General features: G+C 42.7%; 4 protein-coding genes and 1 long non-coding RNA gene across 5 annotated transcripts; 1 reads left to right on the top strand and 4 right to left on the bottom strand.

The window, feature by feature from the left end:
- Positions 1–5,975: 5,975 nt before the first annotated feature.
- On the bottom strand, positions 5,976–41,426 carry LOC120434734. The gene is made up of 7 exons (XM_039603048.1): positions 41,225–41,426; positions 32,367–32,711; positions 32,073–32,171; positions 28,432–28,667; positions 8,766–8,949; positions 6,110–6,171; positions 5,976–6,002 (listed from the first exon to the last, which is right to left on the bottom strand). Exons 1-7 carry the CDS (start codon positions 41,259–41,261, stop codon positions 5,976–5,978), a joined length of 990 nt encoding a protein of 329 aa, XP_039458982.1. The 5' UTR covers positions 41,262–41,426.
- A 2,510-nt stretch (positions 41,427–43,936) lies between these two features.
- On the bottom strand, positions 43,937–44,773 carry LOC120434736. The gene is made up of 2 exons (XM_039603058.1): positions 44,502–44,773; positions 43,937–44,292 (listed from the first exon to the last, which is right to left on the bottom strand). The coding sequence occupies exons 1-2, from the start codon at positions 44,770–44,772 to the stop codon at positions 43,937–43,939; spliced, it is 627 nt and encodes a 208-aa protein (XP_039458992.1). The 5' UTR covers position 44,773.
- A 12,215-nt stretch (positions 44,774–56,988) lies between these two features.
- Positions 56,989–63,368, bottom strand: LOC120434740. Its single transcript, XM_039603066.1, has 9 exons — positions 62,840–63,368; positions 62,176–62,523; positions 61,056–61,388; positions 60,871–60,978; positions 60,074–60,205; positions 59,885–59,965; positions 58,414–58,584; positions 57,796–57,905; positions 56,989–57,012 (listed from the first exon to the last, which is right to left on the bottom strand). Exons 1-9 carry the CDS (start codon positions 62,874–62,876, stop codon positions 56,989–56,991), a joined length of 1,344 nt encoding a protein of 447 aa, XP_039459000.1. The 5' UTR covers positions 62,877–63,368.
- Positions 63,369–79,020: 15,652 nt separating this feature from the next.
- LOC120438511 lies at positions 79,021–80,424 on the top strand. Its single transcript, XR_005611963.1, has 3 exons — positions 79,021–79,139; positions 79,229–79,293; positions 80,007–80,424. It is a non-coding gene; the product is annotated as an uncharacterized LOC120438511 (long non-coding RNA).
- A 39,096-nt stretch (positions 80,425–119,520) lies between these two features.
- Positions 119,521–129,783, bottom strand: LOC120434742 (butyrophilin-like protein 2). The gene is made up of 9 exons (XM_039603072.1): positions 129,766–129,783; positions 129,020–129,130; positions 128,034–128,354; positions 126,912–127,232; positions 125,534–125,860; positions 124,722–125,042; positions 121,951–122,277; positions 120,455–120,502; positions 119,521–119,570 (listed from the first exon to the last, which is right to left on the bottom strand). The coding sequence occupies exons 2-9, from the start codon at positions 129,024–129,026 to the stop codon at positions 119,521–119,523; spliced, it is 1,722 nt and encodes a 573-aa protein (XP_039459006.1). The 5' UTR covers positions 129,027–129,130; positions 129,766–129,783.
- Between the last annotated feature and the right edge of the window lie 14,396 nt (positions 129,784–144,179).

Consider the following 144,179-nt stretch of genomic DNA (forward strand, 5'->3'; position numbering starts at 1 on the left):
CTGTGATACTGCGTGATGCTAACAGACTGTAACGTCAGTGAGTCTGTGAGTATCTCTGTCACCTACAGCTTCCCTGTGGAGCTCATTTCAAATGCTCAGGTTTACACTCAGGAACAGGAAATGCTGCGTCTGCAGTTTGTCTCCTTCAAACTAAAGTGTCTCAGACACGTGCAGCACGTGAGCACAAAGATGTTTTTGGTCACGTGGTGGGCACGAGGAGCTCTCAGTGAGTTTGGAGCTGAAACATCTTTGACTCCCAGAGTTCAACTGTGAAAGTGAAACAAGCAAACATGGATATTTAGGAGCCTCAGACGGTGTGATGATGATCATGAACCCAGGAAAGAAACAAAGAGAGAAAAGAACAGATTGGAGATCAGAGCTGAACACACACTTTTTTAAAAGCATGCAGGAGCCGTGAGGACGAGCACGGATTCATTCATTCATATCTGCACTGTAATCTGAACTCTCTCTGTGAACGACACCACTCTGTTTTTGAAAAATGAAGATTTAATCAACAGTTTCTCCAAAGCCTCCGGACTTTAGCTGAATATTAATAAATGTGAACTCTGAACTCAAAGATCCAAATGTGACTGTTGTAATATCTCGATAACAAAAGAGGTTCCATATTTAGTTATGAATCACTCACGATCAAAAAAAGAATGACTCTAAATTTGATCCCTATTTTAGAGAGAATTACAAACAAATTCAACCAGTGGCTGTTAAGACATCTTTCATTGAGAGGAAAAGTTTTGATGACTAAAGCAGAAGGAATTTCTCGTCATGCTGACACAACATTGGCTCTACGCCTGATAATAAACTCTTAAAGACATTGACAGATTGCTCTTCAACTTCATTGGAGAAACAGTTCTTATGAATCCGTCTAAAAATGATGGGCTTAATGTTTTAGATTTCTACACTTTAAACAGCACGTTTAAGACAAAGTGGCTAAAACAGCTGACCAGAAACTCTACCTCCATTTGGACTCTATACCTGTTCATATTCTATCTAAGTTGTTTTGATTGTTTGTTATTTTGATAAAATCCCCATTAAAATGTCTTCATTTCACCAACAGGCTTTCTCATCATGAACTCTCATCTACGAACACAATTTTGTCCTCATAAGTTATTTAATGATTTATTTTATTAGTTATTTATTTTACCCGGCAACTCCCTAATATGTATCTCGTATGCAGTGTTGGGTAAGTTACTTTAAATTAGTAACTTAGTTACATTACTAGTTACTTCTCTAAAAAAGTAACTCAGTTACTTCAAGTTACTCATTACTTTCAAAGTAACTAGTTACTAGGGAAAGTAACTTTGGTTTTACTCGGAATTCTCTTGTTAATGTGTTGCTTCTGTAACTGGATACCCAGCCACACTGCCAGTCTTCTAGCTTGCTTACTTGCCACAAGTGCACTGTGCCACCTACCAACAGAAAGGAAAAAATAATGTGCATATTTCCACGAGAGAAATCCCACACCTGGACCGTCGTTGACCGCCGCCATGATTCTAGCCTGCTTTTTACATCCAACACAAAAACTGCAGTCGTGGTGCTTTTGATTGTACTCAGAACTTGGAAATTCTGCCTTCTGAATAGGAAGATGTAGGTAACACCAGACTGCAGATGAGCTGCATACAGAGCTGGACTGGGACAAAAAAAAATCGTCCGGGCATTTTGACTAGAGACCGCCCACCATTATAGGAAAAATCATAAAGCCTTTGAATGAAAACAAACACTGTTGTGACAGTGATGTACACTGTTCTGATGGTACATATGTATCAATCTATCAATTGTTTGTTGTAAGACTCAGATAATTATTTCTTTAAAAGCTAGATATTTTAAATGAGAATAATAAAGAAAAGTATTTCCTTGTGCCCCCCTTTCCTGTTAATGCCCTACCTGGCCCCTGGCAACACTTTGCTAGATCCGCCCCTGCACAGTTACCAGCTGTCAGCTACGTAGAAAAGGATCCTGGTGTTATTTGTCTCTCAGAAACAGTTCATAACTTCCTTCAACTCATTCATGTCACCTAAAAGGTAAACCTGTTTCTCCATCACCTGTTCAGCTCTGATGATTCAGTAAGGACATCTCCTGGTTTCATCTTCATGTTTCCCTCTCACCAGATAACCAAACCGATATCATGACCAGCAGCTTTACAGCTGTGGCTCCAGCAAACATCAGCTGATACTAGAAATTAATATTAAATAAATTCTAACAACAGCTGATCAAGCTTAAACGTGCTGCTGTTGTTTAACGCGACATCCGCTGGTTTCCTCTTTCTGGCGCAAAGTGAGCGATAAATAAACAAGAGAGAAAAGCCGATCAGCTGATCATTGATCAGTTTCATGATTGAAGTAGAAACAGGAGAGGAGAGAATGAGAGAAGAAGAGGCAGCTGTGCAGCTTCAGCTTTGTCTTTTTCATTGTAGCTGAAGTCCGGGACAAACTGTTCCTTTTCACCTCAGTACGAAACGCGTAATATTTTCTCTGAAAACGAGACGATTCTGTTTTTTAGGGGACGGTTGGCAACTCTAATAATTAACCTAAGAACAAAATAAAGTTCAACATCAGTAACATAGCACCCACCCAGCTGTATAGAAACTCCGTCATGCTAGCTAGCACGCAGTACGAAAATGTCAGCATACCGAAAATAAACTCCACCTAAACTTGGTTTATATCTGACCCAGATAGACTGCAGGTCATAACTTCTTACCTGAAGTTCAGTTCACCTGACACGCGGACCGGCGGCCGCTTCGGGTCTCTCCTCTTGCCTCCCTTTTCCTTCATCCACCTGCTGGCTTCCACCACTTGCTAATGTTATTGAATCTGTGGAAGCTCCGCGATATCCACCACACGAAGTAACGAGTAACGAGCCTATCTAAATCCCAGTAACGAGTAACGCGTTCCTGGTTTTGGCATAATAACTAGTTACCGTGCTCGTTACCACAATAATAACGTAGTTACTGTAACGCGTTACTTAATAACGCGTTAGTCCCAACACTGCTCGTATGTAATTATGAACAAAGTTGAAGAAATTTCTCTCAAACTCAGAATTTAAGACACTTGCAGCTTTACTGCCACCAGTGGACACAGCAAGAAACTGCAGCAGCTCAGACAGTAATTCAAGTGTTTATTCAGAGCTGCTGTGGCTCATTAAAAACTCTGAAGATCTTCAAACGTCTCATTTTAACCCAAAAATCATTAAACGGAAGTTTTTTCAGACTGGAAGGGAAAATTAAGCAAAGAAGATTTTTTTCAATCAGCTTTAAAGTTTCACTCGCTCCTCTTATCACCGCTGATCAAACACATTTATTTATTTGAAGATGCAGTTAGCGGCTGACACGCTGATGATGCTCAGTAGATCTGATCTTTGTATCTGGATTTATTTGACAGGGACAGTGTTCATGTTCATGGACATCAGGATAAAAACAGAAGATGGAAACCTGCCAGATTTGAGTCAAAGGAGCTTGCAAAGAAAAGCGTCTGGACTTCTTTAAGTTGCTTGAAGACGTTTCACCTCTCATCCGAGAAGCTTCTTCAGTTCTAAGGGTCAAATGGCCGAGAGTCCCAGATTTAAACCCAGTGGGAGTTTCCCCCCCAAAGAGGGACAAAAGGACCCCCTGGTGATCCTCTAATCACATGAGCCAAGGTGTGAAAGTGGGTGTGGGTCACAATCAGCCAGGGTTTCAGGTGAGCTCATTGTGAAACCTGGCCCCACCCTATCATGCGAATTCCTGAGGTCAGATGGCCCAGGATGTGAGTGGGCGTTAAGGCGTCTGGGAAGGATCTCAAAACTGGATTATAGATGGCAGACAGTTGGTGTCGTAAACCACCGCCTCTGTTCAAAGATGGTCGCTCACAGTGGACATAAATGGCTTCTTTCACTCCTCTTTCAAACCATCTGTCCTCTCTGTCCAAAATGTGAACATTGGCATCCTCGAAAGAGTGACCTTTGACCTTTAGATGCAGATGGACCGCCGAGTCTTGTCCCGTGGAGTTGGCTTTTCTATGTTGTGCCATGCGTTTGTGAAGTGGCTGTTTGGTCTCTCCAATGTAGAGGTCTGGGCATTCCTCGCTGCACTGTACAGCATACACCACATTGTTAAGTTTGTGTTTAGGAGTTTTGTCTTTCGGGTGAACCAGTTTTTGTCTGAGTGTGTTGCTGGGTCTGAAGTACACTGGGATGTCGTGCTTGGAGAAGACTCTCCTGAGTTTTTCTGTTTAAATCTGGGACTCTCCACCATTTGACCTTAGAACTGAAGAAGCTTCTCGGATGAGAGGTGAAATGTCTTCAAGCAACTTAAAGAAGTCCAGACGCCCCTCTGGTCATGTGATCATGTGGTTTGTAGGAACGCTCCTCTTCCTCAGAGGATCCACCTGTGCTTCCTCTCCTCTCTCCTCCACCTGTTACAGTGAGGGAACGTCCTCCATGATGGAGGAGCTGCTGGAAAGTGCTGAGAGTTTCCTCCAGAGTGAGACCTCTGTCACAGTTCAGAGGATCTACGGCAGCAGAGACCTTCATGGACACTAAAAGTCTCAAACACACAACAACAACATCACACTGACTCCACTCTGACATCACTGATCAATAATCAAAGAACACACAGATCAAACTGATTGATCAGCCATCAGAGGAGTCGGATCAATGGAGCTGCTTCTGTTCCTGATGTCCCCTGTTTGATCCTGGACCTGAACTCTCCCTGCAGAGGAGACACAAGACAGTCAGACACACACACACACACACACACACACACACACCTACACACACACACAAAAGCACAAACCTTTAACTTTGAACTGCACTGTTTTGAATCTTATCCAGATGTTCTTGCTCTGAACTCCACAAATGTATTTCCCACTGTCTCTCTCTGTGGGGTGTTTCAGGGTCAGACTGAGGTCTCCAGATTTCAGCGGGTCTTCATTCATCTTCGTTCGGTCTTTGTAAACCTGGTGCTGTTCTTCAGGGTGGTCAGAGCCATTCTTATACACATGGACATCTATCACTGGTTCAGGGTCATAGCGTACCCACTCTACTGCAGCATCTTCAGGCAGGTTTTGTGTGGTTCTGAAGGGCAGCTGGACAGACTCCGCCCCCTCCTCCACCTCCACCTGACAGACTGAGAGGACAACAAACACAACATGAGCTGTACAAAGTGTGATTGGTGTTGACAGAGCAGCATCATGTGACTCTTGTTCTGCACTAAATGAAGCGATGGAGTGGCGCCTCCTTCAGGCAGAGAAACAGCTCATGGAGAGAAATAATTATTAGAGCAAAAACAAGAGTGGAGCTGCAAATAGTGCTGGTCAGATTTTGTGAACATCCCATAGCTGTGAGTTGTGATATTAAGGGGATGTTTCATCAAATGGTAAATGGCCTGTATTTGTATAGCGCTTTACTAGTCCCTAAGGACCCCAAAGCGCTTTACACATCCAGTCATCCACACATTCACACACTGGTGATGGGAAGCTACACTGTAGCCACAGCTGCCCTGGTGCGCACTGACAGAGGCAAGGCTGCCGGACACTGGCGCCACCGGGCCCTCTGACCACCATCAGTAGGCAACGGGTAAAGTGTCTTGCCCAAGGACACAATGACCGAGACTGTCCAAGCCGGGGCTCAAACCGGCAACCTTCTGATTACAAGGCAAACTCCCCTTCAAGTACTTCTTAACCCCTGAAGACCGGCTATAAATGGATCACTGCGAAGATGCAGAGTTCCTATTGGATACTGTGTAGAAGAGTGGCAATTCGCAAGCACCAGCGAACCTGTCCTGAGCGCCAGGGTTTCAGGGCTCAACCCTCAATTCCCAAGATGTTTGACCTTCCTGCTGTTAGGCTTCGGCTATATAAGCCAGCCTTACTCAACTGGTATTGACTGTTTTGGGGACATATTTGGGAAGACAGGAAGACAGCACGAGAAATGCTGGGGATCATTTTCAAGTGTTTGACAATGTACACCTAGAAATCCTAAGTAGCCTAGATGTAGATGTGTTCGCTATGGTCCTGAGGTTAGGGTTAGGGGTCAGGGAGTACTTCTTACAGTTCTGGTGGAGGTGGACTCAACACTTAACTCAGACCTCTACATTTCAACTGATGTAGCTGATGTGTACCCTGTGACTCCTAATATTGTCCTTTGGGGAGGCCCAATGGATCACCAACCCAGGTGGTCTACCTAGAGATAGAGATACAGTCGAAAATGTTGGAGACACTAACAGAGTGTTGCTGATCTGTTGCTGCTGTTCTGGGACAGATTCATCAGATAATACCTTCCTGGATTAAGGGCATGGCAGAAATGTCACTCAATTCCTAAACGTCCAGGAAAGGGCTGTTATCATTGCAGATCCACAGCTGCCCCAAGCCTTATAGCCGATAGGTCATGTGATCAAGATTGATTGTAGTGATGACGGATTGGTCAGATCTGCTGATGTAAATGTTACTGGCCATGTTTACACCAGACCAGTTGCTTCAGTTGGTGGTTTTACCAGCCGTGCATTCTGAAGAAGAGCATACAGAGAAGAACTGCAGGTCGACCCCTGAAGCTGATTAGGAAACGTTGTCTGTGGAGCAAATGTGACATCATATTTGTTTAAAAAGCTCTGAAATCATCAGTTTTCCTGTAATGTTGTTTTAATTGAGATTATGGGAAATAACACAGATATAAATTTGATGTGTTACGCTGTTTCGGAAAGTACATCCGATACAGTTTGTTATCACCTTGACATGTAAGCTATGTTCTAGTTTGCAATCCTTAATGGTGATGCTCCGAGTATTTGAGTTAATGACTGACAATAAGTTACAGTGTTCGGTGCTCAGTTTATTTATTATCGTTAGGTCTTGTATGTGTAAAATCTAATAAGAGTTAAACATTCAACGTTTATATGGTTTTGTCAGCTCATTTGTGATCTGGATTTTTGCTGCCTCTTTAATTACTTTTCGTTGTATTGGCACATTTTGTGATAAAAGGAAAGTGCCACCGCCCCCTCCCATAGTGTAGTAATTTCATTTGGCCACACGATGGTGACAAAGTCCTTTTAATGACAGTTTGAGCCAGAAAAATGTCTCTTATAATATGACACTAACAGTGTCTTTCATTTGAGTTCTCTCTGTGTTAGAACCAAGTAATGTTATATTTACATAATTTGAGTTATTGTACATTATGTTGTGGATATGTTTAAATCTACCTTATAAGACATCTTTGAGTTTATGTTAGCTTAACCACTGTTGCTGTAATATATATTTGCCCTAATGGCAGCTTATTTGTTATATCAGACTGCAGGCAAAACTGAGCATTAAGGTGACAATGAACCAGCTGACTTCAACAGTTAAGCAAAGCGGAACCCTCTTGTCCTCCTTCCTGTATTCTGACCAATACACCATCTTGTTGGCTGCTAAAAGAACTAGTCATAACACTACTATTCCAGAACACATGCACTCTTTCTTTGCCTATACTCTGCAACATTTTAGAAAAGTTTCTTGGCAGAATACGATCCTGTACAGAGGCCGACACCATCCTTATCCACATGGTCACAAACCATATTCCAAAAAGTCTAAGGAACTTGGAAAGAAAAGCTTCTAGAGTTCTTTAAGTTTCTTGAAGACATTTCACTTCTCATCTGAGAAGCTTCTACAGTTCTAAGAGCAAATGGTGGACAGTCCCAGACTTGCTGTGAGCATTCGTGCTAACAGCCAGAAATGTTCAGATTCATTTTGCTCCAAAGCTTTCCTTTCTTCTCATTGACGTGTTATGAACCAATCACAGCCCTTTCCTTTACAGCGCTCTGCTTTCACCCCTCCCTAAAGGCCCAAATTCACTCTCAGTGTAGTTCAGCTGGAGCCAAGATGACACAGAGAGCCTTTGGTCCATGAGATCTATCTAGGAGACATCAGTAACATCAGGTTTGTGTAAGCCGTCCTGTAGAACGCTTACATACAGCTGCTTCTGTCTCTGATCTCTGAGTATCTCTCAGCTTCAGCTGGGACTCCACCCAGGTGTTGGTTGGTTGTTGGCACAGGTGTAGAGCTGCTGCAGTGACTCACAGCTGCTTTCATCCAATTTAAATAAACACATGAAAATCCACTGTGAGATTATTCTGTTATCATATGTTACCTTATATCTGTAATCAAAGTAGTTGAATTATGATACTGCTGTAGGTCATATTATACCCCTTAATATAGAGTGTGTGATCAGTATGTAGTTTTAGTTTGCATTATACTTCTGACTTAAAAGAGTGTGAAAATCATTAGATCTATTGGATTGACCTGTATTACTCGACACTGTTGAATGTGTTACATGGTTTCTTGACATTTCATACTGCTGAATCATGAAGAGAATGTTGGGTGCAGAGGGCCTTGTACTGATAATGGGAGAAACAGACTACATTCCATACCCCCACCTTTACAGAGAGCAGAAAAACAGGGAGCCGAGGTCATAACTTAGGCGCCGTAAGAGAGAAAGAATGTGAATGTTTAGGCTTTTACGACTAGGTGGGGGCTACTAGAGGCTATAAGAAGCTGAGTAACCCGTCACCATTTTGAGACTTGCGGTGACCCTCTGCAGGCAGGTCTCCCCATCATGATGGTTCTTATGCTCTTAAGTGTTGAATTATATGGAAATAAATAATTGTTGATTGAGCATTTATACACCGAGTATTGTCCTTCCTTCAGCCCAAAGATTAAAAGAACTGGGAGTTTTTAACACCACCAAATATCAAAATAGATGCAGAAAAAACCTCAATCCACATTTTGACCTGTATCTACAGCACTGACCTCGGACTTTCAGCTCCACCTTTCTCTTCAGCGGGATAGTTCCCTCTCTGTTGTAGACGGTGCAGGTGTAGGTCCTGTTGTCATAGTCTGAGGGGTATTTCAGCCTCAGACTGAGGTCTCCAGTTTTCAGCAGGTTTTCATTCATCTTCGTTTTGTCTCTATAAAACTCGCTCTGTTCTTCAGGCTGGTCAGAGCCGTTCTCATACACATAGACCTTATTATCATTGTTGTCCTTCCACTCAACTTTAGCATCTTCAGCCAGGTGAAGTGTGGTTTTGAAGGGCAGCTGGACAGACTCCACCCCTGAATCTACCTCCACCTGGGGGACTGAGAGGACAACAAAGTAAGAAACACAGTCTGAGTGTTTCTGTCACACTCACTTCATCACACAGCTCAGTTTGACAACATTTGGAAGAATTTGATAGAAGCCTTCCTTTAGTAAATCACCAATAAAACACCATGAAAACACCTCACTACACACAAAACTGCAGTACTGGCAAATTGGACATAAAGTCTGAAAAGTCAAAGTACTTATTGTGCAGAAAAATGTTCCCATCAGTGTCTATGGATCAATATTACTGCTGCACATGTTTAAGGCTGAGCTCATTTCAAATCCTTTCTATTGTGTTGAATCTGCAGTAATGCATCATATTCTATAAAATCATATGTTTGTAGTGGCTGTCCTGTGAGGACCACGTATCTCTAAATAAACAGCTGTTAATGAGCTCACAAACACAGGCCTACAGCTGGATTTGAAAAAGTCCATTCAATAGAAAATCAACAATCATAGCTTGAACCAATACCTCATTCATACAAGACTGCTCAAAGAAGTCCTGACATTAATTAATGCTTCAGTCTTAAATATGATCAACTTATCTCTAATAATTTGCTATGTATCACAGGCCTTCAAGCTGACAGTAGGTAAAGCGTTACTTAAAAAGCCATCTCTAGACCCAGCGGTCTTAGCTAATTATAGGCCAATCTTCAACCTTCCATTCATATCAAAATATCCTATTAGAGCGATTAGGTACAGGTACTACACTGCAGTGGTTTGTATCATATCTATCTAATAGACTCCAAATTGTTCATGTAAATAGAGAGTCTTCACAAACTGAGGTTAATTATGGAGTTCCACAGGGCTCAGTGCTAGGACCAATTCTGTTTACATTATACATGCTTCCCTTAGGGAGTATCATCAGAAGGCATAGCATACATTTTCACTGTTATGCAGATGACACCCAACCCTATTGTCGCTAAACTCTGTATCCACCTCACTAACAGACATTATTCTCTGCTAACATTATCCACGTTTACAGCTCGTGGCTAAATGCTACAAGGTCAACTCCACTTCACTCCCCCACAGTCTCCTGATTGGTCTGAATGCTCTTGATTGGCTCACTAACGGCCAATAAAATCTCATGTACAGACTTACAGTATTAGTTAGGAAACTGTACAAGCTGCCAACAAAGATTTGTGTATCAGCTGCTGTTTGCTGCTATAGATATAATCCAGCTGATGTGGGAGAACTACATGTGACACTTTGATGCAGCCATGAATCTGACTGATTTCTTTCCATTTTCAAAGGTTGATGCATCAGTTAAAGTCCTTAAAAAGCTCAGAAATAAAGAGAAAGGTTGGTTAAAGCAAAGAGAGGCACTGGCAGCATTTAAGACACTAAACAAGAGAAACAGATCAGAGAACATCAGACTGAATAAGTGGAATAAAGTGAAACAGAGAACTAACGCTCCCTAAGAATGGAGCTGTCAGAGGAAGAGAGCAGCAAACTGAAAGTCTCTGTTAGCTGCAGAGCTCTGAAACTTCACACAGCTTTGGATGATAACATGGAGAAAGGATGTGGAGATTTTCACAGTTCTGCTAGAAATCATCTTCTAGTTATTGTGACTCAGATATGACTGATTATAGATGAGGACCAAAGAAGGTTTTTACTGAGATTTGAACTGACTTAGCTTAGCCTGTGTTTTAGCCACATGCTAAACAAACACATGTTCAGAAACTAGAAGATGTTACCTTTCAGATGAAGTCTCACACATGAACTTTGCTCCTACAGTTCATCTGCTGAAGCTTTTACATTTGGGTGGAAATCAAATAAAAACCAAAAAAGCCACAAACATCAGACATGCTAACACTGTAACATTATTGGATGGAGCCCACTGAGACTGAACCACCATCATGAGTCTGACCTCTGACCTTTGACCTGTATCTACAGCACTGACCTCTGACTTTCAGCTCCACATGCTTTGTCATCAGGGTGTTTCCCTCCCTGCTGTAGACGGTGCAGGTGTAGGTGGAGTTGTCTCCATCTGTGGGGTATTTCAGGGTCAGACTGAGGTCTCCAGGTTCCAGTAAGTTTCTCTTCATCTTTGTTCGGTTCTTGTATTTATCGTCCTGTTCTTCAGGCTGGTCAGAGCTGTTCTCATACACGTGGACCTTCCTGTTGTTTGCATCCTTCCACTCCACTTTAGCATCTTTAGGCAGACAAACTGTGGCTTTGCAGATCAGCTGGACAGACTCCACCCCTGAATCCACCCCCACCCAGGGGACTGAGAGGACAACAAAGCACAACATGAGCTGTAGTGAAGGTTACTAATGTTCTCCTTATGACCTGTTACAGTGGACTTATTCCTGTGCTTGTCCTGTTAGACCTCAGTGTAGACCACAACATTTACTACAAACACTAGAACACACCAGAGTTATTAAAGGGAATTCACTGCAGTGGTTTGAATCATATCTGATAGATTCCAGTTTGTTCATGTAAATGAGGAGTTTTCTTCACACACACTTACTGCTTCTAAATTCATCACATTGACCCTGAACCGGTATATAACTATAACCAACACACGCATATTAGTGTTTTTACAGATGATGTCAGTGACCACTGTATGATCAGACAGCATCCTCAGTATCCTCAAACAAAATGATTCTCAGACCAAAGAAACTAAATCATTCAACCACTGTAATTAAAAAATGGTCAAATTAAGTTCTGCAATTGAAAACTTACTAATAATCCTAAAAAAAATCTGGTACATAATAAATATTAATGACAGTATAATAATGACCCTTTTTTTTTTTTTTACCTTTATTTGATTACAGTGATCTGGTGTATTGTATTGTAAAGTTATTACATATTATTCATATGTCTGTGTTCTCGAGTATTAGTTGGGGGGTTTTTTTGTAACCTCCCCTAATTCATGACCAATTGCAGTATAACTTTTACCTGGTTAAATTGTAGATATTGAAAGAAAGGCTTGTCCACATGCAGCCTCTGTGTCAGATCAGTGCAGTGAAGCACACACACTGTTTAGTAAAGTTTGAAGGATTTGGGCTAGAGAAAGATGATGAGCGTGAGCTCCAAGAGCTGGTTCTGACCCAAACTTCCCTCGTTAGCGAGTAAAAAGCCGGTTGAAGATGTTCTGTCTTATTTTCCCTTCTTCGTGAGGAATAAGTCTCTAAACTAGCGGGGCATGTGGAAACACAGACCCAACAGGTAGTGTAGTAGGAGACACTCACCTGACATGAAATAGTGACGGAAATAAAATAAAAGACCTCCAGAAACCACAAGAAGAACCAGGAGAACCAGGAGAGCTGTGGCCCAGGATGGAAACCGTTCTGTGGAGAAACACAAAGAACAGCATGACCGTCGACCTCTGACTGACCTAATAGCCCTACATTTCAATTAAAGAGCCAACATGGTTGCTCTGATAAGTTTTATCTGAGTGATGTCAGATGTATCTACAGCAGGTGTTTGTTGCTGACCTTTGACCTGTAGCTGTACATCACTCTGTCTCAGTTCACGTCCAAAGTCTCTGATGGAGCAGGTGTAGGTGGCGCTGTCAGACAGTTGGAGGTCAGTCAGGTTCAGGCTGAGGTCTCCAGTTTCCAGAGCGTCAGTCTTCATGGATGTTCGGCCGCTGTAACGCTGGTTTTGATCTTTCAGTTCGTCTCCTTGACGCTGACGCTGGTGGACGGTTGGAGGACTGAGGTCGGAGCGACTCCACACCACTGAGGCATTTCTTAGGTTGAAAGTGTCAAACCCACAGGGCAGCAGGACAAATGATGCCCCCTCATGTGATTCCACAGCTGAGGCATGCTGGGAAACTGAGGACACACAGACAGAGACTCCATGAGTCACTTTGAGGTAAAGATCAAGTTTAGACACATTTACAGAAACAAGGAGACAGAACGACAGAAACATTCAACATTTTAACAACTCACAGATAAAAAAGGAAGAGGCAGGTAAGAAGCAGGTGCTTCTTACCTGCCTCTTCCTTTTTTATCTGTGAGTTGTTAAAATGCTGAATGTTTCTGTCGTTCTGTCTCCTGGTTTCTAGGAACGAGCAGACGTGAGGCTTTAAAAGTTAGTTCTGTATCTAACAGGCGGCTGGTGCCGTTCAATTTGCATGAGAATGATAAGGATTGCTGTCTTTCAGCTTGTAAAAAAATCTGTAAGCTGAGTTGTGGATGAGCTGAAGTGGGAACATGTTTGGCTGATTGCCGAGTAGAGATAACAGACCAAACATGATGAGGGGATTGAGATTTTCTTCAAGTCTGTGTCAGATGAGAATGCGTGACTGTACGATGTTTGTGATCTGTGTGTCCCAAAAAAAAAAAAGTTAGGGTCAAACATCACAAATAGACTGTGAGTGGAAGTCCTGATGTTTGAGGACAGATTTTCAAGTCTTTTTACAAATCAAAGGTTTGGGAGTGAGTAAGAGGAGCCCAGATCTGAAATCACTAATCTGATGGAAGCGTTTTACATCAGAGCGACAGAGCAACAGATTCAGAATACATTTGTGTCGCTGCAATTAGTGCAACATACAACTGTATATCATCCACGCAACAGTGGAAATAACACAGTATTTTCAGATTATCCCAAAAAGTTGTTTCTGTTCATCTGGACGTAGCGTTTCGTGGGAGAAACGTTTCGTCACTCATCCAAGTGACTCAGCTGAATATGACACAGACTTGACTGCAGGTTTCCCCAACATCATAACCAGTAGTTGCACAATGACTGAAACCAGCCCACTGAAGGAACAATGGGCTGGCAGGTCGGTTCCTTAATCATTAGTATGCAAATTTTCATGACCATTGATCAACCATTGCAGCCATTCCCCAACTCTCTATGAATGGTACTCATGGCCATTAGTGGTCTTTGATCAGTGGTTGTTGTTCAATTGTTATGAGAATTTGCATATTAATGATGAAGGAACTGACCTCACAGCCTATTGTTCCTTCAGTGAGCTGGTTTCAGTCATTGTGCAAATGTACTGCACAGACATGCTGGGGGAGCATGTCTGTGCAGGTTTCAGACAGACAGGCTGGGATACACGGAATAAAACATAAGGAGGGGAAACAAGGCACCAGAACTAATACACAGAGCGAGACACTGGGGGTAAAGACACGAGGGGAAATTCAATAAACTAAACTGAACAACTTAGGACCCATAGAATAACTCCTAGAACAACAAATGAACTCAACATCATATAGAAACAGAAGAAAACAGAGAACGCTGGGTCAAAATGACCCAGGACCATGACAGTAAGTACTTAAGTACAGTTTTAAGGTATCTGTACTTAAGTATGTAACTGATCTGAAAGCCACCAAGAAGAATCCAGTGATTTGAAAGTTGCTGCTTTGGATTGTTAGTTTGATCTGAATCAGAATCCAGTGTTTGATGGAAATCTCCTCCTGCTGCACTTCAACACATTAAAGAGAGAGAGATGATGATGAGAGCAGAGAGAGGAAGGTGTACTTACCGTGCAGGAGGATCACAAACACCACAAACATCTTCATGTTCCTGTCAAACTCAGAGACTCTTTAAAAGCCCTTCAGGACATCAGCTCACAGCAGCTCTCACTTTCCTCTGCTGATCATCTACTGACACTCTCACACTGCTCACACTGTCACAGCTCAGAGTTCAGCTTCACACTTTGTTAATTTGTGGAATGAAGTCCGGCTGGCCACAGATCACTTCTGAGCAAAGAGGAGGACGTTGGCTTTCCTCCTAGTTTCACGCCCGAGCGCTCCGGTTGGAGGCGGCTGCTGCGGCCTCACCCTGACACGCATAAAGCTCCACCTTCAGTCCTGACACTGAAACTTCCCTTCCGGTGTCGCTACAATGATGTGAATAGTTCAGTACAGGTTATTAATGAGACCGGGTTCTCTGATCACAGCGATCCTCTGTTTCTAAAGTCCCACATGATCACATTTATGATGTGGTTTCTTTTCATATCATGCAAATAATAAAAATGGGACTTTTGGTTGTCAGTGATATTTGTGAGGGTCACATGTGTGAATGTTGTTGTTGTTTGGAGGCTCGGGCAGCTTTAATGAGAAGAATGGAGGCCAGGCATATATCAGCACTGCTGCTGCCTGAGCCTGTTCACTCCCTGCTTGGTGTCCACACTGTGGGCTTTATATGTGCTGTTTATACTGTGTGTGTCAGAGCTGATGGCTCAATACACACAAATATGCCACATAATGTGAGCGTACACTCTGTGTGTTGCACATTCCAACAGTGCTGTTTGTGTGTCTGTGGAACAGAACAAAGGTTCAGTTTAAAAATAATGACTACACCCTGAGGGTTCCACATGTGGCTCAGCAGGTAGAGCAAGTCATCTCCTGACTCTTCGCACCAGCATGTCAAAGTGCTCCTGTACAAATAAAACTGAGGTTATTGTACTCCTCCCTAAAAATCATAGAAATATGGTATCTAACCACATTCTTTCTCTGAATGGCATTACCTTGGCCTCCAGTAAATTGTGAGGAACCTTGGAGTCATTTTTGACCAATTCAATTAAATTTTTATTTAAATCACAACAACAGTCGCCTCAAGGCGCTTTATATTGTACAGTAGATCGTACAATTATAGATACAGAGAAAAACCCAACAATCATATGACCCCCTATGAGCAAGCACTTTGGCAACAGTGGGAAGGAAAACCTCCCTTTTAACAGGAAGAAACCTCCGGCAGAACCAGGCTCAGGGAGGGGCGGGGCCATCTGCTGCGACCGGTTAGGGTGGAAGAGAGACAGAGATTAATAACAGATATGATTCAGTGCAGAGAGGTCTATCAACACATAGTGAGTAAGGAAGGTGACTGGAAAGGAAAAACTCAATGCATCATGGGAATCCCCCAGCAGCCTCCAGCTATTGCAGCATAACTAAGGGAGGATTCAGGGTCACCTGGTCCAGTCTGATTCTGACTGATGTAAGCTGACATAGCAACAAGCTGCTGCCACACTGAGTCTCTATTTCAGCCCATATTGAAAGCTCGGACTTTAAAGTTTTTAAATCTTAATTACCGGCCAGTAAATCCAGAGTTTTGATAATATATATAAGCCACGCTTATATCGTTCGTGAGAGAGAGAGAGTTTTTAAATGTGGGAGATTTGTGACGTTTGGTGTGGTGTATAGTTAGTGTGTTGTGTTGTCTTGTGTAGTTGTTCTGTTGTGTAGTCGTTTTGTATTGTGTGTCAGTGAGGGCACTAATGAATGTCACAAAGGCACATTTGCAGTGTAAACACTGTCACTAAGGAGAAAACCAGCGGAGTGATACACCTCCTGTTGTCAGGCCTGCAGGTTTATCCCTGTGCTGTTCTCCTCTGTCTTTTGGTGAACCAACATTGTTTTTTACTGGCACACATCATTTGTGGGTTTTTATACTTATTGGGCTACATATGTATTTATTTATTATACAGGCTATACAGTACATAAAATCAAAACTCATATGTTTCATGTAACTAAAGTGTTACATTATGTGGGCTACAGACAATAATTAAATTGTAGACTATATTTACATGAAAAACGTGTATACTTACTGCATTTGAATCATTTTAACCATATGTAACTGTAACAAACGGGGACAATAAAGCAGTCATGCCAGAATGTCGTGCTAAAAAGAAAGATTCTTTAAAACACAAGGGGGAGCAAGTGAGTCAGATACCACGGGCACAGAGATGAAGCAGGTCTGATCAGAAACAGTTTATTACTAGGCCAGGGAGCACAAATAAAAACACTCTTAAAAACATACAGAGGAAAAAATGTTACTGACTGCTAAAACTAGTAAAAATACAATTTTCTACATTTACTAAAATTCCCTGAGGTCATGTCCCACAACCATGGATGCACTATGGGCCCACCAGCGGGCCAGAAATTCCTTTGCATGAGTTTGGTCCATGCCAGCCCTGTCTTAGACCGATGAGGAGGAGCCTCCCATCCCCCTCTTGTCCTCTCACTGGGCCGCCCACATCCCAGCCCGGCTTCCATTTCTCACCGGAATCCTCCACGCAATGACACCATGGATCCCCTCGCTTCAGCATCCTGCAAATACACAAATAGGGGCCAGAAAACATGTCCCGGAAGAGACCCTGGCTCATAGCCATGGGAGCCCTTTCCCAGCTCAGCTGCACCCAGCATACGACAGTGGGGAAAGCGTTACTCACATATGCCGGCAGAGGTACACCTCTGCCCGGCGGTCGATAACAGGCAGCGTCTCCCACTGTCGCCCTTCACACTGTCCAACTGGGCCGCCATGTCACACTGGCCATCTAGCATTCCTCTTCCAGTCTGCAAGAGTCTCTTCCAGGCCTCTCAGCTAGCCTGCTTTTGAAAGGACTTTACACAGCTGATAGGCCACCTCTGGACACACCCATGCCTCAGCAGGTGGTCCCTATCAGCTAATTTGTCCCATGTGTAGCCAGTCCACAGTAGATTAAAAACTATGTCACATAAAACACTAAAAAACCATGCAATAGAAACAGAATAAAACCATGCAAATAAAACGACACTCATAAATAAACACTAACAATCAGGATAAAACCAATATAAGATAAATACAAATTTCCACTGTGTGACATAACCACCTGCATATGTGTTTGCAAAAAAGGTTAACTGTAAAGTGGGGTGACAATGTTGTTGCGTCTGTCTTGCGTTCCTTCTTTTTCCCTTCCAAAAACATACATGTAAAGGAAGCTTGAGTGCTTCCTTTATGTGGAAACATGTGGTTATCCTAATTCGGCGTTTATAAAGTCAGCAAAGAGGCACAGAAAAGAAGATGAGACACCAGCGAGGGAGGATAAGAAAGACAGACGCAATAACATTGTCATCCCCTATGTAGCCGGTGTATCAGAGAAACTCACGAGAGTTTTCTCCAAGCACGACATCCCAGTGTACTTCAGACCCAGCAACACACTCAGACACAAACTGGTTCACCCGAAGGAAAAAACTCCAAAACACAAACTTAACAACGTGGTGTATGCTGTACAGTGTAGTGAGGAATGCCCAGACCTCTACATTGGAGAGACCAAACAGCCACTTCATAAACAAATGGCACAACATTTAAGAGCCACCTCCAAGACTCAGCTGTCCATCTGCATCTAAAGGATAAAGGTCACTCTTTCAAGGACGCCAATGTTCACATTTTGGACAGAGAGGACAGATGGTTTGAAAGAGGAGTGAAAGAAGCCATCTATGTCCACTGTGAGCGACCATCTTTGAACACCAACTGTCTGCAATCTATAATCCAGTTTTGAGATCCCTTCCCAGACGTCTTAATGTCCACTCACATCCTGGGCCATCTAACCTCAGGAAATCACATGATAGGGTGGGGCCAGGTTTCAAAATGAACTCACCCGAAACCCTGGCTGATTGTGACCCACACCCGTTTTGACAGTTGTGGGGATTAATCCAGCTCCAACAAGTCTCAGGAGTATCTTATCGGCAGCAGTCAAAGAGTAAAGCCCCTGAAGATCCAGTTCCCCGTTAAGCCGACGAAGCAGCACAAAAAAGCCCGCTCTCTTCCCCCACTTCCTCCGATGAGGCCCTGGAAGCAAAAAAGAGCTGACTTGCAAGAATGGAGGTAAACCGGGTGCTGCGCCGTGCTCAAGCGGCGGTGGGAAAACACCCTTGTTTTGTTGACTCTGAAAATTATCCATAACAGATTTGATCGCCAATAACGCATGGCGATCATAAATGGGAGATGATGCCGGACAAAAGTGTATTAAAGACACTGGCACAACATGAATGGTAAACAAACAGATGGACAGAGGAAGCGGCACAGCCAAACACAGGCCCCATCTTGCATCTGTGAACCAGTGCACCTTACATTCCGGTGCACCTTATATATGAATTCTGGTCATGTTTACTGACCTCAAACCGATTTTACGTGGTACATGGTGCTCAAAAATCTGTCAAAAATGTTTTAGTACGACTATCGTAAGCTATGAAGCTGCACTGCTTGATGGATTGTTGGAGTATTATGGCCACCGTAGCCAGGAGCCTCATGGACTCATAGTATTCTGGGTCCAAAACTATGTCCGCTTCAGGTCCCAAAGTGAAACAAACTGCAGCACACTGAGAGATAAAAACTGTCTGAATTCATTCATCTTTAATAAAATCATCAGCGTTGCTGCTTTACCAGGTGTAACAGTTAAGTTTAATATCCAGGCATCCATGAAAACAGATGCAAAGTGACATAGCAAAAATTTGAAAAATACCGGAACAACATGGGAACAGAGCTGCTGCGAGAGAATTCAACCAATGTCACAGAAGTGGAGGAAGCAAGAGGAATGAGTTGAGTAAAGTTTGACTCATCCGACTGTTTTCTTTCATTTAAAGCTCCTCATAAAAACCTGGTGCACCTTATGTAGGAAAGCAGACCCGTTCATCGACAGTGCACGTCATAGTCCGGTGCGCCTTATGGTCCGAAAAATACAGCAATATTCTAGAAACACGCTTTGCCTGTCCGATCAGTTGTTCGTAACACTTCCTACGTTGGAATCGCCATCAGCATGAACTATCGTCCACCATTACCTGCCCAAGTATGGAAGTGACGTCATTTTCACGGAGAATGTAGTTTGGGGGGGGGAGGGTAACCATCAGGGCCTGAAAGTCATGTTTGACTTTACGGTTTCCTGTATATGCTCAGAACTCATATTTCACTGCTTGTAATAGTTTATTTTGATGCATATGCTGTTTTTTTTTTTTTTGCAAATTTGCATTATAGTATTTATTTTAATTTTTCCTGCAGTATAAAACTTGCTGTATCTCAAAAATAAAACTATGAAGACCCTCAAAATATCAAAACGTCCTGTGGTTGGAAACTATTTTGTGTAACTTTTTTTTATTTGCAGTTTTGAGGAATAAACCTCTTGAAATTCTCTAACTAGAAATGTATGTTAAAAAAAAAAACTAAAACGATTTTCAATTTTTTTGTAGTTCATTATGTTTTTTTGCAATTTATGTAATTAAAATACAGTACAATACAATTTTATTTATATAGTGCGTTTAAAACCAGCTGTTGTTTACGCACGTGGAGAAGTGGATGCAAACTTCATTACAAATTCCTTTCAAGTGAGATTTGCTTTGTGTCGGACATTTTTGCAAGCTTGATTAGCTAGCTGCATGATGCCTCGTTAAATGATTTCTCAGATTTTAGGTATTTCCACATTGTTTTACATCCACTTTGTACATCTTACATGTGGCTTTGCTTTTGTCCAGCTCTTTGATGTCTTCAAAGTTCTTGAATCCAAAGTGCTACCGGGCATCCTTCAGGAGAGTAGCCATGATGGTTACCTCCTGTTAACTGCTTTGAAGTTTCAAACGCGGCAAAATTTACTTGTGTGTGTGTGCAGCGATTTCCAGATTTAATGAATTGATATAGGTTTATTCCAGTTAAAATCAATTTAAATTGAAAAATCGATTATTGAAACCCACCCCTACTGTGTGTGTGTCTGTGTGTGTGTGTATGTGAGGAGAGCACAGTGGAGCAGGGAAGTACGTTAACTCCTTTATTTCACACAGACAGCTTCAGCATTTGTTCTGCTTTCTCTGCTTTTATTTGAGTGTAACAGAAAAACACAACTAGAATTTACACAAACGTGTTTACAGGCTGACTTTAATGTGTTTCTACACATGCTTGTCCTCTGGTCATGTGATCATGTGGTTTGTAGGAACGCTCCTCTTCCTCAGAGGATCCACCTGTGCTTCCTCTCCTCTCTCCTCCACCTGTTACAGTGAGGGAACGTCCTCCATGATGGAGGAGCTGCTGGAAAGTGCTGAGAGTTTCCTCCAGAGTGAGACCTCTGTCACAGTTCAGAGGATCTACGGCAGCAGAGACCTTCATGGACACTAAAAGTCTCAAACACACAACAACAACATCACACTGACTCCACTCTGACATCACTGATCAATAATCAAAGAACACACAGATCAAACTGATTGATCAGCCATCAGAGGAGTCGGATCAATGGAGCTGCTTCTGTTCCTGATGTCCCCTGTTTGATCCTGGACCTGAACTCTCCCTGCAGAGGAGACACAAGACAGTCAGACAGACACACACACACACACACACGCACACACAGAGAGAAACAAACCTTTGACCTTGAGCAGCACTGTTTTGAATCTGGAGATCCTCTCACTGTAGACTCTACATCTGTATCTCCCACTGTCTCTCTCTGTGGGGTGTTTCAGGGTCAGACTGAGGTCTCCAGTTTTCAGCAGGTCTTCATTCATCTTTGTTCGGTCTCTGTAAACCTGGTGCTGTTCTTCAGGCTGGTCAGAGCTGTTCTTATACACATGAATGATTTTGCTAAAGACTTCACCAGCCTCATAGTATTTCCACTCCACTTTAACATCTTCAGGCAGGTTTTGTGTGGTTTTGAAGGGCAGCTGGACAGACTCCGCCCCCTCCTCCACCTCCACCTGACAGACTGAGAGGACAACAAACACAACATGAGCTGTACAAAGTGTGATTGGTGTTGACAGAGCAGCATCATGTGACTCTTGTTCTGCACTAAATGAAGCGATGGAGTGGCGCCTCCTTCAGGCAGAGAAACAGCTCATGGAGAGAAATAATTATTAGAGCAAAAACAAGAGTGGAGCTGCAAATAAGGCCGAGAGGAACGCTGCAGAAAACTGTTCATGTGTGAATTCATCACTTCATAGATTTATTTGAGCACTAAAATCAGAGCTGCTTCTATTTCTAATATGACAGCTGTACATTAGAGCTGGAACACTTTAAATGTGAGCCAAGCCTGTTTGGCGCCCTAGGCGAACACTCCCTCTGGCGCCATAAAACTGTTGTCGGAACCATACTGAATTTCACCAGAGAAACACACACAGATATGAAGAGAGAGAGAGAGAGTATGCATAGTATTCAAACAGCTGTCAAACAGCTATCATAATTCGTCATACAATGAGAACAGGACAAATCCACAATTGACAATGACTAATTAATATTAAAATCTGTAACATAATGTATTGTTTGGAGTTTAGTCTGTTACTGTTACTATTTTTACCATTTCTTCTTGGAGCAACTGTAACCCACACAATTTCCTTAGGGATTAATAAACTATTCTGATTCTGATTGTTTCAGGATGACCTGCTATTATCCAATGACACATCTGCTTACCTGTATCTTTCGCTCGTTTCTCCTCCTCACCTGATGGCTTTGAACTTTTCTTGTCCATCTTGGTTTTAATTTTGCACTCCAGTGTGAACACAATCCCCCAACCCGAGGATCACCACAACATAACCTAACCAAGGTTATTATCGTTAACTAAAACTAATGAAATAACGAAAACTAGAAGTGAAAAAACATTTTCGTTAACGGAAATAAAAATAAAAGCGAAAAAAGGAAAACTAACTAAAACTGTAATGAGTGTTCACAAAACTAACTACAATTAACTGAATTTATAGCAAAAATGTGTTTAGTTTTCGTTGATGTGTGCGTGTCATACAATAGTCAACGGTAAAAAAGAAGTTTAGTTTCCAGGTTTTTTCTTGCTGTGTCTCATTATGCCAGCAGGTGGCAGTACGTTAGTCGAGTCGTCTGTGTCGCTGCTCCCTCCACGCGCAGAATCGTGTCAGGAAAAGTCTGGAGAAAGCGCCAGAGTCCAATTTGGGATTACTTTGAATATGACTGTGTTTTGGATAAAGCAAGTGTCTTGTAGTGGAACGAGACAAATTATGAGGACATTTCTAAAGGGAAAAAATCCCACAAACCTTAAAGTGCACTTGAAAAGCTCACACAAGAAGGCTAACCTAGCTTACCTGGAGAAGGTAAGGGAGCACGCCCAACCCTCATCCCCAGAAACAGAAGCTAACCCCAGGCAAGGCAGCGTGATGCATCCCGAGACAACAGGACTGGGATATCTACATAACTGTGTGAGTCAATTGCCTTCAAAAAGTTTATCAATTCACTTGAACCAAAATTACGAACACCCGGTGCTGCAAGAGTTAATAGTCTCATTGCGGCCAAGATATACATTTTATAGTTGCCTGGTATCAATGGTTGTTCATCTGCCCTAATTTATTTATTTAAAGAACCCATAGGTGGGAATGTGAGTTGTCTGTCTCTGCGTGTTAGCCCTGCGACAGACAGGCGACCTGTGCAGGGTGCAGGGTATGGTAGCTGGAATAGCAACATACCCAAGGATAAGCAGAAGAGAATGACTGATATGATGAAACTGGGATTTTGTTACACTTAATTATTGCAAACACAACTAAAACTATAACTGAAACTAATCAAAACTAAACTGAAACTATTTTTTATTTTTTTTGTGTCAATGCTACAACGCTACTCCAACAGAGGTTGATTATCTTGTTAATAATTTTACCTTCTCACTACGTACGACTCTGGATACTGTAGCTCCTGTGAAAACTAAGGCCTCAAATCCAAAGTCCCTGACTCCGTGGTATAATTCTCAAACACGTAGCCTAAAGCAGATAACTCGTAAGCTGGAGAGGAAATGGCGTGTCACAAATTTAGAGGATCATCATTTAGCCTGGAGAAATAGTTTGCTGCTTTATAAGAAAGCCCTCCGCAAAGCCAGAACATCTTACTATTCGTCACTGATTGAAGAAAATAAGAACAACCCCAGGTTTCTCTTCAGCACTGTAGCCAGGCTGACAAAAAGTCAGAGCTCTACTGAGCCAACAATCCCTTTAACGTTAACTAGTAATGACTTCATGAACTTCTTCACAAATAAAATTTTTATCATTAGAGAAAAAATTACCAATAATCATCCCACAGATGTAATATTATCTACAGCTACTTTTAGTACCATTGATGTTAAGTTAGACTCTTTTCTCCAATTGATCTTTCTGAGTTAACTTCAATAATTAATTCCTCCAAACCATCAACGTGTCTGTTAGACCCCATTCCTACTAAACTGCTCAAAGAAGTCCTGCCATTAATTAATGCTTCAATCTTAAATATGATCAACCTATCTCTAATAATCGGCTATGTACCACAGGCCTTCAAGGTGGCTGTAGTTAAACCTTTACTTAAAAAGCCATCTCTAGACCCAGCTGTCTTAGCTAATTATAGGCCAATCTCCAACCTTCCTTTCATATCAAAGATCCTTGAAAGAGTAGTTGTCAAACAGCTAACTGATCATCTGCAGAGGAATGGCTTATTTGAAGCGTTTCAGTCAGGTTTCAGAGCTCATCACAGCACAGAAACAGCTTTAGTGAAGGTTACAAATGATCTTCTTATGGCCTCTGACAGTGGACTCATCTCTGTGCTTGTCCTGCTAGACCTCAGTGCTGCGTTTGATACTGTTGATCATAATATCCTATTAGAGCGATTAGAACATGCTGTAGGTATTACAGGTACTGTACTGCAGTGGTTTGTATCATATCTATCTAATAGACTCCAATTTGTACATGTAAATGGAGAGTCCTCTTCAGACACTAAGGTCAATTATGGTGTTCCACAGGGTTCAGTGCTAGGACCAATTCTATTTACATTATACATGCTTCCCTTAGGCAGCATCATTAGAAGACATAGCATAAATTTTCACTGCTATGCAGATGACACCCAGCTCTATCTATCCATGAAGCCAGGTATCACAGACCAATTAGTTAAACTGCAGGAATGTCTTAAAGACATAAAGACCTGGATGGCCGCTAACTTTCTGCTTCTTAATTCAGATAAAACTGAGGTTATTGTACTCGGCCCTGAAAATCTTAGAAATATGGTATCTAAGCAGATTCTTACTCTGGATGGCATTACCTTGGCCTCCAGTAACACTGTGAGAAACCTTGAGTCATTTTTGACCAGGACATGTCCTTCAACGAACATATTAAACAAATATGTAAGACTGCTTTCTTCCATTTGCGCAACATCTCTAAAATTAGAAATATCCTGTCTCAGAGTGATGCTGAAAAACTAGTTCATGCATTTATTACTTCCAGGCTGGACTACTGTAATTCTTTATTATCAGGATGTCCTAAAACTCGCTGAAAAGCCTTCAGCTAATCCAAAATGCTGCAGCAAGAGTACTGACAGGGACTAGAAAGAGAGAGCATATTTCTCCTGTTTTGGCTTCCTTCATTGGCTTCCTGTTAAATCCAGAATTGAATTCAAAATCCTGCTCCTCACATACAAGGTCTTAAATAATCAGGCCCCATCTTATCTTAATGACCTTGTAGTACCATATCACCCTATTAGAGCACTTCGCTCTTGCACTGCAGGCCTACTTGTTGTTCCTAGAGTATTTAAAAGTAGAATGGGAGGCAGAGCCTTCAGTTTTCAGGCCCCTCTTCTGTGGAACCAACTTCCAGTTTGGATTCGGGAGACAGACACTATCTCTACTTTCAAGATTAGGCTTAAAACTTTCCTTTTGCTAAAGCATATAGTTAGGGCTGGACCAGGTGACCCTGAGTCCTCCCTTAGTTATGCTGCAATAGACGTAGGGCTGCCGGGATTCCCATGATGCATTGAGTTTTTCCCTTCCAGTCACCTTTCTCACTCACTATGTGCTAATAGACCTCTCTGCATCGAATCATATCTGTTATTAATCTGTCTCTCTTCCACAGCATGTCTTTCATCCCGTTTTCCTTCTTTCACCCCAACCGGTCGCAGCAGATGGCCGCCCCTCCCTGAGCCTGGTTCTGCCGGAGGTTTCTTCCTGTTAAAGGGAGTTTTTCCTTCCCACTGTCGCCAAAGTGCTTGCTCATAGGGGTCATATGATTGTTGGGTTTTCTCTGTATTTATTATTGTGCTATCTACTGTACAATATAAAGCGCCTTGAGGCGACTTTTGTTGTGATTTGGCGCTATATAAATAAAATTGAATTGAATTGAATTGAATGCCCGTGATGCCGCCCCCCACCACGATGCCGCCCCGGGCAACCGCCCGTTTCGCCCGTATCAAAAACCGCTACTGAATGTGAGCCATAAAAACATGATACTCTACAAGTGCATTCAGCTCTGACACTGTCACATCAGGACCTTGAAATGTTATTCTTTCTGTGACAACACAGAGCTTGTGACCAAAGGTGAGGGTAGGTATGTAGAGTGACCTGTAAATCAACAGCTTCGCTTTCATACTCAGCTTCATCATGATGGACTGGTAGAGCAACTGCATCCCCTAATCTATGCAGGGTGTGCAGATTTTTTTAATAATCACTTTTTTATTGAGTTTTAGACCTTAAAACAAAAATAAGACAATGCACATACACCCCTGACACAAACACAGAAAAAAAAAAAAACAGTCTGAGCAAGCAAAATGTCACATATTCAAACCCTCATATAACACCTATACCAGGGGTAGGCAACCTTTCTGATGGCGAGTGCCATTTAAAATTTCCTCAGAAGTCAGTGTGCCATATGATTGCATTAGCAATAAATTTAATAACGCTCTATATTAACAGTTACACACTATATAGAACCACTTTATAGAATTATATTTGTTTGCAGATGTTGGCAGCTATCAGCAAATAGTTATCAGCTATTTTGAAACAAACAAAAAAAAGACACTTTTTATCCATAACAAGAACTCCATAACAGCAAATACAGAAAATACAAATGCTATTTATGGTCTCCTCACAACAATGATAAGAAAAATAAACTGGGCCAATATGGCATGTTTGTTAATACAGAGACACACATGTTAATGTGATCTCTGGTCTCACACTCAGAGACACAGGTCTCCGAGTGTCCAGCATTCAGACGGCTACCTGAGGACACTCATGTGATAGAAAATCTGCTCACACAGATATGTAGAGCCAAATACTGTCAATAAGGCCTCTGCAATGTTCTGAAGACAGTCAAACTTGTCAGGTAGTGATGTGCAGCAGGTGAAAATGCAAACTCCATGAACACGCACAGCTGTAGATTCCAGCTATTTCGATGTTATATGTATGATTTCTATACATTTTATGTCAGATAAAAACTTTGGTTGTAAGCTTCAGATAATTATTTAATAACACCCAGACATTTTAAACGAGAATAAGAAAATATTTCTTTGTGCCCCCCTTTCCCTGTTAATGCCCTACCTGCCCCCCTGGCAACACTTTGCTAGACCCGCCCCTGCACAGTTACCAGCTGTCAGCTACTTAGAAAAGGATCCTGGTGTTATTTGTCTCTCAGAAACAGTTCATAACTTCCCTTCAACTCATTAATGTCACGTAAAAGGTAAACCTGTTTCTCCATCACCTGTTCAGCTCTGATGATTCAGTAAGGACATCTCCTGGTTTCATCTGCATGTTTCCCTCTCACCAGATATACAAACCATCATGACCAGCAGCTTTTACAGCTGTGGCTCCGGCAAACATCAGCTGATACTAGAAAGAAATATTAAATAAATTCTAACAACAGCTGATCAAGCTTAAACATGCTGCTGTTGTTTAGCGCAACATCCGCTGGTTTCCTCTTTCTGGCGCAAAGTGGGCGATAAACAAACAAGAGAGAAAAGCCGATCAGCTGATCATTGATCGTTTCATGATTGAGCAGAGGGAGGGGGAGAATGAGAGAAGAAGAAACAGCTGACAGCGTAACCACAGAATAACTCCAGCTTTGTGTCTTTTTTTCATTCTAGCTGAAGTCCGGGACAAACTGTGTTCCTTTTCACCTCAATACGAAACGCGTAATATTTTCTCTGAATACGAGACGATTCCGTCTTTTTACAGGCAACTCTACTAACTAACCTTATGAATAAAATAAAGTTCACTATGGTATCACTAACATCAAAGCACCCACCCAGCTGTATAGAAGCTCCGTCATGCTAGCTAGCACGCAGTACCAGTTATTGTAACTGACTGTAAAAAGTCAGCACAACGAAAATAAACTCCACCTAAACTTGGTTTATATCTGACCCAGATAGACTGCAGGTCATAACTTCTTACCTGAAGTTCAGTTCACCTGAGACTCGGACCGGCGGCTGCCTCGGGTCGTTCCTCCTACTGCCTCCCCTTTCTCTCATCCACCTGCTGGCCTCCACCACTTGCTAATTTTACTGAATCTGAGGAAGCTTCGCCATAGCCACCACCAAACAACTGAGTTATTTGTACACACCGGCCAGCATCTGGCCAATCCACCACCTTTCATTGTTTATACGGTTACAAAGGAAAAAAAGTCACCCGGCCACCAAGCAAAAGCCCGATGGCCAGTCCAGCATTGGTCGTGCCATCAGTTAACCCTTCGCGTGCCAACTGTGGCACGCGTGCCTAGGGTTGCCGACCCCTGACCTATACACATAGGTATGCTATTGCATTGAACCTTTTCTCTGAGGATACTCTCTCTCAGATCGCAGGGCTGACCTGTATCTACAGCACTGACCTCTGACACTGAGCAGCACTTCTTTCTTCAGCAGGATGTTTCCCTCCCGGCTGTAGACGGTGCAGGTGTAGGTGTTTGTGACTGTAGGGTATTTCAGGGTCAGACTGAGGTCTCCAATTTTCAGCAAGTTTCTCTTCATTCTGATTAGGTCTCTGTAAAATGGATGCTGTTCTTCAGGCTGGTCAGAATCATTCTCATACACGTGGACTTTCCTGTAACCATCAGTCCACTCCACTTTAGCGTCTTTGGGCAGGCAAACTGTGGTCTTGCAGGGCAGCTGGACAGACTCCACCCCTGAATCCACCTCCACATTGTAAACTGAAAGGACAACAAAGCACAACATGAAAAAAACAGCAGTAGCTGTGATGGTCACATGACCTCATCTTCCTTGTCTCAAGCTTCCCTTCCCTTTCTGGCTTGACTTGCTTTTGTGTCTTTCTCTCTGTCTCCCATTCCCACTTTCCTGCTCTGTGTGTGTGTTTCAGTTCTGCTTCATCTTTCAGAGGTGAACAAGCTCACATTTAAATGATAAACAAGCTCTTCTAACTTTTTTTTAGCACTTTTCATTAATGCATCCACTCCTTTACCCCCTTACATCTCTGTTCAGAGTGCCCTAAACCGCATTGTGGATAAGCAGATATTGGACCAGCTCAGGAGAATATTTCAAGGCAGAAAAGAACAATGCAGCAATGAATGCAGCAGGCATGGATGGCTCTCTCCAGCCACGGAGTGCCACAAAACACACAGCCAGGAATGAGGGAGAACGCAATGCCAGACAGAGGGAGATGCAGACTCTAAATATATGAGAAGGATTAAGGGCAGGGGAAGACGGCTGAACACAATCAACTGACAAGACAGGGGAAGCACAGCTAAACATAGTACACAAAGAACAAGTGCCTCTAAAAGTAAAACAGGTTTGCAAAACACACAGAGACACAGGCCGACTATATACAGGCAAAGGCAGGAGCGACAGAGACAATACTGGGGAACAAGGGAAGAGAAGGCAAGGGAGCAACACAGAGACGTGACAAGGGGAAGGGGCAGAAACAAAGACAAGACGGACCTAACAGGGCAGGACACACAGATGCAGGACCAAGACAAACAGAGACGGGACCAGGCATGAACAGGACCAAACACCAAAAGGCCTAAACTAGAAATACAGATAACTACATAGGAACAAGTCATACAGAGAAAACAAAAATAAATAAACAAGACTCAAAATATTATAAAAACAAAACATTGACTGAATGACTCAGGCATCTTAACACACTCAGTGCCATCTAGTGCTTACTCATTAATCCTAAATTATTTTTCCTTGTGAACCTGATCAGCGGAAGGGCGCTCAAGTGGCCAAGGAGATGTTGGCTGGCAACATGAATATAACTTTTCTGGATTTTCTGGAAAAATTAAATCAGGTTTTTGATAAATTCTCTAGCACTGACTTGCTCACAAAACTGCTGACACTCTGACAGAGGAGTAGTAGTGTGGCTGATTTCGCTGTTGAGTTTGTGGATTCTGGCAGAGGAGCCTCGCTGGAATAAAAGGGCCCTTTGCGGGACCTATTTTGCATTATTTGAGTGAATACATTCAAGATAAACTTGCAACGAAGGAATTCCTTGCTTAACTTAATGCACCAGCTTACTTATCTATTAAAGGTGGATGACCACATTCAGCCATTTTGTCCCCAAAGGAACTGTAACTACTGGCAGGTAACTTCTGGTTACAAGGGAGTTTTTCCATCAAACTTATGCCAAAGTAACTATTCATAGGGGTTGTTTGATTGTTGGGGTTTCTCTGCATCACTGTAGGGTCTTTGCCTTACAATATAAAGCACTTTGAGGTTACCGTTGTTGTAGTTTGGTGCCATCCATCGTTCCATCCATCCATCCATCCATTTTCGTCCACTTACTCAGGGCCAGGTTGCAGTGGCAGCAGGCTAAGCAGAGAAGCCCAGGCCTCCCTCTCCTCAGTGTAATAATAACAAATGTGTGGTGTCTCTTTAAGACAGCCTAAGTTAATGTTTAGTGATGTCATTAAATATTACTGCCCAGCCAAAAGATATAATTTCTCCGGCATGCCATGAGTCTCCCCCAGGAACTCAACTGGCTCCTTTCAATGTGGAGTAGTAGTGCCTCTACTCCTCACCCTCTCTCTAAGGTAGAGACCAGCCACTATTCAGAGAAAGCTAATTTCTCCACCTTCTCTGAATAGTGGCGTGGGCACTCCACCCTTTTCCAGCTGAGGACCATTGTTGGACTAATGGACGGATTCTCCTTTTCTCCTTCCCCTGGCATAGACTTGCCGGGGAAGGCTGAAGAGTGTGACCACACCCTCTAGTTTTTTTCCATGGCCTCTCCGAACTCTAACCAAACCCAAGTTTTTGCTTCAGTCCCTGCAAGCAGCACTGTTCTGCTTGGCCTGTCCATAGTATTGGCTGATCCTAGTCCAACAGCCTGACCAAGCCTGATAGCACTCCTTCAGCCTGATGGTTCCCTTCACCTCTGGTGTCCACCATCTGGTTTTGGGGTTGCCACCATGATAGGCACCAGCAACCTTGTGGCTGCAGGTCAGTGCAACAGCTTCAGCAATGGAGGTGCTGAAAATCCAGTCCATTTGGACTTAACGTCCCCAGTCTCGCTTGGAGTGCTCTTGAAGCTCTGCCGGAGGTGAGAGTTGAAGATCTTGTTGACTGCGGCCTCTGCCAGGCATTCCCTGTGCACACTCACTATATGTTTAGGTGAACCAGGTCTGACTCAGGTAATACATGAAACCATGGTTCTTCGTTTACAGACGGATCTATTCTTCCGTCACACTTCTCTGTCAATTCACTATAAAATCCACCATCAAACTGTCATTACATAAATGCGCAGAATGATCAAACATAAATATAACAAACAAACATTTAAAATAAAGTTAACAAATGTGCAATAAACAGAACACAGTTAAATGTACCACGCTGGCTGCACGTAACTGTGAGGGAAGGAGTCCGCTTTAGAAACAAAAACTTAAAGAAAAACAATTCCCAACTTCTTTATCTTCTTTACAGCTCCCTTTCACTATGAAACAACTTATTTAATCTTCCTTATGACCTATTTATCTTACGGCTTCTCTTAGCTTCTTTGCATGTTTTCTTAACCTCCTTTTTCATCACTTAAAGGCACCTGTGCGCAACACAGAATGTAACATAGTTCCTACCCCAAAAGAAAACAATGTTCATAAAAAATGAAAGAAAGAAATAACATACATAATACGATAAATTAACAAATTGACATAATTTACATTAATGGCAGTTAAAGATTCTAAGAAGGCCGGGTACTCTGATCTGTCGTTTGGCACATAAGTGCAGACGACAGTCAGGTCCCAATCCCTGACCCAAAGGCACAGAGAAAAAAAACCTCTCTCATCCACTGGGAAAAACAACATACAGGCAGGAGGCTGAGGGAATGCTGTTACCCACCTCAGCCTGCCCCCTCTTACTAAGGGCACCTCCAGACTGAGACAAAGTTTAGCCCCTCTCCAGGAGGCCTGTTCTAGAGCTCAAGCATTGCATTGACTATTGCATAAAACAACATCTAACACTTTGATGCGACCATTGTTTTTCAGTTAAGCCTTGGACTCATTGCACTTCTAGGACCATAAGTGTGTGGTGATCACAGCCTCCGATCACTCACTCTTTTGGCTTGGCCAAAAGGGTTATGGGTAGGTGTTGTAGGAAAGACTCACCAGACTTAAAATGGTGCCGAAAATGAAATAAAAGACCTCCAGAAACCACAAGAAGAACCAGGAGAACCAGGAGAGCTTTGGCCCAGGATGGAAACCGTTCTGTGTAGAAACATAAAGACAACTATGACTTTTGACCTTTGACAGAATGTAATTAGTGAATTTACTGAATAGGCCTATACTTGTGTCAAAGAGCCTAGGGTAACATGGTTATTTCTTATTAAAGTAAAGTTTTAAAGTAATAAAGTTTTATCTGAGTGATGTCAGATTTATGTACAGCATGTGTTTGTTGTTGACCTTTGACCTGCAACTGCACATCTCCTAGTCTCTCATAGCCAAATATAGGGTCTCTGACGGAGCAGGTGTAGGTGGCGCTGTCAGACAGTTGGAGGTCAGTCAGGGTCAGGCTGAGGTCTCCAGTTTCCAGAGCGTCAGTCTTCATGGATGTTCGGCCGCTGTAACGCTGGTTTTGATCTTTCAGTTCATCTCCAAGAAGCTGACGCTGGTGGACGGTTGGAGGACTGAGGTCGGAGCGACTCCACACCACTGTGGGGTCACTCATATCGAAAGTGTCAAATTCACAGGGCAGGTGGAACGAGTCCCCCTCATAGATCTCCAAAGCAGCTGAGTCATGCTGGGAAACTGAGGACAGACAGAGTTTCCATGTGTGACTTTGAGGTAAAGATCAAGTTTAGACATCAAAAGTTGATTCTGTCCATCTGGACGTAGTGTTTTCAGTGAGAGAAACGTTTCGTCACTCATCCAAGTGACTTCTTCAGTCTCAGCTGACTGCAGGTTTCCCCAAACCTTATAAACAGTACATTTGCATTATGCCGGCTTGTACACATACACGAGAGACACGAGAGTTCTTCTTTACTGATGTTTACTGTGCTTCTCTTAACCTACACAGGTACACTGTAGAACTGGTGAATACAAATGTACAAGGAAATTGTATTTCAGCATTAAAACATATTGCAAAATTCACAAAATATAAACAAACATACCACTTTGGCCTGAAAGTGGACAAACCGCTCTATTTGGAACTTAGGACTTGTTTTTTCTTCTTTGACATTCACACGGCTAGACCGTCACCATGAGCAGCTTCTCTGGCCTTTTTTCTAAAAACAGGAAGTGACCTCTGCCCTTACCTTAAACTTAAAAAATTAACCAATTATTTTCCATGTATCAAATTAACAGTACACCAGTCCGGTATGCAATAGGAAAATGTTAACATGCTCAACATAAAAATAAAACATACAAAATAAAATGCGTTAATTACATTATCATTACAAGAGCTCTGCCTAGTGGTCAAATACTAACATTTCAACAGCTGTTATACTCCCACCATCACACTATCGCAACAGCATGTGTGATCCTAAAGGAATTTAACCCAACAATGAACTTTATAAAGGTTAACCAAGAAACATTATGTTTAGTCTTTACTCTGCTTCAAGTAAAAGTATAGTCTTATGTATGGGTCTCTCTAAAATCGTCTTAGTTGTGTGCTTCCCCTTATTGTCTCTAGTAGAGTTAGCAATGAGTAGCTTAACTTTTCTGACTCTGTCGTCAGCTCCTGGAGTGACTTCCACGACTTTGGCGAGTTTCCATTGGTTTCTTGGAAGACAGTCTTCTTGTAATAACACAATGTCATTTACTTTTGCATTTCCTCTGGTTTTATTCCATTTGCTTCTCTGTTGCGGGTTTAACAGATATTCCTTTCTCCACCTAGTCCAAAATACATTTGGCAAATACTGTACTGGTTTCCATCTTTTCTGAAGGTAGAGATCTTCTTTAGCAAATTCTCCAGGTAGTGATGAGAGCACTGCTGATTTCATCGTCAAAATATAATTGGGTGTCAACGGCTCCCGTCCTACAGGGTCGTTGATAGACTCTACAGTTAGTGGTTGACTATTCACTATTGCCATGGCTTCATACATGAACGTTCTCAATGATGAAGTGTCTAATCTTGAAGCTGACTGGTCAAGAATGGATTTTAGAATATTTCTTATTGTCCGAATCTGCCTCTCCCAGACTCCTCCCATGTTGCTAGAAGGAGGTGGGTTGAAAACGAAAGTTATTCCCAGCTCTTTGACCTTCTCTTGAGTCGCTTACGTTAGTTGCTTACGTTAGAAGCTTTCGTTTCTTGCACCGATAAAATTGGTGCCTTGATCACAATGCAGCTGACCTACGTTGCCACGTACTGCTATGAAACAACGGAGTGCACTGAGAAAACAGTCTGTACTGAGATCATCTAGGACTTCTATGTGTATAGCTCTCGAGCACATACATGTAAACAAGAGTCCATATCTCTTTAAGTCTTTCCTCCCTTCTTTTACACAGAATGGTCTGAAGCAGTCCATACCGCTGTATGTAAAAAGGTAGCTTCGAGTCTTTCTGGTGGCAGGTCGCTCATCCTTTGTTCTTGATTGCCTTTCCTGTACTTTCTACATTTGACACATTTGTATATAAATGACGATACTTCAGTACTGCAGCCAATTACCCATATGCCATTGGACCTTATCTCATTTACTGTCATCCCTCGGCCTTGATGATGCATCTTCTCGTGAAAATGTTTAATGAGTAGGTGTGATGTTTCTTTGGCAGAATGGCTGGATGTTTGATGTTGGGATGGAGTGACGCTTTTGTAAGTCTTCCTCCCACCCCTTCTTTCCTTTCTTCCAACACAGTACTTTCATTGGACATTTATTTTGGGTTCTTTACATACTTTACATGACGTCTTATTCTTGCTATTGCTTTCACAACTCTCATCCAATCTGAGAATTTTTCCAGCCGTTCCAAAATGGATTTCTTTGGAGGGGTTTCTTACCAACTAAAATGAATGGAGCGATGAATCCAAGTGGGTCGAATATTGAGGCTACTGTCGAGAGCACTCCTCTTCTAGTGAAGGGGTTATTCTTTACAACCACTCTGAATTAAAGGGTGTCTGAGCTTACACACCATTGGACCCCTAAGGCCCTTTCTATCTTTGGCTCTCCTAGTGCCAGATCCAGGTCTGTTGCTCCTGCTACACATTCTTCCTTTGGGACAGTAGCAATCACTTCCTTGCTGTTGCTAATGAACTTGTGCAGGTGTAGCTTACCCGTGGCACACAGTTCTCTAGCTTCCTTTACAAGTTGAATAGCGTCTTGCACTGAATCCACGCTCGCCAAACCATCGTCCACGTAGAAGTTGCGTTGCATGAACTTCACCATGGCTTCACTGAAGTTATTCTCACCTTGAGCAGCAACATGCTTGAATCCAAAGTTTGCGCATCCCAGTCAACATGCTGCATGAAACAAGTGGACTCTCATGCGGAACACTGATGTGGACTTTTCCATGTTACCATCCTCCCACCATAGAAATCGGAGGTAATCTTGATCTTGTGAGGCAACATGAAACTGGTGGAACATGCGCTCCACATCGCACATGACAGCTACATGTCCTTTCCTGAAGAAACACAGAACTCCAACAAGAGTATTTGTGAGGTCAGGTCCTGACAGGAGATGCTTGGTGAGCGATGTATTCTGGTACTTCTGAGGATGGTAGACGCCATGGTGAAGAATGTACCACGCTGGTTGATTATTTAGCTGAGCCTCTAGCACTTTCTCTGCATCACCTCTCTTTATGATGTCTTGCATGAAAGCCACGTAATCCTTGTAGTAGCGATCGTCTCTTCTCAAGCACCTTTCTAGACACTTCAGTCTGTGTTCTGCACAAAGTTTGTTGTTTGTTAAGTCAGGTCTTTCTTGTCTGAAGGATAGTGGCATTTTAAAGTGGCCATCTTGCTTTTCTCTTATGCCTTCCTTTACTTTGGCTAGAAACAATAGAAACTTCTTGTGACATTGACTCTTCTTCAACACTTTTTTCAACAAAGTCCATCTCTAGCACATTAAGTATCTCGGCTGGAGTAAGTATTTCTTTAACTTTGTTTCTGCTTACAAAGTGAACTTCGGTTTTGAGCTTGTGAGTGGGTGCTACAGCTGGCAAGACTTGTTTAACAATAGCATGATGGCTTACTCCTATTTCATCTTCACAATCACCTTCAGAGTCGCAGCAGACAATGATGCTCCCGCCAAGCAGAGATTTCTGTGCAAATGGCTGGTCTCTATCACCACTGACCACCGCTAGAGGGAGCAAAGCTTGAGGACAGTTATATCCGATCAATAATCCAACTTCACAATCAAGCTTGGGAGCCATCTCTTTTGATAAATGTTTCAAATGTGACCAGTTCTCTGCTGTTTTGTTTGTGGGAATATGTGATCTGTTAGCAGGAATGTAGTCTCTGGTATAGCTTGTTGGTAGTTTGATTCTTGTTTCAGAGTAAATGCCTCTTACTTGTAAGTCCTTTAACTTGCTGCGTAAAACAATTTTTGTTTTGGATGTTATAGTGGAAATCTTGAGTTTAACTGGCTCTGACACGGCGTTGAGTGACTGAGCTGTGTCTTTCAAGATGAAAGTGGTGTCACTTTGATTATCAAGCAAAGCATACACCAACTTTTCATTCTCTGGTTCATCCACAGTTGATACATAAACTGGGATAACTGAGGAAGTACAACCTTTTGACTTTTGTTGCACTTGCTATTGTACTTCAGAAACATCTGTTTCCTGATTAGTCTTTGTTTGTTGTTGGCTATTTTTTCTTTGTTCCTTGTCTCTTTTCTCTCTGTCTTGATGTTGACACGTTGGGTGAGGCTTTTGGCATTTGTCACACACACTTCTGGAAGTACAGTTCTTAGAGTTATGACCAGTCTTGAGGCAACTAAAGCACAGTTTTTTAGACTGCACAAACTTTACTCTCTCTTCAACTGACTTGTCCATTATCTTGCGACATTTCTGAAGCGTGTGACCAGGTTTCTTACAAAAGAGAGGCATGTGACATTTGTCCTTTTACTAGAGCTTGTACTAAGTGCTTTAGCGTTCAGCATTTAGTTTCTTTTGGGCTTGTCTTTGAATGCATGCTTGTCTTGTTCAGTTGGCTTTATTGCAAGCAGAAAAGTGATAGGAATACATGCAATTCTTGCTTCTTTATTCAGTAATTTGACACAATGACTAAAATCTGGGAACATTTTGTGTTCTCTTTGAAACTCACCATTCTGTTCCATCGTGCACTTAGCCAATCAGGCAGCTTTGCAGCTATCCTCTGATTTTCCACGCAATCATGCAAAACTGGAACATAAGGTATGGCTGACTCAACACTGTTTAGAAAATCTAAAGAAAGCTGTTCATTTTTGGCCATGACTGAATCTTGTCACGATATGATTTGCCTATTACAAAGGGATCTCCAAACCTGTTGTTGAGTATCTCCCAGGCAGCATAATAAGCGGTGTCTGTTCCAACCAGAAAATGTCCTTCAATAACCTTCTTAGCTGGACCTCCAACATACTTTCTCAGGAAGAAGTGCTTTTCTTGAATTGGCAGATTCTTGAGGTCAACTAATGTTTGAAAAGACAACTTCGAGTCATTATACTGCAGCGGATCACCTGTGAAGAATGCAGGCTCTGGGATTAGGATTCTGTTTGCAGTGACAACCTCAGCGAGCATCCTCACTAGGTCAGTGGAGGGCGTTTCATTTGCACTAGGAATTGCTGTTTGAGGAACAGAGGCTTGGAGAGGTGCAGTTTGTTGCAGAGCTCTAACTTGAGAGGGGATGAATGGTTTCAAGTTCACATTTGGAAAGCTTGGTTGCAGGAAGGAACTACCTTGCCTTATTTGGGAATGAACTGAAGATTTTTCTTCATTCTCACTTTTCACATTTTCAGCATGCACCTTCAATCTTGCTTGTGCTGCATTATGCGTTTGCAATTCTTTCAATAGTTCCACTTATTTTCTCTTTTCTTCTAACCTTGTCTTCATTGAGGTGCTCTCCATTAGAAATTGAGCTTTTTTCCTTGCATCTTCAACTTCAAGTTCTCTGATTTCTTCCTCACACTGATGCTGTTTTCATTATCTTAATGACTTCTTCTGTAGCTGCTACTTCAGCTGCAGCTTCTTGTCTTTGTTGTAATGTGACCAGAGATGATTACTTTGACATCCCAAAGATAGACCTTGACTTATATGTGATCCTTGAAGAAACGCTGGATGAACTGCTGTCAAACACGGACTCTCAATCAGGCCAGGGTATACTATTTGGATCACCATCTTCTTCTAAAAAGCACCCAGCCATTGCTCTGGCAGTTTCACTGATAGCCATACACACATCACATCTTCTGCACATTTCAATATCAGGACTTTGTATTTTTCTGATCTCATCATGAATGTTACAGATGTCAGTCATACTAGCATCTATAACTATGAGGTGCCGTAAGGGACATTATTACTGAAACGCTTTCACACACACTACTGAAATTTTACCTCTCACACACACTAGTGAAACGCTCTCACACACACTACTGAAACGCTCTCACACACACTACTGAAACGCTCTCACACACACTACTGAAACGCTCTCACACACACTACTGAAATTTTAGCTCTCACTCACGCACTCCACTGAAACCAGAGGCATTTCCGCTGAACTGGAAGTTGTTTCCTGACAAGGAAACTGATGGAAAAAGTGTTATATTGCAAAACACTACAAGGATGTCTACTCAACAACCTGGCCGACAATAATTTCACGGACCGGCCTTTAAGTTGTGATAAATACAATAAAATAAAACCAGTACCGCTTCCAAAAAAAGAAGATTTATTCATAACACACGGGAAAAGACCCAAGGAAACCGAGTTAACAATATAAACGATATAAAAATAAAAAAAAACGACAAATACCCCGAAAACAATAAATTTCAAACTCAAGCCTCAACTCTTGCGACCCGGTACCAAACGAATCACAGACCGGTACTGGTCCAGGACCTGGGGGTTGGGGACGGCTGTGTTTATAGCCTAAGTGAAGCAGCCGCATTACTTAACAATATTTTAGCTTCCTTGAATCAAGGAATGGATTCAAGGTGCAACAGGGAATTCGGCAAGTATGTCCTGTTTCCCCTAAGCTTTTTATTTTGGCAACTCAGTTGTTAACACTATTAATCAAAAATTCTAACGACATACAAGGAATACCAATTTTTAATAAAGACTTCAAAATAAGTCAATTCGCAGATGATACATCTATTTTTTTTTTAAAGAGAAATACGTGGTAGAGAAAACTAAATTTTCTCTAAAGCTTCTCGTTTATCTCTCAGTATCAAAAAATGTGAACTACTCCCGATTCATACAAGCTCTGACTCCTCAATAACTTTGGTTAGAGTTGAACCTAAAGTTAAATATATAGGGCTGAAAATATCTAAAAAACCCAATTAGCAGAGAAGACACTGATATTTCTAACCGTATCATGGAGATGAAGAAATCACTTAGCCACTGGTTAACCAGAGACCTCGCTATTTTTGGCAGAAACATCCTATCTAAAGCTGAAGGCATCTCCAAATTGATTTATCCTTGTCATTCTCTATATATCTCCTCTAAAAATATTAATAAGGCTAACACAGTTATTTTCGAATTTTTGTGGAGGAATAAAACCCATTACATTGAAACATCTCAGCTTGTGAAGGAATACAATAAAGGTGGTATCAAAACTCCAGAATTAGAATTTATGGTTGGCACCCTTAGAATTAAATGGTTAAAATCTGAGATAATGAGATTAACCCACAACTTCTCCCCATAATTAAACCTTATGGAATCATAGGGTAATAACACTTAATCAAAAATCAATTTTCAAGAGCGACTGGTTTAAACAAAAAGATTATATTCGTAACAGATTTGTTGGATGATAACGGTGATTTTCAGAAAAATATTGTCTAAACTGTTCTCAAAGAGAATATAAGAAATTTTGTGAACTGGTCCCACTGCATCTGCTTCATTTGATTAAAAATTTTATGATATACAAGAATTTCTCATCAGTGCTCCCAAATTTATTGCTAGGGCAAAGTCAGCTGTTTGATAAAAATGCAATAATAGATTTATTAGTAGTTTCTTCAAAGACAAAATATTTCATAGTTACAACAGAATGGTTACATTACATGGTTCTAATTTAGTTATTTCATATACTGGATAAAGCATACTAAAAATTTATGAAATAGCCTATTCTACCTAAAGTTGAAGAAACACACTTAAAGTAATAAACAAAATTAATCCTGTGGCAGAATTACTAAAAAAGAGATTTGGTTTTGAGGTGGATCAGTGTTCTTTTTTGTACTGATGAAAATGAAACCCTAGAACATCTTTTTTTCTATGCCCTATCACACAATGCATTTGGTGCAACTTAAAAATTGGATTTCCCTAAATATTAATGATGTGCCACTATTTGAATTACATCATAAATTTTTTTATATGGATCATCTAGCATTGGGTGTCATCATCATACTTTTGAGTAAATGTCATATCCATTGTGCTAAATGGAGGAACGCTAAGCCTTCTCTCCCTGGTTTTTTAAAAAAAAAATGAATTTAAGATATTTTCTTCTTTGCTAAAAAAGACAAAAAGCACATATGCCAGACAAATTAACCAGGATAATGCCCGTCTGCTATTCTAAATTTTGACTTGTGCTGAGGCTTATATATTGTTAAGTAATGCAGCTGCTTCACTTAGGCTACTAGCAGGTTGCTGAGTAGACATCTGTGTAGTGGTTTGTTTGAAATCTACCACTTTTTCCTTCAGTTTCCTTGTCAAGAAAAAACTTCCTGTTCAACTGAAATGCCTTGTTTTTTCAGTAGTTTCAGTAGTGTGTGTGAGAGCTAAAATTTCAGTAGTGTGTGTGAGAGCTAAAATTTCAGTAGTGTGTGTGAGAGCTAAAATTTCAGTAGTGTGTGTGAGAGCGTTTCAGTAATAATGTCCCTTACGGCACCTCATATATAACACTCACAGCTTCAGGTATTAACTCATTGTCTTTACTTAACACCATTCTTTTAAATAAGTTTATGTGGTATTTCCACTTCTTGTAAACTTGACATTTGCTGGAGCAACAACACACACACAGCAGCTGATTGTAACATGAGCTCATCTGAAAGCCACCAAGAAGAATCCAGTGATTTGAAAGTTGCTGCTTTGGATTGTTAGTTTGATCTGAATCAGAATCCAGTGTTTGATGGAAATCTCCTCCTGCTGCACTTCAACACATTAAAGAGAGAGAGATGATGATGAGAGCAGAGAGAGGAAGGTGTACTTACTGTGCAGGAGGATCACAAACACCACAAACATCTTCATGTTCCTGTCAAACTCAGAGACTCTTTAAAAGCCCTTCAGGACATCAGCTCACAGCAGCTCTCACTTTCCTCTGCTGATCATCTACTGACACTCTCACACTGTCACAGCTCAGAGTTCAGCTTCACACTTTGTTAAAGCACATCTGTGGAATGAAGTCCGGCCGGCCACAGATCACTTCTGAAGAAAGAGGAGGATGTTCAGTCTCCTTGTAGTGTAACTGCTCCAGGTTCACAGCAACACACAGAAAGCTCAAAGTCCTGTCACATGACCGTCATTTACAACCAGTCGAGAGCAACTTTATTAATCAAACACAATAAAACGGAAACACAAAGCTTTGGTACTTCACTGAGTTTATGTTAGCATGGATGCTACACACTGCACACACACACCAACATGAAGCTTGTAGTGGTAATGTGTTAATTTCAGCCTGAGCCAGAACCTTTTTATGACACGTCACAGACTCCTGTGATTTCAGACTCTTTGTGGAGACACTAAACACACCTTTGACCTCCACCAACACAAACAGTAGCACTAAAAAGCAAACAGCGCCTGATATATATGAATGTGATTAATCTGAGAGACCATTTCTGTTTCTGTTTCAAAGACCAACAAAACTCACTGAAACTGTGTGTTTGCACAAAGGCTGAAATGTACATGTGTGTTATTATTTCAGATTCATGCACTGAGCTCTAATTCTGTCATTAAATTGTTCACATGTAAACCAGGCTGTTTCTATCACTGCACACTTTACTCAGAAACACATGCAGACACGTTCTTCTACAAATGAAAAAGGGAAACATAAGTGGTGCTTTATGTTGATCTCAGCTCTACAATCAGGAACAACAGAGCAATAAAGGACCAGCAGGAAGAAGAATTGATTAACTACACATGAAATCAAACACTGTGAACTCTGAACTCTGGACTTCAGATCAGAAATAGATGAATGTTTTATGACAGTCAGAGAAATCAAACAGAAAAGTAAAACAGAAAACAAATAGCACCATACGACTTTACGGTCCATGTTCACTGAGTATTAGTGATATCTAGTGGACATTTGAAGACACTACAAACTGATCTCAGACTATTTTGAAATAAATCAAGTATATTTAAATACAGCACAATCACAGAAACTGTGTAAGTGGAGAGTAATAACAAAATTATTGTAAAAATAAGCAAAATTTAAAGGAAAACATAAAAGTGGAAGTGACACAACTGTGAAGTTATAGCATCTTAAATACCCAATAAACACATCAGAAATGACAGATTTGGAGAGAGTTTGGCACATGCTGCTTACTTACATCTAACCAGGACAGAGGAGAGAGCAGAGGAGATGAAGAGTGCAGCAGATCGGTGAGACACCAAAAGAGCAGAAAGATGAAGAAGAGTTCCTGTGACTTCAACCTCTCAGCAGCATCGTTTGACTTGGGGAGTCACATGATTTTCGGGGTTTTCCCTGTATTATTGTAGGTAGGGTCTTTAACTTACATTAAATGAGGGAACTGTTTTTTGTGATTTGGCACTATATAAATAGAACTGATTCTCATCAGCATGGTGAGCTGCTCTGCTGTAAAATGACAGAAAACGTCCCTGAATGGAAGCATTTTGCTGGTGATGGCTTTGGTAGCAGCTGGAGGGAAAGCAACATTAGAAAATGTGATGGTGTGGTCTCTGCATACCAGTAAGTAATAATTCCAGCATATGTAACTGTTGTAGTTCCACGTTGTAGGGCTGTTGGTACCTTACACAGATTACATATCGCAGACATCTCTGCTGTAATTACATGGCAGCACAGCTGGAATCAAAGACGAGCTTTATACTTGTGTTTCCAAAAAAAAAGAAAAGATTTCAGGGTGTGATGTCATCACACCTCAGGCACAGCTCACTGTTACACATCTGTTACATGGTTACCCTTTACAGGTGTGAATGCAGCGCTGTGAGATGTAAAAATATAAACTAAATAAAAAGACCAAATTTACAGTTAAGTGTTGAATGAAATAAGCTCTATACAAAGAATCTTTGAATGGCAGAGATGTGTGCATGTACCACAGAGCCATGGCTCCGAGTCTGACAGTGTCTGAATGTAAGCACTGCCCTACAAACATGCTTTGAGTAAATGGTAACCCTAACCCTAAGTCCTGAAAATAAAGTGGCCATTCGTTGGACTGACAGGGATCAGCCTCTGCTGTTACCGTTCTTTTCTTCTAATAATGTCATGGAGGTTGAAAGTTAGGACCCAAGATGCCAGAGGTGGAAAGAGTACTCAAAATTTGTACTCAAGCACAAGTACTGTTACACTGGTTAAATTGTACTCAATTACAAGTAAAAGTACTGGTGTTAAAAAAATACTTGAGTAAAAGTACAAAGTACTCTTCTCAAAAACTACTCAGAGTATTAATTACTTGTTAACAGACTGATGTTTTATTCTGTCGTCAATAGCAGGCATTCAACTCGATTCACCAGTATAAATATTTATGTTCACAGCACATTTCTCAGATGAACAACATATAGAAAGGTAACTTGTTTTGTAAATAAATGTAGATATAAAAGAAGGAATTTTGTTTGTTAAAACAATGACAAAAATGTTTCTGAACATGCGTAGAACCGTTTAAACTTTTCCCCATACACTGAACAACAGGCAGGTAAGTGTCTTAAACTCTTATCATTTCTGTCACACTTTACTTTCTGAACCTTTTGTTCAGTTTCAGCAAGAGCTGGTTTTCTAAATTAACAGATGCTATTCGACTTCGTTTGGCTTTGAAGAGTAAACCAGCACAGCTAAAAAGTCGTTCACACGCAGCAGAAGCAGGCAGAGCTGTGTTCAGTTTAAGAGAGAGGTTTTTGATGGCTGAGAAGGAGTGCAGCAGCTCCATGGTGTCTGTGGCACAAGCAAGATAACCATCAAGCTCAGCTGCACTTTGCAGCCTTCTGGAGATTGGTCTGGAGAAGAATTCATCTTCATCAGATGACTCTCTTTGCTGATCCTCACTCTCATGCTCTGTCATTTCAAGATGTTGTTTGATGTATGTCAAGGCTGTAATTGCAAGTAGATAACACAATTTTGTTATTTAAATTTCAGTGATTATTCCTGAACACAAATTTAAAATCGACAAATTCTCAAAAAGGATTGTTTAGTATTCAGGACAGACCATCAATAACTTACAACGTATTAGGTGAAATACTCACTTAAGCATGTGTTCAAATGTAAACAAAAAATAAAAATGGGATCACGTGAATCCTTACCAGCCCCTATTACATCTGCTCCGTCAGTCCAGGAAGTCTTGAACTTGGGTAAGAGGACTGCAGCTGCATCCAACTCTGGATCCTCCATCATCGGTCTAAAATGCTTTTGAAGGCCATTTTGCAATGCTCTGATGAGTGGCACGCATGTCTTGCTTGATGTCTCCAGCCTGCTAAGTTTGGAAAGTAGTTGTTGGATTACTGGCAGGAGCCATCCCATAAAGGAAGTGGACTCAGACTGAAGGATGTTTGAAGCTTTCACCAGTGGCTTCATGGTGGTACAGTACTCCCTAAGGAATGCAACTTCTGCAGGACTCAACCTGTAAGACACAACAATAAAACCCACCATGACTATAATAGGGATCTTCTGATTTAATATTAAGAGTCTGCTCACATTTTTAACCATCCATTAAGGAAAATTCACAAAATTTGCAACCATATTGGTAGGTGTCCAATTTTACTCACATTTTCACCTTGAACTCCTCACAAATGCTCCTGATGGCATCTTCCCCCTTCTCATCAATGATGCGTATTATCCTTTCAATGGCAAGGTAGGTTGAATTCCACCGTGTTGCATTGGGACGAATGATCTGTAGCTCACACTTGTCCTCTACCACTTCATTAGCCAAATGAGACCGGCCAGTTTTGTTCCAAATGGCCTGGCATTTTGCAAAGGTTGCACGGGAGAGCCTCTTGTAGGTGTCATTCATGCTCTCTGCTAGAGCAGCATCAGTTGTTGCCACAAGGTTTAGCAGGTGACATGCACATCGCTGATGAGGCGGGAGTTGATACTCCAAACCAGAGTCTTCATCAAGAATTGCACTTGCCTCATGGTAGTCAATATGGTCAGTCAGGTCAAGAGTTTCTGGGTCTACTTCATCTTCAGCTTCAGCTTCATCTGCATCATTTTGTGCCCCAAACATGTGGAAGGCCTTGACAAAGTTGGATCCACTATCAGTTGTGGTTCTTACAACTTTGCCTCTAATCTTGTATTGGCAATGGATATCATCAAGCGCACCAGCAAGCACGTCAAATGTGTGAGACCCTCTCAATCTTTTGCACGCTAGTGCTGCAGATCTTCTTTCCAGGGACTCTTCCTCTATCCAATGGCATGTGACTCCAAGGTAACTTTTCTGATGAGCTGACCAACAATCAGTAGCGGTAGCAACAAATTTGAAAGATGCAGTGCAAACAAAGTTTGGGTCAGATGCAGTCTCCTTTTCTCCCTCTGTACATGAAAAATTCCCCCAGGTACGGCCACGGGCACGCATCCTCCGTCTTTTCTACGTCGTTTTCACGGTTGACAGTGTTGTCCTCTGTCTCCATTTTGGCTTCTTTGTCTCCAAATCTTCCGTCTATAAAGTAGTTTATACTCCACCATGTAGCACCTCTCGGTGCCTGCTGCTGCAGTGGAGTTTATTCTTTGCTTACGTCTTAAATTGGCGCGGTCGCGATTGCACGGCCTTATTGGCTGCAAAAATGCAGACGAAAGGTTTGAATATTAATTAAAATTGTGGGCGTACTCAGTAGCGACTTTTGATTTTATAAGTAGCGAAGTAGATTACATGGTGTAAGTTGTACTCAAGTATGAGTAAAATTACACACTTGAAAAATTACTCATAAAAGTACAAGTACCCAAAAAAATCTACTTAATTACAGTAACGTGAGTATTTGTAATTCGTTACTTCCACCCCTGCAAGATGCAGGCACGGCTGAGATACAAGTGAGTTTTATTCAAAAGGTGGTGACAGACGAACCAGCAACAAGCACGAGATGACACAGGCTGTATCCCAATTCAGGGTCTGCAGCCTTAAAGGCCGCATTTTAAGGCCGATTACGTCACAGCGACGCGACAAAGGCTGTCCCAATTCAAAGGCTGCTCGAAATGCGGCCCTCAAATACGTCCTTCATTTCCCTGAATTTTAAGGATGTGGCGGTGTAGAATTCGTGGCCCAACATATCCCAGATTGCATAGCGCGGCAGTCGGTGTGGATAAATTTGCGAAAAAGAACAGCAGAAGAGTAAACTTTTTAAATTAAGTACTTAATATTATGTAACTTATTTATGTGGAAATGTTTAATAACAAAGAACATTAAAACATTACTGTTGGCCACATGTCGGCAAAGTTATGTGACATTAGTGATGTTTGGACTAACTTGGTTTTAAAGCCTTTACTTTAAAATAGTTCAATAGTTGACCTTAATTTTACAGAGAATGTGATGATTTTATGGATAATTAAAGTAAGCACTGAGAGAAATTTAGTAATGCCAACATATTGAAAGAACAATATTTGTCTCTTATATATAATACATTTATATATACAGTGTCAAAGAAACCTGTCTTTGAGTGAAGATTTAAGGTGACGGGAAATTTGAATAAATGCAGCTTGAATCTTTACTGAAGCTCAGTATTAGAAACAGAGTTCATTCACTGCTGTAATAACTAATAATGATTGAAATAATCACTATAATATTGGCCATATTATATTTACATTACCACAGTGAGATGACTCATGAACAACATTAGCTAATTGTTATTTATTAGCTAATCTTAAAATGACTGTTCAGTACAGAAATGAAGCCCAACAATCATGTTTTACAGTCTTGTGGTCTCAGCCTCAGATACCTATTAAATCAAAGCTCATGTAGAAACAAACAAACAGATGAACAAAGTATGTTCTCCTTCATTTCTGTCAAACAATGCTGTATGAAACGTATCCAGCTGTTAGTATCATGGTTGCTAGGCAACCTGGGCAGCACGACGGAGGCTAGACCGTCCCATTTCACAAGCCTCGCACTTCTGGCCTTAGCGGTCTTTGAGTACGTGGCCCTTGTGGACCGTTAAGGCTGCATACTTTAGGGCTGCAGACCCTGAATTGGGATACAGCCACATACTATAAATACACAGACAGGGACATGAGGAAACGTGCAACAGGTGGCATCACAGCTGGAACTGATTGGGCACGATGAGACAAGGAAGCAAAGTAGAATACACTAAGGTAAGACACAGACCTTCAAAGTAAAACAGGAAATACACAGAGATGCAGACTGGAGGGGGAGAGAGAACACTGAGGAGCAAGAGGGAGAGCACAGACATGACGGGCTGGGGAAAGATGGAATAAAACACAAGGAGGGTAAACAAGGCACCAGAACTCTAATACACAGAAGCAGACACAGGGGGTAAAGACACGAGGGGAAATCCAATAAACTAAACTGAACAACTTATGAACCATAGAATAACTCCTAGAATAACAAATGAACTCAACACGATACAGAAACACAAGAAAACAGAGAACGCTGGGTCTAAATGACCCAGGACCATGACAAATAATTCTCCTTTGCCTTGTTGTTTCATATCATCCTGTTGATCTTCTCATGGCTAGTTTTGAACTGCTCCGTAACTGAAATGGAAAAAGCACCTATAAACATGCAGTTGGAGCTGATAGGAGTCCAGTCTAATGGCACACTAAAGGTAAAGTACCACTCTGTGGGGCCTACACAGTTCCCCCACTTCATCCTGTCAAAGGAGGAAAACCCAGACTGTTGCTGTTTTACCTTAGAGCAATTAAGTAACGTACTGCGTTACTTTCAAGAAAAGTCGTCTGTGTATTATGTGTAATAATGTTTTTAATTTACTTCTTTTGAGTAAACACTCATCACGACAAAGATGGGAAACACCTCCAACATGCACAAACATTTGACCCACAGCATGTATTTAATATGCATGAATGTAATGTCTTTGATAAGCTGCTTTGAGATGGTGGTGAGTCTCAAAGTGGAGCCAATGAGAATCGATAAGGAATTTGAATCACGAAATTCTCATCAGTTCCCATCCTTACAAACGATCCACCAATCATCATACTGAGTTAAAGTGATCACAGGTCTGCTTTGTTGGAGATGAGCCTTCAAAGTGGAACATGTGGACTGTTCCTTTATTACTACCACTGAAGGCCACGCCCCTCTGGTCATGTGATCATGTGGTTTGTAGGAACGCTCCTCTTCCTCAGAGGATCCACCTGTGCTTCCTCTCCTCTCTCCTCCACCTGTTACAGTGAGGGAACGTCCTCCATGATGGAGGAGCTGCTGGAAAGTGCTGAGAGTTTCCTCCAGAGTGAGACCTCTGTCACAGTTCAGAGGATCTACGGCAGCAGAGACCTTCATGGACACTAAAAGTCCCAAACACACAACAACAACATCACACTGACTCCACTCTGACATCACTGATCAATAATCAAAGAACACACAGATCAAACTGATTGATCAGCCATCAGAGGAGTCGGATCAATGGAGCTGCTTCTGTTCCTGATGTCCCCTGTTTGATCCTGGACCTGAACTCTGCCTGCAGAGGAGACACAAGACAGTCAGACACACAATACTCGCTTCCTTTCTCAGACATAATGAGTGAAAACTGGTCCAGTGAGGTCCTGCAGGGAGTTTTCAATAACACAGGAGATTTGCTAACTCCAGAGTTCGGGGAAGCCCAGATGACAGTGAGCTGGGTTGAGTCACAGACTGAGGAGCAAAGCACAGAAGCACTATTGACCATCATCCTGCTGGTCTCTCTTCTATATTTGCAGGTTCAGCCGTACTTTACTGAAACCACTGAGCGAAGCACAAACTGTGCATCGCCTTGTCACAACAACGTGTTTATTAATTTAAGGTTTTTAAAACCGTACACAGGTTTTTAATTTTTTTTAGCTGTTGCTAAATCTCCATTACACTGATGGAACTGGATGCTGGATGCTGACCTTGCTTTGTAGTACAGGGCCCAGGAGGATATGATATCAGCAAAGTTCATCACAGTCAGGATTTATTTACCTTAGTGAAACGTAAAATCCCAGCTGGAAATACTGAGTATGTTTACTGTGGTTATCTGTGGTTTAACTCTCTCTGTTGGGCTTCTGCCTAAACTCAAGACATTTAAACTCTAAAGTTTAAATGCCCCTCCCTCACTACTCAAATACTCACTCACCCATAGCCTAAAAAACAAGCAGCACCAGCTGAGGCTTGTCAGCTCAGTTGAGAGGATTACAAAACCACCCCAATCTACAGGAGATCTACACCAAATGGTGGTGAACGAGAGTCATGAGCCCTCATAGGAAGCCCAGTCACACCAACAACAGACTTCATGCTCATGGGCAAGACAGAAAACGAGCCGGCGCTTCTAACCTCATATCATCATACTGAAAAATACCAGCACTAAAGCCCCTCCCTCACTACTCAAATACTCACTCATGAACATCTGTCGTTATTGCTCTGTTAGTGCCAATTTGTCTATGGTTGCATTTCTTTCTTTAATTATTATGCAGCTGAACAGGTAATAACCATTTCACGGTGCATTAACTTACATATCAGTGCAAAGACACAAACAAACCTGTGACTGTGAGCAGCACTGTTTTCTTCCTCCAGATGTCCCCACTGATGACCACACAGCTGTATTCTCCACTGTCTCTCTCTGTCGGCTGTTTCAGGGTAAGACTGAGGTCTCCAGTTCTCAGCAGGTCTTCATTCACTCTTGTTCGGTGTCTGTAAACCTGGTGCTGTTTGTCAGGCTGGTCAGATCCACTCTGATACATATGAACCATCATGTATTCTGGTTTATATCGTTCCCACTTCACTGTGCCCTTTTCAGGAAGCTCAGCTGTGGTTTGGAAAGGCAGCTTTGCAAACTCCATCCCCTCCTCTATGATCATCTGACAGTCTGAGAGGACAACAAACACAACATGAGCTCTACACAGAGCAACAGATGGCTTTCACAGTTGTAGAGAAATCTGAAGCACTTTTTAGGGAGTTTAGGAAAAAAATTGAAAGCTCAAAATTGATCTATGATCATTCTATCTCAGCTACACCTCTCGATCAAACAAACACAATTTTTTTATCTGAACATCAGAGGGAAAAAAATCCACAGGAAAGAAACACTGCCAATAGAAATTATAGTGATGTGAAAAACTGTTTGACCCCTACTGATGTCCCACTGTCACCCTGTGTTCACACTTAAAGGTTTAACTTCATCAAACAAATTTTAATATATTTGATATACTTAATACCACTTTTAAATCACATCTTGAAACTCATCTATTCAAAATTGCATACCCCTCATTATGATTCCATATTAGTCTATTTTTCCTTTGTTTAGCTTTTATACTTTCGTACTTTTCATATACTTTGTTTTTATTTTCTTGTACTAATGTAAGGTGACCTCGAGGGTCTTAAATAAAATAAAATGTATTATTATATTATGTGATAGTCAAGGCCGAGATATCCAAACTTACCTTAACATGAAAATAAACATAATCAATTAAGTGTTTTTGATAACTTTTGATGAGTCATTAAAGCACTGCGGAGGAATTTTGCTTCACTCTACTTGCAGAATTACTGTACGCGTACTGTAATTGGATTACAGTAACACGCTACTCTCTATCTGAGACTGTAGTCAGCTAGGGCACTCCAATACCTCCATTTTGGTCTTTCTGAGTTGTTCAGAGGTGGACTTCCTGGTGTGTTTTGGGTCAATGTCCTGTTGTATAACTGAACCACTCTTGAGCTTCAGAGTAGAAACTGATGATCGGATATTCTCCTTCTGATTTTCTGGTAAAGACCAGAGTTCATTATTCCAGTGAGTCACCTTTAAGCAGAAGAGCAGCCCAGACCATCACACCATCATGTCTGACTGCTGCTGAGTTCTCTTAATTAAATGTTGTAACCTTACAAAAAGTTCCGCTTTTGTCTCATCAGCGTATTCCTCTACCGCAGGGGTGTCGAACTCCAGGCCTCGAGGGCCGGTGTCCTGCAGGTTTTAGATCTCACCCTGAGTCATCACACCTGAATCAAATGGTTAGTTTATTAGCAGGCTTCTGGAGAACTCAAGACATGTTGAGGAGGTCATTTAGCCATTTGAATCAGCTGTGTTGGCTCAAGGACACATCTAAAACCTGCAGGACACCGGCCCTCGAGGCCTGGAGTTCGACGCCTGTGCTCTACCGAGTATGATGTTTCATAGAAAATGTGAGGCAAACAGTTTTCTTTTTGCTCAGCAGTGGTTTTCATCTTGAAATGCTGCCATGCAGTATTTCTGCTCAATCTCTTTCTTATAGTGGAGTCATGAACTCTGACCTCACCTTTGGGAATTGAGGCCTGCAGTTCTTTGGAGTTTGGGGGTCTTTTGTGACCTCTTGAATGAGCTGTTGAGCTTTTGGGGTCACTTTGGCCGGCTCATAGGAAGGTTCACCAATATTCCACAGTTTCTCCTTTTGTGGATAATATCTGTGGTTTGTGGTAAATAGTGACATGTCTTGCTTTTGAGGTCTGTTACCCTACTTCACTTTTTCAGATGATTTCTATTTAGGTGATTTCTTGATTCTGGCAATAATCTGGCCAGACCTGAGTGTGGATAGTGAAAGTGAACTCAGCTTTCCAAAAAGGTGTTTTCACACAGGGCCAGTTAGGTTTGGACAATCTTTTGCCCAAAATAAATGAAATCATCATTTAAAAACTGTTTTGTATTTAGTCAACTTATCCTTATCTAATAAAACTGATTATCTGAAATAAGTAAGTGGGGCGAACATCCAATATGGAAAAATAATCAAGAAGAGGAACAAGTTTTTTCACTGCACAGTAACCAAACTTTAAGGTCTCTGCTTTCATGAGTTTGTCTCAAGAAAAAAGTGTTAAAGATTTTTTGTAAGTTATTTTTCTAGCATAACTTTTTGAGGTAGCATTTTAAAATGGTACTATCAGTCAGCTCCCTTTGGCCCCAAACTCAATTAGAGACATTTCAGTGGGAAACCGTTTTTACCCTCAGTTAGCTTTAAATGAATATAGTAGTAATAATTTAATAGCAGGGCAATTAGCACTGTTGCCTCACAGTAAGAAGGTCCTGAGTTTGATTTGACTCCCATGTTTGCGTGGGTTCTCTCCGGGTTCCTCCATGCAGTTAGTGCAGTTAGATCATTTGGTAATTCTAAATTGCCCAAAGGTTTGAGTGTGAGTGCGAATGAACGTCTGTCGGTCTGTATGTGTTAGGTGACCTGTCCACTCTCCCTATGGTAGCTGGTATAGTCTCCAACCCCCCCGTAACCCTGACAAGGATAAGAGAATGGATGGATGGTACTACAAAATACACTACTGACTGGAAACAGAAAATTAGATGATGCAAACCTCTGACCTGTATCTACAGCACTGACCTCGGACTTTCAGCTGCACTTCCTTCTTCATCAGGATGTTTCCCTCCCTGCCGTAGACGGTGCAGGTGTAGACTTGTGTGTCTCCATCTGTGGGGTATTTCAGGGTCAGACTGAGGTCTCCAGTTTTCAGCAGGTCTTCATTCATCTCTGTTCGGCCTCTGTAATCCTGTTCCTGCTCTTCAGGCTGGTCAGAGCCGTTCACATACATGTGGACCTTTCCGTATTTACCCTTCCACTCCACTTTAGCATCTTCAGGCAGGTTTCCTGTGGTTTTAAAAGGCAGCTGGACAGACTCCACCCCTGAATCGACCTCCAGTTTTTGGACTGAGAAGACAGAAAAGCACAAACTTATAACTTAGACATGACAACAGTTTAAGCTGTTTTGAAGAGGTTTCATGTTTGGAAAATGCTATTGTCTGCTGGCGGGAAAGACAGAGACAACGAGTGGAGCCACCAACCTCAGACCATCATACTCAGAATCAGAATCAACTTTATCTGGGTATTTCTTTGATCTCAGTGTACAAAACAAAGCAGACAACGGGCAATACTGACAGCATGATACAAGACCTGCACTTAAGCCCCTCCCCCAGTACCCAGATACTCACTCCTGGACTTACCTTTGATTGCACTATTAGTTATGTTAAATTATTGTTTCTGTGGTTGTGTTTCTTTCTTTAATTATTCTGCAGATGAACAGCTAACAAACATTTAATGGTGCATTAACTTACATATCAGAGTAACAACACAAACAAACCTGTGACTGTGAGCAGCACTGTTTTCTTCCTCCAGATGTCCCCACTGATGACCACACAGCTGTATTCTCCACTGTCTCTCTCTGTGGGCTGTTTCAGGGTCAGACTGAGGTCTCCAGTTTTCAGCAGGTCTTCATTCATCTTCGTTCGGTCTCTGTAATCCTTGTGCTGTTTGTCAGGCTGGTCAGATCCACTCTGACACATATGAACCATCATGTATTCTGGTTTATATCGTTCCCACTTCACTGTGGCCTTTTCAGGAAGCTCAGCTGTGGTTTGGAAAGGCAGCTTTGCAAACTTCTCCCCCTCCTCCACGTCTACCTGACAGTCTGAGAGGATGACATATATACAACATGACCCTTTGTGACCTTGAGCTACTTAGTTTTGACAGTTTAACAGATGCAGAGAAAGCTGAAGAACAATGTTACAGTCCTAGCACGAGCTCCTATAAAACTGACCTCATGTGGCTCCTGCCTTTGATGCCCCCTTTTTTGTTCAGCTGACTTTAATCAGCAATTAGAGGTACTTAAGGCAAAAGAAAGGTGAGCTCTAGTGCCAGGCATTCTTGTTGGTTTTGTAGCTGGTGTGCATGTGCAGTGGCACTTTTAGGAAAACATAACAAGTGTGGCCTAGTCTGTGATCTCAGAAAACGGAAGCTTTGAATTGGCAATATTTCATTTTTTAATATTTCACTTGTAGGTGTCTAGAATAGTGTTACCTAGGAAAATACAACTTCCCAATTAAGATAGGTGAGTATCTATCTGAGATTAAGTTCTTACTTAGGGCACTATTTGCATAGATAAGATAACATAAACCTTTATCAGTCCCACACTTTGGAAATTTGTTTGGTCACGGCACAAAAAGTGAAGAGCAGCAAAAATTAAGAAAAACAGTAGAATAGAATAAAATAAATAAATAAAATGCTATATAAAAGAGAATAAAATTGTTTAGCCTTATTTTCAGAGTAATCCGGGGAGGGGATGAGTTCCCTGTTGGGGACAGGAAATTGAGGGCTCTAGTCACTGAAGTTTTTGAACCCAGCATGCTCCAGAAGATACGGAGGTGAAGTTCATTGCGGTTATGAACTGGGTAAGTTTGTATTTATCATTTACAGTGTTGGGTAAGTTACTTTAAATTAGTAACTTAGTTACATTACTAGTTACTTCTATCAAAAGTAACTCAGTTACTTCAAGTTACTCGTTACTTTCAGAGTAACTAGTTACTAGTTTTTTGACTTAAGTGATCAAATACTTATTTAACACAGTAATTCACAAAAACTTTTTTCAAAAATCATTGTTGGGTCTAAAGTCAGACCCCGCTGACCCCAGGACTTATTCCCGTGAAAGAAAAACAAGGCAACAGTGATCGATCCATTTACTTGCAAGGGAGGCCTCGTCGGTATCTCAGAAACGCACTTCGAATCTCATTACGAACAGTGTTGGAAAAGTTACTTTAAATTAGAAACTTAGTTACATTACTAGTTAATTCTATCAAAAGTAACTCAGTTACTTCAAGTTACTCGTTACTTTCAGAGTAACTAGTTACTAGGGAAAGTAACTTTGGTTTTACTCAGAATTCTCTTGTTAATGTGTTGCTTCCGTAACTGGATACCCAGCAAGATTGCCAGTCTTCTATCTTGCTTACTTGCCACAAGTGCACTGTGCCACCTACCAACAGAAAGGAAAAAATAATGTGCACATTTCCACGAGAGAAATCCCACGCCTGGACCGTCGTTGACCGCTGCCATGATTCTAGCCTACGTCACAGCGTCATGTGCGCTTTTTACATCCAACACAAAAACTGCAGTCGTGGTGCTTTCGATTGTACTCAGAACTTGGAAATTCTGCCTTCTGAATAGGAAGATGTAGGTAACACCAGACTGCAGATGAGCTGCATACAGGGCTGGACTGGGACAAACAATCGTCCCGGGCATTTTGACTAGAGACCGGCCCACCATTATAGGAAAAATCATAAAGCCTTTGAATGAAAACAAACACTGTTGTGACAGTGATGTACACTGTTCTGATGGTATATATGTATCAATCTATCAATCGTTTGTTGTAAGACTCAGATAATTATTTTTTCAAAGCGAGACATTTTAAATGAGAATAAGAAAGAAAGTATTTCTTTGTGCCCCCCTTTCCCTGTTAATGCCCTACCTGGCCCCCTGGCAAAACTTTGCTAGACCCGCCCCTGCACAGTTACCAGCTGTCAGCTGCACAGAAAAGGATCCTGGTGTTATTTGTCTCTCAGAAACAGTTCATAACTTCCCTTCAACTCATTCATGTCACCTAAAAGGTAAACCTGTTTCTCCATCAGCTGTTCAGCTCTGATGATTCAGTAAGGACATCTCCTGGTTTCATCTGCATGTTTCCCTCTCACCAGATAACCAAACCGATATCATGACCAGCAGCTTTACAGCTGTGGCTCCAGCAAACATCAGCTGATACTAGAAATTAATATTAAATAAATTCTAACAACAGCTGATCAAGCTTAAACGTGCTGCTGTTGTTTAACGCGACATCCACTGGTTTCCGCTTTCTGGCACGAAGTGGGAGATAAACAAACAAGAGAGAAAAGCTGATCAGCTGATCACTGATCAGTTTCATTATTGAAGTAGCAACAGGAGAGGGAGGGGCTGAGAATGAGAGAAGAAGAGGCAGCTGCAGCGTAAACACAGAATAACTCCAGCTTTGTGTCTTTTTTTATTGTAGCTGAATTACGGGACAAACTGCGTCTCTTCTCAGCTCAATACGAAACGCGTAATATTTTCTCTGAATACGAGACGATTCTGTTTTTTACTGGACAGTTGGCAACTCTAATAATTAACCGTATGAACAAAATAAAGTTCAACATCAGTAACATAGCACCCACCCAGCTGTATAGAAACTCCGTCATGCTAGCTAGCACGCAGTACGAAAAAGTCAGCATACCGAAAATAAACTCCACCTAAACTTGGTTTATATCTGACTCAGATAGACTGCAGGTCATAACTTCTTACCTGAAGTTCAGTTCACCTGACACGCGGACCGGCGGCCGCTTCGGGTCTCTCTTCCTTCTGCGTCCCCTTTCTCTCATCCACCTGCTGGCTTCCACCACTTACTAATGTTACTGAATCTGTGGAAGCTCCGCGATAGCCACCAGAAGAAGTAACAGTAACGACTCTATCTAAATCCCAGTAACGCGTTCCTGATTTTGGCATAATAACTAGTTAGGAGCTGCCTTGAAACACCTAATTAAGGCACCAGCACACCCGTCTGCCAACTCAGCCACAGGCTTGCCAACTTGATTGTTGTAATGCTAAATTGAACACAACTTACTTTCGTTGACCAACTTACCTGTTGTGGCATAAACATTAAATGATCAGTGTTGGGACTAACTCGTTATTAAGTAACGCGTTACAGTGACTACGTTATTATTGTGGTAACGAGCACGCAAAATGCTGGCACTACTCAAGTTTGTGTATTTTCTGATTGATATCAGCAGTTCAATTCAGTTTTATTTACAAATATATAGCACCAATTCACAACAGCAGTTGCTTTAAAGGTACTTCATGCTACAAGGCAGGAAGGCTAAGGTCCTGGGAACAACAGGAAGTATTAATTTTATTTTAAAGGAAAAAGACGACCAAACGAATCAGGCCATAGGAGCAGCCTCTGTCACAACAATGTAAGGGTTTAAGGTTGAAACAGAATAATGTAATTTTCTCTGAATTTGGAAAACAGGTAATTAAAGTTTACCCAGGCCTCACCGTGCTTTATACATGCCTGCAATGACTCTCGCTTCTAAAAGTCTTAGTTAAATCTTCTGGGGATCCAACTGGCATTCATGTGTGTAGAAGATTGCTTATACACATACACAAATTAGAGTCTGTTAAAAATGGCACAGTGCATTTCCTTTGTTGCCAACGGTGAAGGTAGGCAGGCAACTGTGAATGGGGCTCAAGTCACTTTGCACTTCTATAAATAATCATTTATTTTCCACCCACACAGCATATTAATTTAGGGCTACTTTAAAATTCCATAATCAGTCAGTTCACTTTGGCTCCTTCACTGGGAACCAGTTTTGCCTTCAGTTAGCTTTTTATTTCTACTGATCACAACTACTTAGAAGGCAAAATTCAAACCTCAGACCTGTAACTACACCACTGACCTTTGACTTTCAGCTCCACTTCTTTCTTCATCAGGATTTTTCCCTCCATGTAGACGGTGCAGGTGTAGGTGTTTGTGTCTCTCTCTGTGGGGTATTTCAGGGTCAGACTGAGGTCTCCAGTTTTCAGCAGGTCTTTATTCATCTTCGTTCGGTCTCTGTAATCCTGTTCCTGCTCTTCAGGCTGGTCAGAGCCGTTCTTATACACGTGGACCTTTCCATATTTGTCCTTCCACTCCACGTTAATGTCTTTAGACAGTTGAACTGAGGTTTTGCAGGGAAGCTGGACAGACTCCATGCCTGAACCCACCTCCACCTTGTGAACTGAGAAAAGCAAAGCAAAGGACAACATGATGACATGAGCAGCAGCATTGAGAATGTTTTATTTGACTGGATAACTTAAAATATTTCCAGTAAAATCCTTTCTGACTGGACAAGACACATTTGATGATGATGAGCAGATGCAAGCAGGAAGACAGAGAGAAGAAAACACTCTTATTTTTATTTGTGGGTAATTGACACCTGATGGGATGGGACTACACTGTTCAAGCTAATAATATAAAAATGACAACAGTCACCTGTTTAAACTGGTTAGATCTGTTAGATTCTTTGACTTTTAACTGCTCAGATCATTTTAAATAAACGCTGACCTTTGACGTGTAGCTACAGAACTGACCTCTGACAATGAGCAGCACTTCCTTCTTCATCAGGATGTTTCCCTGCTGATTGTAGAGGGTACAAGTGTAGGTGTTTGTGTCTCTCTCTGTGGGGTGCTTCAGGGTCAGACTGAGGTCTCCAGTTTTCAGCAGGTCCTTTTTCATGTTCGTTCGGCCTCTGTAATCCTGGTTCTGTTTTTTGGGCTGGTCAGAGCTGTTCTGATACACATGGACCTTCCTTTTGTTCATGTCCTTCCACTCCACTTTAGCATCTTTAGGCAGGAAAACTGTGGTTTTGCAGGGCAGCTGGACAGACTCCATCCCTGAATCCACCTCCACCTTATCACCTGAGATGACAACAAAGTATCTTTTACTAAAGCAATGTTATTCTCCCAGTGAAATGGAACATGCCTTTATTATGTATTCTGTATTCCTTTCCTTTGTACAGTTGTACAGAAAGAGAGAGAGAATTTATTTTCATCATTGAATCACAACAAGCAGCCTGTTTCTTTGAGGATAAGGTGCTGGGAATAATAGCTAAAATTATGTTGTCTCCAAACAAACTTTAGTGAGGACAGCAGAAGCACTAAAATGATTTTTGATGACTGGATGAGTTAAAATATTTCCAGTAAAATCCTTTCTGACTGGTTCCAGTCTCAGACATGTCGCCTGAACAGAGACACTGACTTTGATCCAATCAGTACGAGAGCAGACTGTGTGTTAAAGAACTCAGTGTTAATGTCACACATCCACAGTCACATCTTTACTTATGATTGATGCTTCTCCAGCATGTTTAGCACAGTCACTCTCTCCCTGTTACTCCTACAGAATTCAATTCAATTTTCAATTCAGTTTTATTTACATAGCGCCAAACCACAACAACCCTCGCCAGGGTGCTTTATATTGTACAGTAGGTTGTACAATAATAAACAGGGAAAAACCCAACAATCATTTGACCCCCTATGGGCAAGCACTTTGGCGACAGTGGGACCAGGCTCAGGGAGGGGCGGGGCCATCTGCCGCGACCAGTTGGGGTAAACCGGTAGATCATCCCATGCTGGTGAATGAGATTCTGACACATTTGATGATGAGCAGATGCAGGCAGGAAGACAGAGAGAAGAAAACACTCTTATTTTTTGTTGGCATTTGATGCATTGCCTGAACCTCATTTCGTGATGATACTCTTCAATGAGAGAAACAGCTCATGGAAGTTGGGACTACACTGTACTATGTTAAAGCAAATAATGACTCTGTTGGTGTGCTGTCTAATAAATGGAAGTGCTCCAGCCATGTTCTGTTTGGTTTCCAGCCCTGCCTAGTATGCAGGCACTCTCATTATAAAGGCCAGTTTGTTTATTGTGTGCATCGTTTTTTTAATGATGGAATAATGAACAGTGCTTTTAATCCTGAAAGTGCTTTGGTCCAACTTTTCAGTGTAAAAAGTCAATGACAGAGAGTCAGGAACACCACAAATCTAATAATGTGGAACAAAGTTCTAAAATATGTTTCAGTTACTGGGACTCACATATGACCGACTATACATGGAAAAAGTCTGTGTATTGAAGGAACGGAGGAGCTTTGAGCCAGCTGATACTTGGCACACTATTACAATGAATCTGACCTTTGACCTGTATCTACAGAACTGACCTCTAACAGTGAGCAGCACATCCTTCTTCATCAGAATCTTTTGCTGCAGGCTGTAGACGGTGCAGGTGTAGGTGTCACTGTCTTTGGGATGTTTCAGGGTCAGACTGAAGTCTCCAGTTTTCAGCCATTTTCTCTTCATCTCCGTTCGGTCTCTGTAAACCAGGTCCTGTTCTCCAGGCTGGTCAGAGCCGTCCACATACACGTGGACCTTCCTGTCTTTCATGTCCTTCCACTCCACTTTAGCATCTTTAGGCAGGCAAACTGTGGTTTTGCAGGGCAGCTGGACAGACTCCACCTCTGAATCCACCTCCACCTTGTAACCTTAGAGGACAACAAAGCACAACATGATGACATCAGCAGCAGCTGTGATGGTCACATGACCTCCCTGTCCCCTCCTTGTCTTCTAGTCTCAGTCAGATTGTGTCTCAGTTTGTTCCTGATGTGTTCCTGACTCGTTCTTTGGTAACTAGTCTGCAGCGTCCTGTAAAGTGCTGCAGACATGTTGGATGAAGAGCAGAAGAACAGACAGACTGAGCCTCCACAGTCGGCCATGTCTCACACACATCAGCACAGAAAGCATGAAGATCTCATGTGTCTGCTCTGAACATCTGAAGCTCTCCACCACATGACTGAGCACAACTCAAGGAGGAACATTTACTGAAGCTGCTGCAACATTTACTGTCAGCACATGTTTCCATGTCAGTCTGCTGTTTACCACCACAGAAGAAGAACAGCTTGTACACATGCAGCCTGTTTAGTAAAGTCATGTTGTGGAGCTGTTTCACTGATCAATGACTGAGTCTGAAGGAGGTTTTCTGACTTCTGGAACAAACCTGGAAGTTTCTCTTCAGCTCTCTGTATCAGCTGTTTGTAACTCTCAACTCTTTCAGCTTCTGGAACAAGTTTGTGTGAGCCACAGTCAAGGAGCCACCAGAGGACACCTGCTAACCATCGGCATTATGGGTAGTGTAGTAGGAGACACTCACCTGACATGAAATAGTGCCGGAAATGAAATAAAAGACCTCCAGAAACCACAAGAAGAACCAGGAGAACCAGGAGCACAAGAACAGCTTTCGCCCAGGACGGAAATTGTTCTGTACAGAAACATAAAAATATGACCTCTGACCTGTATCTACATCTCTGACCTTTGACCTGTTGCATCATCACTGACCTTTGACCTGCAGCACTACTTTCTGTCTCAGGATATCTTCGTCCCTGTAGATGGTGCAGATGTATCCTCCACTGTCTCTCTCTGTGGGGTATTTCAGGGTCAGACTGAGGTCTCCAGTTCTCAGCAGGTCTTTGTTCATCTTTGTGCGACCACAGTAAAGGTCATCCTGGTTCTTAAGATGGTCACTTCTGTTTGGATACACATGGATCATCATGAGTTCTCGGTCAGAGCGAGTCCACTCCACTGTGGTGTCCTCAGGCAGGTCAGGTGTTGTTTTGCAGGGCAGGATGATGGACTCTGATCCTTCCTCCACTTTAACCACCACTTGCTGGTCTGAGAGGACAATAAACCACAACATCAGCTGTAGAAGCAGACAATGGGAGTCATAGCACTGATCTAATCTGGGTATGTTTTGACAATCATGATTATATACAAGAACCATACTTTTCAACAATAGAAGTTAAATAATAACTGCTTCCTGTTTCAAAGCTACATTTACTTTATTGCTCTTTTTCAGTGCAGTGAACATAAAGATTTGAAGTATTGATGTCAAAGAGCCTGAAATTACAACAACCTTGACCTCAGGTCACTCTACAATAATGCGATCTATCTTGGTGACAGTGAGAAGGAAACATTCATTTTAACAGAAAAAAACCCATAAATATTTATATTTTATGTGACCACCCATAAAACTTAAATTCTGTTTCTTTGCTTTACTTTTTCCTACTGAAAACATCATCAGTGCAGGCTCTGCACATGAACAAACAAATACAAATCATGTTTTTATTAGCATTTGAATCAAATATTCCTGAGATTTTCCTTCTCTTTTTGGTGAACAAAGCCTCAAATAAAAACCACATTTTCTGAACTCAATTCAAAATGGACCAATCTTTAGAACTAACGTTTGTCCAGGAAAAGATAAAAAATTAAAATTCACAACAGTAAAGAGATGTCATTAATGTGTCAAGCCCCAGCATGTTACAGTGCTTTAACTCGACATGACTGTGTCTGTTAGACTGTGGTTTGTACGACATTCATCAGGACACTGTGGATGAACATTGATTTGTTTGGTTTCTGCTGTTTCAGCTTCTTACAGGCAGAGTTACACTGTACTGCTGACCTTTGACCTGCAGCTGTACATCTCCCACTCTAACTTTATTTATTTCATTGCTGAGTGTGCAGGTGTATTTTCCGCTGTCAATCAGCTGCAGGTTTCTCAGAGTGAGGCTGAAGTCTCCAGAGTCCAGAGCATCAGGTCTCATTGATGTGCGTCCGCTGTAATGCTGGTTTTGTCCTCTGAGATCGTCTGTTTCTTCTTGTCTCACATGGACAGAATTGGGATTGAGATCATTGCGAGTCCATGTTACTGTGGGGTCCACAGGTGGTAAACCTGAGTACTGACAGGGCAGCAGGACAGATCTTTCCCCCTCATTCACCTCCACCACCACAGCCAGAGCATGCTGGGAAACTGAGGACACACAAACAGAAACACAAATGATCTGTGAGCTGTGTGGATCACAGCCCAACATCTGCAGGTAAGCAGAAAGAAATCACAGCTTCATCTGAACATGTTTAATATAGATGTATTCTGCTGTTAGTGTAGTTACACTTGCTCATAGTTATAATGGAAATGTTAATGAATGTTGTGATCCATTCATGGGAAATTGTCTGCTCAGCTTAAAGAGGACGGGAAGCACAAACCTGTACGATCTCCTCCTGCTGCACTTCAACACATTAAAGAGAGAGAGATGATGATGAGAGCAGAGAGAGGAAGGTGTACTTACCGTGCAGGAGGATCACAAACACCACAAACATCTTCATGTTCCTGTCAAACTCAGAGACTCTTTAAAAGCCCTTCAGGACATCAGCTCACAGCAGCTCTCACTTTCCTCTGCTGATCATCTACTGACACTCTCACACTGCTCACACTGTCACAGCTCAGAGTTCAGCTTCACACTTTGTTAAAGCACATCTGTGGAATGAAGTCCGGCCGGCCACAGATCACTTCTGAGGAAAGAGGAGGACGTCGGCTTTCCTCCTAGTTTCACGCCCGAGCGCTCCGGTTGGAGGCGGCTGCTGCGGCCTCACCCTGACACGCACAAAGCTCCACCTTCAGTCCTGACACTGAAACATCCACTGTAGCTACAATGATGCAGATGTGACCCTCAGCAGCTGGATTTGCTCTCCATAGATGTGTTTCCATGCAGATCATGGACATAAAGCAGCTCCAGGATGAAGAGTGTGAAAGAACTTCTTCCACTACAGTATTCATTACAGCACTGTGGCACTCCACAAACCCTCACACTGTCTCAATCCCTGTTTCCAGTTTGACTGAGAGAAGGCCTGAAGCTCAGCCAATCACAGGACAGCAAGTGATCAGCTGACACAGTGATTTGAAGCTGTCAGGGTGAGGCTGCTTCATGCAGGTGTGAAACTATGAGGAAGCTGAACGCCTCCTCTTTCCTCAGAAGTGATCTGTGGCAGTCTGCCATCATGTTTGGCTGCACACACTAAATCTGAGCTCACTGTTGGGGTGTAGCTCAGGTGGTGGAGCAGGTCTTCTGCTATTTGGAAGGTTGGTGATTCACTCCCTGCAGTCTGCATGCCAAATATCCTTGGATATTAACTCAATGCTCTGTGATGCATCAGAGTGTGAATGTTAGAGGGTGTAGGAGAAAGTGCTTGGGTTAATGAGTGAAGTTGTTTAAAGTGCTCTGAGTATAGAAAAGCCTTATATAAGAAACAGGTCATTTATGAAAACTGACTGAGAGAAAAACAGGGAGAACTCTCATTTAAAGAGACTCAAGAAAAAAAACTTGTGTGACAGAAAAAAATAGTCCAAGATGTTTTTCTCTATTCTAATTTTGCATTCAAAGAATTTCTTTCTATGATTAAGAATTATTATATTATATAATATATTATAAATGTTATAAAATATTTTCATTTTAATAAAATATTTTTTAAGTTTGCAGAAGAATCACTTCATTTCAAAGCTTCACGTATAAATAATAAAACATGTAAAACTTCATAAAATAATTTTGTTTTATTAAAAACAGAAACTTTTTTTACTGCTGCCACAAAGAGCTGAGCACTGAAATATTCTGCTTTCTTCTTGTACATTATTAAAATCATCTACAGACTGATTCAGAGTGTTAGGGTCCCTGGGTCGTCGACCCAGTGTTTTGTGTTTTTGGTTCTTTGATTTTGTTATTTCATTATATTCTAGCTTTGCTTTATGGGTTTTAGGATTATTCTTAGTTTAGGTTCTCTGGTTGGGGTTTTGTTAGAGTTTTAGTGTTCTTTTCTTCTGTCTATGATCCATAGTTGCTGTCTCCCCTGTCTGCTGTATCCCCACGTCCAGTCTGTGTCTGTGTCTGCCCTGGTCCCACGTCTCTGTTCCCTCTGGTGTAGTGCCTGCATGTGAGTCTGTCTTTTGTTCAGTCTGTGTTATGTGTTTCCTGTTTTACTTTGAAGGTCTCTGTCTTATCTCAGTGTGTTCAGTTTACGCTTCCTTGTCTCGTCAGTTCTGATTTCCCCCAGCTGTGCTCTCCTTCTGTGTCTCATTCCCGTTGTTACTTCCCGGTGTATTTAAACCCTGTGTTTCTGTGAGTCAGTGTCGCGTCATCCCTCAAGCTGTGTGTTTCCTCGTGTGCCTCTCTGCAGACTGTAAGTTTAGATTTTCCCAGTTTAGTTTTGTATGCTTTCCCCCTGTAAATAAAGCTGAGTTTTTTGAGTTCATCCTTTGAGTCTGAGTGCCTGCATCTTGGGTCCAACTCCTGCCTGCCACACAGCGTTTCATAACAGAACGACGCGACCAGAACATGGACCCAGCAGCACTCGCCCCGTCTGAAGAGCTTAGGGAGGATATAATTTATTCAGTGGATATATTATGTGACCTGTGGCTGAATCATCCAGGGGAGGAATTTCAGCGTGCTGTAGCGAACCGGCTACAGTGACTGGTTTCTGGTCTCCCCTGGCTTTTGGACTCACTTCACCCACTCATACAGGAGTTTTTCCTTAATGAGCTTCATCTGCATGCTCCTGTTGCTACCGCTCACCTACCCAACTCGGAGAAAGATGTGCTGCCCAGCCCGCCGGACTTGGAGTTGCCTGGCCCATTGGAGCCATCACTGAGGAGGAAGCGGCGGCCGCGCTACCGGCGTGTCACCCCACAGCCGGACCCCGGGATGTCAAAACAGCCGGCTGTGGTGAGTGAAAAGGACACTTTTTCTGTTTCTTCGGGCCATGGGACTATTTATTCTGGGGCTATATTATTATTATTATTATTATTATTATTATTATTATTATTATTATTATTATATATTTTTTTTTTTTTTTTTTTTTTTGCTTCGTCTGCCTCGCCTGGAGGGTCCGAGGGGCCCGTCCAGCCACCCTCGCCTGGTCCAGCCTCCGAGTCTTCACCCTCGTTTATGCTGTGTGTTCCGTCTGCCTGCTCATGTAAGTTTATTTGGATTTTTGTTTGTTACGTTTTGCCATCCAGCAATAAAAGCTGAGTTTTGAAATACACTTTTGCCTCCGAGCGTCTGCACTTTGGGTCCTCCTTACCACCACTCCTGCCTGCACACAGCCCTAACCTGACACAGATCTTCAGAGATATAAAAATGTTTGAGAGAGCCATTAAATCAAACTTCACTGTGAGACGTTTTCTTTACTGCGCAGCTCTGAGTGTGAAGCTGAAGTGTTTTGTGTTTTTGTTCCCCCCCCCCCAAATTCTGCTGCTCTGGTTTTTGACTCCACTGAACTTCTCTCAAAGTACTGATGATGATGTGCTGCCACCTACTGGCAGGAAATGTCCTCCCAGGTAATCATTCCAAAGCCAGAGAAAGATGAATGTAAATCCAATCATGTAACCAGTTTATATGAACTGAATTAAACCATTCATTCATAAAACAAATAAAAGCCTGCGTGATTTTAAACACTGATTAGGCAGAAATATCTCTGTGAACACAAACACAGAGCTGCAGAGAGACAGGAAGAGGTGAAAGCTCTGACCCTGGTGTGGTCAGGGGGGTCACGGGTGTTTAAATGTCATCTAAGGAAAGATTTAATATTTCAATATAAATTACACAAGTTTGCAAAATACACACAGACAAAAGAGATGGTTTCAATAATATAAATACTTTATCTAAAAGATATGCAGTGCAATTAAAAACAAATACAGACTGCAGCAACATGTTGGCCTCAAATCAGCATTAAATCACAGAAAGTAAAGAGGCTGGATAGAGCAGTAACTGGGCCCAACGAAGCTGAATGAAAGAAACACAAAACACTTCAGCTTCACACTCGGAGCTGCACAGTAAAGGAAACATTTCAGAGGCTGCGTTCACACCGAACGCGATAGAGGCGAGCGAAAACGCCCCTAATTTGACGCGTGCACATTCGCACCTCAACGCGTGTCCAAGGAAAAACCCATCGCGCCTCAAAATTGCATCTTTCCACGCGCGTGGACCGGAAATGTGGGAGGAAGTTGTGCCAGCTGTGTTGTGCTGCAGATGTCCTCTGAATAAACACATTATCTTGTTAGCGGAAAGGTATTTGTACATCAGTGGGAAAATAGCGGGACAGTAGGCGGGCTTGCTAGCTTTTGCGCGGCTTTATCGGATCAGTCTGAAAATTAAAAAGGAGAATGAATGAACTTACCAGGTTGCCCGATCTCCTCACTTCTGTGCCTCCAAGTTCGGTCCTTTTTATTCCTGTCTCGGTAGAAGTAGCAGCTGGCATCATACAGCTCTGGGTGATTAGCCACGGCATTGATGAGTTTTTCCTGAATGAAGAATGAAGGGCTTTGGTTTGATCTGCCCCTGTGACCTGGTTACAGCCACGTCACCGGCCTCCTGATTGGTTGTCGGGGCGCGATTTGACGCCGGAGTTCATATTTTCCAACTCCAGCGGTTGGCGCGGTACGGGCGTGTGCACAAAATGCAACACACAATCTGACACGCGTGGTTTTCTTCGCGAGTCAAACGCGCCCCACGCGGTAGACTGACGCGCGTTTCACGGGTTTTGGCGTTTTCGCGACGCAAATCTGCTTCCGCATGTTCGCCGGATGCGCAATCGCGTGTCATCGCGCTCTTTCCATTGACTTTACATGTACACCTGACGCTCTGGCCGCCTCTATCGCGTTTGGTGTGTGCGCACCGTAAAGGAAACACTAAACACAGTGTTAAACAGTCACAGTGATGCTGCCACCTGAGCTGTACAGTGTTAGTTTCACCTCTGGCACAACAATCACTCATTAACTGCAGATATAAAAAAAACTTCCAGAAATCCAGTTAGAAACCAGAGAAGAGGAACGTTAATAATTTTTAATGGGACAGGTAACAAAAATTAAACTCTAAACTGTGAGTGTGACCATGTTTCAGTCTAATGTGCAGCTCAGAGATAACCAGCATCACTGAGCTCAACGTTAAAGTCATGAACTTATTTATGGCTCTGTGATTCTGAATCACCAGGTTAAACATTATTATTAAACATTTGCAGCATTCATCTCACTCCTCTTTATATCAGTGTTTTATTTTGATTATTTTATCATCTGATAACATCTCTGACTGCAGTATGTGGATTTCACAAAGAGAGAGAGCTGAAAAAAGTAAGAAGACGTGACGTTTAACAGAGACTGTTTCCTCCAGATGGGTTTTCAGGTTTTCTCGAGCCAGCAGAGACAAAGACTGTCTGTCCTGATATGTTCATGTTCTGCAAACACAACATGACTCAAATGTCTTCAGCTGCACCACAGATGAGTCTGTGGCCTGTATCTAACAAATGTGTTTGCAGGCTGACTTTAATGTGTTTCTACACATGCTTGTCCTCTGGTCATGTGATCATGTGGTTTGTAGGAACGCTCCTCTTCCTCAGAGGATCCACCTGTGCTTCCTCTCCTCTCTCCTCCACCTGTTACAGTGAGGGAACGTCCTCCATGATGGAGGAGCTGCTGGAAAGTGCTGAGAGTTTCCTCCAGAGTGAGACCTCTGTCACAGTTCAGAGGATCTACGGCAGCAGAGACCTTCATGGACACTAAAAGTCTCAAACACACAACAACAACATCACACTGACTCCACTCTGACATCACTGATCAATAATCAAAGAACACACAGATCAAACTGATTGATCAGCCATCAGAGGAGTCGGATCAATGGAGCTGCTTCTGTTCCTGATGTCCCCTGTTTGATCCTGGACCTGAACTGTCCCTGCAGAGGAGACACAAGACAGTCAGACCCACACACACACACACACACACACACACACACACACACACACACACACACACACACACACACAGAGAGAGAGAAATGCACAAACCTTTGACTTTGAGCAGCACGGTTTTGTATCTGTAGATTTTTTTGCTCCAGACTTCACAGCTGTATCCTCCACTGTCTCTCTCTGTGGGGTGTTTCAGGGTCAGACTGAGGTCTCCAGTTTTCAGCAGGTCTTCATTCATCTTCGTTCGGTCTCGGTAAACCTGGCTCTGCTCTTCAGGCTGATAAGAACCATTCTCATACACATAGATCTTCCTGTTGCTTCGGTCCTTCCAGTCCACTTTAGCATCTTCAGGCAGGTTTTGTGTGGTTTTGAAGGGAAGCTGGACAGACTCCGCCCCCTCCTCCACCTCCACCTGACAGACTGAGAAGACACAAACACAACATGAGCTGTACCGACAGCAGCAGGTTTCAGAGTTGTACAGAAAGCTGAGGGACAAAAGCAGATCAGAGCATAAGACTATTTATTATTCTTATTGTATTTTTCATATTTCTGTTGTGGTGGTCCCCCCCTATAACACGGTTCACCTTTCACGGCCTCACTGTAAAAAAATAAAAATAAAAAAAAAAAAAAAATAAATATACATATACATATATATATATATATATATATATATATATATATATATATGTGTATATATATATATATATATATATATATATATATATATATATATATATATATATATATATATATATATATATATATATATATATATATATATATATATATGTGTATATATATATATATATATATATATATATATATACATATATATATATATGTATATATATGTGTATATATATGTGTATATATATATATATATATATATATATATATATATATATATATATATATATATATATATATATATATGTGTGTATATACATATATGTATATATATATATATATATATATATATATATATATATATATATATATATATATATATATATATATAGAACACCCAGCACGCCCCTGCGGCGGTTTATCCTTCAAGCTCGGGTCCTCTACCAGAGGCCTGGGAGCTTGAGGGTCCCATGCAGTATCTTAGCTGTTCCCAGGACTGCGCTCTTCTGGACAGAGATCTCCGATGTTGTTCCGGGATCTGCTGGAGCCACTCGCCTAGCTTGGGAGTCACCGCACCTAGTGCTCCGATTACCACGGGGACCACAGTTACCTTCACCCTCCACATCCTCTCGAGCTCTTCTCTGAGCCCTTGGTATTTCTCCAGCTTCTCGTGTTCCTTCTTCCTGATATTGCTGTCATTCGAACCGCTACATCGATCACTACAGCCGTCTTCTTCTGTTTGTCTACCACCACTATGTCCGGTTGGTTAGCCACCACCATTTTGTCCGTCTGCATCTGGAAGTCCCACAGGATCTTAGCTCGGTCATTCTCCATCACCCTTGGGGCATCTCCCATTTTGACCTTGGGACTTCCAGGTTATACTCGGCACAGATGTTCCTGTACACTATGCCGCCACTTGGTTATGGCGTTCCATGTATGCCTTGCCTGCTAGCATCTTGCACCCTGCTGTTATGTGCTGGATTGTCTCTGGGGCATCTTTACACAGCCTGCACCTGGGGTCTTGCCTGGTGTGATAGACCCCAGCCTCTATGGATCTTGTACTCAGAGCTTGTTCTTGTGCTGCCATGATTAGTGCCTCTGTGCTGTCTTTCAGTCCAGCTTTGTCCAGCCACTGGTAGGATTTCTGGATATCAGCCACCTCCTCTATCTGCCGGTGGTACATACCGTGCAGGGGCCTGTCCTTCCATGATGGTTCCTCGCCTTCCTCCTCTTTCTTGGGTTTCTGCTGCCTGAGGTATTCACTGAGCACACTGTCAGTTGGGGCCATCTTCGTGATGTATTCGTGGATGTTTCTTGTCTCATCCTGGACTGTGGTGCTGACACTCACCAGTCCTCGGCCCCTTCCTTCCGCTTAGCGTACAACCTCAGGGTGCTAGACTTGGGGTGAAACCCTCCATGCATGGTAAGGAGCTTTCTTGTCTTGATGTCAGTGGCTTCTATCTCCTCCTTTGGCCAGCCTATTACCCCAGCAGGGTACCTGATCACGGGCAGGGCGAGGTGTTGATGGCCCGGATCTTGTTCTTACCATTCAGCTGACTCCTCAGGACTTGCCTGACCCTCTGCAGGTACTTGGTGGTTGCAGCTTTCCTAGCGGCCTCTTCATGGTTCCCATTCGCCTGTGGGATCCCCAGGTACTTGTAACTGTCCTCTATGTCTGCAATGTTGCCTTCTGGTAGTTCAATCCCTTCAGTTCTGACTACCTTCCCTCTCTTTGTTACCATCCGACTACACTTCTCCAGCCCGAATGACATTCCAATGTCATTGCTGTATAGCCTGGTAGTGTGTATCAGTGAATCGATGTCTCGCTCACTCTTGGCATACAGCTTGATGTCATCCATGTACAGGAGGTGGCTGACAACCGCTCCGTTCCGTAGTCGGTATCCATAGCCAGTCTTGTTAATGATCTCACTGAGGGGTTCAGGCCTATGCAGAACAGCAGTGGGGACAGAGCATCTCCTTGGTAGATCCCGCACTTGATGGTGACTTGTGCTATGGGCTTGGAGTTGGCCTCTAGTGTTGTGTGCCACATCCCCATTGAGTTCCTGATGAAGGCTCTTAGGGTCCTGTTGATCTTGTACAATTCTAGGCATTCCAGTATCCAGCTGTGGGGCATTGAGTCATAGGCCTTCTTGTAATCAATCCAGGCTGTGCACAGGTTGGTCAGTCTGGTCTTGCAGTCTCGGCTGACTGTTCTGTCTACCAGTAGCTGGTGTTTTGCGCCTCTGGTATTCTTGCCAATCCCTTTCTGTGCCCCGCTCATGTATTGACCCATGTGCCTGTTCATCTTAGCCGATATGATGCCTGACAGGAGCTTCCATGTAGTACTGAGGCAGGTTATTGGTCGGTAGTTGGATGGGACCGGTCCCTTCTTGGGGTCCTTGGGGATCAGGACTGCCCGACCTTGGTTAGCCATTCCGGTGTCTCTCGTTAACTAGCAGCTGGTTCATTTGTGCTGCCAGACGCCGTGGAGTGCAGTCAGCTTCTTCAGCCAGTAGGCGTGAACCATGTCGGGCCCTGGTGCTGTCCAACTCTTCATACTGGAGACCCTTTCTTGGATGTCTGCCACTGTGATGGTTACTGGACCCTGTTCAGGAGGTCGCTATGGTCTGCCCTCAGATCCACTAGCCACTGAGCATTGCCGTTATGGGTTGCGCCCTTCTCCCATATGCTCTTCCAGTATTGCTCCGTCTCCAGCCTTGGTGGTGCTGTTCTGTTATTGTTCCTTGCCACTGAGAGTACACCTTTGCTGGTTCTGTGGAGAACAGCTGGTTTATTCTCCTGCCTTCTATCTCTCTGGTGTACCTCCTCAAGCGGCTGGCCAAGGCTGTGAGTCGTTGCTTGGCAGTTTCCAAGGCCTCAGGTATGGACAGCTTGCTGTATTTCTTATGCACCTTCTTTGTCCCGCCTTTCTGCAACTCCGTTAGTTGGCTAACCTCCCTCCGTGCTACTTTGATCTTGCCCTCTAGCCTCCTTCTCCATGGAGGGTACTGCCCTTGTGGCTGTTCAACTTGTAGCCAAGCATCTCACTGATCACTGCTGCCGTAGTGTAGATCAGCTTGTTAGTGTCGGTAATCGTGGTTGTAGGTATCGTCCGTAGCGCTGCATTAACATCATCTAGCAGACCTTCTGAGGGTACTTCACGTAATCTTGGTAACCGGCCAGGGGGGTCCAGGTTTCAAGCTTGGCCATGATCCTATCCTTCAGGTCAGTTCCTCTCGCACTCAACGATCCTTCTCCTATCGCACTTGGGGCTATGTACCCAATCTCGGGTGGGGTGATGATATCTCCCCTGACCTGGCGCCCTGACTCCTCCTTGCCGTAGCATTTATGTTGTACCTCGTCAATCTCTAGCTGTGAGAGCAGTCCCTTCTTTCGAATGTTGGAACACTGAGCTACTAGTTGTTTCGCCGTCATTGTGGATGTTGGGTATCAAGAATCCATAGGTCCCTCATCCTATTCATGTAACCCCTTCCGCCAGGGTTACTTGCGTAGTAGCATTCCAACAACGCCCTGTTTTCGCCTCTTGCCCACCGATGCCTTCTTGTTCCAGTAGCCCACTTGTCGTCAGGGTGCCCTGGTTCCTCAACACCTGACGCGGACCTTGTTGATCCGGGCGACGTCCGAGCCGGCATGCCTTCATATTTATCTGTCTCGCTCATGTCTGCGGTAGGCTCACTTTAGCATAGGGGGTCTAGCCTTAGGACCCTTACTGGATACAGACGCCCCAGGCAGGAATCGAACTTGCGATCTTCTGCTCCAAAGGCGTGTAGTCTAAGCACTACGCTATATATGTATATATACACATATATATATATATATGTGTATGTATGTATATATACACATATATATATATATATATATATATGTGTATGTATGTGTGTGTGTATCAAAAAAGAAATTCCCCGCTCGCCCCTACGGGCGGTTTATCCTTCAAGCTCGGGTCCTCTACCAGAGGCCTGGGAGCTTGAGGGTCCTGCGCAGTATCTTAGCTGTTCCCAGGACTGCGCTCTTCTGGACAGAGATCTCCGATGTTGTTCCCGGGATCTGCTGGAGCCACTTGCCTAGCTTGGGTGTCACTGAACCTAGTGCTCCGATTACCACTGGGACCACCGTTACCTTCACCCTCCACATCTTCTCGAGCTCTTCTCTGAGCCCTTGGTATTTCTCCAGCTTCTCGTGTTCCTTCTTCCTGATGTTGCTGTCATTCGGAACCGCTACATCGATCACTACGGCCGTCTTCTTCTTAAGCGATTAAGCGCTCACTAATACCTTCTTAATACTAAATAGTGTGACATCTAAGGAGAAAGGCGTTTCTTGAAGATGTTTTATTTGAGAAGTTGCTTCAGTTCTAAGTCTATATGGCGTAGAGCCCAAAATGTCTACAGTGGCATCCTCGAAACACTGACCTTTGACCTTAAGAAGCAGACCTACAGCTGAGTCTTGTCCTGTCAACTTGGCTCTTCTATGTTTTGCGATGGAATGGCTTTTTCTGACTGAACAAGTAACAAGTCACTTGGATGAGTGACGAAATGTTTCCAACTGAAAACGCTACATCCAGATGAACAAAATCAATGTTTTGGGAAGTGGCTGTCTGTTTTGAGCACTCCTTGCTGGACTGCACAGGATATACTATGCCGTTTAGTTTTTGTTTGGGAGTTTTTTCCTTGGCATGAACCAATTTCCATCAGATTGTGTGGCTGGGTCTGTACACTGGGATGTTGTTCTTGGGGTTTTTCTAATACCTGCTACAATAATGGATGACAATGTTCAACTGTGAACCATGACAAAGGGCAAACAGACGACCCGACAATGAACAGGGGGAGACAAATGACTTAAATACACAGAAAGGTAATGAGGTAAATAGAAACACCTGGGGAAACACAGCTGACACAAATGAACATGATGCCACAGTGGAACCAAAAGTGAACAGACTCAACCTTTAAAATAAAACAGGATACATGGAGAGATGTAACACGGGACATGCAAGCTTGACATGAGAGACAGAGGGAAACTGAACCACGGGGAACATGAGAAAGAGGGAAAGAGACATGATGGGCAGAGGAAACATACATGGATATATGCAGACATGAAATGCATGACAGACTGGGCTTACACGGAACACAAGGAGAGACAGATGGGAACAGGTAAGAGAGATGAGGTCACGAGCAAAGTAAAGTAACTAAAAGTAAAAGGAGGCATGGATAGCTCAGTATGTAGAGTGGTGGCCCCATGATCAGGGGGTCGGGGGTTCGAATCCACTGAATGGCCACCCTGAGGTGCCCCTGAGCAACATACCGTCCCTACACACTGCTCCCCCGGCATTCACAGAGTGAATGCAGTGGGCAGAGATATAAATGCAGAGAGGAATTTTCCCACAGGGATCAATAAAGTATACATTAAAACACAGAGGACAACGACTCATAAATAAAGAGACATTTATTTAAAATAACACAAGAACTTAACATTATGCCAATATATCATAAGAAATCAAAAATACTAAATACACTCAAAATTCTGGGTCACAAACCCAGCCACCTGACAATGACCCATTACCACATGTTGGCTCATGTGGTGAGGCAGATGCTCAATACTGGTTCAACAGCCCTCTTAAGTTACAATTACCACCAGTTGTAAATAAATGGGACTTTTCACCATTTTGGGGTACTGAACGTTGTCATATGGAATACACATTTCTTTTGTAAGTGTGCTAGATCAAAGGGTTGTTGATTCTTAGATCCAGTGAAAACTCAGGCTGCAACCAGGCATGACCAGTAGCCTGTAGGTCCCTGTTATATGCAGCTGCTTTTTTCTCATATGAACAACACTCTCTTACCAGGCGATTGCACTGCATATGGAAATGGCCTTATCTGCCACGTGAGAGTGAATGTCTGAATAACCCTCTGAACGCAAACTGATGTGAGCTGCAGCTTCAAAACTGGACTTTTTCAGTAACGTTCCATCAAAGCCAAAATGCACTACTGGGAGTTATTATTTCTACCAATAAACAAACATGAAGTCCTAATCATGTGAGCACTCTAACAGCAAGAAGAAAGTGAAATTTCCACAGCCATTTGTCCAGGTCAGAAATGATAACCCTGATTCTATCACTTTGGTGACAATCTCAGAAACAGACACTTCCTTTGGAAACAATGTTTACCCTATGTCAGCTTCTCATCAGATGTTTTGAATTGATTGAAAAAGAAAGCAAAATTAAAAAATCTGATCTCTGCTCTGTATCTACAGCACTGACCTCTGACTTTCAGCTCAACTTGTTTCTTCTGCAGGATGTTTCCCTCCCTGCTGTAGATGCTGCAGGTGTAGGTGTTTCTGTTTCTCTCTGTGGGGTATTTCAGGGTCAGACTGAGGTCTCCAGTTTTCAGCAGGTCTTCATTCATCTTCGTTCGGTCTCTGTAAAACCGGTCCTGTTCTTCAGGCTGGTCAGAGCCGTTCTCATACACGTGGGCTTTCCTGACATATCCGTCCTTCCACTCCACTTTAACATCTTCAGGCAGGTGAAGTGTGGTTTTGCAGGGCAGCTGGACAGACTCCACCCCTGAATCCACATTTACCTGGGGAACTGAGAGGAAAGTAAAGCACAACATGAGCCGTACAGACAACAGCAGCACTGAACATATTTTCTTTGAATGAATACAATAGAATGGAATAAAATTAATTTATTATCCAAATCTATGGAATGGAAAATTGTCTGCGGTTCACCAAGTCATATATAAATCAAATCTTATCAACCCACATTCATACATACGCACATACAAAACGTAAATACAATACAACTTTAACACGACAATAAAAATATATCAAAGCATCTCATTATTCTGTATACCAATTGCCCTTAACAATCTCTTATACACCTTTTTGCTAGCTAGAGGTATCTATAATCCAGTTTTGAGTTCCCTCCCCAGACGACTTAACGCCCACTCACATCCTGGGCCATCTGACCTCAGGAATTCACATGACAAGGTGGGGCCAGGTTTCACAATGAGCTCACCCGAAACCTTGGCTGATTAGGTCCCACACCCGCTTTCACACCTTGGCGCATGTGATTAGAGGATCACCAGGGGGTCCTTTGTCCCTCCTTGGGGGGAAACTCCCACTGGGTTTAAATCTGGGACTCTCGGCCATTTGACCTGAGAACTGAAGAAGCTTCTCGGATGAGAGGTGAAACGTCTTCAAGCAACTTAAAGAAGTCCAGACGCTTTTCTTTGCAAACTCCTTTGACTACGATGACCTGGATGAATGAGAACCTTCACAGACTAGAGGTTAATATGCCAACCATATAGGGTCTAACTGATCCACTACAGCAGAGGTGAGAGGTTTACTTGTCAATACTTCACGATCCACCGTCAACTGATTTCCCTATTTTTACTTTGTCTTTGTCAGCTTGGATAACAGTATATCCACACAGTTCCAAAGTATGATTACAGTTCAGCTATGTTTCAGTGAAGCAGATCACATTTCTGTGACAAACATCCTATTCATATTTTGGGCGTAGTATTACCTCATCCATTTTATTAAGGATCTCGTGTTTGATAGCATGATTATTGGAAGCGGATACCTTCTTCCTTCTGTCCTCAGCCAGTTTCTGATGCCCCCTAGAGAGTCTCGCCTTTTGTTTTAATTTTTTGCACCATATAATCTTTTCCAATGGCACAACAATATTCACCTCCAGACTTGCAACAATAATCAAGAGGGAAAGCAACGTCTGTGTTGGAGACCGGTTAACTTGATTGCCACGTGCCACAACATTGTCGGTGTTTCCTCCAAGTATGCATAGGAAGTGTTACGAAATCAGTTTCACCCCGGTTCTTTTTTATTCCTCGGGCATCCAGAGACGGCACCGGACTCAGTAGTCATTACACAAAACCTTTATTCATCTTCATTCATCTTCAGTTAAGCATGCATCTTCTAGAAGGGAAGATGTGCAAGGCCGGTGTCCCTCTGCAGATCTTCCACTCCTTTGTTAGTCACAGCCAGCTTTATAGAAGCGACCCCATCATAAAACCCCCCATGATGTGCTGCAAACTCTTTATCTGTGTGTAGAGCTGGGCGATAAAACGATAACGATATGTATTGCGAAATAACTTTTTCTCGATAGAAAAATTAAACTATTGCGATAGGCCTCATCTCTCTTGTCCTCTTAAAAAAAAAAAAGAACAGCCAATCCAAATTAAGTAGCGCAGAGCCGAACCAATCACAGCCGCAGAGTCACATTACGTGACTTGTTACATACAGCACAAGTGCCAAGGCGCACATGTGTATTTGTTTTTGCAGCCGGGCCGCCCGGGTAATGAAGGAAATTAGTTTGCCGACTAGAGAAAAATCAACCGAGAGCGTGAGCGCAGGTTACTGAAGAAAAAACAGATGATGGCTCCAATGCCGGAGAGCTTGTCGAACGGAAGGGCCACAGAAGTTCCGTAGTGTGAAGGTATTTCGGCTATTTCAAGTCTGACAAAAACAGAGTAAGCGACTGTAAATTGTGCCGAAAGCAAGTCTGGAAATACAATAAAGCGGTGCATGCTCAATCTCTGACTGAAAGCGCTAATTTGTCATTCGGCTTTTGTCAGACTAAAGTAACTGTTAAAACTGTTTGAAAAGCTAAGCTATACAACAAGGAGAGATTGAGAAATTCCTTTTAGTTCTCAGTTTATTTGATATTGACAAAAGTTAGTCAATTTTGTCTGTTCTTCTGTAAAACAAACTAAGATTTATTTTTAGAATTAATATTTTGTTTCTAAGTGGAATTGACAATTTAGTGGTCTGTTTTGTTTGTTTCATTTTGAAACTTAAACGCTTTAGCGGCTGCCTTTTGTGTAGTTTGCAATATTTGCCTTTATTTATCTGAAACTGAAGTCTCATGTTCTTTAAGTACATCTACCCTGTTGAACTTATTATGGGAAATAAATATTTTAATTAAAACAAGCTGCTAATTATTTCACATTTTACTTGTGAGCAACGGCACATTTAAATCTTACAAATATAGTTATTTGGCTTATATCGTGATATATATCGTTATCGCCTGAAATGAAAAAAACATATCGTGATATGAAAAAATCTTATATCGCCCAGCTCTATCTGTGTGTATGCACGAGCATGTGAGTGCCTGTGTGTGCGCGTACCCGCATGTCTATGTGAGTGCATGTGAGTGACTGTATGCACGTACCTGTGTGTATGTGAGTGCACGTGACTGAGTGTGCGTGTGTGTGTGTGTGCGTCATAACAGTCAAAGCACTGTGTGTGTGTGCCAAGCTACACCAAAATTCTTCTACACAACACACAAAACAGAGTTAACATATTACAAACACTGAGACCCCCACTCTGCATCCACTGGGCCATTGGCCTCTTGTTGTCTTACATTTACAGATAATGTGGAGAGTCTCCTGCAAACCTACTTCTAAGTTATAACAATTCTGAGTTTTTATTAAAGGTACAAGCATCAGCATCAGCAACCCCCAACTGTAGCTTCCTGTCTCCTTTTATGACAGCAGACCCCCAGAAAGGAATTTATTGACATAAATTCCTTTCCCTCTAAACAATTACACACACTCTCAGGCCTACAGCTAAGCCAAACCGAAACACACAGACAAATCCTTTCCTATTCCTCTGATCTACTGCTGGACCCTCTTATCTAAGCAAACTTAACACATTATATTCTAATAATTATTTTCTTGTACTCACAGAAGATAATGACAAATAGAAAAAATGAGTGGATTCATCATGCCAAGAATACGGCTACTGAATAATCTTGAAATTCCTGACTGTATAACAGTGAATAAAAAAAACACTATTAAACCTGTGTAACCCAGTGAGTTTACGCGACTCAGAAATGGACTACAACATTGTTATTGTTAATTTTGATTCATCATTACTCTGTTAACCCCTGAGTTGAGCAAAAGTAAATCAATGATAAAAGATAAATACTATAAATAAGAATAAAACCCCAAAGAGTATATTTAACACCCCCTACTGGTTAGGAGGGAACAAGCCCCGCCTTCCCCTGCTCGGTACTGTCACTTGTGCTCAGACACAGAGAGAGACAGAGGTGCACGAGACCATAGCTGATTTTCATCGCCAAGCTTGTTGCTGGAAAATAACTATTAACTTGATAAACTGAGCAAATATCCATACCGGAGATCTGCATGAACCTTGGAGAAACGGACCTGATTTGTTGTGAACATTTTGGACTTTGAAACCATCGCTGTGAGTCAGAAGCTGTTAAGCTAACCTTGAAGCTAAAAAGCTAACAAGAAGTTAATGGGGAATATAATGGCCCAATTTCAATGTTGTAGATCTGCACGGGTGCGGATGAAGCGGACAAGATCCTCTCTGAGAGTTGAACATTAGAAGCGTGCTGGTGAGTTAACCTGGGACTGGGCGAATTAGGCTAATTGAAAAGCTAACTAGCTAATGCTCATAGCTGTAGCTGTAGCTGACCACGTTTTCACTGTGGGAGAACACACGGGGTTTCTCACAGAGTTCAGCTACTCTGAGCACTCAGCTTGTGTGCTGATGATGGTTTAGTATTACTTGTTGAATATTAAACGCACTAAAATAAGACGTTGGGATAAGTCAATTTGATCTTAAAGGTCATGAATCTATTTTATTTTTTTGTTACATTTGATGCTCGAGCAGCACTGTATAGATGTCCCTGCATATTCTTATTGTGCCAGTGCCTTACCACATACTGTAAAACTACAGCCTGTGGGCTTTTGTATACTTTTTGTAATTTTATTCTGTACATTGAGTGTAAGTAACATATTGCTTCATTGCTATGCAGTGCAAAGCAATGCTCCTGTAATTCAGTTAAAGGGGCAGTACTATAAAAAATAATCTACCATAGTTCATGGTTTATTTATGATTTCTGACAGAAATGTGCACCTTGATGATAGAATAAGCTGATTGTGATTTAAAGATTGCATTCATGATTAAGATGCACTGTATAGACTATAGTTAGAAATTTGAATTAATGTTTTGTGCTTGTTTTGTTAAAGCGTTTACATTGGTTACATATGGCCATATATATCATTAGAGTGTGAATTGAATTGGTAATAGCCCTGTTGTTTACAGGCTAGGTTTTTTAGGGGGGATCGTGAGACCTGGATTTCTTCCTGACGAGGAAAATGGCAAGCCTTTCCCTTTGAACCGAACCACAGCCATTCCGAGTTGGACCAGAAGGGCAGGTTGCTCTTCTCTCACAAACAATTGCAACAGTGTGGTAGGACGAAATCGCACCAATCACAGACTTTTGACCTTTTGGATTTGACTTGACTGAACACTGACTATTAAGCCGGCAAGACTGACATATCTGAGCTCAGATAAGATTCTGGTTATTATTATTGCTGTCATTGTATTTTATTTTATGTTTTCATTCCTGTTTATGAAGTGCTGTTAAATTGTTGCTGAATACAATTCAAAGCAACTTTACCTGTGGCTCCAGTCATTCTTCTCCACGCAACTCACTTTATCCCTCCTACGAATCTAGCTATTGGCCCATTCTCTCCATCTTGCTTTCCCCTACCCTATCCTGTACTTGGCTACACCTGCATAAAACATAAAACTGAATCGTAATCACGCTAGGTTGAACACTGGGACAGCAAGACTCAAAAAGTTTATTGTCATTTCATATTGTGTTACCCCAGCTGAAACGAAATACTGTTTCTCACCAGACTCTACAGTGCAATAAACAATGCAGTTTAAAAAGAGCAGCAAAAAGGCAGTAATAAATTGCAACAATAAATAGGGATAAATAACATTAAATCTAAATTCTAAAACAAACTCAAGTCACACTCATTCAAGTAGGTAGCAGCAGTCCTTTAACAGAAGGGTAGTGTGTGTATCTGGGGAGCATATTGTATGCATGTATGTTTTTGTGTATGTGCGTGTGTAGATAGGGGGCATTGCAGTCCGTTTGTGGACCTCACAGTGTAGCTGTGTGAATAGCTGGGTGGTTGGGGAGGGGGCACAGTCCGTTTATCAGTCTCAATGTTTGCGTAAAGAACCTTTCCACCATCCTGGTGATTCTGCGGCTGACACTCCTGTACCTCTTGCCAGATGGCAGGAGGGAGAGGGGGTCTCTGTTGATGGCGATAGCTCTGTGTATGCAGCACTTTTTCTCAATCTCCTCCTGGTATGAGAGAGGGGCACCAATAATCCTCCTGGCAGTCTTAACAATCCTATTGAGTTGATGCCTCTCACAGGACTTGCAGTTGTCAAACCAAGCTGTAAAACTTTGTATCGGGATGTTTTCAGTGGTGCCTCTGTAAAAAGTTGTGTGGTCAAGTGTGGAGAGTCCTGCTTTTCTGAGTCTCCTGAGGGAGTGGAGACACTTTTCTGCTTTTTTGATAACTGCTGTGGTGTTAATGGAGAAGGAGAGGTCATCAGCTCGGTGCACATCCAGGAACTTAACACTGCTGACCCTCTCCACAGCAGCACCATCTATAGTGAGGTCTATGTGGCGATCTTTGCCAGACTTCCTGAAATCAATCACCATGTCTTCTTTTGTCCACATTGATGGCGAGATTGTGGGATCTACATCACACTTCAAGCAGCAGATAACCATGCCCCATTAAATGACTTAACTGAATTAAGAACCCTAAGAATGGAGCTGTCAGAGGAAGAGAGCAGCAAACTGAAAGTCTCTGTTAGCTGCAGAACTCTGAAACTTCACACAGCTTTGGATGATAACATGGAGAAAGGATGTGGAGATTTTCACAGCTCTGCTAGAAATCATCTTCTAGTTATTGTGACTCAGATATGACTGATTATAGATGAGGACCAAAGAAGGTTTTTACTGATATTTGAACTGACTTAGCTTAGCCTGTGTTTTAGCCACATGCTAAACAAACACATGTTCAGAAACTAGAAGATGTTACCTTTCAGATGAAGTCTCACACATGAACTTTGCTCCTACAGTTCATCTGCTGAAGCTTTTACATTTGGGTTGAAATCAAATGAAAACCAAAACAGCAACAAACATCAGACATGCTAACACTGTAACATTATTAGATGGAGCCCACTGAGACTGAACCACCATCATGAGACCTTTGACCTGTATCTACAGCACTGACCTCTGACTTTCAACTCCACTTGTTTCTTCATCAGGATGTTTCCCTCCCTGCTGTAGACGGTGCAGGTGTAGGTCCAGTTGTCTCCATCTGTGGGGTATTTCAGGGTCAGACTGAGGTCTCCAGTTTTCAGCAGGTCTTCATTCATCTTAGTTCGGTCTCTGTAAAACAGGTCCTGTTCTTCAGGCTGGTCAGAGCCATTCTCATACGCGTGGACGTTATCACCATCACTGTCCATCCACAACACTTTAACGTCTTCAGGCAGGTGAAGTGTAGTTTGGAAGGGCAGCTGGACAGACTCCACCCCTGAATCCACCTCCACCTGGGGGACTGAGAGGACAACAAAGCGCAACATGAGCTTGGACGGAGACATGCTTCAGACATGCTTCTTCACTGGCAGCTCACTCCTAAATAGAAAGTGTGCTATGCTGTGCCAGGACGATTACCAGTATTTATACATTGGGGAAACCAAACAACCTCTGGCGAAGGGGATGGCATAACGAAACAGAGGTACCTCGTCAGACCAGGACTCCGTCGTCTATTTACACCTATAGGGCAATAGACAATCTTTCAATGATGAGGATGTACACATCCTGGACAGGGAGGAACGTTGGTTTGAGCGGATTCAAGGAGTCCATTTATGTGTAAAGGGAAAGACCATCTCTGAATCGAGGAGGGGGCCTAAGGGTACATCTTTCACCATCTTACAATGCTGTGATTGCAGCCATTCCCCAACTCTCTGTGAATGGTAATCGATCAGTCTGTCTTAGATCAATGGTTGCTCATCAATGGTCATGACAATTTGCATATTAATGATCAAGGAGCTGACCTCAAATCCTCCACATTTTACATTTAAAAACTATTTATTTGCCTTGTTTGGTATCATCCTTTTCAGCACAACCTCACATGTCTGAATTTACAGTTATGTTTTCATTTTGACATACTGTATTAACACAATTGATTTAAAATCAGACAAAAAACATAAAATCAGAGTAGAAAAACAGTTATATTTTTTCCTGTAACAACCACAAACATGTTTAATGAATCATATTTCATAACTTTAAATGCAAATATAAATTGTCAATTTTAAAATCCTACGCACAAGTTTTGCAAACAACAAAGTTATTTGCATCCATTTACCTTTTACCTTGATTTTTTAAATAACCATTTTAAACTATTTACAGAACAATCAGCTGTTCTGCATTCAATAAAATGCCACACAAATTATTTGTGCCACTCCAAAAAAATAATTTCTGCCCACTATAAAGGAGAACATCACAGCCTGATACCTGCAGGTCTGACAGAAGCTGGTGTATCACTCTTTTTTTCTACCTGGAGACAGCAGTCGCCTCACTGTTCTGACACACAACACAAAACTATCCACAACACTATACACCAGGGGTAGGCAACGTCAGGCCTCGAGTGCCGGTGTCCTGCAAGTTTTAGATCTCACCCTGGGTCAACACACCTGAATCAAATGATTAGTTCATTACCAGCCTCCTGGAGAACTTCAAGACATGTTGAGGAGGTAATTTAGCAATTTGAATCAGCTGTGTTTGATCAAGGACACATCTAAAACCTGCAGGACACCGGCACTCGAGGCCTGGAGTTGCCTACCCCTGCTATACACTAACTGCACAAGACAACACATTAACTAGACACTACAAACATACTAAACGTCACAAATCTCTCACATCTCAAAACTTGCTTTGACTCTTTTTCTGCTCTCTCTCTCTCTTTCTCACTCTCTCTCTCTCTCTCCTAAAACGTCCCCTGTTTTTCTTTGGGGTCTTTTTTTTGGGAGGGGGTTGCTCATGAGCAGAGAGTGCTTGCTAGCTCTGTCCTTAGACAGTAAACGTGGGAAACTATTGAGGAAAAAGCACCGGGTATATATTGTCTATCATGACTCTTGTTTTACGTGGCCTATCAACACAATTTAAAAACTGGTATATATCACCTTGTTGCTTTGTCTTTAAGTGGTCATGTGATTGGCTTACCAGTACTACTTTATTTTTCCTCAGTCAAACAGCAGCACTCATGCGATTGTTTTGCCCCCTTAGCTCCAGGTGTTGTGCTAGACAGTGATCGTGATTACCGTCCACGGGAGCGCGCGCAGCTGCTTAAAGCTGTAGCGCCCAGATTACTTATGTAGTCAGCTACTTCCGTGCAACTGATATAAGATGCGGTAAGGTGAACACAGCTTCAACCGTCTGTTTGTTGAAAAGTAGCAACGGACCGCATTTTCTTGTTAGTAACTGTAACGGCGTTGTAACGATAGGAATAGTAATTAGTTAGATTACTTGTTACTGAAAAAAGTAACTCTGTTTTTTAACGCTGTTATTCCCATCACTGTTAATGAGTGATGAAATGTTGGATGAACAGAATCAACCTTTTGGGGGCTGTTAATGAGCTCATAAACACAGGCCTACAGCCGGATCTGCAAATGCAGATTCAATAGAATATCAACAATCATAGCTGGATTCAGAGGCTTCAGCTCTGAATCCATCGGGGGACCCAACTCTGACTCCTCTACATTAAACATGTTGCCCCAGGTGTTTTGTGAGAGGAAACTGTTTCTTATTGAAACACATCAAACTAATAACACACAAGTATTTCCATCCATCCATCCATCCACCATCTTCCGCTTTATCCGGGGCAGGGTCATGGGGGCAGAAGCCTAAGCAAAGAAGCCCAGACCTCCTTGTCCCTAGCCACCTCCTCTAGCTTTTCCGGGGGAACACCAAGGCATTCCCAGGCCAGCCAACAGATATAATCTCTCCAGCATGCCCTGGGTCTGCCCTGGGGCCTCCTCCCAGTGGGACATGCCCGGAGCACCTCACCCAGGAGGTGCCCAGGAGGCATCCTTGTCAGATGCCCGAACCACCTCAACTGGCTCCTTTCGATGTGGAGGCTCTACTCTGAGCCACTCCCTGATGGCTGAACTTTTCACCCTATCTCTAAGGGAGAGGCCAGCCACCCTTCGGAGGAAGCTCATTTTCACTGCTTGTATCCGCGATCTTATTCTTTTGGTCACTACCCACACCACGTGGCCATAGGTGAGGGTAGTGACGTAGATCGACCAATAAATAGAGAGCTTCGCTTTTACGCTCAGCTCTCTCTTCACCATGATGGACCGGTGCAGGGTCCGGATCACTGCAGCCACAGCACCAATCCATTTGTCTCCAGCTCACTCCTCCCATCACTCATGAATAAGACCCCGAGATACTTGAACTCCTCCACTTGGGGCAGGGACTCGTCCCCAACCCGGAGTGGGCATTTCACCCTTTTCCGGCTAAGAACCATGGCCTCAGATTTGGAGGTGCTGATCCTCATTCCCGCTGCTTCATGCTCAGCTGTGAACTGTTCCAGTGCAAACTGGAGGCCATCACCCGATGAAACCAACAAAACCACATCATCCGCAAAAAGCAGAGATGAGATTCTGAGGCCACCTAAGTGGAAGCCCTCCACCTAGGCTGCGCCTAGAAATCCTGTCCATAAGTTATGAACAGAATTGGTGACAAAGGGCAGCCCTGGCAGAGCCCATCACCCACCCGGAACAAGTCCGACTTATTCCCGGCTATGCAAACCAAGCTCTTGCACCAGTTGTATAGGGATCGAATGGCCCATAGCAATGGGTCAGACACAGAATACTCCCTAAGGTACACGATCGAATGCCTTCTCCCACTCCATAAAACACATGTAGACTGGTTGGGCAAACTCCCATGCACCCTCAAGTATCCTTGATCCAGTGTTCCACAACCAGGACGAAAACTGCATTGTTCCTCCTGTATCCACGGTTCGACTAACGGACGGACTCTCCTCTCCAGCACCCTGGCATAGACTTTCCCAGGGAGGCTGAGGAGTGTGATTTCCCTGTAGTTGGAACACATCCTCTGATCTCCTTTGTTAAAGTTAGGAACCACAGCCCAGGTCTGCCAGTCCAGGGGTACTGCCCCTGATCTCCACTCAACATTGTAGAGGTGTGTCAACCAAGACAGCCCTACAACATCCAGAGCCTTCAGGAATTCAGGGCGGACCTCATCCACTCCAGGGGCTCTGCCACCAAGGAGTTGTTTAACTGCCTCAGTGACCTCACCCCCAGAAATTGGTGGGTCATCTCCATCATCCCCAGACTCTGCTTCCTCCTCTGAAGATGTGTCAGTGGGATTAAGGAGATTCTCAAAGTATTCCTTTCACCGCCCGACAATTTTCTCAGTTGAAGTCAGCAGCTCTCTGCCAGCATCATACACAGTACAGATAGAGCACCACTTTCCCCTCCTGAGATGCCTGATGGTTTGCCAGAATCTCTTCGAGGCAGTCCGAAAGTCTTTTTCCATGGCCTCTCCGAACTCCTCCCATACCTGAATTTTTGCTTCTGCCACTCCCCGAGATGCATTCCGCTTGGCCTCTCGGTACCTATCAGCTGCCTCCAAAGTCCAAAGACTAACCAAGCCTGATAGGACTCCTTCTTCAGCCTAGGAGCTCCCTTCACCTCTGGTGGCCACCATTTGGTTCGGGGGTTACCACCACGACAGGCACCAAACACCTTGTGGCTGCAGCTCATTGCAGCAGCTTCGGCAATGGAACAACTGAACATGGCCCATTAGGACTCAATGTCCCCATTCTCCCTCAGAATGCTCTGCCGGAGGTGTGCGTTAAAGATCTCGCAGACTGGGGCCTCTGCTAGATATTCCCAGCACACCCTCACTATACGTTTAGGCGCACTGGGCCTGTCCAGCCTCTTCCCCCACCACCTTATCCAACTCACCACCAGGTGGTAATCAGTTGACACTCAGCCCCTCTCTTTACCTGAGTGTCCTGAACATGTGGCCAAAGGTCTGGTTATAAGATTACAAAATTGATCATTGACCTGCGGCCTAGAGCGTCCCGGTGCCACGTGCACTTATGGACACTCTCGTGTTTGATCATGGTGTTTGTTGGGTTAAATGGTAAATGGCCTGCATTTGTATAGCGCTTTACTTAGTCCCTAAGGACCCCAAAGCGCTTTACACTACATTCAGTCATCCACCCATTCACACACACATTCACACACTGGTGATGGCAAGCTACATTGTAGCCACAGCTGCCCTGAGGGGCACTGACAGAGGCGAGGCTGCCGGACTCTGGTGCCACCGGGCCCTCTGACGACCACCAGTAGGCAACGGGTGAAGTGTCTCGCCCAAGGACACAATGACCGAGACTGTCGTAGCCGGGGTTCGAACTGGCAACCTTCCGATTACAAGACGAACTGCCAACTCTTGAGCCACGATCGCTCGTTATGGCCAAACTGTGGTTTGCACAGAAGTCCAATAACAAAACACCACTCAGCTTCATATCAGGGAGGCCGTTCCTCCCAATCATGCCCCTCCAGGTCTCGCTGTCGTTACCCATGTGAGCATTGAAGTCTTGCAGTAGGACAACAGAGTCTCCAGGTAGAGCACCTTCCAGCACCCCACCCAGGCACTCTAAAAAGGCTGGGTACTCTGAACTGCCACTTGGCGCATAAGCGCAGATGACAGTCAGGACCCGTTCCCCAACCCGAAGGCAGCGGGAACAAAACCTCTCGCCCATTGCGAAGAACCCCAACGTACGGGCAACAAGCCGAGGGGACATTATAATACCCACCCCAGCCCGCCGCCTCTCACCAGGGGCAACTCCAGACTGAGACAGTGTCCAGCCCCTGTCCAGGAGACTGGTTCCAGAGCCCAAGCCATGCGTTGAGGTGAGCCTGACTATATCTAGCCGGTACCTCTCAACCTCATGCACTAACTCAGGCTCCTTCCCCACCAGGACATTCCATGTCCCAATTGACAGTCTTGGTAGCCGGGGATGAGTCCACCACAGCCTCCGCTCCAGGCCGCCGCCCGGCACACAATGTACCCGACCCCTACGGTGCCTCCTGCGGGTGGTGGGACATGGGCCCATGTCCCCTTTTCGGGCTGCACCAGACCGGGCCCCATGGACTAAGGCCCAGCCACCAGATGCTTGCCCTCGGGCATCCGCCCCAGGCCTGGCTCCAGGGGAGGGCCCTGGGAACCCTATCCCGGGCAGAGTAAACTGTTCCCTCGGTGATATTCTCATAAGGGTGTTCTGAATTGCTCTTTGTCTGGTCCCACATCCAGGGCCAATTTGCCATGGGAGACCCTACCAGGGGGCAAAGGTCCACAGACAACATAGCCCCTGGGATCCTTGGGACACACAAACCCCTCCACCACATTAAGGTAGCGATTCACAGAGGGGCACAAGTATTTCACTACTGGACACCTTTAAGTATCCTTTACCCATCGCTAAACTCTGTTGATATAAAAACCAAGACATCCACAAACATCAGACATGCTAATACTGTAACATTATAGGATGGAGACCGCTGAGACTGAACCACCATCATAAGTCTGACCTCCGACCTTTGACCTGTATCTACAGCACTGACCTCTGACATTCAGCTCCAAGTGTTTTTCCATCAGAATGTTTCCCTCCCTGCTGTAGACGGTGCAGGTGTAGGTGGAGTTGTCTCCATCTGTGGGGTATTTCAGGGTCAGACTGAGGTCTCCAGGTTCCAGTAAGTTTCTCTTCATCTTTGTTCGGTTCTTGTATTTATCGTCCTGTTCTGCAGGCTGGTCAGAGCCCTTCTTATACACGTGGACCTTCCTGTTATTTTTGTCCTTCCACTCCACTTTCGCATCCTTAGGCAGGCAAACTGGGGTTTTGGTGATCAGCTGGACAGACTCCACCCCTGAATCCACGCCCACCAGTCGGACTGAGGGGACAACAAAGCACAACATGAGCTGTAGTGAAGGTTACTAATGTTCTCCTTATGACCTGTTACAGTGGACTTATTTCTGTGCTTGTCCTGTTAGACCTCAGTGTAGACCACAACATTTTACTACAAACACGAGAGTTATTAAAGGAAACTCACTGTAGTGGTTTGATATCATATCTATCTGACAGATTCCTGTGTGTTCATTTAAGGGAGGAGTTTCTTTCATGCACAAAAATTATTCATAGATTTGTATCATTGTCAATGGAGATGATACACAGTTGATTTTTACCCACAACACCAGTTAAATCATTTACAGGTATCTTTTAAGGACATAAAGGCCTGGATGACTTTTGATTTACTGCTTCTAAATTCATCACATATAAACATATAAAAATAAATCATACTGATTTATTTTTAACTAACAAGTCCATAAGTCTTAAGTCTCTAAGTCTAAGTCATGTTGGTGTTTTTGCAAAGCATATCAGTGATCACTGTGTGATAGCTGCAGTCAGACAATTGAAGCTACCAAAATCTCCAAACCCTCCAATAGTTTGGAAGATTAAAGAAGATTAAAGAAGATTTTAAGATTTCTGTGATCAATTTTTCTTTCATGACTTATGGGACTACAACTGGAACAGAATTTACCTCATTAGTAATGTAGAGCTGGCATGGAAATATTTTAAATATGTTTTGAGCAAAATTATAAATAAACATGTCCCCATCCACAAATTTAGAGTAAACAACAGAAACAATGCTTGGTTTTGTCCTCTGCTATCTAGGCTCCTCAAACCATGCCATCTGGGCTCAGATCACAGAAACTAAATCTGAGGAAGACTGGCTGATATTTAGACAACTCAGAAATTGTTCAGTCCTTTAAAAAAAAAAAAAAAAATGGCCAAACCAGAGGTCTTAACAAAAAAAGACTCATGTACTTTACTGAAAAATGTCACATTCTAAACTTCTTTAATGAACATTTTGTTCAATATCGATCTTTTTTTCTTGACTTGTCGAAGTCAAGTCAACCTGCCATTTTAGTAAACAGACTAAACAATATTGGCTTATCTGTAAATGCTGTAAGTTGGTTGTCTAATTACTTGTCAGCTAAAGCTGGGCATACACTTTGCGATTTTTTCAGTCGTGTTATTCAGCTTCTGCTCAAACTGCACGATTGACTCACAGGGGTTAGAAGTTCATAGGTCACGAACAGGGTCTCATACTATATGGCCCGATGCCCCGATGCTCTGATGTGACCTGAGTGCTCACACTGTGCGTCCATAAAATGAAGGTTATAACAGAAAATCTGTCGCTCGCTCTCCCTTTCTGTCTTTCACTCACACAGACACGCACACCACCATCAACTTTGCTAAATTGCTAATGAAAAACATTGATCAGGCAGCTGTGATTGAGCAGCAATGTAAATCCAACTATTTTCACGGTTGCTGTGGTCGCGATAATTTTGTGAGGCCACATCGAAAAGGGTCGGATGAGCTTTCTAAAGCTCTACAAGTTGTGCCTCCATCGCTTGTGTCCAGATCACACGCTGCACTGCCGTGCTGCTCTGTCTTTTCACTTTCATTTCTGTGTTTGCGCGAGCACAGTGTGAGAGGCTGCGGTGACACCCTCACAATGGCCGACAGGATTTCAAACAGGTTTGATTTTCTTACGACCAAGCGATTGATGATCGGGAGCTGGTCGTGAGGTGTTAATCGCTTCTCGTTACCCCACGTATACTGCACGATGCACGACACGCGATGAAGGTGAAACTTGGGCCGATCACCAAAACGGTCGTACGACTGAAAAATCGGCGCAAAATGGGCCAAAAATCGCACAGTGTATGCCCAGCATTAATCGCAGTGCGTCCATGTTGCTGGGTCTTCTTTCGCTTTTCTCCCCATTATCCAAAGGAGTTCCATATTAGGACCATTGTTCTTTTCTCTCTATATAAATAAACTCTTTGATAATTTATCAAATGCTGAATTCCATTTTTATGCAGATGATATAATTATCTGTTGTTCAGCTCCTTCAGTATCACAAACCCTTGAATTTCTGCAGTCTGCCTTTGATGTTGTTCAGTCCCGTTTAACTCTACTTAGGTTGGTGTTAAAGGCGGAGAAATCCAGGTTTATGTTATCCTCAAATGAATGCACCTATCCTGAGTACTTAAAGAGGTTGAATGCTTTATGTTTTATTACTAGGTGTGTATATTTCTGTTCTCTGTATACTGCTGTTAAATGGGCATCTCTGTATGTATTTTAGATGAACAGAGATGGCCATTTTCTTTCAAACATTCCCAATGGTTGGCTTCTATTTATAAATCCCTGCTTGGGTTTGTTCCTTGTTATCTGGGTGTCTTTATGTGTGAAAACAATGACCAAAACAGCCAATGCTCTCATAGTATTATGTGAATATTTTAACCCAGAGTCAGAACAGAATTAGAAAAAAAGCTTTTGATTTTGCTGCCCATGTTTCCTGGAATAATCTACAAAAGGAACTAAAACTGTCAGAAACAGTTACGATGGAGGAGTTTAAGTCAATTTTAAAGGAGCGAGAGAATGGCACTTTTGTGACTGTTGTTAATTTTGCTCTAACGTAATGTATTATGTAATGTTTTTGTATTAGTTGTATTTGTTGTAAATTTTGCTGCCGTCTTGACCACTAACAATGAGACTCTTACATGGTTAAAGGATAATGAAAGAACAGCTTGTAATGCAGCCTCTGTGTCAGATCAATGCAGTGAAGCACACACACTGTTTAGTAAAGTCATGTTGTGGAGCTGTTTCACTGATCAATGACTGAGTCTGAAGGAGGTTTTCTGACTTCTGGAACAAACCTGGAAGTTTCTCTTCAGCTCTCTGTATCAGCTGTTTGTAACTCTCAACTCTTTCAGTTACTGGAACAAGTTTGTGTGAGCCGCAGTCAAGGAGCCACCAGAGGACACCTGCTAACCATCGGCATTATGGGTAGTGTAGTAGGAGACACTCACCTGACATGAAATAGTGCCGGAAATGAAATAAAAGACCTCCAGAAACCACAAGAAGAACCAGGAGAACCAGGAGAACCAGGAGAGCTGTGGCCCAGGATGGAAACCGTTCTGTGGAGAAACAAAAAGAAATGCATGACCTTTGACCTCAGTCTACTATACTGACCTGTGATCTGTTTCTACTGCACTGACCTCTGACATAGTGCAGCACTACTTTTTGTCTCAAGATGTCTTTGTCCCTGTAGATGGTGCAGATGTATCCTCCTGTGTCTCTCTCTGTGGGGTATTTCAGGGTCAGACTGAGGTCTCCAGTTCTCAGCAGGTCTTTATTCATTTTTGTGCGACCACAGTAAAGGTCATCCTGTTTCCTAAGGTCGTCACTTCTGTTTGGATACACATGAACCACTATCTGCTCTAGGTCAGAGAGAGTCCACTCCACTGTGGTGTCCTCAGGCAGGTCAGGTTTTGTTTTGCACGGCAGGATGACAGAGTCTGAGCCTTCCTCCACCTTCACCTCCACACTGTAAAATATAACTTGTTGTTTCAACTTAAAAATATGAGGTAAAGGGCTGCCTTAAAATTTTAAGTTAAGTCAAGAAATAGAGTTTGTTCTTATAACACAACCAATCGTTATCTTAATGAAAAATTACATGTTGTCTAAACTTTCGTCTTAGTTTAGTTGACTGAGATTTGTTAGTCAGTTCAACTCCTTTAATTGTCATCTTTACTTGGGAAAACCCTTTCAGCTAAATTAAAATAATCTATTGTTTAAACTCTTGTCCTAGTTCAGTTGACTTGGGTTTTTTAGTTAATTCAAATACTTTAGTAGTTCTTTTAACTTAGGAATCTATTTTAGCTTAACTAACATAATTTGTTAGCTAAGTTGATTTAAGTGTATTAATTAACTGAGCTCCTTAAGGTAGCTGAGTGAACTTGTAAATCAGTTTCATTTTAATTATCAGAGTTGATTGACTGGATGTAAAGAAAAATGTGTATTAAACATCTTAAGTTTTGTTTTGTTTTTTAAGCTTTCTAACATCCATTTCAGCAAAACTACCTGTTAGGTTTATCTTAGATCTCAGGTTTAAATATCTACATTCCTTTAAATAAATTTTCTGTTGTTTACAGAAAAAAAAATAAAAACCCACAGATTCCATTAAAGTCTATCTGATCATTTCATACAAGTATAGTACATAAGTTTGTTTTAAGAACATGACAAGACAATTACTCATGAGCGCCCAACATTCACCATTTATTGTGCCATCTTAGTCATCTGAGAAACAGAAAAATCAGTGACGTAGCTCATCTTTCTCACAATCCATCAAAACTCAAAGGCTGCTCCCAGTGAAACAATAAATTTGAACTTGGTCTTGAGCCCAGTTTGGGTGAAGATTAAATTGTGACCAATACTCTAGGAGCAGTAGTGATTCTTGTGAAGTAACAACATAAAGTCTGCATTAATGTAATGTATCAACGGGACACTTGATATTTTAGAAAAGTTATTCTTTACATTTGCAAAATTTTAAACTTCATTGTGCTCAGTCACACCTGTTAGCATAAAACTTGAAATATTAAAATAGTACAAAACCTTTGATAAGTGACAGTAAAGATCAGTTTATAACAACTAAGACATCAAACTCTTGTATTTGTCTTCGTTTACAATTGCAACAAATTCCACAGAACCAATATCTCTGAAAATGAGTGCATGCTTCTGAAACATTTGATAAGATGGATATTTCAGAAACATCAGTTTGAGTCTGCTCAATTGCAAAACAAAGGAAAAACTACTGACTTGCATGAGATAAGCATCTGCAGAGTCCACCATTATATTGTTGTTCACATAAGTTTCTTAAACCATGAACAAATGAGTAATTGTCTAATCTGGAATGTAAAGTGTAGTCATTTAGTGACATACAAAAGTGAGAATGAGAACTTGCAAGAATAAAAAACAAACAGTAAAATAAAAACTGTCCTTAACACTAAGGAGTATACAATTACAGTTCTGCATGGCTTTCTGCAAGAGTCTGTTTCTTAGACCATGCACTAGTGAGATGCACTGCCTTCCACCAATGTTCATTAGGATGTTCTGAATGGCTTCAAAGATGTCCTTAAGTTCCTTTGGATAGTGTATGTTGAGGGCAAAAAGAAGGCCCATCAGCATGGAAATGGCACTTGAGACATCCCTCAGATTAGACAGGATTACTGCCGCCTCAAGGACAACCAACACATCGATGATGTCTTCTTCTTTCACCATCGCAATGCCAACTTTCATCCTCTTAGAAAACGTGTCTTCAATACCTGTCGGCTATAAAAGGGTTCAAAGAAAAAAAAAAAAAAAAAAATTACACAATTACAATTACACAATATCCCTTGTGCTTAACAATTCATGTCTTTCCAAAGAACAGCCATACTGATGCTTTGGATGATGGTGATTGGCTTTGGGTAACACTTATTAGTTGTTAAAGTTTTTTCAGAATGAGATATGCACCCCATGTTACAAATCCATTTCTTGCTTTAAACAAAGACCATGTTCATAAATAACTGAGCATGTCTTCAATTGCAGAATTCAAACAAAATTTTCAATTTAAATGGTAAATGGCTCAGTATTTGTATAGCGCTTTACTAGTCCCCTAAGGACTCCAAAGCGCTTTACACATTCAGTCATTCACACACATGGGTGGATGACTGAATCGTGACTCAAGAGTTGACAGTTCGTCTTATAATCGGAATGTTGCCGGTTCGAGCCCGGCTCCGACAGTTTCAGTCGTTGTGTCCTTGGGCAAGACACTTCACCTGTTGCCTACTGGTGGTGGTCAGAGGGCCCGGTGGTGCCAGTGTCCGCAGCCTCGCCTCTGTCAGTGCGCGCCCAGGGCGGCTGTGGCTACAATGTAGCTTGCCATCACCAGTGTGTGAATTTAAATCTACTTATGCTAAATATTGGCTGTGCTCTAAACCAAATCTGGCTGAGAATACATGAAATGTGCAAACTGCAGCTACACTACAGGATCAGATTATGGCTCCATAGACAATGCTTCTTTAATCAGTTTATTGATTAAAGTTTATTTTTCCCCTATATTAACAGCATGAAAAAGAGCATATAGACATGGCTGAACAGGTTGCATAATTGGCACTGAATATCAACATCCACCTTTACCCAGCTGCCCAATGACTCTGGGCCAGTAACCTTTAATTGCTTACCCAGTCTACACAGTCTCTTTCCAGGGTCCAAGACATTTCACCAAAGTATTGCCCCCACAGCTGTAGCAGCCACTGCAGCCCCTTAAATATCCTAATATCTCTGCCATTACAATATACAATGTGAGAAATCAAACGTAAAGCTGAAGTGAACAGTACAGCAGCGAAATGTCAAAGACCCTGGTGAAGACATGAATAAACACAAGACACTAATAATATCAATGCTAGCTTGCCAGTTAGTTACTCTGAAACCTAGACCAAATCCAGTGTCAAAGATCTTGTAATAATACATTTGGTGAGGAAAAAGTACACATGTTATCATGTGGCATCTATTGTTTCATAGATGCCATATGTTTCATTTAAAATCCACTGTGGTGCTGTCATTATTAAATTTACTAAAAGAAACAATGCTAACCTTCACAGTCTTGAAAGTGTGTGAGGGCTCTTCCTTTAGAAAATGAGGTCCTCTGTCCTCTTCCTTTGTGTAGGGCTCTGGTCAAAGAAGTCAAAAGAAAACAAAAACACTTTTTAAACAGTGTTTATAAAGCATGTAGACAGCTCCAAATTCACAGCTTTTTGATACATAATTCCATCAATATATGATTATCATTGGAGATTTTGAATCAGGCTTATCAGGACATTCAAGTAGAATATGATATCCAACCTACCACCAATATACACAGATTCTGTAAAAGTTACCACACTAAATGTCCGGTTGTGAAATATGATGACAGACTTTACTTATCAGCTTTCTTTCAATGAGTTCATCAGTTGAACTGGATAACCTAAAACTTAAACAAAGGATTAGATTTCGCAGTTGAACACTTACATCATCACCGAAGCATCTTATGAGCCTAGTTAGCCCTCCTATGCCGCTCTTGATTTTCTACAGCTCCACGAACCTCTCCATAATGGCCAAGCACAGCAAAAGGAACCCTTTCAGGTCAACAGATGTAAGACGGGCAAATTCTGCTTCAACCTGAGCAATAGAAGAAGAGGGTGGAGAGTACAGGCAGAATAAAAAAAGATTCTTTGAGACCCAAATTTAAGCAAACAGTCATCTGAGGCCCATTAGAGAAAACACAAACACACAAAAGCAAACAAACAAAAGATGCACTTTACCTGCCGTTCAGCAAACAAGGAAGTTCAGAGAACAATAAGCTCTGTCTTGAAATCTTTTAAAGTAGAATGATTGTGAAAATGACTTATGTGATGTAAAACTTTAGTAAACGTGCGATTAAAAGAACACTGAGTAAAAGGACAAGTAACAATTTCCTTATTCCTCAGATGTTTACCTTGTGAGCAATACTGTTTTAGTCCAACTGTCTCATTAAAGTTACACAACAGGCTTTTTACATTAAAGCCAGCAAGTCCATTACATACTCCCTTTTTAGATCTGAAATACTGTGCACATTCTGTGTATATGTAGTGGACAGCAATTTACCCCCAAAAAGTGCAAAGTTTGCAAGTCCACCTCATTTAAATGACAAAGACAGATGTGATCATCTAGACCTGTGAAAATAAATTAATGACAAACTTGCAGTTATGGATGTTATTACAACCACAAGAACCTAAACAGTCTGCTCCATTGCTTTTGTTAATGAATCATTTGTTGGTAGCACGTCTGAATATTTAGTTTATGCCACCTGCATGTGATCATCAATAGTGCCATATTACTTCTTAAGAAGTACCCTGACACTACAATCTTTATATCATTTGTTCTACAGAGCTATTAAGTTACAATATAATCTGTGGTGTTTCCAGTATGACAAAATGCACAAATTGTAACTTACCATTTGACTCCACTGACAAAAATAAATCCCCAGCATCAAGTTTGGCTTCACAGACCTAAAATAAGTAAAATAAAAATATATGTTATAATTATATTGTTTTCGCCATTTATTCATGTTTGCTAATTTTCTGACATATAAACAATATTAGTTTTGTTACAATACAGGGAATGCAGTTTAATTAAAAGGTAAATTATGCAAAAAAACAAAAACAAAAAACTTCTGCAGTATACCATGCCAAAAATCAGTGTCTCTGATGCCAATTATTTTATCACTACAGCTCTTTTAGTATGGAAACTCACACAATCTAGTCATACTAGTCACAAGAGTTCAAAAATAAGTTAAAATAGTGAGCTGTTGTTAAGCATCAAGCATTTCAGGGTAACAAATAACTGCACAATAGAATTAAAGCAAAAAATAAACACACTGGAGGACTATCTGATAAAAACTAATATAATGCTGGTTTGTAGACCATATTTTGTCTCAATCCTCAGTGCACTCTTGCAGCTTAGCATGCAGCAGTTAATAACAACTTAAGTGATTACATAGGGGTAAACAGATGACAACAAGCATCGGAGTCCTGCCAAAAAGTTCTTTTTGAACCCAGCCAGTTATTGGAAATATTCCCAAAATGAACTTCCACCAAAATACAACAGCCTGTGAACTTGAAAGAAATTTACAAGTACAGAGACAATATGAAATAAGCTTTATTAATTAGCTGAGTTAGCTTGCTAATATCGCAACAGGGTGAGTGCACAACCTTAAAGCTAGCGGCACAATACTTGTGATTTGGTCAGTACCACATTAAACCCATAAAAAAGGCCATGTGTCAGTTTATTAGGTCAAGTTTGGTCATGACACACAAGCTGGACCTTGTCGGCTAAAGTTACATTAGCTAAAGCAAACATTTCGGTAAAAGAGAAAACACACATCATGCCATAAATTCAAAACATGTTCCAACTTTTGTAGCTCTCTTTCCTTATAGTTATAACCAATGTTACTCACCTTGAAAGCATATTCCAAAGAAGACGATTAGAAAACGTCCAAGTAAAGTGAGCATGTCGTTAACCGCCAATTCCCCATGATGCACCTCGGTAGGAGTCACGTGAGGCAGTTTTGAATCCTGCTGTGCTCAACTTACCCACATTGTCAAGTTCACATAAGTTTCTGATTTAGCTGGACATGAGTTTTCAAGTTAGCTTTTTTTGGTGTAATTGGGACGTTTTTAACTTGTAATTCTATGTTATAACAACAACTTCAGTCATCTATCGTCAAACTGATATAGAATAATATGTTGAAATAACAAACATCTAGAATTACATTTTACAGTGCACCTGCTGGTCTGAAATGACAATAAACCACAATATCAGTTAAGAAGTTTTCTGTGGGAAACCCATAGTGGGCTTTCCTGGTCGTGGAACACAAAAGGCCATGATGTAAGTCCATTGATATAAGTGGTACAGAATTATTAACACAAGCATGAATTATTTCTACAAAAACACAATTATTTAAGACAAAAAAAAAACCAAGACTAAAATTACCAGAGTTAATATAATTAGTTCCCTTAGCATTAAAAACTTATGTGCTTTAACCTTTTAATGCCAAAACTTTATCAGATTCCGTTAAACTCCAACAGGGGTTTGAGCTTTCATCCAGAAAGCATCAGGCCATAAACAAAATAAATCAGTTTAGACTCGAGAAAAAATTGTTCATGCTCACAACACTAGACATGGATTTAGAAAATTTTCACAGACTTACTAAGTGTCACGAACTGAAAGGAAAAGTATCATCAAAAAATCTGTGTGTAAAAATTTTTTATGGTACTGTGTGTACCTGTGTGCATGTCTTTCATGTGGTGACCAAAACTGTGAATTCTATACTTGTGGGGACCAACAGCCCTCATTGGGACCAAAATCCAGGTCGCCACAAGTTTTAAGGCATTTTCAGACTCAAAATGTGTTTTAGTGTCAGGGTTACAATTGGGTCTGTCACAGGCTGGGTCTCTGACCCTGCATTTTTAGTTTTATTCTGTATTGTTGAGGGTCTCATACTAGATTTGTGATTACAGTTCACGCGTTGTTCTTATTTCGGTTTTGGTTGAGGTTAAGCTTAGCCATTATTTATCATCTGTTCTGTGTTTGGTTTCTTGTCTAGTCTGTCATGTGTTTCATCTCTGTTAAGCGTATGTTGTCATGTCTACTTCTCCATGTTTTCTGTTTTATTTTGAAAGAGTCTTGTGTTTTTTGCTTATTGTGTTTAGTTTACACCTCCCCTGTGGTTTCATTATGATTTATTGGTGTCAGCTGTTTCCTCATGTGTTTCCACTCCCCCGATTACGCCTTGCGTATTTAGTTTGTGTGTTTCTGTTCACTCATTTTCAGGTCGTCTGTGTCAACTTCCCCATGTCTTGTCATAGTGCTCATAGAGTTCACAGTATTTATTGTGTTTGGAGTCATTATCTGTCTAGTTATCATTGTTGAGTCACAGTTGTCTTAGTTTTCAGTTTTCCCAGTTTAGGTTCTAGTTTTGCCTTCTTCTATCAGCCATAATAAATGTTCACTTTTGGTTTCAAGTTCACTAATTACTATCCTTAGAGTCACCTATTTAGCAGTGCGGCCAAGCTCTGGTGGACGCTAGATTATTGAGTTTAACCTTGTCAGTATGGCTGAGACACATAGTATTAGAGACCTTGCTAATTGTGAATATACCTGCCAAGGTGTCTGTGTGTTTGTGTGTTGCTAGGAGGCGGGAGTGGAGAGTTTCAAGTCACTGGAGGGTAGTCATGGATCAGAACACGAGAGCCACAAATTGGAGCACTATCATGGAGTGTAAATAGAGAACAGAACTGAACACAGGTTTTCTGAACTGTTTTCCACCACCACGGTACTGTGAAGAGGACGTATGGACGTTACCTCAGGGAGCCACAATGTTGGGGAGTTGTATATGTTGTATTGTCTACTTCAATGTAAATAAAATCACTGTTTTCTCTTGCAAAGAGCTCTGCGTATGGGTCTTCTTCGTACCACCCACCTATGACAGGACTGGATGTAGCACAGAAAATATGTGAAGTATTCATGTCAGTAGAAAAATGTCATAGACAATCTTTGATAAATGTAATGTGTAAAACCTTAAAATTTTAAACATTACGCTCATGGTTACCAGCTACACTCTGATTTACACATCACACTGATACGTACACATATGCAAGTGTACTTCATTTTAAAAACCTACCTGCACGGTTACTATGGTTACCATCTACAGTCGTATTAAGACATCATACTAATATGTGCACATATTCATGTCATTCCTAACATGAGTGTAATATTCACATCAGGAATAATTGATGAAAATTCTCAGTGATCCATTTTGCTTCAGTTTCTAGGATTAAAGCTCAACATCTGTAAAGGATCTTTGACCTGTACACAAGGTGTTGTAGTTTGTGGCTGACCTTTGACCTGGAGATGGATATCTCTCAGTTTCAGTTCTTCTCTCCCATCACTGATGGAGCAGGTGTAGTTGCTACTGTCAGTCTTTGATGGTTTTCTCAAAGTGAGGCTGAAATCTAAAGAGTCCAGAGCATCAGGCCTCATCGATGTGCGCCCGCTGTAATGCTGGTTTTGTCCTCTAAGATCATCTCCTCCTTTTCCTTGCACATGGACAGATTTGGGATCAATATTATTACGAGTCCACAGCACTGTGGGGTCCTCGGGTATTAAACCTGAGAACTGACAGGGCAGCAGGACAAAGTTTTCTCCCTCATTCACCTCCACCACCACAGCCAGGACATGCTGGGAAACTAGAAGAAGACACAAACAGAAACAAATATTAACTTCATGCTGTGTTGGTCCCAGTGTTGGCATAATGGGCCACATGTTATTTTATCTGCAGGGACTACAGAGACCAGTTTAAGCACCAGATGGGACAGTGACTGAAGTTAAAATAATGACTATTCAGGTTTTACAAATTTGAACTGAGTGAGGATTTGAAGACACTTTGTTTTTTGTTTTTGAAGTCCTGAAGTCACCATCAGAGCATGATCCATGCTTGTGTTAATACAAGCTCCCAGGCCTCTGGTAGAGGACCCGAGCTAGAAGGATAAACCGCCCGCAGGGGCATGCTGGGTGTAAAAGTAGTAGTATATATATGTAGTGTGCAGGGGCGGATCTAGAGAAATTTTCTTAGGGTGGCAAAGAAATCAAATGGGGTGGCAAAATCAAAGCCTTTTTTTTTTCAAACACATATGCAGGTGGTTACACATGGTTAAAATAATTCAAATGCAGTAAGTATACACGTTTTTCATATATATATAGTCTATAACTTAATGATTGTCTGTAGCCCACATAATTACACACTTTAGTTACATAAAACATGTGAGTTTTGATCTTATGTACTGTATAGCCTGTATAATAAATAAATATATAGCCCAATAACTATAAAATCCAGAAAGCTACACAACATGGGGCGGTTCATTTACAAACACAAGTCTAACTTGAGTTTCACACTGTTTTTTGTTAGAAAACAATCACATTGTTACAGCTTAAATTACACAAAATGTCAGAAATCTGCACTGTCATGAACAAAAATTTAAACCTAATTTTTCATGATTTGTTGGATGAACCCTCTGAGGTCTGAAATACAACCGACCATTTTTGACTCCTTTTGAGTTTACGTTTGTATTTCACCCTCAACTTGTTTCATTTTATTTTTTCCCCCTTGCCTTGATTGGTATCATTCTTTTCAGCTCAACTGAATTTAGTTGTTTTTTTCACTGACACACTGCATTAGTACTACTATTACTATTAATAGTACTATTACTGATCTGAAATCACACAAAGAACTTAAAATCCTAGTAGTATTTTTTTACTGTAAAAAAAACCACAGACATGTTGAGTAAACTTGAAATGCAAATATAAAATGTACATTCTGTAAACATATACAACTATTTATCTAAAAATGTTTTTAGATTTTTATACAGCTATTTAAAAATATTACTAAAACTAAAATGAGAGAACAATCAGGTGTCGCAATAAGATGCCCCACAAATGATGTGTGCCAGTAAAAAAAAAGTTTGTTCACCAAAAGACAGAGACGAACAGCACAGGGATAAACCTGCTGGCCTGACAACAGGAGGTGTATCACTCCGCTAGTTTTCTACTTAGTGACAGTTGCAAATGTGCCTTTAGTGCCCTCACTGACACACAAAACAAAACAATGACTACACAACAGAACAACTACACAAGACAACACAACACACTAAGTATACACTCCACACTAAACGTCACAAATCTCTCACATCTAAAAACTCTCTCTCTCTCTCTCTCACTCGCTCGCTCTATCTCACTGCCGTTACCGTCACTCCCAAAACTTTTCCCTCTTCCTAAACAACCAAATCCCAGGTGTTGACTTTTTTGTTTCGACCAGAGGTGGCTTTTTTTTTCTTTCTTTACTGTTTTCGCGCTGTCCTTAGAAAACGCTTAAAACCCACACACACAAACGTGACGACTTATATATATTTTCATAACTCTGGATTTACTGGCCTGTAATTAAAATGTAAAAACTTTGAAGTCCGAACTTTCAATGTGGGCTGAAATAGAGACTCAGCGTGGCTGCAGCTTGTTGCTATGTCAGCTTAAAATAGTCATGTGGTTTAGAGGTGCAGCGTGTCCGTGGACCACAGAGGGTTAATAACACTCACCTTCCTTCCATTTCCAGAGTGTAACATCCACCCACCTTTGTAAAAAGCTTAATTCCCATGGTGTTGTTCAAAATGTGCTCTGGCACAATCATAAACATCGCTTGCTACTGAAATCAAGAAAAAAGCCGGTCCTGCTATGGGCTGAACCATTTGTTAATGGTGGAGGGGGGGAACACTATGCAATATATTCAGTTTTAGCATTTATAGTCACTGTTGACTGTAACTACGCTCAAACTTTTAATGCTACCTTATTTTAATAAACAACACTGTCATATGCAAAACTGGGATGGCACTTGGGGTGGCAAGGGATCATTTTAGGGTGGCACTTGCCACCCCATGCCACCCTTCTAGATCCGCCCCTGGTAGTGTGAACAGCCCCCGTTTTTTCTCCATAGAAACTTTATTGAACAAACAATGAGTATCCAACATAACAGACGGGCTGTGGACAGCCTCCTAGCCTTCAACTCTGCCCTTACTTGCGTCTTTTTCCGGTCGCTAGCGCCACAGCGCGAAAACTTTAAAATGGACCCAGAAATTTTAATTCTCGAGAAGCTAGAAAAACCTTATCGTTGTCGCCCGCACGTTTTGTACCTTAGGCTCATCAGAGACAATCATATCCAGGTAAAATAATTTCCTTTAATCTACACGCATTTAGGAATAACTTAGCTAATTACATGGATAATTAAATTATTGCCAGTGTTCTGCCAAAAAAGTGTTCGCCTGCCAAAACTGATTTCCAATGTTTCCATGTGTAATATGTGTAATATCTTCATGTATGTTGGTAAATAGACTTCGATGAACATGGGTAAACCATGTTCACCGAAGAAAGGTGAACATGTTTTATATATACAATAATTACCTGTTGTTCAAGTATCTTTATAACTCTGGTCATAATGTAGGTACATTTGATACATTTGTTGCACTGTCTGCTGTCCTCTTGGCCAGATTACTCTTAAAAAATAAATTTCTAATGTCAACAAGATTGTTTGTGAACTGGATAAATAAAGGATATATAAAAGTCACTGCCAAAAACTGATTGCAGCTTCTACCTTGTTACAGGAATGTTGCTGGTGGCTCAAAGTGACTTGATATCATTAATGAGGGACACATTTGACATGTTTCACGTATTATAGACCAACAAGTTATTTATAGCAGATTAAATACGAGCAATCAGTTTAGGGCAAAAACCAGAAATCAGTTTTTGGCAGACGATCATTTTTTGGCACAACGTCGGTCATTCTTACACATGTACTGTTTCATATAAAATATATAAACTAAATATCTTTGAAACGTATAGAATCTAATCTTTTGTTTGTTTTTTTACATAGCACTTTATCAAACTGTTGTCTGCTACAGAGTTACAAGTATTATACTAATAATATAGCATCCACCATCTCCTGCTTGCATATTTCTGAAAACATCACAGTGGTGTGGCAGCCTCGAGTGAGCCAGCCCTGCAAACCCTGTGGATGGACGATGCAGTGGACAGTGGGAGGAAGCATCCTAAAGCTCTCTTTGCAGACCACCCTGTGTGATTCTCCGCTCGCTGACCAGAAAAGACAAACCGCAGGTCTCAGTTGCAGCACCCCATCCATCCATGTCTGATCTTGCTCAGGCAGCTTCAGCAACACTGCCAGAGACTTCCTGTAATCTATTACAGTTGTTAAAGAAACGGTCCAGGAACAGGTCACTCGGGTTAATCCTGTGTGAACAACTGAAAATATTGTTTTTCCATCTTTACATACTGTGTATTTGAAATATTCTTATTTAATTTTATTGTTATTTACTTTTTTGCTATCAAGTAAATATCCAAGTAATATTGTTCAAAGTTAGTGTTATGTTCATACATGTTAAAAATGCCTATAAATCAAATTGAGTTCAGTGACAATTACTGTTTGTTTGAATAAATGTATTAAAAACATAAAACCTTTAAACTAATGCAACACATATAACAATGTAACAAATATATTCAAATAAATACATTTCTCAATACATAACTCATTTGGGAACTAATCTTTCTAGAAGTGAAAACAGTCTGTCCATCCTCTCCCTGCTCTCCTCTCCTCAGCCTCTCTTTGCTGCCTCATGTCCTCTCTGATGAGGTCTAGCAGCTCATCATCCCTGTCTCTTTTCCTCTTTCTCCCTGTTATAGGTGGCTTCCTCCTCACTGTTGTTTTGGTCACCCACTGCTGTGCTAGGCCCTGGAGTGTCCTCAGGGAGAGAGAACATTAGGACAGGAGGCTTAATGGAAGGCATCTGTCCTATCACCTCATCCATGAGGGAGAAACCAGGGCCAAGTAGCAGCAGTGGGCTTCCCACTGACCCCCTCTCCTGAGCCTGGATACTTGCAATCCTAAAGGCAGAGGAAATCAAAAATGACAGCAGGCGAATAAAAACACCATAACAACTCTTAGTAATTGCACATTTATTAACTTGTGTTCTTGAGAATTATCTTCTTGATAACACACATACGTACTTTGTAATTCTTTAAAGTTATCTCATTTCTTCTGGCCTGCAAGGGGGTGACTTTCCCCTGCAGGCCCATCTTCTCCAGAATTGTCCTGATCACACACAACAAATAAGAGAAGAAAGGACACCATGGCAACTATGTTAATCCCTAAACCCAAAAGTTTTCACAGCAGAACACCAGAGGAACACCGTCTGGACATCACAGGTTCTGTACAGCAGCGGTCCGTGAGTCGTTTGGTACCGGGCCACAAGAGTTAAAGCTCCGGTGTGACATTCATAGTTTTCAGGGTTTTTATTGTTAACTCGGTTTCCCTGAGTCTTTTCCCTTGTTGTAGTTGTGTGTCTTATTTTGAAAGAAATATTTACACATTACCATAGCGACCAGAGAGCATTAAGCAGCAGAGAGGAGGATGTTACTCTCAATGTTGGCGCATTTTCAGGAGGACGCTGCTAATAAAGTTACACAATTACACAGTACATTCACGTTAATTATTATATTTACAAAATACCACCATTTTTGTCTTGGTCGGATCATTTTATGTGGTTGTATTTATCCGCGATACCTTAAAGGCCGCTCCGTGTCTGACATAAACCGGTCTGTGGCGCAAAAAAGGTTGGGGACCGCTGCTGTACAGCATGAGGGTTAATAGGACCACACTCATATGAATATGATGTGTACATTGATTTATTCTTGTATCTCCACGCCGTAGCAGCCCAATTCTTCACCCCAGTGAAGAGGTGATCTTTTTCTCCTCATTTTGATAAATTAAGCCGTTTGGTCTTCGATGCCCACAACATATCACCAATTCGAAAAAAATTACACTTTGCTGTATGTAAGCGGCAATACATCAAAAACCACGGGACAAGGCTGACTCAACACTGTTTAGAAAATCTGCAAACTCACGTAGATCTTTAGTGTCTTTGTTGTTCATTTTTGGCCATGACTGAACCTTGTCACGATATGATTTGCCTATTACAAAGGGATCTCCAAACCTGTTGTTGAGTATCTCCCAGGCAGCATACTAAGCGGTGTCTGTTCCAACCAGAAAATGTCCTTCAATAGCCTTCTTAGCTGGACCTCCAACATACTTTCTCAGGAAGAAGAGGTTTTCTTGAATTGGCAGATTCTTACGGTCAACTAATGTTTGAAAAGACAACTTCCAGTCATTATACTGCAGCGGATCACCTGTGAAGAATGCAGGCTCTGAGATTGGGATTCTGTTTGCAGTGACAGCCTCAGCAAGCATCCTCACAAGGTCAGTGGAGGGCGTTTCATTTGCACTAGGAATTGCTGTTTGAGGAACAGAGGCTTGGAGAGGTGCAGTTTGTTGCAGAGCTCTAACTTGAGAGGGGATTAATGGTTTCGAGTTCACAGTTGGAAAGCTTGGTTGCAGGAAGGAACTATCTTGTCTTACTTGGGAATGAACAGAAGATTTTTCTTCTTTCTCACTTTTCACATTTTCAGCATACACCTTCAATCTTGCTTGTACTGCATTATGCTTTTGCAATTCTTTCAATAGTTCCACTTCCTTTCTCTTTTCTTCTAACCTTGTGTTAGAGTGAATTGTTAAATGTTTGTCATTTTTATTCTTACCATTTGTACTTTAACTGTGTGTTGAAAGGAATTCTTTTGTTCTCCCCTCCTCAGATTCTCGAGGTTCTGGGTGAGGGGCTATAGTGTTTTATTGCAGATACATCCTATCTGGAAGATCTGCTTCTTTTGATGTGGTAAAACTTCCTGCCCTTTGTATGGCTTCACTGTGTTATCTAGGGTGAGGTTACCCTCTTTATGACCTAGGATGTTGTTCCTGCTTTATGACCCTTTTGGTCAGCAGCTCACACACACACACACACACACACACACACACACGCACTTACAAAACCACAGGCAGGGTATTCCTTGTTCACATGTGTACCTATGTAAGCCGCTATATGTTAATGACCCTATGCATATTCAAGTAACCACAATAAAAGGAGTGCTATGGGGAACCTGGCTGAGAGCAACTGGGGTCAAGCGAAGGAACGGCGCCTGTCCAGTTCTCTCCCGTGCACGTGAAACATAAAGAATGTTGCCTACTCGTGTCTTGCTTGCTGTGTGATTACATTGCCTTCAACGTTCCAGCGAATAGGTTCAAGCTACAAACCTATCACCTTGTCTTTATTGAGGTGCTCTTCGTTAGAAATTGAGCTTTATTCCTTGCATCTTCAACTTCAAGTTCGCTGATTTCTTCCTCACACTGATGCTGTTTTCATTATCTTAATGACTTCTTCCGTAGCTGCTACTTCAGCTGCAGCTTCTTGTCTTTGTTGTAATGTGACCCGAGATGATTGCTTTGACATCTCAGAGATAGACCTTGACTTATACAGTGGCTTGCAAAAGTATTCGGCCCCTTTGAACTTTTCCACATTTTGTCACATTACAGCCACAAACATGAATCAATTTTATTGGAATTCCGCGTGAAAGACCAATACAAAGTGGTGTACACGTGAGAAGTGGAATGAAAATCATACATGATTCCAAACATTTTTTACAAATAAATAACTGCAAAGTGGGGTGTGCGTAATTATTCAGCCCCCTGAGTCAATACTTTGTAGAACCACCTTTTGCTGCAATTACAGCTTCCAGTCTTTTAGGGTATGTCTCTACCAGCTTTGCACATCTAGAGACTGAAATTCTTGCCAATTCTTCTTTGCAAAACAGCTCCACAACTGCCCTGTGACGGCCTCAGAGGTTGTCTAAGAGAATATTGGGAGCAACAACACCATGAAGTCCAAAGAACACACCAGACAGGTCAGGGATAAAGTTATTGAGAAATTTAAAGCAGGCTTAGCCTACAAAAAGATTTCCCAAGCCTTGAACATCCCACGGAGCACTGTTCAAGCCATCATTCAGAAATGACAGGAGTTTGGCACAACTGTAAACCTACCAAGACAAGGCCGTCCACCTAAACTCACAGGGCGAACAAGGAGAGCGCTGATCAGAAATGCAGCCAAGAGGCCCATGGTGACTCTGGACGAGCTGCAGAGATCTACAGCTCAGGTGGGGGAATCTGTCCATAGGACAACTATTAGTTGTGCACTGCACAAAGTTGGCCTTTATGGAAGAGTGGCAAGAAGAAAGCCATTGTTAACAGAAAACCATAAGAAGTCCGTTTGCAGTTTGCCACAAGCCATGTGGGGACACAGCAAACATGTGGAAGAAGGTGCTCTGGTCAGATGAGACCAAAATGGAACTTTTGGCCAAAATGCAAAACGCTATGTGTGGCGGAAAAATAACACTGCACATCACTCTGAACACACCATCCCCACTGTCAAATATGGTGGTGGCAGCATCATGCTCTGGGGGTGCTTCTCTTCAGCAGGGACAGGGAAGCTGGTCAGAGTTGATGGGAAGATGGATGGAGTCAAATACAGGGCAATCTTGGAAGAAAACCTCTTGGAGTCTGCAAAAGACTTGAGACTGGGGCGGAGGTTCACCTTCCAGCAGGACAACGACCCTAAACATAAAGCCAGGGCAACAATGGAATGGTTTAAAACAAAACATATCCATGTGTTAGAATGGCCCAGTCAAAGTCCAGATCTAAATCCAATCGAGAATCTGTGGCAAGATCTGAAAACTGCTGTTCACAAACGCTGTCCATCTAATCTGACTGAGCTGGAGCTGTTTTGCAAAGAAGAATGGGCAAGAATTTCAGTCTGTAGATGTGAAAAGCTGGTAGAGACATACCCTAAAAGACTGGCAGCTGTAATTGCAGCAAAAGGTGGTTCTACAAAGTATTGACTCAGGGGCTGAATAATTACGCACACCCCACTTTGCAGTTATTTATTTGTAAAAATGTTTGGAATCATGTATGATTTTCGTTCCACTTCTCATGTGTACACCACTTTGTATTGGTCTTTCACCTGGAATTCCAATAAAATTGATTCATGTTTGTGGCTGTAATGTGACAAAATGTGGAAAAGTTCAAGGGGGCCGAATACTTTTGCAAGCCACTGTATGTGATCCTTGAAGAAGCGCTGGATGAACTGCTGTCAAACACAGACTCTGAATCAGGCCAGGGTATACTATTTGGATCACTGTCACGGCGGGGCGAGCTACACACGGTAGCTCGGCGTGCCTGTGTGGCGTGCTGACTAGACCCAAGCGCGGCTACGGCTAGCGGTGGGTTTGGAGCAGACACGCAGTTATTCTAGTAACGATCAGTGCACGAAGCGTGGCGGAACTGTCGTTACAGACGGAGAGCAAGCGGAGCCGGAAGAGAAAGAGAGTTGAAGGAAAAACACTCACGGTTGCTGAATCAGGCGGAGACTGGACGCCGGGAGAGTTTCAGAGCTCCTGACATGAAGAGAATGATGTCTGAGCGGCGAACAGGTGGGTGGCGCCTCTCTTTTAACCCGGCCCGTGATCAGCTGATCACCGGCTGACAGGACCCCCGAGGACCGGCACCCGACGGGCCAGGACGGCAGCGACGGAAATCCGAGATGAGGGAAGGATCCAAGATGAAGCGGGACGGCACCCAGGAACGCTCATCAGGGCCGTAGCCAGCCCAGTCCACCAAATACTGGACCCCCTGGCCCCGGGGACGGGAGGCCAAGATCCGCCGGACAGTGTAGACAGGACCCCCATCGACGACCCTGGGTGGGGGCGGGGCCCGGGAGGGGGGCGCCAGCAAGGAAGTGACGCGCCGCTTGAGCTGCGAGACGTGGAAAACCGGATGGACCTTCATGGCGGGTGGAAGCCGGAGACGGTAAGCCACGGGGTTGAGCCGGGCAGTGACTTCGTACGGGCCGACGAACCTGGGAGTGAGCTTTTTGGACTCAGTGCGCAGCCGCAGGTGCCTTGTGGAGAGCCAGACACGGTCCCCCGGCTGGAAGGGGTGACCCGGGCGGTGGCAGCGACGATGCTGCCGGGCGTACAGAGCGTTGGCCCGGGTAATGGCAGCCCGCGCCTTGATCCAGGCCTGACGACAGCGGCGGACCATCCGTTCAGCAGCAGGCACGTTGACCCCCGCTTCCTGATGGCTGAAGATAGGAGGATGAAAACCATGACAGACCTCAAAGGCGAGAGACGGTGGCAGAAGAGACGTGAAGGTTATGAGACAACTCAGCCCACACCAGGTAACGAGGCCAAAGCGACGGTTGGGCGGAGACGAAGCACCGTAAGAAGCGCCCCAACTGTTGATTGGTCCGTTCAACCTGCCCATTGGTCTGAGGGTGATAACCGGACGAGAGGCTGGGAGACGCTCCAATCAGGCGGCAAAAGGCTTTCCAGAACCTGGCGGTGAACTGGGGCCCCCGATCGGAGACTATGTCCTTGGGGAATCCGTGAAGCCGGACGACATGGTCCAGGAGGAGCTCGGCCGTCCGTTTGGCGGAGGGGAGGCCGGCCAGGGCGACCAGGTGCACCGCCTTTGAAAAACGGTCCACAAAGGTGAGGATGGTGTCAAGACCGTCCACAGATGGGAGGCCGGTAACAAAGTCAAGGCCGACATGGGACCAGGGACGTCTCGGCACAGGGAGAGGGCGAAGGTCGCCAGCGGGCGGCTGGGTGGAGGACTTGGCCCGAGCACAGGTGTCACAGGCGGAAACGAAGTCACGGACGTCCCGAGTCATGGAGGGCCACCAGAAGGCACGACGGAGGAGTTGGAGGGTCCTGTCGGGCCCCGGGTGACCAGAGAGCGGGGAGGAGTGAGCCCAGAGCAAGGCCTCCTGACGGCACCGGGATGGTACATAGAGCCTCCCAGCCGGGGTGTCAGGCGGAGGCGGTTCGGCGGTCAGGGCATCCCGGATAGAGTCCTCCAAGGGCCACCGAAGGGGGGCAGCGAAACAATGAGACGGTAGGATAGGTCTAGGGTCTGACGTGAGGCCGTCCTGGGCGAACTGCCTGGAGAGAGCGTCCGCCTTGGTGTTCTTGGAGCCAGGGCGGTAGGCGAGGTGGAAGTTGTAAGGTTCGAAGAATAAGGCCCAACGGGCCTGCCTAGGGTTGAGCTGCTTGGCAGAATGAATATGGATCAGATTCTGATGATCAGTCCAGATCAGAAACGGTTCCTTCGCTCCCAGGAGCCAATGCCGCCACTCCTCCAAGGCCCACTTGATGGCCAGGAGTTCTCGGTCGCCGACACCGTACCGTCGCTGCGTGTCAGAGAATTTCCTCGAGAAATAGCAGCACGGGTGAAGTTTTCCGTCCGGGCCGTGTTGAGAGAGGACGGCGCCAGCGCCAACATCGGAGGCATCCACCTCCACCACGAAATCTCTGGCAGGATCAGGGTGGAACAGGACGGGAGCCGTAGCAAACCGGCGGATAAGGTCTCGGAATGCCTGTTTCGCACCTGGGGGGAGGCAGAAGGGCTTGGGCAGGTTAGCTGGTTTGGTGAGGGACGTCAGTGGGGCGACAATCGTGCTGAAATTGCGGATAAAGCGCCGATAGAAATTGGCAAAGCCCAGGAAGCTCTGTAGCTGCTTAAGGCTGGAGGGCTGAGGCCACTGGGTCACGGCTTGGACCTTTTGCGGGTCCATGGTCAGGCCATTGGAGGAGATGGTGAAGCCCAGGAAGGTGGTGGACCGCTGATGGAAGGCACACTTCTCCAGTTTGCAGAACAGCTGGTACTCGAGCAGCCTACTCAGCACGGCCCGCACATGGCGAACATGGTCCACTTCGGTGCGGGAGTAGATCAAGATGTCATCCAGATAGGCAAACACCCACCGGCCCAGCATGTCCCGCAAGACATCGTTGATCAGATGTTGGAAGACAGCAGGGCTGTTGCAGAGGCCGAAGGGCATTACCAGATACTCCCAGTGCCCGTTAGGGGTGATGAAGGCCGTCTTCCATTCGTCCCCTTCCTAATCCGCGCAAATTGTAGGCGCTGCATAGGTCTAGTTTGGTGAAGACGCAGGCCTGGGAGAGGGAATCGAGTGCGGTGGATAGCAGAGGAAGAGGATGGCGGTTCTTAACAGTGACTTTATTCAAGCCCCGGTAGTCTATGCAGGGGCGAAGCCCGCCGTCTTTCTTCTTGACAAAGAAGAATCCCGCAGCTGCAGGGGAGGTAGAAGGGCGAATGAAGCCCTGTTGGAGAGCCTCAGCGACGTACTCCTCCATGGCTTTGTTCTCTGCGGGTGACAGCGAGAACAGGCGACCACGAGGGAGGACCGCGCCCGGGAGGAGCTCGATGGCCATGTCGTAGGAGCGATGAGGAGGGAGAGCAGAGGCTCGCCTCTTACTGAAGACCTCAGACAGGTCATGGTAAGCCGGAGGGATCTTCTCCAGGTCAATGGGCTCCGGGGGTGACGCCTCTGCTGACTTTGAGTCCTTTTCAGTCCGGAAGAGAAGGCAGCGGCGTGAACACCGGGGACCCCAGTCCAGGATCTGGCAGGAAGACCAGGAGGCGTGGGGTCATGTTGACGGAACCAGGGGTATCCGAGGATGAGAGGAGAGGAAGTGGCCGAGACTACTAGAAACCGGATCTCCTCCTGATGATCCCCGACAGACATGCGGACTGGCTGGGTCTGGAACTGGATCGGGTAGGGTTGGAGTGGTCGCCCGTCTACTGAGGTCACCGGGAGGAATCGGTCGACGGAAGTCAACGGAATGCGAAGCCGAGAGGCTAGTTTTTGATCGATGAAGTTCTCAGCGGCTCCGGTGTCCAGGAGGGCTTCAGATGAGAGCTGTTGGTGTTTCAGGTGAAATGTTACCGGCAACAGAAAACGAGAGGGGTCAGAGGAGTGGGAAGGGCCAGGCGGGACACCCCCGCAGTCTACCTGGCGTCGTCGTTTCCCGGCCGTAGCGGGCACTGGGGACGACGGTGTCGAGCTGATCCACAGTAGGCGCAGAGGCCCTCACGCCAGCGTCTCTCTCTCTCCTCTTTGGGGAGTCCACCCAGCTGCATGGGCTCCTCGCTGGATGTGCTGCTTGGGCTAGCCGTGGCTCCATCAGAGGGGGGAGGAGGTCGCGACGACGTGGTCCTCTGAGGCTGGAAGGGTTTGAAGGCCCGAGGGGTATGGCGAGGCCGCGACATCACACGTTGGTCAATCTTCAGCGCGAGGTCCACGGCCTCATCCAGGGTTTTAGGGGCCTCACGGCCGGTCATCTCGTCTCGGATGTAGTCAGCCAGTCCCTCCAGAAAAATAGAGCGCAGAGAAGCATCTCCCCACTGTAGCTTAGCGGCCAGGGTGCGGAATTGAGAGGCAAAGTGACAGACGGGTCGACTGCCCTGGCGTAGATGAAGCAACTGTGACTCCACTTCCACTTCGCTGCTGGGGGGAACAAACGTCTTTTTTAATTCCTCCACAAACAGGGCATAGTCATTGCAAGCTGCCGATTTATTGTAGTAGAGAGCTGCGGCCCATTCCTGAGCCTGGCCAGACAAGAGAGAGGTTAGTAGTGCAACCTTTGCACGGGCGGTGGCGTATTTAGTGGGCTGGCACTCGAACAGCATGTCTAAAGTGGCAAGCAAACCATCAGGCCGGCCATCAACTCCGTTCCACTTGTCTGGCAGTCCGATCCGGGGCTCCGCGCTCACCGGCGCCGGCTGACGTTGCAGCGAGGTGACGGAAGTGGAAAGTTGGAGGACCGTTTCGGTGAGGACTCCACTTTTGTGCACATCCGATCTACCACACCGCGAAGATATAGAACTTCGGCTTTCAGCCGTTCGAATTCCGCTGGGTCTATAGCAGGCTCAGACATCCTGTCACGGCGGGGCGAGCTACACACGGTAGCTCGGCGTGCCTGTGTGGCGTGCTGACTAGACCCAAGCGCGGCTACGGCTAGCGGTGGGTTTGGAGCAGACACGCAGTTATTCTAGTAACGATCAGTGCACGAAGCGTGGCTTCGGAACTGTCGTTACAGACGGAGAGCAAGCGGAGCCGGGAAGAGAAAGAGAGTTGAAGGGAAAAACACTCACGGTTGCTGAATCAGGCGGAGACTGACGTCGGGAGAGTTTCAGAGCTCCTGACATGGAGAGAATGATGTCTGAGCGGCGAACAGGTGGGTGGCGCCTCTCTTTTAACCCCGGCCCCGTGATCAGCTGATCCCCGGCCGACAGATCACCATCTTGTTCTAAAAGGCACCGAGCTTTTGCGCTGGCAGTTTCACTGATAGCCATGCACACATCACATCTTCTGCGCATTTCAATATCAGAACTTTGTATTTTTCTGATCTCATCATGAATGTTACAGATGTCAGTCATACTACACTTACAGCTTCAGGTATTAACACAATGTCTTTACTATTCACCATTCTAGAGATGGACCGATCCAATATTATGTATCGGTATAGAAATCCATTATTGTATATAGTAACTAATAAGTCTAATATACCCTAGTAAGCTATAGTACTTTTTCCTTTGGGAAGGTACCATCTGTGCAGTCTGCAATTCTGTTGAAGAAAGATGTTGAATCTATTTAATTATTGTAGAAAAATAATTGATTTCTGTGCATTTGTTTTACATGTGCATTAAATTAAAGTTGATTACATCGATTAAGAGCGGGGGTGGTTCCCTAATATTTTTGCTGGGAGTTGGTAACCCTATTAGTTAGGTAGGTAAGTACTGTTTAAAATACCAGAATAGGGAGGATGGTGTAGGTTTAAGTTTATTAGATTGATCAGTGTTGCTGAACTATAAATGATTTTGGGTGCAGTGTATTTTTTGCATAGAGGTATAACAGAATAGCTTCAGTCTCTTGTTTTTTAAAACTTGAGTATAAACTTATACAAAATGCAGCAAGATATTTATAAAAAACAGTTTTATTGATTACAAAATACGCTATATCGGATTCATATCAGTATCGGCAGATATCCAAATTTATGATATCGGAATCGGCATCGGACATTAAAAAGTGGTATCGTGCCATCTCTACACCATTCTTTTAAATAAGTTCATATGGTATTTCCACTTCTTGTAAACTTGACATTTGCTGGAGCAACAACACACACACAGCAGCTGATTGTAACATGAGCTCATCTGAAAGCCACCAAGAAGAATCCAGTGATTTGAAAGTTGCTGCTTTGGATTGTTAGTTTGATCTGAATCAGAATCCAGTGTTTGATGGAAATCTCCTCCTGCTGCACTTCAACACATTAAAGAGAGAGAGATGATGATGAGAGCAGAGAGAGGAAGGTGTACTTACCGTGCAGGAGGATCACAAACACCACAAACATCTTCATGTTCCTGTCAAACTCAGAGACTCTTTAAAAGCCCTTCAGGACATCAGCTCACAGCAGCTCTCACTTTCCTCTGCTGATCATCTACTGACACTCTCACACTGCTCACACTGTCACAGCTCAGAGTTCAGCTTCACACTTTGTTAAAGCACATCTGTGGAATGAAGTCCGGCCGGCCACAGATCACTTCTGAGGAAAGAGGAGGACGTTCAGCCTCCTCGTAGTGTAACTGCTCCAGGTTTACAGCGACACACAGAAAGCTCAACGCTCACATGACCGTCATTTACAACCAGCCCAGAGCAACTTTATGAATCAAACACAATGAAATTGAAACATGAAGCTTTCGTGCTTCACTGAGTTTATGTTAGCATGGATGCTACACACTGCACACACACAAGAACATGAAGCTTGTGGTGGTAATGGTGTTGATTTCAGCCTGAGCCAGAACCTTTTTATGACACGTCACAGACTCCTGTGATTTCAGAGTTTTTGAGGAGACATTGAACACACCAACACAAACAGCTGCACTAAGAAACCAAACAGCGTCAAACCAACAAAACTCACTGAAACTGTGTGTTTGCACAAAGGCTGAAATGTACATGTGTGTCATTATTTCAGATTCATGCACTGAGCTCTAAATCTGTCATTAAATTGTTCACATGTAAACCAGGCTGTTTCTATCACTGAACACTTTACTCAGAAACACATGCTGACACATTCTTCTGCAAATGAAAGAGGGAAACATAAGTGGTGCTTTATGTTGATCTCAGCTCTACAATCAGGAACAACAGAGCAATAAAGGACAAAGGATCCCAGCAGGAAGAAGAATTGATTAACTACACATGAAATAAAACACTGTGAACTCTGAACTCTGGACTTCAGATCAGAAATAGATGAATGTTTTATGACACTCAGAGAAATCAAACTAAAGTAAAACAGAAAACAACTTAAATAGCACCAACCAAACAAGACGAGAACTAAACACGATCCAGATGCACACTGAGGAGGCAGCACCGACACACAACTGTCTCATTCTAGCTTAAAATTTCTGTTTCATGACCCATCACGGTACCACACTGGCATTCACGGTGCTCCTGAGAGCAAGCCATTCTTTCACAAACGTTTGTAGAGGCAGTCTGCATGGCTAGGTGCTGATTTTACACACCTGTGATTAGGGATGGGCAGTAACGCGTTACTGTAATCTGATTACTTTTTTCGAGTAACGAGTAAAGTACGGGATTACTATTACAAAAACGTTAATTAGATTACCGTTACTTTCCCGTAGGAACGCTGCGTTACTGCGTTACTAAAACTGTGAGTTTTTTGCGAGAATGTCTCATGACAGTGACGTAAGCGAGTGCAACGTTCGTGACAACAGCTGTGTGCAGATCAACAATGGATAATATATCAAGTACGGGAGAGAGTATGAGCGTGCAGCGTTTAAAGCGTGGAAGTACTGACCTTACTTTGAGTTTGATTCCATAAAAGGTGACAAAAACATTTGCGTCCGTTGTGCGTGGGAAGAAAACGTCTTTTTACAGCGAAAAAAACCCCCTAAACTTCCAAGCAAGCACCGGGAGTGCGCTACCACGTAACGGGAAATTCACAGAGAAACTTGGGGATTCTTCAACTGACCGCTGCGGCACACCTGCACCAGGGTAAACCTCCGCCTACCCCAGTCCTGCTTTACAGGTGAATAGATAGTAAATAGAGCAACAGGACTGCTGAGTCTTTGATTTTATTTATTTTCTGCTGTGTTTTACTTTCATCTATTTGAAAGAGTGAGTGTAAACACAAAACATATTTTATTTTATGTGCTGGAATGTGCAGAAAATAGGTTTAAATGTTAAACAAATTTCTTCCAGTCAGAGAATGTTGCATATAATGTAATTTTTGCTTGATGCATAAAGTTAAAAGATTAAAACTAATAAAACAAGTTTTAAAAAGAGACTTTTCCATTTGATTACATTTTGTATGATGGATTATGCAGAAAAAGTAGAATTGGGCTGAAAGATCTATCGCTTTATCACCTATTCAGGTTGTAAATCGTGTTTTTAAAAAGTAACTAAGTAACTAAGTAATTAATTACTTTTGAAAATAAGCAATCAGTAAAGCAACGGGATTACTTTTTTGGGGAAGTAATCAGTAATTAGTTACTGATTACTTTTTTCAAGTAACTTGACCAACACTGCCTGTGATCATGAAAGTGATGGAACACCTGACCTGATTCAATGATCCGGATGGGTGAGTGAAGCTTTTGTATACGACTTTACGGTCCATGTTCACTGAGTATTAGTGATATCTAGTGGACATTTGAAGACACTACAAACTGATCTCAGACTATTTTGAAATAAATCAAGTATATTTAAATACAGCACAATCACAGAAACTGTATAAGTGGAGAGTAATAACAAAATTATTGTAAAAATAAGCAAAATTTAAAGGAAAACATAAAAGTGGAAGTGACACAACTGTGGAGTTAATAACATCTTAAATACCCAATAAACAGTTCAGAAATGACAGATTTGGAGAGAGTTTGGCACATGCTGCTTACTTAAATGTAACCAAGACAGAGGAGAGAGCAGAGGAGATGAAGAGTGCAGCAGATCAGAGATGTGTGCATGTACCACAGAGCCATGGCTCCGAGTCTGACAGTGTCTGAATGTAAGCACTGCCCTACAAACATGCTTTGAGTAAATGGTAACCCTAACCCTAAGTCCTGAAAATAAAGTGACCATTCGTTGGACTAATAGGGATCAGCCTCTGCTGTTACCGTTCTTTTCTTCTAATAATGTCATGGAGGTTGAGAGTTAGGACCCAAGATGCAGGCATGGCTGAGATACAAGTGAGTTTTATTCAAAAGGTGGTGACAGACGAACCAGCAACAAGCACGAGATGACACAGGCTGTTTCCCAATTCAGGGTCTGCAGCCTTAAAGGCCGCATTTTAAGGCCGATTACGTCACAGCGACGCGATGAAGGCTGTCCCAATTCAAAGGCTGCTCAAAATGCGGCCCTCAAATGTGTCCTTCATTTCCCTGAATTTTAAGGATGTGGCGGTGTAGAATTCGTGGCCCAACATATCCCAGAATGCATAGCGCGGCAGTCGGTGTGGATAATTTTGTGGAAAAGAACAGCAGAAGAGTAAACTTTTAAAATTAAGTACTTAATATTATGTAACTTATTTATGTGCAAATGTTTAATAACAAAGAACATTATAACATTACTGTTGGCCACATGTCGGCAAAGTTATGTGACATTAGTGATGTTTGTACTTTCAGCGTTAACTTGGTTTTAAAGCCTTTACTTTAAAATAAAGGCTATACAATAGTTGACCTTAATTTTACAGAGAATGTGATGATTTTATGGATATTTAAAGTAAGCACTGAGAGAAATTTAGTAATGCCAACATATTAAAAGAACAATATTTGTCTCTTATATATAATACATTTATATATACAGTGTCAAAGAAACCTGTCTTTGAGTGAAGATTTAAGGTGACGGGAAATTTGAATAAATGCAGCTTGAATCTTTACTGAAGCTCAGTATTAGAAACAGAGTTCATTCACTGCTGTAATAACTAATAATGATTGAAATAATCACTATAATATTGGCCATATTATATTTACATTACCTCAGTGAGATGACTCATGAACAACATTAGCTAATTGTTATTTATTAGCTAATCTTAAAATGACTGTTCAGTACAGAAATGAAGCCCAACAATCATGTTTTACAGTCTTGTGGTCTCAGCCTCAGATACCTATTAAATCAAAGCTCATGTAGAAACAAACAAACAGATTAACAAAATATGTTCTCCTTCATTTCTGTCTAACAAAGCTGTATGAAACGTTTCCAGCTGTTAGTATCATGGTTGCTAGGCAACCTGGGCAGCACGACGGAGGCTAGACCGTCCCATTTCACAAGCCTCGCACTTCTGGCCTTAGTGGTCTTTGAGTACGCGGCCCTTGTGGACCGTTAAGGCTGCAGACCCTGAATTGGGATACAGCCGCACATTATAAATACACAGACAGGGACATGAGGAAACGTGCAACAGGTGGCATCACAGCTGGAACTGATTGGGCACGACGAGACAAGGAAGCAAAGTAGAATACACTAAGGTAAGACACAGACCTTCAAAGTAAAACAGGAAATACACAGAGATGCAGACTGGAGAGGGAGAGAGAACACTGAGGAGCATGAGGGAGAGCACAGACATGATGGGCTGGGGAAACATGGAATAAAACACAAGGAGGGTAAACAAGGCACCAGAACTCTAATACACAGAAGCAGACACAGGGGGTAAAGACACGAGGGGAAATCCAATAAACTAAACTGAACAACTTATGAACCATAGAATAACTCCTAGAATAACAAATGAACTCAATACGATACAGAAACACAAGAAAACAGAGAACACTGGGTCTAAATGACCCAGGACCATGACAAATAATTCTCCTTTGCCTTGTTGTTTCATATCATTCTGTTGATCTTCTCATGGCTAGTTTTGAACTGCTCCATAACTGAAATGGAAAAAGCACCTATAAACATGCAGTTGGAGCTGATAAGAGTCCAGTTTAATGGCACACTAAAGGTAAAGTACCACTCTGTGGGGCCTACACAGTTCCCCCACTTCATCCTGTCAAAGGAGGAAAACCCAGACTGTTGCTGTTTTACCTTAGAGTAATTAAGTAACGTACTGCGTTACTTTCAAGAAAAGTCGTCTGTGTATTATGTGTAATAATGTTTTTAATTTACTTTTTTTGAGTAAACACTCATCACGACAAAGATGGGAAACACCTCCAACATGCACAAACATTTGACCCACAGCATGTATTTAATATGCATGAATGTAATGTCTTTGATAAGCTGCTTTGAGATGGTGGTGAGTCTCAAAGTGGAGCCAATGAGAATCGATAAGGAATTTGAATCACGAAATTCTCATCAGTTCCCATCCTTACAAAGATCCACCAATCATCATACTGAGTCAAAGTGATCACAGGTCTGCTTTGTTGGAGCCTTCAAAGTGGAACATGTGGACTGTTCCTTTATTACTACCACTGAAGGCCACGCCCCTCTGGTCATGTGATCATGTGGTTTGTAGGAACGCTCCTCTTCCTCAGAGGATCCACCTGTGCTTCCTCTCCTCTCTCCTCCACCTGTTACAGTGAGGGAACGTCCTCCATGATGGAGGAGCTGCTGGAAAGTGCTGAGAGTTTCCTCCAGAGTGAGACCTCTGTCACAGTTCAGAGGATCTACGGCAGCAGAGACCTTCATGGACACTAAAAGTCTCAAACACACAACAACAACATCACACTGACTCCACTCTGACATCACTGATCAATAATCAAAGAACACACAGATCAAACTGATTGATCAGCCATCAGAGGAGTCGGATCAATGGAGCTGCTTCTGTTCCTGATGTCCCCTGTTTGGTCCTGGACCTGAACTCTCCCTGCAGAGGAGACACAACACAGTCAGACACACAAAACCTGCTTCCTTTCTCAGAAATAATCACTGAAAACTGGTCCAGTGAGGTCCTGCAGGGAGTTTTCAATAACACAGGAGATTTGCTAACTCCAGAGTTCGGGGAAGCCCAGATGACAGTGAGCTGGGTTGAGCCACAGACTGAGGAGCAAAGCACAGAAGCACTATTGACCATCATCCTGCTGGTCTGTCACTGGCTGCCAACCTGCACCTTGTACAATATGCACACTTAATCTACTTCATCACTGTGTCATTCTCCTTATTCATCAGTCTTTGTTTGGTTATAGTTCATAGTTTTGATGTATGATTCATAGAGTTGTGATATCTTTGTGTTTCCCTGGTGAGTATTAATAATAGGTAGAACCTTAGATTTCTGAAACAATTAAAATGTTCAGTAAGCATTAAAGTAAAATCCTAAAACACTGCATCACTGTTTGTACACAGACTGGGCCGATGTTTGAATTCAGGTTTTATATTTCTTCTTTACTCTCAAACCCTCGAACAGCAGCGAGTCTGCAGCTGAGACAATAACAACTCAAACTGTTGGTTATTTTCAGAGTTTTCAGTGATTCTTTTATATCCAGCATGTTTTAAAAGCATCACAGATCCTGTGCTGGCGGAATATGTTTTATATGTGCAAGTTCAACCGTACTTTACTGAAACCACTGGATGAAGCACAAACTGTGCATCGCTTTGTCACAACAAGGTGTTTATTAATTTAAGGTTTTTGAAACCGTACAAAGGTTTTTAATTTATTTAGCTGTTGCTAAATCTCTATTACACTGATGGAACTGGATGCTGGATGCTGACCTTGCTTTGTAGTACAGGGCCCAGGAGGATATGATATCAGCAAAGTTCATCACAGTCAGGATTTATTTACCTTAGCTGGCTCAATGAAACGTAAAATCCCAGCTGGAAATACTGAGTATGTTTACTGTGGTTATCTGTGGTTTAACTCTCTCTGTTGGGCTTCTGCCTAAACTGAAGACATTTAAACTCTAAAGTTTACCACCCATAGCCTAAAAAACAAGCAGCACCAGCTGAGGCTTGTCAGCTCAGTTGAGAGGATTACAATCTACCCCAATCTACAGGAGATCTACACCAAATGGTGGTGAACGAGAGTCATGAGCCCTCATAGGAAGCCCAGTCACACCAACAACAGACTGTCTGCTGATGGGAAAGACAGAGAAAACAAGCCGGAGCTTCTAACCTCAGATCATCATACTGAAAAATACCAGCACTAAAGCCCCTCCCTCACTACTCAAATACTAACTCATGAACATCTGTCGTTATTGCTCTGTTAGTGCCAATTTGTCTATGGTTGCATTTCTTTCTTTAATTATTCTGCAGCTGGAATCGTAATAACCATTTAACGGTACATTACACTTACATATCAGTGCAAACACAAAAACAAACCTGTGACTGTGAGCAGCACTGTTTTCTTCCTCCAGATGTCCTCACTGATGACCACGCAGCTGTATTCTCCACTGTCTCTCTCTGTGGGCTGTTTCAGGGTCAGACTGAGGTCTCCAGTTCTCAGCAGGTCTTCATTCACTCTTGTTCGGTCTCTGTAATCCTGGTGCTGTTTGTCAGGCTGGTCAGATCCACTCTGACACATGTGAACCATCATGTATTCTGGTTTATATCGTTCCCACTTCACTGTGCCCTTTTCAGGAAGCTTACATGTGGTTTGGAAGGGCAGCTTTACAGATTCCACCCCCTTCTCCACGATCACCTGACAGACTGTTAGGACAACAAATACAACAAACACAACATGACCTCTACAGAAGGCAACTGATGGTTTTCACAGTTTCACAGTTGTAGAGAAATCTGAAGAACAGAAGCAGAGCTGAGAAAAAAAACATAAAAGAGGCAGAAATTGTCACGGGCCCCGTGTCTCTCTGAGTGGCTCACACTGGCTATAGGTTTTGTTGTTGTTTTTTGTTTTCTTTGTTTTTCCTCCTCCTCTCTGCCTGGGTGGAGCGCGTTACGGGCTCTCGCTCTTGGCCCACGCACCTGTGTGATTGTCTCCACCTGCTGCTGATCGGGCTGATTTCCCCAACTGCTATTTAAGGCAGTGGCACAGAGCAGCTCACCGCTGGAACGTTGAACCTTTATTCTTTCATGAGTTATTTACAAGTTTCTCTTTGTTCACAGCCATTGACATGTCGAAGAGGTTAACACGTGAGGAGCGGATCGAAATTGTGTTGATATCTGGTGAACGCAGTAACCGGGTCATTGCAGCAGATTTCAATGCAAGACACCCTACGAGACCACCCATCTCCCATGCTACAGTTAGCAAACTGCTTGCTAAGTTTCATGAAACTGGTTCAGTGTTGGATTTGTCAAAATGTGGACGCAAGAAAACTGTCACTAATGAAGAAACATCAGTGGCTGTCCTAGCTTCATTCAGCAAGAGCCCACAGTGTAGCAGTCGCCACATGTCACTGGAGAGTGGCATTAGTCGAATATCCCTTTGGCGGATATTAGCTACTCACAAATGGCACCCTTACAAACTCCAGCTACTGCAGCATCTCAACGAGGATGACCCAGATCGGCGCAGAGAATTTGCAGAATGGGCAAAACAAAAATTGGAACAGGACCCTCTGTTCACACAGAAGATTTTGTTCAGTGATGAGGCAAACTTTTATGTGAATGGTGAAGTTAACAAACAAAACCATCACTATTGGTCTGACACTAACCCACATTGGATGGATCCCTCCAAGACTGTTGGAACAACAACAGTGATGGTTTGGTGTGGTATATGGGGTACAATGATAGTGGGTCCATTCTTCATCAATGGAAACCTCAAGGCCCCTGGATATTTGAAATTGCTACATGATGATGTGTTTCCCTCTTTATGCACTGAAGCTGGCACGTTCCCTGAGTTTTTCCAGCAAGATGGTGCACCACCACATTATGGGTGCCAGGTCCGAGCATTCCTAGATGAACAGTTTCCTGGAAAGTGGATTGGTCGTCGTGGGCCCCAAGGTCTCCCGATCTGACCCCCTTAGACTTTTATCTTTGGGGTCATCTGAAGGCAACTGTCTATGGTGTGAAGATACGAGATGTGCAGCACCTGAAACTACGGATACTGGATGCCTGTGCTGGCATTTCTCCTGCGGTGTTGCTATCAGTGTGTGACGAGTGGGAGAAGAGGGTTGCATTGACAATCCAACACAATGGGCAGCACATTGAACACATTTTATAAGTGGTCAGAAACTTGTAAATAACTCATGAAAGAATAAAGTTACGTTGAAACCAAGCACACCATTGTTTTTCTTGTGACATTACCAATCAGTTTGATGTGTCACATGGCCCTCTTCCTATTGAAAAAACAAAAGTTGTATCCAAGATGGCTGACTTCTAAATGGCCACCATGGTCACCACCCATCTTGAGGAGTTTGCCCCCTCACATGTACTAATGTGCCACAAACAGGACTTTAATATCACCAACCATTCCCATGTTATTACGGTGTATCCATATAAATGGCCCACCCTGTATAATAATAGCAGGGAGAAAAACACTGTTGCCTCACAGTAAGAAGGTCCTGAGTTTGATTCCACCTGGCCAGGGCCTTGTGTGGAGTTAGTTCTCCCCGTGTTTGTGTGGGTTCTCTCTGGGTACTGCAATTTCCTCCCACAGTCCAAAGACATGCAGATAGTGAGGTTAGGTTATTGGTCATTCTAAATTACCCATAGTTGTGAATATGAGAGTGAATGGTTGTCTCTCTGTGTGTGTTAGGCGACCTGTCTTCTCTCCCTATGGTAAATGGCCTGTGTTTGTATAGCACTTTACTTAGTCCCTATGGACCCCAAAACGCTTTACACTCATTCACACACTGGTGTGCTACATTGTAGCCACAGCCACCCTGGGGCGCACTGACAGAGGCGAGGCTGCCAGACACTGGCGCCACCGGGCCCTCTGACCACCACCAGTAGGCAACGGGTGAAGTGTCTCGCCCAAGGAAACAACGGCTGAGACTGTCGGAGCCGGGGCTCGAACCAGCACCTTCTGATTACAAAACTAACTGCCAACTCTTGTGCCATGATCGCCCTCTATGATAGCTGGGATAGGCTCCAACTGAATGGATGGATGGAAAGTACGACAAAATACACAACTGACTGGAAACAGAAAATGAGATGATTTACACCTCTGACCTTTGACCTTCATCTACAGCACTGACCTTTGACTTTCAGCTGCACTTCCTTCTTCATCAGGATATTTCCCTTCCTGTAGACAGTGCAGGTGTAGACTTGTGTGTCTCTCTCTGTGGGGTATTTCAGGGTCAGACTGAGGTCTCCAGTTTTCAGCAGGTCTTCATTCATCTTCGTTCGCCCTCTGTAAGCCTGTTCCTGTTCTTCAGGCTGGTCAGAGCCGTTCTCATACACGTGGACCTTTCCGTATTTTTCCTTCCACTCCACTTTAATGTCTTCAGGCAGGTTTCCTGTGGTTTTAAAAGGCAGCTTGACAGACTCCACCCCAGAATCCACCTCCAGTTTGGGGACTGAGAAGACAACAAAGCACAAGCTAATAACTTAAACATGACAACAGTTTAAGCTGTTTTAAAGAGGTTTCATGTTTTATTGAAAACTCTGTATTATCATTATCTCACTAAGATTTGTAGTGTTTAAATTTACATAAAACATGTTTAGTTTTTATTCTTTCAGCTGCAGGACTGATGGTGTTTACTGGTCTGGGAGCAAGAACAGAAGAAACACATAAACAAAGAAAAAAAAGAAGCTATTAGAAACTTTAGACTCTCTCTGAGCACAGAGCTGTGTGAGATTTTCCAGGAATGATGACGTTATTTTCCTGAGAAAAAAAGCAGCTCCTCCAGATACTCTCTCCTGGACTTCTCTTTGATTACATTATTAATTATGTAAAATTATTGTTGCCGTGGTTGACTTTCTTTTATTAATTTGTCTACAGCTGAACAGGTAATAACCATTTCACGGTACATTACACTTACAAATCAGTGCAAAGACACAAACAAACCTTTGACTGTGAGCACCACTGTTTTCTTCCTCCAGATGTCTCCACTGATGACCACACAGCTGTATTCTCCACTGTCTCTCTCTGTGGTCTGTTTCAGGGTCAAACTGAGGTCTCCAGTTTTCAGCAGGTCTTCATTCATCTTCGTTCGGTCTTTGTAATCCTGGTGCTGTTTGTCAGACTGGTCAGATCCACTCTGACACATGTGCACCATCATGTATTCTGGTTTATATCGTTCCCACTTCACCGTAGCCGCCTTAGGAAGCTCAGCTGTGGTTTGGAAGGGCAGCTTTACAGATTCCTCTCCCTCCTCCACGATCACCTGACAGTCTGAGGGGATGACAAAGATAACATACACAGCATGACCCCTTGTGACTGTGTGCTGCTTTGCACAGTTTCACAGTTGTAGAGAAAGCTGAAGAGCAACGTTACAGCCCTAGCAGGAGCTTCTGTGAATCTGACCTCGTGTGCCTGTGCTGTGGGAGTGTTTTGGACCTTTTAGGTGAACATAACAAGTGACATATTTTGTTTTTGATTATTTTTCTTGTAGGTGTCTGACATAGTGTTACTTAACTGGAAAATACAATTTCCCAGTTTCCCAAGTTGGTCAACAAAAGTAAGTTCTATTCTGTTCAGCATTAAGCTTTTTAATTGTTGGCAAGCCTGTGACTAAGTTGGCAGAGGGGTGTGGTGATGTCTTAATTAGGTGTTTCAAGGCAACTGCAGCATGCTAGCTCTACTCAAGTTTGTCTCCCTGTGTGCATTTATTAACCCCTCTCTGACTGATCTGAGCAGTTCAATTCAGTTTTATTATTACAGCACAAATTCTCAACAAATACACCAAACAAATCAGACCTTAGGAGCAGCTTCTGTCATTAAAATGTGAGAGTTTAAGGTCAAAATACAGCAACGTAATTTTCTCTGAATTTGGAAGCAGGTAATTAAAGTTCATCCAGGTCTCATTATGCATTCAATCCCTGATTTCTGTCATCATTGACTTTTAAAAGTCTTAGTAAAACCTTGTGGGGCTCCATAACTATCGTTCATGTGTGAAGGAGACTGCTTGTACACATGCACAAATTAAAGCCAATTAAAACTGGCACACATCCTTTAATGCCAATGGTGAGGGTAGGCAAGCAGATGTGACGGGGGTCCAGAGTCATGTTGCTATTCTATAAATATTAATATGTAAAGAATCATTTTCATTCACACATAGCATAGTTATTTAGGGCTATTTTAAGATTTCATAATCAGTCATTTCACCTTGGCTCCAAACTCAAAGAGACACATTTCACTGGAAACCATTTTTGCCTTCAGTTAGCAACTACTGAGAAAACAAGATTCAAACCTCTGACCTTTGACCTGTATCTACAGCACTGACCTTGGACTTTCAGCTGCACTTCCTTCTTCAGCAGGATGTTTCCCTTCCTGTAGACGGTGCAGGTGTAGACTTGTGTGTCTCTCTCTGTGGGGTATTTCAGGGTCAGACTGAGGTCTCCACTTTTCAGCAGGTCTTTATTCATCTGTGTTCGGTCTCTGTAATCCTGTTCCTGCTCTTCAGGCTGGTCAGAGCCGTTCTCATACACGTGGACCTTCCCATATTTGTCCTTCCACTCAATCTTAGCATCTTTAGGCAGTTTAACTAAGGCGCTGCAGGGCAGCTTGACAGACTCCTCCCCTGAATCCACCTCCATTTTGTAAACTGAGAGAAACAAAGCACAACATAATGACATCAGCAGCAGCATTGAGAACATTTTATTTGACTGGATAAGTTAAAATATTTCCAGTAAAATCCTTTCTGACTGGTTCCAGTCTCAGATATGTCCCCTGAACAGAGACACTGTCTTTGTTCCAATCAGTGCAAAAGCAGACTGTGTGTTAAAGAACTCAGTGTTAATGTCACACGTCCACAGTCACATCTTTACTTGTGTTTGATGTTTCTCCAGCATGTTTACTCTCTCACTGCACCTTCATCTTACATCATCAGCTGCATTGAAAGTCCATGCAGCTGTTAGTACAGAAGGAGGAGGCTGGTGCTAAGTGAGACTCTGACATTTGATGATGAGCAGATGCAGGCAGGAGGACGGAGAGAAAAAACATTGTTGTTTTTATTTGTGGGGAATTGACACCTGAAGCTCCTTTTATAATGATACTCTTCAATAAGAGAAACAGCTCATGGAGGATGGGACTAGACTGTACTATGTTAAAGCTATAATATAAACATGACAACAGTCACCTGTTTAAACTGGTTAGATCTGTTAGATTCTTTGACTTTTAACTGCTCAGATCATTTTACATAAACGCTGACCACCAAACTTTTTCTCATTCACATTTACTAATGACATGAAGTAAATAAGTATGAAATTTGAAGATCATAAGGTCTGGATATGTGTCCTCAGTTATTTCTATCTATTCAGTCAGTCTGTGATGATCCACAGTATAAAGTATAAATAGAGATTCTGTCATCCGTGCTCCAACCTTTGACCTGTACTACAGCACTGACCTCTGACAGTGAGCAGCACTTCCTTCTTCATCAGAATCTTTTCCTCACTGCTGTAGACGGTGCAGATGTAGGTGTCACTGTCTTTGGGATGTTTCAGGGTCAGACTGAGGTCTCCAGTTTTCAGCAGGTCTTCATTCATCTTCGTTCGTTCTCTGTAAACCAGGTCCTGTTCTTTATTCTGGTCAGAGCCGTCCACATACACGTGGACCTTCCTGTCTTTCATGTCCTTCCACTCCACTTTAGCATCTTTAGGCAGGGAAACTGTGGTTTTGCAGGGCAGCATGACAGACTCCACCCCTGAATCCACCTCCACCTTGTAATCTGAGAGGACATCAAAGCACAACATGATGACATCAGCAGCAGCTGTGATGGTCACATGACCTCCCTGTCCCCTCCTTGTCTTCTAGTCTCAGTCAGATTGTGTCTCAGTTTGTTCCTGATGTGTTCCTGACTCGTTCTTTGGTAACTAGTCTGCAGCGTCCTGTAAAGTGCTGCAGACATGTTGGATGAAGAGCAGAAGAACAGACAGACTGAGCCTCCACAGTCGGCCATGTCTCACACACATCAGCACAGAAACCATGAAGATCTCATGTGTCTGCTCTGAACATCTGAAGCTCTCCACCACATGACTGAGCACAACTCAAGGAGGAACATTTACTGAAGCTGCTGCAACATTTACTGTCAGCACATGTTTCCATGTCAGCCTGCTGTTTACCACCACAGAAGAAGAACAGCTTGTACACATGCAGCCTCTGTGTCAGATCAATGCAGTGAAGCACACACACTGTTTAGTAAAGTCATGTTGTGGAGCTGTTTCACTGATCAATGACTGAGTCTGAAGGAGGTTTTCTGACTGACAGGAACAAACCTGGAAGTTTCTCTTCAGCTCTCTGTATCAGCTGTTTGTAACTGAAGCCAACAAGTCAACAGATGACAAATATTAACCACCCAAATGCATTATGGGTAGTGTAGTTGGAGAGACTCACCTGACATTAGATAGTGACGAAAATGAAATATGAGACCTCCGGAAACAATGAGAACAAGAACCAGGAGAAGCAGAAGAACCAGGAGGGCTTTTGCCCAGGCTGGAAATGGTTCTGTGGAGAAACATAAAAATATGACCTTTGACCTGTATCTACTAGGGAAGGGATATGTGGCATCATTATCGGTCTGACCTAAATTACTGTCTCAGATATCAGGGAGAAATCCTGACATCCATCATGAAGCCGTGTTTACATTTATTTGCATTGTTTTCCACTCTATGTATGTTCAGCTATAAGTATGTCTGTATGTCTTTGCAAATTCCTTTGACTCAGCTATAAGTATAAAAGTGTCTACAACGTGTTTTGTTTTAAGTTGTTGAAAATAAACATCATTTTGTGCTGATATTGCACTTTTTTTTTCATAACCAAACCAGTTTTGAAAACTGCATAAAATTGCATTTTAAATTACTTTTTGAATATTACTTTGAATGTGTAGATTTAAAGTTCTGCTAAAAGTTTAAATAAAAGGATCAGTATTGTTGAACAGTGAAATATTTTGCATACACGTATAATAGATTAGTTTTATGTGTTTGTTTGTTAAAACTTGAGTATAAACTTAGAAAATGCAGCAAAACATAAAAAAAGTAACAGAGTATCGGATTCATATCGGTATCGGCAGATATCCAAATTTCCAATATTGGTATGGGACATAAAAAAGTGGCGCCATCTGTAGTATCTACATGTCTGACCTTTGACCTGCAGCACTACTTTCTGTCTCAGGATGTCTTTGTCCCTGTAGATGGTGCAGATGTATCCTCCACTGTCTCTCTCTGTGGGGTATTTCAGGGTCAGACTGAGGTCTCCAGTTCTCAGCAGATCTTTGCTCATTTTTGTGCGACCACAATAAAGGTCATCCTGGTTCTTAAGGTGGTCACTTCTGTTTGGATACACATGGACCACTATCAGTTCAGGGGCAGAGCAAGTCCACTCCACTGTGGTGTCCTCAGGCAGGTCAGGTGTTGTTTTGCAGGGCAGGATGACAGACTCTGAGCCTTCCTCCACCTTCACCTCCTCCTGTTGGTCTGCAAATGATAATAAACCACAACCTGAGCTACAGAAGCAGAAATTATAGTCGTTGCACTGATCTAGTTTGGGTATGTATGTTCTACCAGTCGTGATCATGTACAACAAGAATACTTTCCAACAAAAAAACTTTAAATAATAACTGGACTCATGTTGGGTTTAATTCTTGCTGTTTCAAATCAATATTTGCTTATTGCTCTTTATTTTTTCATTGCTGTGAATTAAAAAGATTTGCAGTTTTGAGGTCACAGAGCATCAAATTAAAATAAGATTCATCTCAGGTCACTCTACAATAATACAGAGAAAATATGAACTGGCGACCCTCTTTGAGCAAGCACTTGGCGACAGTGGTAAGGAAAAACTTCTTTTTAACTGGGAAAAAAATTCATCTGTCTGCTGCAACCACCTGTAAAATTTAAATTATGTTTCTTTTCTTTACTTTTGCTTACTGAAAAACAAAAAGCAGCAAAAATGGCATTTGCTGGGACAAGACATCAGTCACTTTCTATAAAGAGTCGGTCCTGAATGAGGACGATGACATCTGTGCTCATGAAAAGAAGAACAGTTCATGCTTTTGTGGACGTTTGAATCAAATATTTCTGAGGTATTTCCTTTTTGGTGAACAAAGCCTCAAATAAAACTAAACGTTCTGAACTCAACTCAAAAAGGACCAATGTTTAAAACTAAAGTTTGTCCAGATAAAGTAAAAAAGTAAAAGTCACAACACTGAACAGATACAGTATCATTAAAGTGTCTGCCAACTGTCACTGTGCACTGTTGGACTGTGGTTTGTATCAGGACATCTGTACTGCTGACCTTTGACCTGCAGCTGTACATCTCCCACTCTCACTTCATTTATTTCATTGCTGAGTGTGCAGGTGTATTTTCCGCTGTCAGTCAGCTGCAGGTTTTTCAGAGTGAGGCTGAAGTCTCCAGTGTCCAGAGCATCAGGCCTCATCGATGTGCGTCTGCTGTAAAGCTGGTTTTGTCCTCTGAGATCGTCTGTTTCTTCTTGTCGTACATGGACAGAATTGGGATTGAGATCATTGCGAGTCCATGTTACTGTGGGGTCCACAGGTGGTAAACCTGAGAAGTGACAGGGCAGCAGGACAGATCTTTCCCCATCATTCACCTCCACCACCACAGCCAGGGCATGCTGGGAAACTGAGGACACACAAACAGAAAAACAAATGATCTGTGAGCTGTGTGGATTACAGCAAGAAATCACAGTTTAATCTGAACATGTTTAATGTAGATGTATTCTGCTGTTAGAGTAAATGTTATGGAGTGCTGTGATTCACTCATGGGAACATTTCTGCTCAGTTTAAAGAGGACGGGAAGCACAAATCTGTGTGGTCTCCTCCTGCTGCACTTCAACACATTAAAGAGAGAGAGATGATGATGAGAGCAGAGAGAGGAAGGTGTACTTACCGTGCAGGAGGATCACAAACACCACAAACATCTTCATGTTCCTGTCAAACTCAGAGACTCTTTAAAAGCCCTTCAGGACATCAGCTCACAGCAGCTCTCACTTTCCTCTGCTGATCATCTACTGACACTCTCACACTGCTCACACTGTCACAGCTCAGAGTTCAGCTTCACACTTTGTTAAAGCACATCTGTGGAATGAAGTCCGGCCGGCCACAGATCACTTCTGAGGAAAGAGGAGGACGTCGGCTTTCCTCCTACTTTCACGCCCGAGCGCTCCGGTTGGAGGCGGCTGCTGCGGCCTCACCCTGACACGCACAAAGCTCCGCCTTCAGTCCTGACACTGAAACATCCACTGTAGCTACAATGATGCAGATGTGACCCTCAGCAGCTGGATTTCCTCTCCATAGATGTGTTTCCATGCAGATCATGGACATAAAGCAGCTCCAGGATGAAGAGTGTGAAAGAACTTCTTCCACTACAGTATTCATTACAGCACTGTGGCACTCCACAAACCCTCACACTGTCTCAATCCCTGTTTCCAGTTTGACTGAGAGAAGGCCTGAAGCTCAGCCAATCACAGCACAGGAAGTGATCAGCTGACACAGTGATTTGAAGCTGTCAGGGTGAGGCTGCTTCATGCAGGTGTGAAACTATGAGGAAGCTGAACGCCTCCTCTTTCCTCAGAAGTGATCTGTGGCAGTCTGCCATCATGTTTGGCTGCACACACTAAATGTGACTGTTGGGGTGTAGCTCAGGTGGTGGAGCAGGTCTTCTGCTATTCGGAAGGCTGGTGGTTCACTCACTGCAGTCTGCATGCCAAATATCTTTGAGCAAGACACTAACTCCAAGTTGCTCTGTGATGCATCACAGTGTGAATGTTAGAGGGTGTAGGAAAAAGTGCTTGGGTTAATGAGTGAAGTTGTTTAAAGTGCTTTGAGTATAAGAAACAGTTCATTTATAAAAACTGACTGAGAGAAAAACTTTGATTCAAGGAGAAAAACAGAGAACTCTCAGTTAAAGAGACTCAAGAAAAAAACTTGTGTGACAAAGAAATAGTCTAAGATTTTTTTCTCTATTCTAATTTTGCATTCAAAGAATTTCTTTCTATGATTAAGAATTTATTATAAAATATTTCCATTTTAATAAAATATTGTTTAAGTTTGCAGAAGAATCACTTCATTTCAAAGCTTCGCGTATAAATAATAAAATATGTAAAACTTCATAAAATAATTTTCTGTTTTATTAAAAACAGGAACTTTTTTCACTGCTGCCACAAAGAGCTGAGCACTGAAATATTCGGCTTTGTTCTTGTATATTATTAAAATCATCTTCAGACTGATTCAGAGATCTGCAGCTCGTGATGTGATCAATGACGTAGGAAACATTTTAAAGAGTTTCAGTGGTCGGGAGACCTTCTGCTGAACTAAGTTCAGACTTTGTAAGATGAAAGTTTTCAGTGTTTTCAAACATTATCTGCAGATTTTAGAGGAAGATTTTATTTGCTCATTTTCTTTCTCTGTTACATTAATATCAGCGATTAGAAATGATCCTGAATGAATGAAAACGACATATAAAAATGGTTGAGAGAGACATTAAATCAAACTTCACTCTGAGATGTTTTCTTTACTGCGCAGCTCCGAGTGTGAAGCTGAAGTGTTTTGTGTTTCTTTTATTCTGCTTTGCTGGATGTTAACTCCACTGAACTTCTTTCACAGTACTGATGATGATGATGATGATGTGCTGCCACCTACTGGCAGGACATGTCACTGGTCAGTCTGTTACTCTGTAAAGCTGATCATCTCCTCCCAGGTAATCATCCAAAGCCAGAGAAAGATTAATCTAAAACCAAACATGTAAGCCAGGCGTGTCCAAAGTCCGGCCCGCGGGCCAATTGCGGCCCGCGGTCTAGTTTTAATTGGTCCGCAAGTAATTTTATAAATTGAATAGAAATTGGCCCGCACTTCAACTTTTGCTTGAGTGTATTGCACTTCTTAGTTTTAACACCAGGGGGAGCTGCTGTTGATCAAGGCAGTTGCTCCACCAAAAAGGACAATCACAGAAGAAATTTACCCCAAGTTTTGATTTGCACTGAAACTGTGGCAGTTATGAAAGAGTATAATGTACGACGTCATTATGAAACCAAACATCAGGCCTATGCATCCTACACTGGTGCTGAGCGAGAGCAGAAATTAAAGCAAATGCTAGCTCTCCTGCAGGGTCAGCAACAGTATTTTTTTCGTGCTCAAATTGTCCAGGAAAAGGCTCCAATAGCAGCTATGAGGTCGGGATGGAGACCTCATAAAACACGGCCTCGTTAAAGTCACCGAAATAATGTGCCCGGAAAAAGTGCAGGACTTCAACAACGTCAGCATGTCCAGAAATACAGTTGTGCGACGCATTGAAGACTCGTCAGCCAATATTAAACTACAACTGTTTGATAAAGCTGTGCTCTTGATTTTTACTCCATCGCATGCGATGAGATCACCGATGCCACAGACACCGCACAGCTGCTAATTTTTTGTGGGGAGTGGACGAGAGCACGAGCACTTTAGGTGAGTAAAAATATATTCCACAGTACCCGCGTGTTAATGTGCAGGTACACATGCTTCAAATATCAATAATGCGCATACATTCTGTCACTACCCTGCTTTTGCGCACCACTTTCTTATATGCGTTTTTCTTGTTAACACACAGAGTACACACCGCTGTGCACAGCGCACGCACACGCAAAGTCAGCTGATCTCATCTGATGCAGATCTGCTCCTTGATCAAGTGACATTTGTCCGGATTTTTTGGCACGAGTGGCGTCGGATCAGCACCGCAGCTGGATGGCCCGATTTACATACCCAGCGCAGCTGATACTCACCAGAATAATTTACTAAAATTATATGCATTCCTGTTATTAAGTCCAGTTCAGTCTGTTAATGTTGATAATCATTTCAAACGAACGTTAATAGATGTTTTGCTAAGCCTAATAACTTAAATAACAAGCTTGAAATGTACCCGTCCCATTTTCCCCTTTATTGTTTTTTCTCTGTGCTGTAAATCTTCTGTCCAAGAAGAAATCTGCTGCTGTTCTGAGAATGAGCTACCAAAGCTTTTTCTGAATAAATCAATAAAGATCCATTTATGGAAAGCTGTGATGAAGGCAGTTTTGTCTTTAATTATATTCAACAATATAACACATTTGACCACTTTTAAGTGATTTTTAAAACAGCAAAGGTTATATACCTAATTTCTAGTAAGTGGCCCAGCCCCTCCTATATTTTTATGTATGTGGCCCTCAGCGAAAAAAGTTTGGACACCCCTGATGTAAGCAGTTTATATGAACTGAATTCATTCATTCATAACACACATAAAAGCCTGTGTGATTTAAACACTGATTAGGCAGAAATATCTCTGTAAACACGAACACAGCTGCAGAGAGACAGGAAGAGGTGAAAGCTGTGACCCTGGTGTGGTCAGAGGGGTCACGGGTGTTTAGATGTCATCTAAGGAAAGATTTAATATTTCAATTATATAAATTACACAAGTTTGCAAAATACACACAGACAAAAGAGATGGTTTTAATAATATAAATACTTTATCTAAAAGATATGCAGTGCAATAAAACAAACACAACATACAAACAGACTGCAGCAACATGTTGGCCTCAAATCAGCATTAAATCACAGAAAGTAAAGAGGCTGGATGGAGCAGCAACTCAGCAGGAACACAAAACACTTCAGCTTCACACTCAGAGCTGCACAGTAAAGCAAATACTAAACACAGTGTTAAACAGTCACAGTGACGCTGCCACCTGAGCTGTGCAGTGTTAGTTTCACCTCTGGCACAACAATCACTCATTAACTGCAGAGCTGCACTTCCTGTGGCAGCTCGAATCACCACGATGACTCTGAGCAAACGTCCCCGAAACTCAGTTCTGCTTCCTGTGTGATCAGATTATGTTCAGGATAGTTTGAAAGAGGAAACAGTTATTACTGATGATCTATAAAAAAAAAACTTCCAGAAATCCAGTTAGAAACCAGAGAAGAGGAACGTTAATAATTTTTAATGGGACAGGTAACAAAAATTTAACTCTAAACTGTGAGTGTGACCATGTTTCAGTCAAATGTGCAGCTCAGAGATAACCAGCATCACTGAGCTCAACGTTAAAGTCATGAACTTATTTATGGCTCTGTGTTCTGAATCACCAGGTTAAACATTATTATTAAACATTTGCAGCATTAATCTCGCTCCTCTTTACATCAGTGATGCATTTTACTGGTATATTTATGATCTTCTTTACAGATGTTTCATTATTTTATCATCATCATCATCTGATAACATCTCTGACTGCAGTATGTGGATTTCACAAAGATTTAGAGCTGAAAAAAGTAAGAAGACGTGACGTTTAACAGAGACGGTTGATAACCAACTGTTTCCTCCAGATGGGTTTTCAGGTTTTCTCGAGCCAGCAGAGACAAAGACAGTCTGTCCTGATATGTTCATGTTCTGCAAACACAACATGACTCAAATGTCTTCAGCTGGACCACAGATGAGTCTGTGGCCTGTATCTAACAAACGTGTTTACAGGCTGACTTTAATGTGTTTCTAAACATGCTTGTCCTCTGGTCATGTGATCATGTGGTTTGTAGGAACGCTCCTCTTCCTCAGAGGATCCACCTGTGCTTCCTCTCCTCTCTCCTCCACCTGTTACAGTGAGGGAACGTCCTCCATGATGGAGGAGCTGCTGGAAAGTGCTGAGAGTTTCCTCCAGAGTGAGACCTCTGTCACAGTTCAGAGGATCTACGGCAGCAGAGACCTTCATGGACACTAAAAGTCTCAAACACACAACAACAACATCACACTGACTCCACTCTGACATCACTGATCAATAATCAAAGAACACACAGATCAAACTGATTGATCAGCCATCAGAGGAGTCGGATCAATGGAGCTGCTTCTGTTCCTGATGTCCCCTTTTTGATCCTGGACCTGAACTCTCCCTGCAGAGGAGACACAAGACAGTCAGACAGAGACAAAAAATAAACAAAAAACAAACCAACCAACAAACCTTTGATTTTCAGCAGCACAGTTTTGCCTCTGTGGATGTTTCCCTTCCTTCTGACCACACATCTGTATCCTCCACTGTCTCTCTCTGTGGGGTGTTTCAGGGTCAGACTGAGGTCTCCAGTTTTCAGCAGGTCTTCATTCATCTTCGTTCGGTCTCTGTAAACTTGGCTCTGCTCTTCAGGCTGGTCAGAGCCGTTCCGATATATGTGGACCTTCCTGTAAAACCCATTCTTCCACTCCACCTCAGCATCTTCAGGCAGGTTTTGTGTGGTTTTGAAGGGCAGCTGGACAGACTCCGCCCCCTCCTTCACCTCCACCTGACAGACTGAGAGGACAACAAACACAACATGAGCTCTACAGACAGCAGCAGGTGTCACAGTTGTAGAGAAAGCTAAAGAAAAGAAGCAGATCTGATCAGAAGGTAACAGGACAGAGATCTTTGAGGAGTCATCACTGAGAAGACTTTTGTTGCTTATTTCATTTTTCATAGAACATCACATTAAGATCAAGAAACATTGATTATATTTATTTGTCTTTTGTTTTGAGAAGCAGTCACCGTGTCTCAGTTCTCCTGTTGCATTTTGAATTTGGTCACTTCTTTATAAAAATGTTTTTAAAACTAATCTTGTGATAACATGTGGAGATAAAGTGTGAATTCCCCTCCACATATTTGCACCTGATCCTTTCATGTATGTGTATTTTGCTGCAGTAACATCTGGCTGTCACAGCTGGACTGGCTCTGTAACTGCTGTGAGAGCTCTACACACAGCTTCATGTTGTCAGCTGTATGGACGGGAATGTCTGATGACCTCTTTGTCTATAACAGAGATGTTACCCACTGTCTGTGATGGACTTCCTTTTGCTTTTATCATGTGTCCTTTAACTTCTCATCAGTACTGATCACAACTATTTAACTGACAGGAAACAGATAAGAAGATTACAACATCTGACCTTTGACCTGTATCTACAGCACTGACCTCTAAATTTCAGCTCCACTTGTTTCTTCAGCAGGATGTTTCCCTCCCTGCTGTAGACGGTGCAGGTGTAGGTGTTTGTGTCACAGCCTGTGGGGTGTTTCAGGGTCAGACTGAGGTCTCCAGTTTTCAGCAGGTCTTCATTCATCTTCGTTCGGTCTCTGTAAACCTGGTGCTGTTCTTCAGGCTGGTCAGAGCCGTTCTCATACACGTGGACCTTATCTGTATCACTGTCCATCCACTCCACTTTAGCATCTTCAGGCATATGAAGTGTGGTTTTGCAAAGTAACTGGACAGACTCCACCCCTGATTCCACCTCCACCTGACAGACTGAGTGGACAACAAACACAACATGAGCTGTAGACAGTAACAGATGACATGAAAGATTTGCAATGAGAGCATGTTTGAGTGGTTCTTGTTTGAAATATGATGGAGACAGAATTGTCATTTTTCTGTCTGTTTAATCCTGAGCAGATCTGGCTGCTTCTTAAAGAACAGTGTGACTGTCAACTGGTCAGAGTCAAAGCTTTCTTTGAAGGTGAGTCAAGGTGTCCATTGCAGGAAATGTTAAACTTGGTTTCCTTGAACCAAGGAAGGTGGTTCAGGGAAACTAAGAGACACTGGTCCAGGGTGAGGGGCCAGACTAAGAGCAGTTTATAGGATCTGCATATTGATGATAGCAGAAGTCATTAGCAGAAGTCCAGCCATTCACTGAGTTGTCATTATTTGACTGATACTGACAGCCTTCAATTCCCTGGCATATCACGAACTGGCACAATGTGCTGAGTCCACACTAAAAGTTTACATAAACAAAAAATATATATTTATTAAAGATATCTAGAGGGTCTAGCCTGCGTTTCAGGCAATGGTAACTGGGATAGACTCTTTTCATGAGTGTGGGGGCATCATTCTGAGCTGACAACAGGACGGAGGCGAGAGGAGGAAGCAGCTGTTCCTATGTGACTGGTGTGGGAACTTTAAACCACAGTTGCGATAACAAAAAATAAAAACTAACCTATAGTGCATGAAATCCAGTGTCGGGTCCTTACCACAGGGGCACTCTGGCAAATCATTAGGTGACCCCAGAGGGCACAGTGGTGCTCTATTAACACTGTGTACAAGCTGAGACGATTCCCACCTGGATAATGGTGGAGTACCCACTGTGGGTCAGGGATGAATTGTATTTGTGGGTTCTGTTCATGAGAGAAATAGGAACAGACTGACTGGTGCCACATCTGGAGTGATGTGGACACTGTATCAGGCAGTTGTGATAAAGAGAGAGCTGAGTGTGAAAGCAAAGCTATTGATTTGGCTGTGATGGTAGCTCCAAAGTCAGGTATTGTGCGTGAGTCCTATTGGGAAGAGCTTGCTTGGGAGTACTTCAGTGTACCCCTGGATGAGGGGCAGGAGAGAAAGGTCACCCCACCCTCCTTCCCTGTCATCAGAGGGTTAGCTAGTTTGTTAACTGTATCTACAGCACTGACCTCTGACTTTCAGCTCCACTTGTTTCTTCAGCAGGATGTTTCCCTCCCTGCTGTAGACGGTGCAGGTGTAGATGCCTCTGTCTTCATCTGTGGGGTGTTTCAGGGTCAGACTGAGGTCTCCAGTTTTCAGCAGGTCTTCATTCATCTTTGTTCGATCTCTGTAAACCTTGTTCTGTTGTTCAGGTTGGTCAGAGCCGTTATGATACACGTGGACTTCATCTTCATCACCATCCATCCACTCCACTTTACAATTTTCAGGCAGATGAGCTGTAGTTTTGCAGGGCAGCTGGACAGACTCCACCCATGATTCGACCTCCACGTGCAGGACTGAGAGAACAACAAACACAGCATGAGCCGAACAGACAGCAGCAGCACTGAGCACATCATCTGTCATCAGATGAAGTGAAATACTTACAGTGAAAACATGTTTGACTGATTCCAGTGGGAGTGAAACAAGTGGGAAAGTTCTAAGCATGTCATGAAATCTCCCACAACCAGGACGATGGAGGGATTCGAGGTCACCTGATCCAGTGTTATCAGTAAGGAAAGTTTTAAGCCTAATCTTGAAAGTAGAGGCTGGTTGTTTCCTATTTTACTTTTAAATACTACTACTACTACCCATCTATGGAGCTGCCATCCTGCTTTTTGGTCATAGAAGTGACTAAAATAATACCTTGTAGATGTTTTGGTTGACGACAGAGGTTGTGAAATGTTACACATGAAGAATGAAGGAAATTTGTGGGGATTTTAATAGTCCTGCCAAGATGGCGCCAGTGTTCACGGCAAGCCGTCTACTCTGCTGTTGTTTGTTGTTTATCGTCCTTCTCTCTATGTGCTGCCCTGATGTCTCCACGTTACTTGCCTACGATCGTCAAACTCTTTTGAATCTCCGGCCTTTGGACTACCAGACACAAGATTTTAAATGGAGATCTGAAAATCCTCCTCCGCTTTCGAAGGACTTTCCTGATTACCTCCGCCACTTACCATCTACCTTCTCTCAAAGGAAACGTTCACGGAGACGGGGTAAACGTGGCGGCATCCATGTTCGTATCAAGGCCTTTTTAAAGTCCTATGTTGCGATAAATGATCGCTATTCTATAAACATCTTGTCATCTATTCCTGCCCTCCGGGACCATGCTAACTTCAGACTATTCTGTCACCGCTGGATTCGCCCCGTTGGACCTTATGGTTACCTGGACCTCCCAGCTGATCTTCCACCCGGTAGGTGCTGGGTGCGGTCCTCCAGAGGAGGTGCGAATCTCGGCAACCTTCGCCTGCTGCGGCGTTCTTCTACCAGTGACAGTGTGACCACTCTCCGTATGGCCTTGCTAAATACAAGGTCACTGGCGAATAAGACTTTTATTTTAAATGATCTTATTCTATCGTCGGGACTGGATTTCTTATTCCTGACGGAAACTTGGCTTTGCCCCGGCGAACTTTTTCCCTTCTCGGAGCTGCTCCCACCTGACTATGCTTTTATTAGCTCACCCCGGATCACTGGAAGAGGTGGAGGGCTAGCTTCAGTTTTTAAAGACAAACTTCGACATCGGCAGCTGCCACCTGTTCTGTACCCCAGTTTCGAGGTGCAGTTATTGGAAGTGAACTGCGTCCCCTCCATCCTCTGCGCTGTGGTGTATCGCCCCCCGAAACTTATCAAGGATTTTCTTCCAGAATTTGCTGATCTACTGGGGAGCCTAGTGCCACGTTATGACCGTATACTAATTGTTGGTGACTTCAACATTCATGTTTGCTGTGAGGACAGTTCGCTAGCCAAGGATTTCCTCGCTCTTATTAGCACCCTCAATTTCACCCAGTGGGTAAGTGAACCAACTCACACTAAAGGTCATATACTTGATTTGGTACTTTCTTATGGTTTGGATATTTGCATCACGGACATAAAGGACTCTGGGATTTCTGATCACTTCCCGGTTTTGTTTAATACTGTAGTGAGCGATGTGGATTTGAACAGTGATGGTCCTGTGCGGCAAACGCGCACGATTAACTCCCAGTCAATCGCCCACTTCATTGATGCTTTCCTTGACTCTCCCCTCTCTGATGCTAACTGTAATGGGGTTTTATCAGCTGATGGGCTTGCTAACCTCTTTTATACTACATGCGCTGACATTCTTAACTCTGTAGCACCTCTGAGGATTAAACGTGCCAAACCCTCACAACCCTGGCTAAATGATACTACTCGCGCCCTTAGGCGCGAATGTCGTCGTGCTGAAAGAAAATGGAGGAAAGACAAACTCCACGTCTCTCTGGACATCCTCCATAATTGTTTATCTAAGTATCAAAAGTCCGTTAAAGCTGCCAAATCTGCCTTTTTGTCTAGCATTATTATGACTAATAGCCACAACCCCCGAGCCCTTTTTAATACTTTTAACTGTATACTTTAATCTGTGATAAACCCTTGCACTGTCACTTTTAGGGATGCCTCCCCTGCTCTTTGTGATAAATTCTTAAAGTATTTCTCTGATAAAATCTCAGCTCTAAGGGCTTCTCATCCATCTCATTCATCATCAGTTTTAGACCCAGTCCCAGCCTCTGAATGCTTGACTGTCTTTCAACAGTTTGAGCCAGTGTCTTATTCTGCTTTAAAAGATATAACTGATCATCTCAAAATCTCTGGTTCCCCACACGATATTCTTCCTTCTCGTTTCTTTAAGGAAGCTTTACATGTTATTGGTCCTTGTATCTTATCTCTGCTGAATGCATCATTGTCATCAGGTTGTGTACCGTCTGTCTTTAAGCATGCTGTTGTGCAACCTATTTTGAAAAAGAAAAATCTTGACCCTAATGGTCTCACTAACTACAGGCCGATCTCCAAACTCCCTTTTATTTCCAAAATATTGGAAAAGGTCGTTCTAAAACAACTTCAGGCATTTTTAGATGCAAATGGTATTAATGAAAAGTTTCAGTCTGGTTTTAAACCTCGCCACAGCACAGAGACAGCCTTACTTAGAGTCTTTAATGATCTTCTCTTAACTGTTGACTCTGGCTATTCCGTGGTTTTAGTTTTACTTGACTTGACTGCTGCTTTTGACATGGTTAACCACAACATTCTTCTATCAAGATTGGAACATGTTGTTGGTCTCAAAGGTACAGTTTTATCTTGGTTTAAATCCTACCTCTCAGAGAGGTCGTTCTCTGTTGCTATGGGGCAACACTCCTCGGCTTCTGCCCCTATTTATTGTGGTGTGCCTCAAGGGTCCGTGCTCGGTCCTGCTCTTTTCTCTTTGTACATGTTGCCGTTGGGATTAATTTTTAGAAAATACAACATCTCCTTTCACTGTTATGCCGATGATATCCAGATTTATTCACCTCTGAAATCCGATGTGTCTGCTTCTTTGCAACCTCTGTTCAACTGTTTGCATGAAGTAAAAATTTGGTTATCACATAATTTTCTTACATTAAACGAGAATAAGACCGAAATCATAGTCTTTGGTAGTCACACCCCGCTAGACCAGTTGACTGATGCCCTAGGCCCTCTCGCTAGCCATCTCTCGCCCACTGTAAGAAACCTCGGAGTGTTCCTGGATGGCTCTTTTAAACTTGAGAAACAGGTCTCCACTGTGGTGAAAAACAGCTTTTACCAGTTGCGTCAGATTTCCAAAGCAAAGTTGTTCCTTCCTTTAAAGGAACTTGAAAAGCTTATGCACGCATTTATTACATCCAGATTGGACTACTGTAACTCCCTCTACTCGGGCCTCCAACACTCTTCTCTTTACCGGCTTCAGTTAATTCAAAATGCAGCTGCTTGCTGATCTTTTAACAGGTACAAGAATCCATGAACACATAACTCCAATTTTAGCCAAACTACATTGGCTCCCTGTTAAATATCGCATAGATTTTAAAATTCTTTTGTTCACTTTTCAAATTCTGAATAATTTAGCGCCCACCTATCTCTCTGACCTACTCCACCTATATAATCCCAACAGAGCACTTAGATCATCCAATCACTTGCTCCTTGCACAACCTAGGTCTCGAATGAAGTCGAGAGGAGACCGGGCCTTTGCGATCGTGGCACCTAGACTCTGGAATAACCTCCCTGCTCATATTCGTATGGCTGAGTCTATCCAGTCTTTTAGATCTCGTCTTAAAACTTATCTGTTTACTTTGGCCTTTGATTCTAACTAGTTGGCTGATTTTAGCTTATTGTGTTGTTACCTATTGTTTGTTGTCCTGTTTTATTGTTTGTTTTAATTGTCTCGTGTTTTGACTGACTGTGAAGCACTATGGTCAACACTGTTGTTTTAATATGTGCTATATAAATAAACTTTGATTTGATTTGAATAGTCCTGCATGAAGCGTGTTTTAGTTATTGTGATTAAATTATGATTGATTCTAAATTATTTTTAAAAAAAGTTTCTACTGATACTTTAACTGACATAGCTGCCTCACTGCTAACGAACCCATATCATAATGAGACTGACCTCTGACATGGAGCACCACTTGTTTCCTCATCAGGATGTTTCCCTCCCTGCTGTAGACGGTGCAGGTGTAGGTGTTTGAGTCTTTGTCTGTGGGGTGTTTCAGGGTCAGACTGAGGTCTCCAGGTTTCAGCAGATTTTTCTTCATTTTCGTGCGGTCTCGATAACAACTGTTCTGTTCTTCAGGCCGGTCTGAGCCGTTGTGGTACACGTGGACCTTCCCACTAATATTTGTCCACTCAACTTTGGTGTCTTCAGTCAGGCGAACTGTGGTTTTGCAGGGCAGCAGGACAGACTCCATCCCTGAATCCACCTCCACCTTGTAATCTGAGAGGAAAAGACACAACATGATGACATCATTAGCAGCTGTGATGGTCACATGACCTCCCTGTCCCCTCCTCGTCTTCTAGTCTCAGTCAGATTGTGTCTCAGTTTGTTCCTGATGTGTTCCTGACTCGTTCTTTGGTAACTAGTCTGCAGCGTCCTGTAAAGTGCTGCAGACATGTTGGATGAAGAGCAGAAGAACAGACAGACTGAGCCTCCACAGTCGGCCATGTCTCACACACATCAGCACAGAAACCATGAAGATCTCATGTGTCTGCTCTGAACATCTGAAGCTCACCTGGCATGAAATAGTGCCGGAAATAAAATAAAAGACCTCCAGAAACAACAACAAGAATCAGGAGAAGAAGGAGAACCAGGA

Source organism: Oreochromis aureus, linkage group 3, assembly GCF_013358895.1.
Source record: "Oreochromis aureus strain Israel breed Guangdong linkage group 3, ZZ_aureus, whole genome shotgun sequence".
Classification (NCBI taxonomy): domain Eukaryota; kingdom Metazoa; phylum Chordata; class Actinopteri; order Cichliformes; family Cichlidae; genus Oreochromis; species Oreochromis aureus.

Bases quoted from the DNA above. Each gene is read 5' to 3' on its own strand.
- LOC120434734 (XM_039603048.1), bottom strand. From the start codon at position 41,261: ATGAAGATGTTTGTGGTGTTTGTGATCCTCCTGCACA. The intron at 8,950-28,431 runs GTCACAAACACC...GGCTCTGACCAG, and splicing joins TGACCCTGAAATACCCTACA to CCTGAAGAACAGAGCGAGTT. The intron at 6,172-8,765 runs GTCAGTGCTGTA...CTCTATCTCTAG, and splicing joins GGTGGAGCTGAAAGTCCGAG to GTAGACCACCTGGGTTGGTG.
- LOC120434736 (XM_039603058.1), bottom strand. From the start codon at position 44,772: ATGAAGCCACTGGTGAAAGCTTCAAACATCCTTCAGTCTGAGTCCACT. The intron at 44,293-44,501 runs GTAAGGATTCAC...TTGCAATTACAG, and splicing joins AGCAGATGTAATAGGGGCTG to CCTTGACATACATCAAACAA.
- LOC120434740 (XM_039603066.1), bottom strand. From the start codon at position 62,876: ATGAAGATGTTTGTGGTGTTTGTGATCCTCCTGCACG. The intron at 57,906-58,413 runs GCCGAACGAACA...TGCTTTTCTCAG, and splicing joins ACAGAACCAGGATTACAGAG to TTCACAAGGTGGAGGTGGGT. The intron at 57,013-57,795 runs GTCCACGTGTAT...TGTTGTTCCCAG, and splicing joins GGAAGGACAAATATGGAAAG to GACCTTAGCCTTCCTGCCTT.
- LOC120434742 (XM_039603072.1), bottom strand. The intron at 125,861-126,911 runs GTCAGTGCTGTA...TCATCCCCTCAG, and splicing joins AGTGCAGCTGAAAGTCCAAG to ACTGTCAGGTGATCGTGGAG. The intron at 119,571-120,454 runs GCTCCATTGATC...TTTCCATTTCAG, and splicing joins GGACATCAGGAACAGAAGCA to TTATGGAGCAGTTCAAAACT.